Source organism: Melanostigma gelatinosum, assembly GCF_949748355.1.
Source record: "Melanostigma gelatinosum genome assembly, chromosome: 7".
NCBI classification, from domain to species: Eukaryota; Metazoa; Chordata; class Actinopteri; order Perciformes; family Zoarcidae; genus Melanostigma; species Melanostigma gelatinosum.
The window spans coordinates 6,160,739-6,304,917 of NC_136640.1; the positions used below are offsets into that span (position 1 = coordinate 6,160,739).

The window sequence follows — 144,179 nt, forward strand, 5'->3', positions numbered from 1 at the left end:
CTTGCATACAGTACAAAAAAGTAGCACTTCCAGGAAGCAAAAAAAATAAACAATGTATTCTAGTCTACATCCAGGTTTTGGGAGACAGGGTTGGTGTATTGATGAATACGGCACATGCACAACCATTAATGACCATTGTGACCGCACAGAAATACGTGAAATAACCATGACCTCAGTGCACGACCACCACCGACGTAAACTAAGGAAGAAAGGTAACCACATCATGAACGTAACTTCACCATAACCCAACAACACTTTGGGATCAAACACTGGCCTCCCGGTTAAAAGTCTTGTGTTTGTGTCCACCTCCCTTCCCAGTAGAATATGGAAAGAAGTCTTTCTCACTGTTTATACTACGTCACTAGCTCTGAGTGTTGCATATTCGGATGAATGTGTTTGAAGAGTGTGTCCACCACAACAAAGGATCCTATTTAACTTTCCATTGGCATTGTTTCGGTGGAAAAGCCAGTTAATCCTGTTAATTAAGTGCACAGTATAACTATGATCAACCGTAAGAGACAAATAATAGCCCTTGTTGTGTATGTCCCCAATAAAACACATACAAATACAAAAAGAATAGGATGATAAAATAGCAGCATTTTCACTGCTGGAAGACCTAAGTAAGGGATTAGCTGCTCACATCACATGGGAGTTGATCCAGTGTCCACTGTCGGCTACTTTGCCAATACAATGACGCAGGCTCACCTGCAGTGTTTCTAACTGTGTCATTTTCCCAAAGAGAAGGCTCGTCATTGCCAGCATCGCCAGTTGCTTCGACTAAATGTACCCACATGCAGACACGCACACACACACACACACACACATACAGATACACAACTCTCTATAAACACTCTGCTCTCACGCTGCTCTGCCATGGCCACACCAAACTTCACATCACAGACAGTCATCACTTTCTTAATCAGCTGGAGACCGACAAATGAATACTTACTGTCAGAAAATTCAGTCTCCCCTTGTACTTTGCATTCAGTCTAAATGAGCGTACGTTTTATATTTGCGGTTGTTTTTAGCTCCACTGGCGCGACGAGGTGATGTGCTGACATGTGATGTGATTTTAAAGAGTGTTTCTCTGCTCCCGAAACAGGTATTTTTAAACATCTGTTGTGTAAGGCTCCAAAGTGACAGGAGAAGTAGAAAAGGAACACTTTGAATGTCTGCTGACTGATGTGGGATTTAATAACAGCCACTGCTGTAGTTAGAGAGGGGAGTGGGGGGTGTGAGTGTGTGGGTCGAACCTCAGATAAAGCACTAATTTTAGCAGTAATCTTACAACACCTTTGGAGCCCCACAAAAGGAAATTAACTCATAGAGCCCCTGGGTGTCGTTTAGAAATCGACTACTTTTAATTTAGCAAAAGAACAAGGGACACACAGTGTCTTGTAACCAGCCAAGCAAAAGAACATGGGTAAATTACTTTTGCCACCGGTTCCTGACCTTAACAACATCTGACATTTCTCCGTCATCTGTCTTTGATGTTACTCTATTTGATCGCTGACAAGCGAGGAGGGAATGCAAAGAAGTGAGAGGGCCGCGTCACGAATCAGATCCACACAGGGACGTAGTGTTGACATTGATGGTCCAAAGCAAAGGGCAGAGGGACGTGACAGGCATTTGAGCAGGGAAAAGACACACAGACGGACAGCAGAGGCACGGGACACACACACACACACACACACACACACACACACACACACACACACACACACACACACACACGCCCACACAAAGCTTCTGAAAACCCTTGCTGAATACATTATAAGGGTTGCCAGGTCTCACTTTCTGACTCATTTTAGGTTTCATGAATTAAACATGGCTCCCTGGAGATTTGTGAACTCCAGACCTGTGTGTATTTTCAGCTAGGCGGTGATTGCGGTGTCTGTTAGCTGCAGCAGACTCAACGAGCCCAAATGAGAGGTGTTGGAAACATGGACACCAGCCTGGGTTTTTTAATCTTCGCGCTTTAAGAGGGTAACAAGTATTTATCTTGTTACCGGGAGAGTGACAGAATGCTTTGGCTGAATTGCGTTTGTGTCCTGATAACAAGAGCACTCATCTGTTGTGCTTAAAGCCGAAGGGTACTAGTAAACCAGGGAACCTGCTTCCTAAGGGATATCTACAGGACATATATTTTCCTTATTTGCTAACGCTGCACGCACTAAACAATAATCCGCACAGAGCACAGTAAAGTGTGTCTCCTTTCCTTCTAACCTGTGGCAAGCTCTATCATTTCCCCTAGGGCCTGTATTGTACTGAATAGCACTTGCTTCATGATTACATTTTCTACATTTTGGGAACTTTAGAAACTTGTGTTGTCAGCTGTGTGTGTAGTTCTGAAAGTTAAGAACTGACTTGGATCTGAGCCAAGAGAGGGATTTTATCAATACCAATCACCGCTCCAATAAAGCCCCTGCAACAGATGAATTACCTGAATTATAACTATCACTTGATCAACATAATTGTAAACAGTTTTATTCTGTGAATCACTTTTTTATCCCCATTATATGGAGGCAATCAATTTAGTTATTCTCTGATAGAGGAACACTATTTCTTGCTTAAAATCTGGACAGACGTGCTTGTTTTGCAAATCCGGAACCCTGAGAATGCTGCCTCATGTCAGGAATAACAAAAATCTGCAATATTGTTTTTATATATGTCTAACATGTATTGCAGTAACCTTAGGCCAGGCTCTGGCCTGACACTAGTGCTTATGTTTCCGCTGTTCCTCTTTTGGGTTCCTGTCAAAGCACCGCCTTTGGGCATGACAGCGTTACAAATGACAGATGTTGCAAACTCAGCAGGATCCCTGAGTTCATATTACAAATTTGACTATTGGTGGGCACTCATCCATAGAGGTTGCAGCAGAGCAGAGCTTTTAAGAGTGTTGAAACAGCAACTATATTTTCTGAATCACTGCATCCGATTGATGCACTCGCACAGTCGTTCCAGCGTATCTGCTGCCTCTGCTCCTTAGCCACGGAAGCATGAGAACTTTTCTGTTTCCTTGACTCCGTCACTCCTCCCCTTGAGTGAAAGCAAAGAGTCAGGGTTACCGGGCCTGTGGTGATTATGTTCCGGGCTAAGATCGGCCCATGAAATAACATGGCTTCATCCCTGTCTCTGCTCACTTATGACACTTTGAGGTCACACGGGTCAAATGACTAAAAACGTCCCCAGCTAGTTTGGCTCAAGGCCCAGTAAACACACACACACACACACACACACACACACACAACCTTCATACCACCACTCCCTCCCATTCTCCCATTATGCCCGATAGTGAGCTGAGTGTATCCAGTTGTGTCCTTCTCATGGATGACCTTCTCTGGAGTGACACTGCTGCACCGAGACGATCGACTCACACTGGAGAAACAATTTCCCTCATGATATGTCTCTCTCTCTCTCTCTCTCTCTCTCTCTCTCTCTCTCTCTCTCTCTCTCTCTCTCTCTCTCTCTCTCTCTCTCTCTCTCTCTCTCTCTCTTGCTGTCCCGCATTCAGTCTCCTCCTTACAGTACATTTTGCACAACCTCTTTTAAAAAAAAGTAAAGTTGTTCAAGACAAGAATTGCTGTTTTGTTGTCGCAGGTTTCAAATCTGCCTTCTTACTCTCCCAAAATGAGTTTTTTTCTTTTCTTTGACAGCTAAGATTTCACATTGCTGCTGAGTGGAGCTTGGATGGGATACAAAACCAACACCTACCGGAGCCAAATAACACCCTCTTCAACCACGCTGGCCTGGTGAATGACGGATGTGATGGAAAGAGACAGAGGGAGAGACATGGGATGTGTGAGGTTGGGTGGCTGGGCATGCTCCCCAACACCCTGTTTCTTCTTCTTATTGGGCATTTCTGTCAGATGTGAATTACTGCCTTAGATCCCAGATTCTACGACACCTCTCTGTCTCAGAGGGCAACGATGAATAAAAGAACAAATTACAATGAGAGGGATGTATGTGGAGATGAGGATGACAACCGGTGCTCGGCATTAAATATACGATTTTACAACAATATTATAACAAACAAATCCGCTAATTGATCCCCTTATGCAAATCATCTGTATCAATCGTGAGCCTAGTGAATGTGGTTCATTAATCCTCTGCCTCGCCTCACTGTAGAGGACAGGAGAGCAGAGGAGGACGACAGGATGTGAGGCCTTGAGCGGGGCGGGGCTGCGGAGCAAGGCAGCGCATGGCGAATGCTGCAGGAGCCAAAGGTCAAATGGCCTTGATTGCAATTCCAGACATGCTTCACTGTGTCCCCCGTGCTTGTCCCTTGGAGGAGCTTCCTTCTTTATAGTCAGCGCATACCAAGACAGAGCGAAAGTATATTGCAACCCCATACAGCTGCACGGAGACACAAACTATGCTCAGTGCATTTTCTGACAAGGTGTGCTTTAGTCCTGAGATTAAACAGCCCATTCTCATCACCAAGGTGTCAGATACTGATGCTTTGTCACACCCCTCAGCGTCTGATACCGATGCAAAGGTCACCCTTTAGCATCAGTATGAGACAAACCTGGCTTTCAAGTCCCTTTTCAAGTACTACCCAGGAGTGTGATAACGTAATATAAAGACCAAAAAACCTCCACAGGACAAGGAGACCAGTGTTTGTGTTCCAGAGTATGGTTGAGATATTTACAACAGTGATGTTTGTGATGCATGTTTTCCATACTTATATTCGATATTTTAAGCTCAGCCATGATGTTTTTCATAAAACCAAGTAAAGTTGTTTTCTTGCCGAAACCGAAGCAAGTGTTCCTGTTTGAATTTACAATGTTAACAGCGTGTTAACCATGACTGTGCCCTGGGCTACCCAGTGGGTTAGAAGGGAGCTCCAAGGGGTCTGATGACTTGTCAGTGTGTGACGACTTGGAATGAGAACACGTTGGCTGAAGACTCCCTTGCCGGCAGTAGATGATGGTGAGAATGAGTCTCATAGCTGTAGAAAAGTGAAGCAAGTTGGTGTTGAAAAAAGTACTCAGTTAATTAAAAAAAAAGAAAAAATCTTTAAAAGAAGGAGCATGTCAAATAAAACAAAGCCCATGCTGTCACTTTACAGCCCCTATTAACCGTCCTAGATTTCTCTCTGCTTAACGAGCTGCAACCTTACAGGGATGTGCTTCCCCTGGTGAACGATGCTCACGCTTCATAGATGCTTCATGTGGTGGAGACCTGAATGTGTTTCCTACATCTTAATGATGCTACAGTGATAAACAACAACACTTTTTTCTCAAATGCTCACAATGAAATGTCCTTTTTGCATTGCATGTGATGCTAAATGGTCCTTGCTCAATGTGAATAGGTATGCACTGTGCATTTGGCAGAGCTGCCAGTGTGTCTGTTCATCAATGTAATTAAATCATATTCATGGACATTTGTTACTGGTCAATTACAGAGACGGTGGATGTCAGTTTTTAAATATTTTAAGAAACAAAAAAAAACATCCAAATCACCCAGCAGGTATGACAGGTGATACATCAAAGATCCACTGTATGAATACAGGGATCCTGTAACTCAATATACTCTCATGTGATTACGTAAGTTAAACTGGCGTGACCGGAATGCTTATCAGCTGGACACAAGATATCAATGCATTCCTGCCACCGTCTGCCACCGTCTGCCAAGCTTAACAAAGGGGTCCTCATAAATAGTATGAGGGATCCTCCCTTATTAAAACAACTGGTTTAGCCCCACTGGCTAAGCCAGGAGCAGCAGACATTGGGAAATGTCCATTTCATTCCACATAACCCGCTGCTGACAGATAAGAACATCATCCAAGATTCTTGGGAGCCAGTTAACCCGGACATGGGATGTATAACTGGAATGCATCTCCACTGTTGTAATGTGTTACAGACCTTCTGGTTAGCACGTAGTTTTGCTGAATAAATTAAATTCCTTCCAAACCACCTGAAAGGAACGAGCTGAAAAAAAACGCTAAGAGCAAGGTGACCTGAAACAAGCAGCCATTTTTCTTTTTCTTGTCTTGGTTTTTGGACAAAAAAAAAACCCTTGCCCTTATCTCTTAGCCAAGACGGGAGACTCTGAAGGTGTGTGCATGTGTATATACATCTTCATGTCTCTTTTTGTTCATATAGGAGGCGGTCTCTGAAACAGTCATCTCTTTGCCAAACAGGAGGTGAAGGTTTGTCCTGTGCCGCATGTAGACCAGAGCAACGGTCCCATGTTAACTGTTACAGCTTTATGTGTGACAGGGCCGTGGGAGAAATAAGAGCATTGTGAAGTCGTTGCCCAATCAGTGAGTGGGATGCACCATACATCTGGAACAAAAGCGTCGTAGGTGACTCTTTAAAATACAGTCGACACGGGAGCTTGAATTTGCATCGGGAACAGATTTACGAGGCCATGAAGTGATTTTTCTTTTGGGGGGATGACAAGATTCTGTATTAAATATTCTGCTGTTTATCTGTTCCATGCAAATACCAAGAGGGCTGTCTTCATATACAGCTCACACAGTGCACAGGCTGTGGCTTTTAAATGACACACAAAGTTATTTTTCAAAGAGGAATGCATCCAAAGTAGAACTAAAGGAGAATATATATATATACAGTATATATGTAGTGTTGCATAAATTAGGCATCTTCACACAGGTCTATCAGCAGACCGAGTAAAAGATACCGTATTTTTATGCAGTACTCTGACGTGCAAACACATTTTTCAGGGCACTAAATACAACAAAAAAAAATCACGCCTGACTAAGCTCTTGACACAAATGCACCGCTGCGGTATTACAGAGTGTGGATCTGCTTGAAGAACATAGCTCTCTCTACTTCCCCTAGAGAAACGCAGTCTTGACTAAATAAACAGATCCAATTCATGATTCACAGTGTCTTGTCTTTTGAGACTCTCCTTAGATGCTGCGCAGCATTACGTCTGCCCTCTGCCCTCTTTTGTCCACTTGTTAGTGAGATCAGGACACGGGATAATAAACGAGCAGGAGGGGAGCAAGGTACACAGCGCTGAGTTGCAGCTACAATGATGCGCTGATAATAAGGTCAAAAGAGCATCCATCTAAAAACATTACATCTCAGCGGTTCACACTTCCCCCTCCACTCTTAACCAGTTGCGGTTCAACCCGCTGCGAGCAGGGTTGTGGTATACATTACAGTCATAAAAGCAGCAAATGGACAAGTTTTGCTGCAATGCCAGTAAAAATCTCTCTGTGAGACTGGGCTTTCCCTTTTGCTCCAATGGGTTTGAGATGAAAATGTACCATATGTAAAAATGTGGTTAATGACGAGAGCAGAGATGGCTTGCACTTATTCAGTTTGTGGAAACTGCACTTGATTAATGTAGCTACTAAGCCCACTGCATTGTCATCAAAGTTTGACAGCAACAGCTCTCCAGATGTGCATCCTGCAGAGTGCGATGAACTGAGGAGAAAATACTGGTGTCCATCAGACATCGAAGCAAGCAGCCCTAATCCTCAGCAGAGTGTTTCAACGGAAATATTATCTTCTCTCAATGCCTTCGGTGGAGCCGATAATATTCATGAAAAGCCTGCCAACAGCCATCCCTACATCGCGTCCGCCACTTTATCTCCTGCTTTTATTGAAGGCACAGCAACGTGTAAGCACTGCAACATGCTGTGCTGCGTGTTTGTGGTACGATGCCCCCTCCTCCACACACACGCACTTACAGTAACACACATACAGATGCACAATGAGTCCATTGCTCCTTCTGCTGCTGCTGCTGCACTTGTAAAACTCCTGCATTGCACTGAGAGAACTACAGCGTAAGAGAAATCCATTGCCTTTTTGATTAGCCTGCCCCCGACACGATGGCAAGTAGATGCATGGCGATGATCTATATCTGCAGTGACATGAGATGAACGAGGCGAGATGTGATGATAACGGCTGCAGCTGATGGAGGAGGGTAATCCAGCCACTTTCCCCATCATCACTTTCCTTTTCCTGCTCTCCTGCTCATGAAGTATGTGGCATTGTCTCACATCTTCTCCTGCTATCTGTCCTCATCTCCCTGTTTCTAGCTATCCGACTCTCATAGTTGTTGCTCGTCCTTCAAGTAATGCACACTTATTATTTTGCAAGCCACTCCAGATGGGATTCGTGGCTGTGCAATGAAACACATCATGCAATCACAGCATGCGATGCCATCCACAGACACATCGAGAGGAGGCAGCTTTAACGTGGAGCTACGGTCGAACCGTGCATCAGCGGCTTTAAAAAACCCTCCCATTTCCTCCCTTGCCTTCATTCTTTCTGTCTCCCTCTCTGTTTTTCTCCATCAGCGGTGCACAACGCTTACCTTCAGGTCTCTGCAGGAGTTGCTGGCAGGCTCCCTTCGAGGCATTTCACAGCTGTTCTTCTCCCCAGGACTGCGCACTCCTTTCCTGGCTTTGTTCAATCAACAGCCCTCCTGCCTCTCTCCTGCCACCCAGCTCCTTCTGCTCTTCACCGCTCTCTATCTACTCCTGTGTGAGAGGGGGGGTCTGCCTGTGCATGTGTGTGTGTGCATCTGAGGGAAAGAGAGAGAGAGAGAGAGAGAGAGGGGGGCAGTCAGAGTGGGTGAGGGAAGAGATGGTAAGGATGTAAATGTGCATGTGTGCTCTCTCTCTTCAATGCTCCTCTCTTCTCACTTCCACACAGAGATTGAACCGCTTGTCTCTCAGGATTTGTCCTTCATAAGAGAGAGTGTGTGTGTGTGTGTGTGTGTGTGTGTGTGTGTGTGTGTGTGTGTGTGTGTGTGTGTGTGTGTGTGTGTGTGTGTGTGTGTGTGTGTGTGTGTGCGTGTGTGTGTGAGAGAGAATATATCCCTTCTCTCTGCTGCGAAGGTAATATTACATGTCGGCAAAATATGTGGAAAGAATGTCCATTACAGTTGGGTAGAAAAAGCATGTGTGTGTGTGTGGGTGTAGGTGTGTGTGTGTGTGTGTGTGTGTGTGTGTGTGTGTGTGCGTGCATGTTGGGGGTGCAGACAGGGATTTGTGATAAAATGACTTATTCTAAAACTGCAGGTGAAAACAATGCTCTCCCGGTTTGGGAAATATAAAGTGGAAGCAGATAAAAAAAAGTCCTTTGGAAAAGAAGCCACACAGAGCAAGATAAAGAATGAGCAAAAGAGGAAAACATCAAAGAAGTACGAGGAAAGCGTGAAAAGGACTAAAGGGGAGCAAGTACAAAGGAAAGGCAGTAAGGTCGAGATAACACTTTCACTGAATCCCCTACATGAATTACAAATGCAGTTCCTAAAATATAGAAGGCCGAAACGAAATGATGCCTCCAGAGTTATCTGAATAAAAAGTGAATCGCATCAAATGGTGAGGCATGGTTCAAAGTAAAAAAGAATCATAAGGCTGAGCAGCAGAATGGAGTGCGTGGGCTCATTTCTTTCCCCCTATTTAAAATTCAGTTCGGTAACTGCGAAAGGGAAGTGTGTGATCTACGATCGGGAAGTGAGGGGGACATACAGTGCAGACAGAGACAGATGGAGGGATGCTTGACATTGAGATGTTATTAGGCATAGGGAAAATTGAATGTAGACATGACATAACAGAGGAGGAGTAATGAGAGTAGAGCAAAGGGAGAGAAAGATAGGGAGACGATGATCGGCGGGGGAGGAGCGACAGAGGCAGCTATCACCAGAAAGCCTCTTCGTGTACTTCCTGCATTGGGTTTGGAAGGAGATTTATGACTCTGCAGCCCCACCGTTTGTACCTGCATGTGTAATTATTTCCCCTCTTGAGGTTAAACCGCTATTGATCAAAGTACATGATGTACATAATATATTTGCCCATTCTGCTGAAACAGTTCAGACAGGATGGCAGTAGCAGGTGTGAAAGTAGACTCTTATGCAAAATGTCTCAGTCCAAATCAGCAGCAGCAGCCCACAGCCGACAGTGTGTGTCAGGCCATGGTGAGGAGGAGGTGTCATGTTAATCCTCTCCCTGCCCATCCTTACTCTCCCTTTCACTTCCCCTTTGGCTCCATGCCTCTTTGCTTTCTCTCACCTGCTCCCAGGCTTCCTTAGCTCTGATTGATCCTCTTGTCAGAGCTCATGGCACTGCAATGAACTGCATTGTTACAAGCGGCCCGGAAACAATAAGGAGCGGGGATGGAGATCGGAGGACAACCACAGAAAACATATCACTACGAGGGCGTAATGGCGGACTTTTGGTGTCTGAGGAGCGTGCACGTTGAGTTATTCCAAAAGAAAGAGAACAAATGTGGCACACATGTCAGTGCTGAACAGTTAAGCAGAAATCACTGAAGTTGAAGCTGATCTTAAGGTGCACTACGTTGTCATCTGAAATATTTAACTGTTCAACCAAGTGCCTGCATTTGGTGTTACACCAAGGACATAGATGGAGGCCAGCATCCAATGGCACTGAGAACTGGTGAATGCATGAAAAGGCAAGGTTTGTTTGCAATGGAAAGAGTATAAATTATTAAATGATCGATGTGAGCGGGGAGGGCACAGCTTTAGCTGAAACAAATGAATCGGTGTCAACAGATTGGCCCAACGCATCATGATAGAGGACAAAATGCAGATATAGGAGCATAGCAGCAACCGCTATGTATACTTATTTTTCATATTCATTCATGTATCGTTTAAAGGGAAGCTTGACTTTAAGGACCTCGTACATATATTAGCATTTCAATGATGAATTATGGGAGTGTGAAGATGTAGCGCAGCACTGTGCTTGTTATATGTGAATACATAATTTAGATACAGTACTGTATGCATTTGTTTTTACTCTTGAGTGCAGTGGAGGTCTTGAAGCAGATATATAGATTCATTGTATCGCATCATCATATCCAATGGACACTAAACACTCAAAAACACAATTCAAACTGAACATGAACATAATTACCTTTGGCTGGTCTGACATGAATCAACTACAAAAGCCTGGACTATTTCTTACTGGCTCATATTTTCCAAGGGTCTTAGAATACTTTGTCATGTAGATGCAGTTGTGTAAACAATAACTACCATGAATGATATTTTTCTTAATCCTATATTAATGGACTGGTCCTCACATGGACACAGTGACACTATGTGGAGGAAAGCAGTACAGCAGCGAGTGATGAAACAGGATCACCGGCTGATGCTCTGCTCCTGAAAGAAGTTTAGCTGTTGCATTTTTCTTGGGGTTATCCCTTTACAGGCTTGTACAAGCTGTAATAATGGCACAGCAGATCCCATCAGCTACTGACAGTCTGAAGTAGGTTGAAGCAGCGCCTCTCTGTTGGTCTCTCTCTCTGTGAGAGAGCTGCGTGTGGATATTACCTCGATAAGCCCTTTGAGTCCAAAGCACGGCCAATTATTGCACGTGTGGCACATATTTCACCTAATTAACAAATAAACACAGCGATAATTTGGGGAAACATTCCAACATGAAGATATGGAGCCTTGAAATGCCTGTGTATAAAACTTAATGGTCCGCTTTACTGTTTCAGTCCTTTGCCCACTGGCCCATTCTTCCATATGCTTCAGTCCATCAATGTCAAAAAAGCTTTGGCATCCATGCTTTAGAGCGATCTCCTCCTCTAATAGCTGGGTGTTAAAAATATAGTCTCAGGGGAACTGCTGTCAGGTTGAGTTCATACTATAAGGCAAAGTCTTGTACCCTCTGAGCCTCCCTGCAGGCAGAGAGATCCCTGAGATCTCTGGTATACCCTCCTGACATTCATTCATCTGAAGGGTTTAATGTACAATCTTAGAGACACTTCGATATGCAGGGAAGGGCTGTGCAGTCTTCATTTTTATAGCAGAGATAAGTCCTTATTACACTATTTTTTCAGTTAGGGAATTTCAATATCTGACTCACAAAATAATTAAGCAGCCATAAAACAAGAATAAATACCTGCGAAAAATACCTGTTTCGTCAACTGAGAATTTGTAAACAACAGGTCATTGATCTCTTGTGGCTTTTGTCGCCCGGGTGTCACTTTACGTGTCACTTTACGTGTCACTTTAAGCTTTTAAGACGGGTCGTAATTTATTTCCCTTTCATTGAGTTGTTTTTCAGGCTCTGTGGCTGCCTAATCAGGCCGAAGTCCTTTGAGTGGGTGCAGTCATGGCAGAAAGAAGAAAGACAACACCATATTGTGACCTGAGCAAGCTGAGTCCAAATTGCTGATTTAATTCAGCCGGAGAGGGGAACTGCCCAAAGTCCCTCTGCACTGAGTTTACACAAAGGTAATTATTGTGCATCAAAATGAAATTCAGGTAATAATATTGACCTATCAATAAGATTCTTTTAGTTTGTATTCCTGGTTTAGAATCCCATGCTTTTTACTTGTCTGTTTATCTCTACTCATGTCCACAAGGCAGATAGAATTACACTCTCGTGTTGAAGAAACAAAGGAGACAAATAACTAGAATGCATCGCCCTGCAGCCCTGTATAACATATGCAACCCCCGCTGTACTGGATGTTTATACCAGGCTTTTCACCTTACACTTCATATACTGTACATCCTACTGTGACGCCCCAGCCATCTGTTAAAAATATGAAATAGTCTCAAAGACCAACGGTGGTTATGGGATGAAGTATGGCATGGTAAAAACGTACACGATCTCATCAGCCGAATAGTTAGCGGACATGCAGGTGTCAAGTCGTGTAATGGAAAATCCCCACAAACCCTGTTGACCAGGCTTCTCATTCAGGCCTGACAGCCCAATTCCTTGTCTATATGCTTCTATTGACATGCACATTTCACCTAAAGGCATCAACAGGTTGCACCGATCTTAAGATCATTATCATCTTTACATGCTTTTTCCCCTGCTTGCCTACATCTCAGAATTTTCCACACGAGATGGTCTTGAACAAACGCTGACATTAAGACAGCAAAACGAAGGCACATCTACTAAGAATGTTTGAGATCATTGCAAGAGGCAAATGCTTCACAAGCACTTCACACAGCTTGGGATTGCAATGCTTGGCATTTAGCATTTTGCCATTCTTACTCAGAGAATGATGGCTATGGAATTTCAATGCTGAGTGACATGATGAAATGTCTGCCATCAGCGTACGTCCCACTCACCGCACCCCCTTCTTGCTCACGCACATACAAACATACAGCAGACGCAACGCAAACAGTTATCCCCCAAGTAGATATCTATTCAGTTCAACTGAAGCATATCTTAGAATATGATGCCACATGACGAAGGTTTCAAAGCACGCCTGAATCACGCATCAAAAAGTTCAAAACAAAGGCTTCATTTCTCTTCACAACATGAATTAATTAAATGGTTTTAGCCCAGTGCTCAAGGCTACGTTGCACAATTAAATCTGACTGCTGCGGATTTTTTTCAGATGTGAAACAGTCAGATGTGCTTTGCCTTTTTAAACATTTCTAAAAAAAGAAAAAAACATATTGAATGAATGACAGTAGCAACGAGAGAGCAATGATTTTCTTTGAAAAAGAATTGCCTCATCAAATCCTTACTTCTCTCACCATGAACTACTCAAGCACTGTGCTCATGCTGGAGTTCAGTTGGAGAGTCTCAATCGTGGCTCAGGCAAAGAGAGCCACAAAGGAGCTAAAGTGTGACAGGATATGAGCCTTAAAGGGTCATGGCAACATGTTGAATGTTTAACAGCTTGAGAGGAAGCTTTAACAGAAGTGTTGACAGACTTAAAAGAGATTTTTGTTCTCAACTTCACTGCCTAAGAATTGTTGGAAATTCTAATCATCAGTTGGCCTGGTTTTCTCCTAACTTCGAAAGTGTTGATTTGAGGGTCTGGACCCTACAGTACAACATGGTTCCGAGCTTCAGGTAACTTGTAATTTTCAACAGGATCAATGTTACTCATTGCATTCCGCATTTAGCAAATGAGCCGCACGTATTTCCCTGAGGAGTTGGTGGAGACCAAAAACAGAGATAAAAGTTTTGATCAGAAACAAATGAGTGATAATGTTACTCTGTATCTGCTGGATGAGCAACTGCTAGCGAACAAATTCCCCATATAAACTGACATTTAACGGTGATAATGTCACTGTTGTTCACAGCTTGTTTCTGCTGCCCCCAAGTGACCAGAAATAAATAATTTTACTTTAAACTTTGTATAAATATAATTCATACGTTTCTAACATAAAGATGAAAAAAGGTGTTTACTCAGTACATCTGGCGTTAGACGAGTGGTGATTGTATCATTGCCCATCTTTATAATTCTGGTGAACCATACCATTAGTTGACAATTGCATCACATTAACAGTGTTGTCTGTCGTTTAATTCTGGCAAACATCATCCAAAACTATGAGCAGCAATGCACATGTCTCCATTGTGTCCATTGTATCTACCAAAGGCACTTAATTGAGGGGCTGGGTCGATACCATTAATGCAAATTACTGACTTTGCTTCTTCACCGCTGTGCTTTCTCACCTCGCAGGTTCCCGTGGAGCCTGGTTGTACCTGGACCATGGTCTTGCCTCCTGGCGTGGTTCTGTCATATATATATATATATATATATATATATGACAGATATAAAAGGGATGAAAACGAGAGCGTTAGTTAAACAAACAGGAAAATTAGCTCCTGAATAAAAAAAAAGCTTAAATACAAAAGGCCTGTCATCTTTTTACAAAAGCGTGGATTAAGAACACTTCTTCTTGTGTGTCATCAGTAATGCATTGTGGTTCATTTTGCAGCATGTAAGGTAACACTGCAGCCCTTTCTGCCTTTTTGTTTTGGCAGAGAACAATGGAGTTGAAAAATGACTCCCTTCACAATTCCCAACTTCTCTCCCCAGAGCGTTCATCTTAGGCTCATGAACTGATATTCGGTTCCTGGCCAACCCGGGAGAGATACCAGGTGAACACACACACACTGTGCATGTGTTAAACATGACCATTTTCAGAGACGCAGAGGAATACATGTATAAAGGAATGTGAGTTATGTGCTCTCTTGTCATGGACACATACAGTATTCTAGGGACAACAACATTATTATAACATGTTAATATCAGGAGAGGAAAATTGTTGTACCTTCCTCCAGATGACTCTTATCATCTTTGCACGAGACAAACATCTTCAGGCAGTCACTACTATACTGGCAACGACAGGAAAAAAAGCTTTACCCTAAACATGCCAATAAAAGTGTGTGTCTACAGTAAATAATAACACACAGTCTGTTCGTCAGAGAGAGGACCGGAACCATACAGATACAGTACGTACAGGTACTGCATTTACATTGTCAACATTCCCTTTTTTGTTCAAGAGAGAAAAGCGTTAATAAAAGATCACAAAAAAATAGAAACAACCAACAGTAAATCCGGAGCAAACCTTACACCGTGGTGTAGCGGGAGTGTGGTGGATAGAGGTCAGCCTGGCCCTTGGTGCCAGGCGTCTGTGGGGTAAACATCCTATTAGAGCCGGGGGGGGGGGGGGGGGGGGGGTATGCGTGTGTGTTTAGGGGCGGAGGGGTACTTGATGTCTCTGTGGGTGTAAACATCACCTGGATGATTCCTGTACACCGACTCAGGGCAGTATAAACATACACAGGTGTTGGTGAACAGGAGTTGGAGGAGGACACGCCTAAACTGTCTCAATCAATTGAGAACCAGAAAGAGACAGAGAAGGAGAGGAGTGAAAGTAGAGCTGGATTTTTTTTCCATTCATCAACCTTCTGATGTGCGTCATATAACTTTCACTTCAAATTACAGAGGTGAGTTTTTCATAAATGAATTAATAAAGAAAGAAAAAGGATTGCAAATACATTTTAACTTTAAACATCAGCTTGTGAAGCTGGTTTGTACTTAACTGACGAAAGAAAGCATTTGATACAAATAAGGCGTCACTGCTCATTAGAGATGTATTCCAGTAATCTCCCTTTTAAAAGGTGTTGCTGAGACATCCACTTTTACAATGCAAATGTATAATGCAGTTTGATTGGCTTAATATAGTTTTAGAATTAAAGGCACATAAAGCCTAAAGGAAGAATACAAGAAAAAAGTTTTTATTTAAAAAATGTATTGTTCTCACAAGGACCCTTACCATGAACAGTGTTAGTCTTTGATTGACTGATTACATTTAAAATGTGATTATTCGTAAGGTTTAAATAAGATTCTTAGTCATGAGAGTAAAGACATTTTAGGGTTAAAGCTGTGTGTCCACTATTCTGTGGATAGAGTTGATTTTGTTGAAGGTAGATGTTTTCCAATGCAAAGTAATAATTTAAAGTACTTTGTCTGACATACAATTAAAATACCAAATACCCAAAATAATTGCAGCACATATCTTGTTACGGTATGAAAACATGCTGACCTAAAGATTAGCTGTGGAATGACCAGGTTTGCTTCCAAAATTGAAGCTTGCAAACAAGCAACACAGAGCGACTATCAGATTTCATTTTTTTGGCAAAATGACTGGCTGTGAGCTTTGAGGGTCGAAAGCAAAAACATAAACTGACTGTACTGATCGTTCTGTACTTCACACTCACTAACAAGCACACCGCGATCCAAATGGGTAGTTTGCATGACTTGACAACAGAGGCCGTATACTTAGAAACCCTCCACCAAGCACCAAAGTTATGAAAACTCTGAGCTGCGTTTGCCCAAATTATTTTAATGCCACGTTTATTTTTGCAGCAGTGAAAGCTAGCAAACAAAGCTGATCCTTGTGTTGAAACACTTGTTCGGGACCAAAAATATATATTTTATTTGAAGCGCTCATGTGTTACACTTCATTGGAGAACTTCATGTATTTACCGCAGTGCTGCATCCACCCGGGATTGTAGCCTTTCAGTGAGGATTACAACTGCAGTGGGTCAGAGCAGCTTGGAACATGTGAGACTGAACATACACAGTTAAGTAGAGTCATTTCTTTCTTTTTGCATATACACCACCAACTGGTCTCTAATTGTAGTGAATTACAGTATTTAAGGACGATTGGCAGTTTGAGAGGGCCTCTGGCTGACTGGTTAAATGACCGGACTGTTACTATAAAGATATTTTCTGTCATTAGTCCCAAGTGCAGCATCTGATCTGCTAGAACAAGTCAGCTATAGGGGCCGATTGTTTTTGCTTTCTGCAAGTAGTGGTGCATAGAAACCGCTCGTTCACACAACAGCCTGATGACTACTTTTCTACTCTGTACTCAGACGCTGCTCCTGTGCTGTCGTCTTATAGGTCGTGGAACATGTTTGGATACATGAACAGACGTATCCAGGACTATTTGGTGGAGCGAAAAAGATGCAGGGCCAGACTCGTTACCAAAGATGGTCGCTGCAACATTGAATACGGAAACGTCAAGTACAGCAACCAGTTATACTTCCTGGCGGACTTCTGGACCACCTTTGTGGAGATCCGGTGGCGTTTTGTCCTCTTCCTCTTCAGCGCCTCCTTTACCCTCAGCTGGTTCATTTTTGGCCTACTGTGGTACTGGATTGCGCGCAACAATGGCGATCTGACGTGGCAAAACACAACATCAAGCCACATTCCATGTGTTGAACATGTGGGAGGACTCACCACAGCGTTCCTTTACTCCCTTGAAACCCAGACAACTATTGGGTATGGTGGCCGAGCGCTCACCCCTCACTGCCCAGGTGCTGTGGCCCTTATCATCATCCAGTCCCTCCTCGGAGCTATTATCAACTGCTTCATGTGTGGAGTCATCCTGTCCAAAATCTCTTCGCCCAAAAAGAGGGCAAAGACCATCTCATTCAGTGACATGGCTGTCATCAGCCCCAAAAATGGCACCCTTTCCCTGTCAATCAGAGTGGCCAACCTGCGCAAGACCCTGATGATTGGAAGCCAGATCTATGGCAAGCTGCTGAGGACAACACACACACCCGACGGGGAGACAATCATTATGGACCAGGTGAACATTGACTTCATTGTGGATGCCGGGAAGGACAACCTCTTCTTCGTGTGTCCTCTCACGCTCTACCACACCATCGACAAGAGTAGCCCCTTCTTCGAGATGGCCGTGGATACGCTCCACACACAAGAGTTTGAGCTGGTCGTCTTCCTAGACTGCACCGCCGAGTCCACCAGCTCTGCCTGCCAAGTCCGGACCTCCTTTATTCCTCAGGAGATCATGTGGGGCTACAACTTCTTGCCCATCATCTCCAGAAGCAAGGAAGGCAAGTACAGAGTAGATTTCTCCAACTTCTCCAAGGTGATGCCAGTGGCTACTGCACACTGTGCCTACTGCTTCCACAACATCAAGGGTCATCATCATCACTCCAGAGATGGACATGACAACCAGGGCTTTGAGGTGATTGAAATCAATGATACCCCCAATGTCACCATGATGTGAGATCATGGACACACAGTAATGAACAGTAACTGAGACAAGTAGAGGCTTATACCTCTCATTGATGAACTCCTCAAATCTCAAAAACTGCTGGAGGCAGGTAGGGTTACCCAATGTCAGGCAGCACATTGTGTAGCATTTAAATATGAAGTAAAGAAAACCCACTTATTTGTTATTCTATTGTGTTGAACACAGATAAGAATGCCGTCTGGGCAAGAACACTTATTGTGAACCATTTGTATGTAAAACCACACCTGCCACTGTCTGCTGACAAAAAAACCTGTTTTCAAAAGGGAGACCAGGTCAGGCAAGACAGAGAGGCTACGATTCAGCAACAGGAACAGAACGTTTTCCCAATTACTCTCACATGGATTGAACATATGTGCTCTCACTTTAAATGAAGACGAGTGGTTGCAATTGACTTATGGCCTTGCACATCAGGATTGCCGAGCATGGAGAGACAGAAAAAGTAATCGAATCTTTTATCCTGTATATAAATCTTACTCTTACTTGAAGGACCACATTTGAGGACCATGCTTTTATCTATGTGAGAAAAAGATGAAGTGGCTTGCTCAATAATTCATGCTACTTTAGGCTGCTGTACACAAAGAGACACTTGGACTTGAATCATTACAGTATGCTTAACTATTCAGACACTGAGGCACTAGCAAAGGGTGGGGCTCAGGGGCCGCTCTTTTCAAACAGTGGGTGATGTAGTTGAACAAATCTTTCAGGAAACACTTATGCCTACATGCAGCACTGAATAGTATGATAATCAAGTGTCTTTGTTCGGTCTTATATTTGATCTCAGGGAGAAAATACACTGAAATAAAGGCTATTTTTGCATTAAAAATGTCTGTGTCATCGTACTATCCTGTACCTAACCGAGCCTGAATGTCATATATGGACTATGATCAAAAAGGTCAAAGCAGCGTGATGACAGGTGCCAACCCCTATCAGGGTTCTTCATCTGTAAACAAAGAGGAGTTGTGACAGCAAACAGAGATCCAAACACAACAGAGTGGAAGTTTTTGGGAGATTTACATGCAGGTTCTGAACATGAAACCAGAACTTTCCATTTAAAGAAATAACAGCGCATACTGTACGCTACGATGGAGCTTTAACAGATTTAGTTGAGGCCGACCTCTCTAATGAACTGTATATCCTGTAGCCTTAGCCGTCCTTACACACAGGCAACATGCATAGACGCCGGTTGTTAAATTACCACCACATATTATGTAAAGCTGCCCTCAGAGTAAGACTTAAATGATGCAAAGAGTCAAATACTAAGAAGTCTTTCAAATCAACGTACACCAGCCTTAACACCGAATATTTTTTTTTTTTTTTCAATGACAAAATGTAACTTGTGATCACCATGGCAAAAAGATGGAATAAAAAATGAAATGAAAAAATGGTGCATCGTCCTGACACTTCTTTCCCTTGCACGGGAAATGATTCATTTGAATTAGATGAAATTGCATGCAGTTATTCAGGTACAGCCAGCTAGAGCTAACAAAGTCTAACATTAATTATAACATCATCAATATGCGGTAATTGGGGTGGAAAAATATTTGAAACACCAAGTATAATGCAGTACAATTAACCAGTACCACACGATCATAAATCATCAAAATCAATCGTAAAAAAAAGGTATGTTTCTTTGCAGCGCTGATGTATTACACTGCATTAGCTAATATACCAGCAACTGACTGTGTGTTCTTTTAATAAGACACACCATTTCTCTAGTACCATGGTTAGTTTGTCTATACATTTGATTATATTCCAATTAGATAACAAGTCTTTCAAGGATGATCAAGATTCATTTTCATAACTAAAACTGTAATGGCCACTTTATCTTACCTTAAAACGCATCCAGGTAAAAACGCTACATGTCAGTGTCAGTAACAATAAGTAAGATTAGTTCGTGTAAGACTGTTTTGTTAGTATCTTGATACAAACTAAAGTTGCTGAAATAAAGAGAGGCGAAGATGTTTTCTATCAGCAGGTGTGAATATAGGTCACTATAATGATGTACATCACTAATTTTGTACATCAAAATGGCCCAATAAAAAATACAATGACTGTGTTTTCATCTGGTGAGGCAACAGGCAGGCAATTGAACATAACTTGAGAGGTAAAAACATTTATTTTGTCACATTTTCCTATACAAAAGCCCTTTTTCAAAAGGTATTACTTCATACATTGCAGGAATGACAATAATAATAATATATTGGTTAATTGTAAAATTATACACACATATATATATATATTTGATATCCGAAATACATTGCATATACGAAGTAGCACAGATCCCTTTTCATTGATAATGCTTGTGAAACATGAAAATGAAGGGCACATTAGAATAATTTCTTTGTGCTACAAATTACAAGTTCCCTTTTGTATTTGTTCTTTTAAAGCTATAAACTTTCAGGAGAAGCTGGTTGTGGATGTAAATACTGTTTGTACTGTTTTGCATAACATACCTGAAATTATTTAATGCACAGGAAAAGCTTTCAATTCCAGGGCTCTTTGGCATACAACTTGATTCACAATGGAAAAGTTTCATCATAATCACATGTTGCATATAAAGTGAAGGAATCACTGGTGGTTGGGTTATGATTCAAGCACGCATTTGTGGTTTTGGGAATACAAGAAAATATCACGTGCACATAAAGACACTTAGGGATGTTACAACCGAATTTCAGAAATAATAACAATAACAAAATTTAAAAATGTATTGCCCAAATGTACAGATGTAAAAACGCTAAAAATGCTGAACAAACTACTTAGCAGAAATGGACTTTAAAGGTTTGCATTTTTGACCGAGGTCAACTCGTATTAATTCTCTTGACTTTTTATACTGTGTCACATATGAAAATAACTCTGCATAATTTATACAGTAAGTTGCTTTAATGCCTAGTTGACTGATGCTCATAAAACAATAAAAAATAGGTCTGACAAACGCACAGCGTTTGCGAATCTGAGGATTTCTTTGTTTCATCTCGTCATACTTTATTGGTTTTGTTCTCTGAAAAACTACTGAATCCCAAGTAATTTATTTTCAAGTGTCCATTTTCAGTTACTCGAAAAGGAATACTTTTTGCTATCAACAGCTATGAACACCTGAAGATGGATATGTTTTGACATGATACTATTACATGAAGATGAAATTCTGACTTGAGATTCATGTGCATTTTGCTGGGCTTTCGATCAGTGAGAAACTAACATTCAAACACACATGCTGCTCTCAAACTAGGATCCAGCCCTGGTAAAATACAACTCAACTGTCTATTAAAGGAGCAATATACGACATTCAGAGCATTCATATAGCAGCAAACAACCATTTGCTATGTAATGATATCGTGGAGTAATGTCTACCTGAGCAGAGAATGAAGTCACTCTCCCTCTGCGCGTGTTGTTATCAGAGCTTCGCCTTGCTTTGTTGACGTAGCCAATCCCGCCACGCGTGCTTTTAGTGCATGTGAGCGTGCCCCAATTGTGAGCTCATATGCATCGCTCCGCAGTGCAGTGCACTCCTAAAGACGGATACAGCTGATAACGTCCTCCAGACGCACAGCCTCGTTGTGGAAGCGTAGCGCCAAACACTCCAGGTAAACACCTTTAGCTCTGTCAGCACTATTGCCATAGTTTGTACTGTTGGCGCTGTTAGCACCGTTAGCTACAAGCCCCTGGCTCAGGCGTCGCCATGTTGAGAGTCAATCAAAAATGCTCCCAATCTCGTATCTTGCACCTTTAACATGACTTACTGCTAAGCCACTTCTCTGTGCTGACCTATGGGGTCCTGACTGGCCTACAAAGAAGAAGGAGACACTGTGGCAGCCGTTATTCACAGGATGCACTTCAAAATCAAAAATTGTCAGATTTATGGTGAGACATGGAGGGGATGATTACATATTCATTTTATCATGTCATGCTGTTTCTTCGATAATGAATAGAAAATATGGTATAAAACAGCAGTTAAGGCACTGTGAGGGTAAGGTTTCTCATTGTGCCGACTACTAAAACTGGACATACTGTCAGGCACTTTGGATAAAACAATACATCCAGACATAGTCTTATTGTGTAGATTACAGCTACATAATCGCATCTACAAAATGAGGCACTTTCATGTTTTAGATCAAGACGCGTGCAGCATACATGGTGTGAAGAATGAGGGATTTTGTTTTAGTTAAACAAAATAAAAAGATCTGACAAATTTTGATTTTGCTGCAGGGTGTCCCTTTTACGTGTTTCACAAACCAGAAGACATTCACATTAATACTGACATGGTCGAGCAAGAAAACATCTGGAAATGGCATGGCTGAAAGGCAACAACATGGCAAACATTTAATAGCCTAGTGTGTGGCCCCCTGAAAACATCTGACCTGGGTTGAATTACTGTTGCAAATTACTTCAATTACATCTCGACTCAGCTTCCCCAGCACAGTCAAGTCAACTGTACACGGCGCCCATCTTGAGCGCCACACACACAACACACAGAAAGCATTTAAAGTAACTAAGTTGACCCAGGCCAGCAAAACATACAGCGCTTCCTTCTCCGGAATTTTACTCTTCTCTAGCTTTCCAGTTTTGGAGGATAAATAAAATTGTGAATGGCATATTCCAGTTGCCAAATTTCATTCAGTGCTGAGAAAAGTTCAACTCTTTGAGAGCTCCTTCTTGTCCAGCGAATTCCAGAAGACTCTCCACACACACATAAAAAGATGCAGATGAACAGACGAACAGGCGGAGACGGGGGAAACAGGAGGCTAGATGTGGTGGGAATAGAAAACCCCAACAAGCATGAAAGTCAGATGCTTAAAGCGTAATGTACATAATGTACTGGGGAGGATGTAGATTGAGACCCATAAAAAATAGGCCCATGTCTGGCACTGAAGCATGGCGAGAGGGGAGACAGAGTCAAGTTGTTCTCCTGTCCTGCTTTGTTTGGGAATGTTTTGGAAAGTAGGAAACTCAGACGCGCGTCAAAAAAGCATAAACGAATAGTTGCTGGTCTGGTAAAGGTAAGTAGTATTCCATTTTGGACCATAGAATCCAGTTGTTTATAGATTCTTACAAATAAGATTAAAAAAAAATCCTTCGATTTTATCATCCTTCATTTAGGAGCAAGATTTTTTCAGAGGACAAATGCTTCTATCTCAGCCTCCAACTCAGTCTTCATCGGGTCGGAGGCATTTTGGGTGCAGGTCATCAATTGTGGGCTTTGTTGTTGGTGTTCGTAGAGGGTGGTGGATGGTCACAAGTGGGGTGTTTAGTAGTAACTACCCAGGTGGGACGGCACATGGGTGTTAGGGTGGCGGGGGACATTTGGGTTGGGGTAGATGCCTCCAGTTGGCGAGCTCCAGTATGGAGCGGTGGGTCCAAAGAAGTTGGAGGAGCTGACGGGCATGGATGGAGGATGTGGGGATACAAAGTTGACCTTCTGCTGGTGGGCGTGGTAGGAAGGCACATAGGCTAGGTCCGAGGGGTACTTATACATGGAGGACTCGGTGGGGTGCGGCTGCAGTGCCTGAGCGATGCCGTGGAAGTCGAACTTGTAGGCGTAGCGCTTGCCGTGCACCTTGGTCATGATGTTTTTGTCATAGTAGTAGCGCAGCGCACGGCTCAGCTTGTCGTAGTTCATGTTGGGCTTGCTCTTGCGCTCGCCCCAGCGCCGCGCCACCTCGTCCGGGTCGGTCATCTTGAACTCGCCGTTGGTGCCCTCCCAGGTGATGCAGCCGGCGTTGGCGCTGTCGGACAGGAGCTCCAGGAGGAACTGCCACAGTTGGATCTGACCTGAACCTGATGGTGGACACATACACAAACAGTGCTTAACGATGCAACCTCATCCAAGAGCGTCGTCAGTCACCGTTCACAGCTCGACAACTCATTATCTATTCAGCCTGCATGAAAGGACATGTTTGAGATACTTCCACAAAAACTGCCTATTCACAGCAGATGCATCGTAAAGACCACAGCGTGTTCAAAATCGTACCTGGATTGGCGAGGCGACTACTGGTGGGACCCAGAATCTGGTAAGGATCTGCGGACAAAAGGAAATTATTGTTGGTGTCCAACCTGATTACCTTGGTGATAGAACAATCCCACACGACTCTCCCACAATCCTCTGTATTACCTTTAATTTGAATCACACGACATGCAAAACAATGACAAAACAAAAGAGCATTATGTGGTAAAGTCTTGTATTAGTGTGCTTGGATTATTGTGCCCCTCTAAATAATTAACTACAGCCAACTTATAACAATGCAACAGTGAAAGAAGCAAATGCAAAGAGCTCAGACAATACCATTCTCTTATCGAATAATCATTCTCGGCCATCTTTCGGCACAAAGGGCACAAACTGGCACAAAGTGATGGTTTTCATGCTGACACATGAGCTTTAAGCCCGTGCTTATACTACAAGATCAAGAAAGACACCCGGTGAGCCGTTACCTGGCTGAGGTCTGGGCGGCTCAGTGGACTTGGTCACATTCTGAGTAACCACCGGTGAACCTGCACAGAGAGAAGCAATCAGTGAAGGATAGTAGAGAGACACAGACATAACAAGTAGGGTGGCAACAGATAACCAGGTTTCACATCTTGAATGCCAAAGTGAATAAGGCAGTTGTTGTTGGCTGGACTGACTTCTTTTGGCTGACTGGTCATGCTTTGACAACAGAAGCGGTTATCTTTAGGAGTGTGTCCTACTTGTCTAGACTCTGTCGATGTTTGAACTGCCTCGAGTGATGTGGACTTCAAATACCATTTTGAAAAAAAACCTGTTTTACAGTGGTTTTTTTAAACGGTCTTTTTTTGCCATTGCTAAAGCACAAAAATGGTACTTGTGGCAGTATCATTGAAACCACTAAGTTAGACATTCTAAAACGCACCTTTTGCCGATAACTACACACAGTTATCTACGTCAGACACATCATTCGAAACTAAAAGCCTGTGTGTGTTGTTTGCTAAACTCTGCCATTGAAACACCACAATCAATTATCAATCACCTGCACCCAGTCTGAACCCGAGAAAATAGCTGTCACCAATTACATCACGTACCAAATCAGACCTTGAACACCAGAAGCAGGATTCAGGTCTGATCCTATGTGTGGACAACAATGGAGGCCAATTTTGTAGAGAGACTTAATTAGAGGATTGTAATTGTAATACGCCGTATTTTGTTGACAGTAAAATAGCTTACGTTCCTGCCATCTTCAGTTAAAGTAATGTTTCTGATACTGGGATGACAATTGATAATAAACACATATAGACTCTTCTTTAATTAGCAGGCTAATTAATATGCCAACTACTCGTGTATTATTCTTAACATATCAGTGTGCAGTTGGCATGTTTTGTGTACATTTCTGATTTTAGTGTGTGGAGTTTATACAAAAAGGGCCCTTATTTCAGAAATTGTAGTTTAGTAATTGCAAAAAAACTGTAACCTGCACAGTGCCAGATGATAAAATTGACATCAGTTGAAAAGCAGGGTCACGCCTCCCTTCAGTATGGCTACAGCCATGCAAACATAATAGTGTTGTCCAGTCAAATATACGTAATATTTTCTGTGTCCTCACCTTTGCCACTGTGCATGTTGTTTGACCATCCTGCCCGCCGTACAGCATCGTATGAAGGGTCTGACAAAGAGAGAGGAGAGGAGACAAAGTGTGCTTGTTTAAAAACATATATATATATATATATATATATATATATATATATATATTTTATATTTGGGAAAATGCTTTTTGTCAAGAGGGTGAGAAATGCATTCATTGTCTGTCGACCAGAATTCTGTGCATTTACAATCACGAAATGTTGCTGTGTGTATGAGACTAGAGCAAGTGTCTCATCTCATTTGATGTTCTATCACAGGAATGTGACGTTTACAACAAAAGAGGAGAGCCCAGTGCCAAATGGCGTCAATAAATCGATCAAAACATGGTTCTAAAAGCTTTTCACAGGATATCTGGACATGGAAATGTGGTTTTTATTTGGATCACTGTGATGGTTTAAATGCAGAAGATGGCACAATCTTTAACAGAGTACAGTTGGTTGAGCAGCTTGCAACACTCTGACCACAAATAAAAGGACTGATGCAAATTAACGTACAACAGAGACACACACACACACACACACACACAGCCAATACATGCGCATGATGTTCATCCTCACCCCTCTTTCACACACAAGCAGCTTTTATGAAACCTTGACAAACAGCCAAACTGGCCCAGTTTGCAGGAGTTCTACCTGCTGTGTGTCTGCGGTTCAAACCAAACCGAGTGTGAAGCTGGACCGCTTCCAGTAACAATCAATCACTCTGACACAAACAGATAAAAAAAGAGGATGTATGCTTCCCCTGGCAATGTCTCAAAAACACCCTGCTTCACTCACAGTGCACCTGGCCAGCACACTTGATGGTTTGTATTATTGCGGGCTTAAACAGTTCAATCAGTTGCCAGAATACAATATACAACAGTGTAGCTTTATGTACTTTACACTGTATTGTGTGCAGCATGCTTTTCACAGTGTTATCATGATCTGCAAATCTTTTTGTCAGCAGTTTCTTCCAGAGGGCGACGGATAGAGACAGCGGTGACAGTGGTGGTTGCTGGGATAAGCAAGCTGTGAGAAGATCAAGAGGCAATCCCGTTTCCGATCAGTGTCGGCTGAATTTTGGAGTCGCAGGTTTATTGACAATCAAAGACGGCGGTTTCAATCCCTAAATCTTAGGGTTTTTTTTTGCAATCGCTAAAAAAAAACAATTTCTGAAACAGAAGCCCTCTCTGTCGAAACGCTTCACCTAAAACCAGACACACTAAATATCTTACATCTCTTGCTAAAGAAAACAATATTCTAAAGGTTTATTCTCTGTTTCCCTGCTGAATTTCACCAAAATGTAGCTTAAACATAAAACATATTACTATTTAAACATAAAAATGACATAAAATTAAATAATTGTCCTACAGTAAGGGACGTTTCATGGTGATATACATTGGTGATTGATTTCTTTGTTAACCATATTCACCTATACTGTCTCCTCTTAAGAGAAGATGACATGTATATAGTTGCCGTGTTGTACTTTGAACAAAACGCAGTACAGCGCCATTGCAGTCCTCGAACATTACTCTCCCAAACTGGCCTCTGTGGTTGTGCGCACCAAAGAACAAGCTGCAGCTGAATCCTGTTTCGAGGGTTATTGTGATGTAATTGGTTACAGGTGTTTCACATGAGCACTCTGGCGGCAGGTGATTGATAATTGAGTGAGGTGTTTGAGAGGCATTGTTTAGCAAACAACACACAGGCTTTTAGCTTTGAATGATGTGTCTAATTGAGAGAACAGTGTGCAGTTATTTGCAAAACGTGTGTTTTGAAATTTCAAACTGTGTAAAGCAGAACATGGTTTAATTGATCAATAGATGGGCTCATAGGCTTACATGAGTTGGTGGTTTCAATAAGCCACAAGTTACAGAGAAGGAGAAGCGCAAGACTCAACACTCCTGCCACAAAGCAGAAGAAAACCAGTGCAAATATGAGCACGGCGTGGGTCATCTCAAACATTGAAAAAGTGTTTTAACATGCATGACTAATTATCCACATGAATAGATAATTAGAATATGTTTGACATTCCAGAAGTGAGGGAGTGTGTTGAGACTTTAAATGCATTCCGTGTCTGTATTTGAATGTGTAGGTGTTTATTTGTTTGCCTTTTCAAATTATTCTCAACCGAGTTTTAATCAGTGGAGTCAACGACTCGCATGATGATTATTCATCCATCACTGACAAAAAGAATAGCGTGTTTGAAATATAACCCTGGTCTTCTTCTAAAGTTTACAGATCATATTTGTAAATAACATTTGAACAGTCCATCAATTTGATACGCAACACCCACTTTAAAGATGGCTTATTATAAGAGTGGCATGCTTTTCAGCCTCTATGTGTCAGAGACAAATGAGAGTCTAACACATAAAGACTGTGTGCAATCTGGATTTAAACAACCTCATACAGCAACACCAGAGGACCATTCAGTGGCATTAACCAACATCCATTATCAGCTTCCACCTCGTGAACGGCCATCCCTCAACACTGTACCATGCTGCCCTCCTGTGGTTTGGGACAAATTGACATCTTAGTTTTCCTTAAAATAAACAACAAATAATAAAACACACAAAATCAAACTCCTTATTTTTCCATTACCTCTCTGCAACCATAAAAACAATGTTTGCCTGGTAACATACAGGTTTCATTGTTTTACTCATTTCATAATCTACCAGAGAAAAGGTGTCTTGTGCAACTTTCAAAGGATGTTTTGTTGCCTTGTTTTCCCTTTCCTCACGCGCACAATATCCACCAATCGGAAGACTTCCTGCTGCTCAGGGACCTCTTGATCGTTTCACAAATTTCTAATTTCTCAACTTTTTTCAGCAAAGGCCCATTCCCGTCTGCAGATGACTACATGGGTTCTGGTCCCCGTAACCTAAAAGAGTAGAAGTCAGTACAAGTGATGGTCCAAAACCATACGGATGAATTAACTGAAGGATGTGAGCTTGCAACGAAGCTAAAAAAAAAGTGAATGAATTAGAATACGATCAAAAGAATGAAAGGAGAGTGTAATAGAGAGAGAAAGGGAGAAAAGAGACAAATAACAAGCGGGCTGCCGTGGCTCAGCGGGGCTGTCAGGTTCAATCTGGTGTGGGCCGGCAGGACAGCCAAGGAGCAGTGACTGGGGGAGAGTCCTGGGAGACTTGCGTTTCCTGCCTGCCTCGCCTGCAGACAACCTCTCTTTGTTTTACTGGCCCTTTTTTCCCCTCTACTCACCGCCAACCCCCCTCCATCCACTCTCCACCACCCCGAAAAAAACACACAACGGGCCTACCTCCATACGTGAAGAGAGGAGAGGTTACAAACAGAGACGGTCACGGGGGGAGAAGCAGAGACAAACGAAGCAGAGATGAGAAAGAAGGTGAGGGAGTCACAGACTTTATTGTGAGGCAGACAGATGAGGATGGAGACAGAGTGACGAAGGGCATAGAAAGGCTTGAACTAGAAAGAAGAGAAAAAAAATAATACAACAAGTCAGACGAAAACACAACTCTGGAATTTGAAATGAAAACAAGGGCTGGTATGGGCTGGAGGAGATGCCCAGTAATATGGGCTCATCCACATCTTGTAAACAGCCATGGTGTTGTTGTTGTTGTTGGTAGCAAATTACAGTGAGTGAAATATAGGGAAGCAGAAGTGCAGAAGTAGGAAAGAGCAGCACATGTAAAACGTACAAAGGCCAAGTGGTCGGGGGTACTCGCAAAGGCAGACCCGAAAGTGCACAGAGCCGGCTCTTCCCCAACAACCTACCCCCCCCCCCCCCCCCCCTTCATTTTTCCAGGCCTCGCTCTGACTGCGACTTGAGCCAGTTTCCACTCTGGTCTGGGGTGTGGTGCACACTCCTGGGAGACTTCGACTGCAAGACACGTTAGTCAAAACAAGGCCCGAGTGCGAGACAGAGAGGCCAAGAGACAGAGAAAGACAGCGGGAGGCAAGAGAGGGAGAACAACTGAGCAGAGAGGCTGAGATAGACAGAGAGACAGAGGAGAGGGAGGTAGAGTGTCTGATCCAGGGAGAGAGAGACCCAGACAGGGCAAACTTTTTAATACCGTAATACAGGTGCTTTAAAAAGCCATCTGTGTGACGGATGAGCCATAAGAGGTGGAGAAAGAAGTACAGGAGTCAGAGAAGCAACGGAAAAAAAAATAAAATTGTTCAGAGCAACAGGGGACTGCAACACTGCTGCACATAAATAGCATTGCATATGCAAGTTTGGTGCAATGTTGTTAATATATATTTTTTAAGAGACAATTGCGTCTTTCATTTGATTTTTTTCTTTTTTCAAAATGCGAAGGGGAGCATTTGCAGCACCTAAACAGAAGCTAAAAATGGAAGACTCGTTGCAGAGAAACAACGCCGTATCATATGCAATCATCAACACCGAGATAAGACCACAAACAAAACACATACCCGCTGTAACACATGCTGCATCAAGACATGCAGGAACCCACCCACACACACATCCACAGACAAATAGCAGACATAGCCTTTAGACACACACACACACACACACTCACACCCTTTCATAGCATTCCGTCTTTTATATGCTCTCTTTTATTCATAACATTGCATTTTACACCACAGAGTCTGGAGCAGATTAAGGGTGGTCTCCTGCTGCATGCTCGTGCTTACTCTACCCCAAAGAGCCTGGATGGTATTTGACTGTTCTTGAAGGGCAATATGAACTTGAACATCTGGCAATGCTGATCTGAGGAAATTTTAATGAAGGCTTATCCGTGGAGACGGACTTATTTTATTGTTGAGTCACAATCCCCCGATCTCTACGTTTTTTTTCTTTGTGTTATTTCACTTTATCACTTAATTTTGCAGCACTTAGTGATATTCAAATCTGGTTCATCGTGCACATAATTCCGACACTGGGGCACTGTTTGTCAAAACTATTACACACAAAAAAAAAAAAAAAGAATCTACCCCAAATTCCATGAACTTCATTTAAAAAAATAAATGAATAAAAAAAAAATATTTTTGCATCTTAACTTTACAAACTTTACACACAAACAGAACATGTTTAGCTCTCTCCACATGTCAACTACACTGATGTATTAAATACGATCTCGCATTTTAAACGTGTAGCATGCTGTTAGAATAGACTATTATAACTGAAAATGCAGTATATTGCCATTACAGTCATCCAATGCTCTCTCCAAAATAAGCCTCCTTTGTTGTGCGCACCATGGCAGCAAACTGGAATCCTTTTGTTGTGATTTCTAAGTCATCTAATTGGTTTCAGGTGTGTTCATTTGCTGATGGATAATTCAATGTGGTATTTCAAGCATCAATCAACACAAAAAGACTTAGTTTTGAATGACATGTCTAATGTAGATGACTGGGTGTAGTTATTTGCCAAAATGTGTGAATTTCAAACTGATTGTGAAGCAGACAGTGTGCGTGTGGTTTAGCACACCTGCCAATTACATAGTCTACACTTAGTGGTCAGTGGTTCCAATAGTCAAGCCTGAAGTACCAGTTCTTGTGTACTTGTAATTGCAAAACATTGTTGCTGCATAACTTTAGGATGAATGTAAACAACTAACAACAAAGTGATTCATTTTAAATTGGACGGGTATCAATCTGATACGTTGGTCGTGTTCCCGAATTCGTGAAAAGTCACCCTGCAGGAGACACAGGCTTTCCTCAGCTAGACGCTGTCCATTGGCTACGGGATCACGGGACAGGAGAGGAGGCCCAACCAGTGTTACAGGAGCCCATTACAGAAGTCACCTCTTGTGAAAGGGAAATGCTGTTGAAGGGAGTGACCGTGTATTCCTGCCAGTCCAAATACCTGGCGCTGAGAACCAGGAAGACCGGGGTCGGGGGTGACTGAGCAGAATCTTATCTGAGCCTGCCCATTGCTCGATTGGTATTGAAGCCTGGAGAGAACAAGTCCGCTGCCTGCTAACGCTCACCACTGGCGCAGATAGAGAGAGGCAGAGGGCATTCTCGGACACTTATCAGACTTAGTGTTTCCTCTCCTCCTGCCTCGATAGGGCCCCTCATCCTGTGAGCAAGGCTATCGCTGTTATTGCAGTCCTTTCTCCCGTCTCTGGTGGTGACACCATATAGCCGATGTAAAGGATGTGTCGTGTTTTTTGTTTTTTTTTAACTGATACGCAGGGCAGCCTTCGTCTAGCTGGTGTTGTGTCAGCACAAAATAATGTTTGTAGAGTGAAAAGGCATCCAGAGGAAAGCGACACTCATCCAGTGCTGCTGTGGGCGTTGTTCTCAGGAACTCAGCTTGGCTTTTGAAAGAATTCCACTGGTGTAACATTACCAACACTGCAACAGGTCTCATTTGGCTGCTGCATTTATACTTTACTGCAGGTTTGTAAATATAAATGCTCGATGAGCGAACTGGATACAGTCATGTTTGGCTTAGCTAAGACACCAAAGCAGTTCAATTTATAACACAAACAAATCCATTTTAATGATGGTTTTTTTATGTTTACATTAATTAATGACGGAAATATTATGCACTGTTAAAAAAAACAACTCTCCATGACAAAACTCAACATAAGGTGACTTATTCTTCCCGTTCTAGGTCAATATGTTGAAAATAGAAAGAATTAAACAAACATGAATCATGTTTTTGAGTAAAGTTGAGTTCAAAACAAGTAAAATAACCTCAACTCATGTACAGATATTTTATTGATGAATAAAACTGAATTAGTGGTATATGACTAGAACATTTTGTGAAGGTAATCTCATAAAAAAACAATGTAACTCTTAGAGATGGCATTGATCAAGCTTCCCCCTGGGGATGAATAAAGCATCTATCGATCTATTCTGTAGTGCAAAATGTGTAAAAGTGCAAAATGACAAGTGGTGAGTTAACACACACACTTCTATACACTTCTATACACTCCAGTCTCGTCTAAGCTCTTCTGCCATGTTTACCACACATGTACTTGCTTCCGCACCCGTCCCTGATGCCTGTCAAACAACCGTATTCAAGCTTCATACGCCCCTCTTCTCTCCCACAATCGTCACATTCACCGTCTGTTTTCGCCCATGCTGCTGCAGACTGAACTCATCAGCACACTGCTTTTGTCTTCTGGTTAAACCGCCTCTATTCTGACACGTCCCCTCTGAGCTATTATGCGTCACAGCGTTCAGGTAGCAGTTCTGAATGGCAGGGTCTGCTCCAGCAGGTTGGCCCTTGTTATTCAAACAACACAAAAGGTGCACCTGCACAGAGCTTTGGCAAACCGGTTACTGCATGTGCTTTGGATTTGTGTAAGTGGTCTGTATTATCAAGTGTGTGCGCTCTGTGTGTATCCATTTGTATCTGCTTGTCCGAAGCGGGCAGGTAAAGCAGCGTTTTTTGTCATTCCTCTATTTCGGTCGTCAAACAATCTCACCGTGCTCCCCTGATATTACAGTTCAGCCCAAATACACATAGACACACAAATAGATATTAAGATAAAGCACAAAGGATGAATCAAAATATTGTGTCCGTACCCTCTTTGGCAACCAGACGTGGGGATGGGTCTGTGTGAGATGGCGTGTTGTAGGATAATGATGAGCTACCTGTAATGAAGTGAGACAAAAGACAGCATAGTAAGACAAAACAATGTCTCGTCCGCCCTGTACCGACAAATTATGACTAAAACTACCATATCAAAACCTATATAAGAAATATACAATTTTTTATCAACTCTAACACAACGTCATCAAGTGATTAAAGGTATACATTCAACAATATTTAAAAGCTAAAAGGTACTGTATAACAAAAGCCAGCTGGTGGCAGTAGTAGGCTCAGCTCAATTACTGACGAGCAGCACTGTGGACCCATTTTCATTTCTTGAATTGTGTTCAAGTTTTGTCTTAAAAAATAATCTCAGAAATAAAGAAATTCATGACACATAAATCTATCCCTAAATAAGAAAATCCAGCACACAGTCAGCCGTTTAAATGTAGGACAAACCCCATTGCCTGTCAGCATTTAAACTGCAAAACCCGAGTCCTGAATAATAAAGTTAGAGAGGCAAGAGTCTGCATATGGCCGCCTATTCATTTCACCTTATGGAGCAAAACTCTGCGCCGCATTCCTCCACTGACTCAGGCACCCTGGGCGGCACCAAAATGCTCTCTTAATTTTAGCTGCCCCCAGGCATAAATCAGCGAGTGGAAAAACAGAGCCAGAAATGCACAGTGAAAACACGAGAACAGCTACTGCATGGGGAGAGAGACGCTTTAGCACCGAGACGGCTACGGAGAGCTGCTGCGTAAGGAAGATACATTTTTTTTAATGCGCAAATCTGAAAAAGAACAAAAAAAACTCCAAAAAAGGAAAAATAAATTTGTGATGTGCTTTTCTTGAGATTCGAAGAAAGACCCTAACTTGCTGTGCTACTAGCGGTGGGGTTAGGGGGATGAAGGGGCCCATGATGGCAGACTAGGGGTCTGTTTTTTTAGGGGGTGGCTGGGGGGGGGGAAGAGTGGGGTGCTCCACAAATGTATTCTAACCTCCCAACACCCCACCCCTCCCAATCTACCGACTCCACAGCACCCCCAAGGCTCTGGGTCTAGTTTAGAAACCTGGGGGCCTCAGAACAGGGGAGCCATTGTATGAGGCATGGGTCCCTGCACAGCAATCAAACGCAGCTCCCCGTAGAAAAATAATTCCACACGCAGAGTGTATAAGCGCACGAGGGCAAGTGAGCCACCAAAAGCTTTGGAATGAGGGAGAAAGTGTAAGCGAAAGATGAACAGACGGCAGAGGGAAAGGGGGAGGAGGGGAGGAGGGGAGAGGGGGCTGTTAACCCTTTTCCTGCTGTGTGCCACATATGTGGCCTGACCCAGACAGGCAAACAGGCAGCATTGCTGAGAAAACCTCAAATCATCCCACAGAGAAATTCAGGGCTGCTGTACGAGCGAGAGTGAGAGTTAGTGACGGAGTAGGGGAGAGTGAGTGAGAGGGGGAGAGAGGAGAGAGAGAAAGACCCCACAGCTGACAGTTTGGTGGAGGGAGTCGCGGCTGTGCTGCCTATTTATTTGGACGGCTTCTTCCTCACTCAGAAAACAAACATGTCCTGGTAATCTGACAGCACAGAGGGAGAACTGGCCAGTGTTCAGCCTTTAAGACCCTCACTCTCTCTTCCCCTCTCCAGTCACATCTGCTCAGAGTCTGTAAGATTACATAACATCCACAAACAATTTTCTTTTCTCTCCTTCCTATGACTGATGGCTCCTTCAAAAAGGGCCCCGTCTTCCAGTTTTTGCACGCCCGTAATATTGAGATGTTTTGGGGCTTGTTCAGCGTTGTGATTGACCTCCATCAGGCCCCTGCTGTTTATTCAGCGGAGCTATAGACACCGCTGCCTCAAACATGTGGTCTGAGATTTGTCAACAAGCCGAGGGTCTCAGGCACCCAGTTTAGGGAATTTTGCTTCCTCGAGGCAGCCCACTGGGCTCCAGCCAACAGGAAGTCATCCTTTTAAGTTGCACCACTGGCCATCTTCATACCAGTCTTCCATAGTGCACGATAGATGTTTGCAACAAGTCCATTTGTCACGGCCTCAACTGTTAAAAATGAATCGTTTGTCAGCAGTGTTGGGGAAGTTGCTTGAGTATTTATTTTATTTTACATTACTAATTACTCAAGTGGGAACATATTTGCCAAAGCAAAAACAACAGACAAATCCAATATTTCCACAGACTACGTCCATCTTTTCTGGAACAGCACCGCAAACTCAACCCCACTGGTGTCTTCATTGCTGAATGTTGCGATGCATGAAGCAGCACAGGCAGAAAGGACAAATGCAGATTCAGACCGGCGGATACAAAGAAAATACTTGCAAGCCAAGAATCTAAAAAAACTAGCTCGAACAACAGGCAATAGGTTACAGGTGAACAAAACTCCAATGCGAAGACAACGCAGACGTACTGACAAAAGACAATGGGAGCACAGAGACTAAATACACAAGGACAACAAGATTACATCAGATAACGAGGTACAGGTGACAGCAGGGCTAACGAGCAACAGGTGCAACAAACAAGAAACACGAAGAGAGGACTTTCAAACTAAAACAGGAAACAAACTACGACTGTTACAAGTTGTGTGTGGTTAACTTTTAAACGATATCACTGACTGAAATTCAAGGTTTTGCAGAATTGCCCCAAAATCGACATTCTTAACATGGCGATCGGGTTGCAATCACAATTATAATACAACTCTGAGCAGCTAGCTTTAATTACAGCTGAGCTCATCTCAGTGTTTACACAAATAGCAACTGCTTATTATCCACCGCAGCTCATGCTAATGTGATATGTACATAAATTATTGTAGTGCTAAGTGCCTGAACCCCAGCAGTCACGAGAGCAGCCGCAGACAGCTCCATAATGGTGGCTAACTGCAGACAGCTAACGGTAAAGGGCGCAGAGCCAGGCTGTTGAGCCCCTGTGCACCAGTGATAATCTGCCAATAGAAGGAACTAATGCAAGGGGAGCTAAATAAAAATGTTGTGAGGGGAGAAATGGGAGAGAGAGAGAGAGAGAAAGAGAACGAGAGAGCACTCCAGACCTCCTTTTTCCCTACTCAGCCTTCGAGCCCAGATGTTTATGGTCTGTATAAACTATTGAGGGCTTGAGAATGTCCCCCACTCTGGAGCGAGCAACAGCAGTGCAGAAGCCCAGACGTATCACTCTCTCTCTCTCTCGCTCTCTCTCTCTCTCTCTCTCTCTCTCTCTCTCGACTCCCTCACTGTAAATCCATCCAGACATACAAGCACCGGCGACAGCTGGGAAACAGAACTATTGCAATTCTCCAAAGACACTCAATCATGACCACCTCAGACCGTTTCCACACACTTCTAAAAAAATACTTCACCCCCACTTCGACTTCTTTGTTCTATATCACACTCGCTCTCTATTATTGTTTCTCTTGCTCACACCCTCCGGGCCCTGTCCTCAAATAACTACTGTAAAATCAGTCGAGGTTTTATTTCATCATCCAGTTTGTACTCTTATACGCTTCTTCAGAGCCAGTAGATTCTCAGTTCTCATGTCACGTTACTTTCCCTCATCATTCCCCTTTTATTTGTCCCTGTCTCTTCTCACATCTCTGTGTATCGGAGGATACCGTCTTTCATTGTCTGCGTTTTTTTTTGCTCCGCTCCGTTTCCAGCACATGTGGTATCAAACCGACCTACATGGGTGCGATAAAGCAAACAGTCCATGGTCCCTCCCTGACAGACTAATTTGAACAAATTCTCAAATTGCACCCCAAATTGAAAGCACATTGGGATGCGGGCAGCCATTACTTATAAAAATCTGGATAAGTGACCAACAATGAGGCCAAAATAATGCACGGGCAACTACCCTTGTTACTGCAAGCAGCTGGGTAGCCAGAAAGATGTTCGGATTGTGCCCGCGGTTGCACCGTTGTGGGTGTCTGAACGACATTTCAGCGCATGACGTGGCAGGAATGTTTTGTTGTGGTATTGCTGTAGGGTGGGGAAATGTGTCCCTGCCCAGTGCCGAGTGTACGTACAGGGCTTAATGACTCTGAGGAATGTTAATCAGAGGTTCAATGAACAGAACCAAACACACACACGATGTACACAGATGTGTATGAACTGATTGGACCTTGCAGCATCCATTTTTTGGATATGAATGGGGCCGGGTAATATAGGGAAGAATGAATGGGCTTGGAGGAAGACATTACATGACCTGTAATCACTAATGCTTCCAGGGCTTGGCTCAGTATTTCCCTTCCTCTCTCTCTTTCTGTATTTTGGAAGCTCGGCTCAGCTCCAACTCTTGTGAGTGAAGCCAGAGGTCTATTTTCTGGACGGGGTTACTCCTCGTCTATGATTGTGTTTGTTTGTGCTGCGGGGGGAAAAGAGAGAGCAGCTTTAGTTTCCAAATCACCAGCAGGGTCTGCATGAAGCCTCAACCCTCCTCCTCCTCTTCCTCCTCCGTCTCCGTCTTCCTGAGACATTCATTTACTAACATGGTTCCTCTTGCCCTTAGGCTCCCAGTGTCAATAATACACACTGCTCGGTTGTCGGAGAGCTGCCCCAAAACAGGTCCATCTGTCCAGGCACGGGACGGAAGCATACATCTTTTTGATTGTCGGGAACGGCTCCAAAGCAATTTCAAGCAGCAAGTGGAGAGGATTCCCGAGACATCTTCTCTGTCTCCAAGACACACAAGGTCTAAATCAAAAAAACGGGCAGCATTGGGCAGAATCGCGGAGCTAAGCCGTGGCTAAGTCACGCAGCCAGTGGCCATAATGAAAACTGCTCTGCAGAGTGTGCCCAGTGGCGGTCAGACAGATCCACCCGCTGCAGCGCTGCACAATGAGGCTGTTATACTCATGACAGGCATCTCTCTCTGCCCAGACGCCACGCACAGAGAAAACTGTTGACACCCACTAAATGCAGTTCCCATTACATCACACGGAGGCCCATCGCAAATTTTTTGGGAGTAATGCTGAACTTAGTTGAGCCATCAGTCACTCCACCCAATGTGGTGTCATGATATTCCTACAGCAGAAGCAGCTCTCACTACTTAAAGTACAAAATGCAAAGAATTTAAAGATGGGACAAACTGTTGTCTGCACAACAATCACATTACTCCTGATCTGCTTATTGTAAACGGTAGACATACGTATTGCCCGAACTAGACATCACTGTGTATTCTGTGACATCTGGCAGCAGCCGTGCCAGATGTTTCATCTTATATCAGAATGTAATTAGCATACTGCCTCTGAAAATTGGCTTTGTTTCCCCGCCGAAACATATGAAGCAGGATTGCACCGAGGAACTCTTCAAAGGCAAGAGGCTCAAATTTAGTTGCCTCCATTGCAAATTGCAGATCAACTTTCTTTGCTGGGCTGAACACACTGGCCTATGCGTGATTCCTGAGGCCATGCACCTGGGCTTCATCTTTCTGGACCATGTGGAATAAGGCGCAGCAAAGTCAAGTGGGGGATGTAGTCGATGGTTATCTTGAGAAGGGAGAGAAAACCCCTTGGTTTCCACAGCTCTGCTTAATACTGTAGCCATTATGGAGAAATGAGTTTCCAGTAAAGGCAATTTCATTGTGTATTGACGGTAATATGAGTACAGTGTGGTGACAAAAAAAAAACGTGTCGTGTTGTTTGCTTGGGTTTGGCATTTTTTCACTCGCACTTCTCATCCAAAAGTCGAGAAAAGTATATGAAAAGAGGCTTGTGTGCTCACTGAAAGTAGATTTTTTCGCTTCCATTCTTTGGCAGAGATGGAAGCCAGTGCCGATTTCAACTTCAGCACAGACAGCAGGATGTAAAACATCGGTGCATTTCACCAAAATGACTGTCCTTACACTGTCAAAAAATCTGATTATCTTCAATCATCAATCAAATGTCAAAACAATTTTTGTTGGAGTCCAATATTTGTTCCAATAACCCATCAATTGATTAACATCCATTGTTCCTCTCGATTAACCTTTCTGTTTAAGTTGCACAAAGTGTACTTACTTTCCCTGAGGTAATTGAGATGAGAGAGAAGCACTTCGGCGTTGTACATGGTGGTGAGCCGAAGAAAGTCGTCCTTGCCCATCTTGCAGAGCTCTTTGCCGTCCGTGTTCTGAAACATGGCCGTGTCGATCTCTAACAGGCCGTACTCCTTGATGGCCCACTCCAGCCACTGGCGCACATGGTCCTGAGACCACAAGGAGGGGTCTGCAGAAGAGAGGGGAAGTTTATTGACTCCAGAATAACTGTTTCTGGACAGACACCGGGATTGACAGAGTTGGGAGAGCCTCATATCTGACTAAGGTAAAGGCAGGGGCAGCAATGAACAAATTGGAAATAGAAGTTTTTATCAGTCGCAGATCTTGTTCAGGTAGTAAATGCTCTTTGTCTTGTTTTAACCACATGAAGAGGATTTGCCATATGACTGTTATTCAGACAAATGATCTTTCGCAGAAATCTGTTCCTGTGTTTGTTCAAATGTTGAAGTATGTTTTGCATTGAATTTGTGAATATACCTTGACCCCAGTCTGATATGCTGCATAGCCTAATCTGGAAACCAAAACTCCAAACATACCACTTGCGGGTAGGGAGTGGCCACCATGTGGAGCTCCTATTCGGTTAATGGATGAGTGGACGTTTGCAATCGTTTGGCACAAACATTTGAATAGCCTTTACAATGGAACATTTACCAAGGCGCCATTCAATTTGAGTTAAATGAACAACGTGTGCTTATTTTTTGGGAAAGTCAGTCTCTTTAGCTCGACGGCTTACGTGTGGCAACATAATCAACTTACGCGTTGAAACCTAATTTCTAAAGCCTATAACCCTGAAATTGCACTTGTTACTCCGTGAACTGTGATATTTCACATACTGGATCAAATTGTGAAACCAGTGAAGAAATATATGGGTCTGGCAGCCAAACCGACATCTATACCTGCACGCATTCAGCCGCGCTCCCGTGAGTGACCTAAAACATTGGAACAATGCTTTACCTCACAAACCAGCCAAATAGAAATGGGACTCATAAAACATTTACAGCACTGGCAAAATGATGCCAAAACAGAAGAGTGATTCTGTCTGCAATCGCAGTAGCAACACAAAGAAACAATTAGCACCTGTATAGATACGCAGTGAGAGTACAGATACACTGTTTTATAATATTCACCCTTATCCATCTCAGATATGATTCCTTTTTATTCTATACATGCTTATTGTTATTGCATACCTGCAGGTACAATGACTCTCCGCTCATTGGTGGTCATGTTGGGGGGAGGGGCATTCTTCTCATCCATGTAGTTTCCATAGTTCATCTGAGATGTGTCATTACCCACCACAAGCTTATTGCATTTACCCACACTGCAGTCAACTGGAGACTCCCTGCTACACAAACACACACACACACACACACACACACACACACACACACACATACGAGAACATTGTAAAAATATCATCAGCAGATAAATTGGGTGTTGTTGATTTTGTTTTCCAGCCATTGACTTTGGCGGGAAGGATAAGCCCTAAACTGGCTTGGGCCAAGTATACTGAAGATGAGAAGCAAAAAGTGAAGGTTTGTTGTGGTGAAGAAATGGCCTGTTGAATGACGAATGGCAACATTTATGGCAGTAGCTGTAGTGATGACCACCGAATGTCGAATATGTCTAATAAAAATGGATACAAAGGACACAGGATGTGGTTGTCATGCCATACCTGGATCCATTCATGTGTTCATATTCTCTCTTGACGTTGACCCTCACTGGCTGGTTGATCCACTCCTGCTGTGGGGGTAAGGGGTTGATTTTGTGGGTCTGGCCGTAGTCCTGTGTGCCAGATGCAGTCATGTCTGTCTTGGGGAGAGGGGCAGCAGCAGCGTACGGAGGCTCAAATAGGGACTGGTCTTCACTCACCACTGATAGCGCCTCCTGTAGGTGGAAGCAACAAATACTTGGAATGTCTTTCTCGACTCTCTTTACAAGTGCAAGTATGTGAGCTTCCAAATAGGCCATATAAAGCCATCCCACTCAATACACACTTAAATTGAGTGCTTCAATACTTTGTGATATATCTTATTTGCTTTAATGCAGAGGGTTAGATAAGAAGATCGACAACACTCTTAAGTCTGTCCATTTAGAAAAAGGCTACAACTATCTGCTCGTTAGCTTAGCTTAGCATAAAGGCTGGATGCAGGGGGAAACTGTTAGCCATTCAAATATGACAAAATACACCAACACCTCTACAGCATACCTATTAAGCCTTTATAGGTGGTTTTATGTGGTTACATTTTTTGGATATAGGCAAAGTGACTTCCCGGTGTCTCTGTTGGTTGTCTGGCATTTCATTAAATGGTTTTAGAGGTTCTTGAAGGCAGTTAGTTTTAGTTTTGGACAGAGGCTAGCTACTTCCCCCTGGTCCTTTATGCTAAGCTAGGCTTACAGTGTCCTGACTGTAGTTTGTTAACAGCCAGATATGAGAGGAGCAGCAATCTTCACATCTAACTCTGAAAGCGATAAGGCGTATTTGTGAGACATAACCATGTCATAAGAATGATAAGCATAAACTCATGAGCAGATACAACTCAAGTCTTTCATTTGACACCTGTGACGTCACATTTTCAATCTCTTGAGTATTTTTTGTTTACAGCAATTATGAGCAGTTATGGGTCATATCGCAGTCTGGCATCCAAATAGTTTGTGTACACAACCCATGTAGCAATAGCTTCCTGTTGATGTTGATGTTAGGGGGACTTCAATCATGCCCACACTGGAGTAAGAGAGTTGTAAGGCTGGGCTCTACCACGGTGCTGGTTTATTACCACTCTCAGTCAATACATACAGTTGTTCTACCATTAACGAACCATTGGTTCAGAACTAAAACCAAAAAATGACTTCACAAAGTCTGTATGGGCTGACAATTCCAAATATTACAAACCAAATTTCCCAGATTCCTGGTTGTGTAATCATTTCCTCCATGCTCATTCTTGACTACATTGGACCCAAAAATCCCCTGACATGCTCTGATCTCTCTGTTTGGTCTGAGCGTTGGGCTTCCCTCCTTAGCTGAAGACTCAACAGAAGCAAGGGGGGGGGGGGGGGGGGTCGCAGCTACACTGACCCCTCTGCTGTAGCTCAGCTGGAGCAATGTAAGTTTATTAAAGAAAACAAACGCAGACACTCGTGGCTGGCCAACATATTACGTGAGCGCTCCTCGTGTAATGTCTTGGAAGTAAAACACGGATTGTGTACTTGGTGTGTTACATTTCAACATGCAGATGTCACCGCTTAGTGTTTGATAATAAACAGAGTTGGGCAACGTCACCATCTCAGACTGGTGCCAGGCAAGTGTTAGATGGCACTGAGTGGGGATATTGCTTAACAACAACTTGATGAGTCAACCCATGTTACAATTGTTCCATCCATCATTGTTAACAACGATCAAAGCAACAAATACAAAAAAAGTCTGAGTATTAAGTGAATTCATTACAGTCATATGCTTCTGCTGGGGATTAGGCTCGGGTCTGATGCACATCTGGATCTGATGGCACAGCTTAGGCCGAGACGTGTCTAATTCCCGAGGACTGAGTTATTTCATTCCAAAATGCCACATATCTGCTTCGGGGGGGAAAATGCTGCTTAATATTCATTGATCAGTATTTCCAACATGTAGCTTTTTGCAATGTGTAAACAGTTGCTTCCATGAAAGCAATATCCTCATAATCTCACATAACTTCAGGATCATTCCATTCTAAGACATGTCATGCAATCGAAAGTTTTGCCTTATCCTTGTTTGGATGATAAATGTCTCTTTTTGTAGCAAAAGTGGTACAACTAGAAGGTGACTTTAATCATGTATGTGGAATATTCTGTAATCGCATACACCAAAACACTGCAGTGACTATAAATGGCAGGTATGCTCTTTCACCAACTCCATCTTGACACTGAATTGAAAGATACAACATGCGTTTCCTTTAACTTTCCATGAACCGCAACACTTACAACCTGCGTGGCTGTTATGGCAGTGAGAGCTACTTTAAACATTACAAACGCAAACAAAATGACGCTGATTTCACTAGATACTCTCGATTGATGAAAGAGAAAGCACAAGCATGACAAAATGATTTTGTTTCGCAAAATTTGGATGCGATCAGCAAAAATAAAACATTGATCAATCGCTTTGCCAATACTTGATCTAATATTTGAACCTGTACTTTGATACTGATTAGCAACCATTTCCTTAATTACTAAAGTTGAAATCATTGTAATTAGGTTTAAAACCATTGCAGATAATTTCCGTTAAAACTGATCTAATAAAAGAAAGGGACAGGTGAAGCCTTCAATCAGTACAATTCATTCAATCAAGTTATGGTGACCTTTGCAGTGGAAAAGGGGTTTTAATTTCACTATAGTGCCTCGTAATGCACAGACCGACTATATGTCTACACAAAGTAAAGTATACAAAGATGTCCTAAATGTGACAGCTTGTAAACACACTGGAATAAAAGGCACATGTCTTCTAAGGTGGAGCAGATTGACAAGTCAAACTCCTCATTGGGAGATTTTTTTTTCCGCAGACAGTTGGAAAGCTTTGTCTATGCCACAAAAAAAAGCATTTGTATACTAATTTGTATACTAATTCAATAAAATACTACTCCTCAGGTTAATGGGTGGATTTAAAATAGCTGAACCTCTCCAGAGCATTTGACCATCTCGCCAAAATTAGATTTTCCAGTGATTTCATCAGGGGATCCATCATAGCCTGAAGGCTGGCAGGAGGACTCACTATCTGAGCAGAGCACACCAGCTAGTCTGTGGATGATAAAGTGTGGACGAGTGAGGGAATGTCTCATTACAGCCCGATAAGGGCTTACTGAGCCACTATGACTGCTGCATGTTATATTTACAGTGACATATCAGCCTGTGCAATTGAAACCAAGATTGGCAAGTGGTGTGTGCCTATCGAGATTGTAGAGTTTTTTTTTCTTTTAAAATAGGATCGCACTACTCTGATGAGGAGAAGCTGAGAGGACGACAGAGCAGTGCCTCAGTTTTCTTTCCAGTATCGGTGGGGAACACATACACACACACACACACACACACACACACACACACACACACACACACACACCGAGAGTTACAGACAGTTTTCTGTCTGCCTCACAATGGCCACAGAGAGTTTGCCACTTAAACAATCAAGATGAATTCCTCCCGAGAACCATCACGTATTCAGTAAAAAACTCTTTACAGCTTCTGAGTAAAGGAAAAAGAAACATATTTTGTTATCCTTATAAAAGATGCTTTCTGAAAGCATGAATAAGATCAGAATTCTACTTTTGCAGTATATGTTTCCGCAGGACCACATGACAAAGGGGGGAAAACATCAAATAAATCATAGCTCCACTGTTAAACCGCATGCCCCAGTACAAGCATTGTGCGAGTGTGACACCTGCTGGAAGCCACCTCTGTTGTGTTTACATCAACCAAGTCTATCTCTCCAAATGCGTCACGACGCGTCTGGGGCAGACTGGATATATGCAATAGCTCCACAGCCAGACTACACGTGTGATTGTTTGACGTTCACACACAGCCAATCTAGCAGGAGACACCCAGAGGGGAGGGGGGGGGGGGGCATTCCTGTCTTTTGTTTAAGGAGGAAGAGGAAACCTGTCAGGAAAAGATTGTGTGGAGCAGGAAGCTCTCATGGCTAGAGAGCCTTTCCTTTCTTTAAGCTACAGCGGCCAGTCATTTACACCCAAGGATTCAATTATGAGTGCAGTAATTGTCACAGCCCCTTTGCTTTGTTACAAACATCCAGGCTGAGACATCAATGTCCTCCTGCAGCATGGCTTTCATCCCCGACACAGAACAAAACAGTCACAGCGCTGTGAACGCTGAATGACGGGACTGAAGTGACTATATATGCAGCCTGACATTTTTGTCTGGCCAACGTTTACACTCTTCCAAAACTCACACCACACCCAGCCGCCACAAACCAGCTACTTTAAATTTCCAAAAGAAAACACGTCGCATTACTTTTCAGCAACAACAAGAGCAAATGCAGACGCTGCATTCTTCTGAGTTCATACACTTGTTAACCGGAGGACACAGACCAAACGCATCGCAGGGTGAACTAGGGACTTGCCATTCAACATCTGGTGGCTGCAGCCATAATGCATCTGGAATTTGACTGTCGGGGGCCAGTAGCCAAAGTTAATGGAGACCGGCGCTCTTGCTACCAACATACCGTTTCAAAATAGTTGTGTAACTATATAAGGAGCAAGCCAAGGTATCATTGTGAAGCGTGTGGGTTTTAAGTGTTGCAAACTGAGCAGTTACCGCATGCAGTTACCAAATGACATCCTTACACTTTCACAAAACTATCCGTGAAACGGCGGGAGAGAAGTTACAATTATCAACAGCAACACAGGGAGAAAGGGTATTTATTTTGTGAATACAAAACTATCACACTTTTTGTTTGACCCACGACAGGATCTTCGGACCGAGCCGGGCGATGTGCCACACCGCTGTTGCGCAGCTCGACACATCGTATCCAGCGGTACATCCAGTCATTGCTCAATCCCCGTTCGCTGTCCAGACTAAACCAAATCGTCGACCTCGTGGATTACTTGTACCTAAATGAAAGTACATTCTGCGTGTCTAAAAGAAACAGCCACTCCTTATTGCTTTTATTCCAGACGTGCGTAATTTTGCGCTTGGTCCCCCAACATCCAAAGCGTGATTCTGATTTAGCTCTGAGTCCACAAGTTAACGTATCCTCACAACAGGGTAGCTTGTTAAAAAAAAAAGAGGACTGCTTTCAAATAAAGAGTAAAATAAGGAACTCTGGTTACCGCTTTCAGACAGAGAGAATAACGCCGCTCATCGTCGTCAGATTGGAGGTCCCAGCTCACAGACCGACACAGACGGGCATTTCAACGCATTGCTTTAAAAAAAGGAGGCGCAACTCCGAAAAAGCATTCTCCCACAAACTCATACACCCCGTTCTCCACCCTTACCTTAATAGTTCCGTCCATTTTGCGCAATTTTCAGCGGACCCCGACAATATCCCAAACATGACACGCTCCTGAATTAATTCCAGCCCCCGGTATGTGGCGGGGAGAAAGAGACACTTTTTACCGGATTGAGTTTTTTCTCTCCTTCTAAATTTGGGAAGTGAAGTCACCACTGTTGAGAAGGTTGAAGAGGAAGCTGTGTGTCACCGAAAGCCCTGCCTTCAAAAAAGCAGGATACTGTCCCAGAGAGATAAGCAGGGAAAACAATTGAGTGTTCGCTCCGCTGTTATGTTTTTCTGCTCGGAAATATTTACAGGATGACTGCCTGCGTCGTGCACAGCCATTGCGTGTTGCCCGCTGTAGAATAGGCTTGTGTATTTTGCTTTCCCAATAGTGTCACAGATGGTGTGGAAGTGTTTTCTATTTGTCCAGATTATGAGTTATTTCTCCACACATTTAACTGAGTTTTTTTTTTGTGAATGAGGCTTACTGTCGCAGGGCACTCTTAAATGATGTGATCCCATGTTCTGGAGCGCTTTTGGTTCACGCCTACACTTCAAACTTCCATCTGGCCATGCCTCCATCCATCCTTCTGCAAATCAGCCGGTTCTCTGTTTTGTCCCATATTTCACAGCGAAAGTGATACATGAAATAAAGTGTATCTTTTAATGTGGACAGATGCTTCTCTCTTACTGCTGAGCGAGCTCTAAATCAAAACCGGATTGAAACCATGAACACCTATGGCAAGACACCTTGTCTTTTTTTTTTTTTGTTACAGCTCTCTGTGAAGTTTCCCTGAAACACCATTAATAAAACCCAAGCATTCAGCTCCTAACCGCACTACAGTCTGAGGGTCTGCTCTACACGTGTGCGTCTGCTGCTCAGCGCAGGAATGAATGGACACAATGCAAACAAAGGCGCAGTTGAAAATGGGACATAAATGTATTCAATGCATTAGCATTATAGTAATGGGTTTTCTGTTGTTATTCAATGGTTTTCCCTTATACTTGATTGAGCCTAAAAAGAAAAATACCTTACTCCCCACCCCCACATAGGTACACCCCCCCCCCCCTCTTTGTCTGCCCTATGAAATTGCCCTCATCAATTCTAGCATAATTTTAGTGCAGATGCTAGACATGGAGCCAGGTCTGAACGTGACCAGACCAATAACACTGCAAGAAACGTCCTTTTTTCACAGCACATTCAGCATTTCAGTGACAAATGAAACGCATGTCGAACAAGTAGATCATTTAGATTTAGAGATTTAAAGGAAACCACTACCCATATTGTACTATTTCAGTGACTTTCTAATAATCGACCATTCCACCAGTGTTAAGAAAATCACATTTGATAAAAACAAAAACTTTAAATTGAATCAAATTAAATGTTTCTCATTACACTAACATTTTAAAACAAAGTTGAACAATATAATACGATTTAGTTGAAATTGTGATGATGAATATTTTTTGCAGTGTTGAAGTTCTGCCTCGAGAGTGGCTAAACAGAGACTGCGCCGCCGCAACGACTGACAGCAGGGCCGGCTAGTCTGCTCTCTAGTTGGGGGTCTGGTGGGGCCGAGGCCCCCCACCCTTGGGACCACCACATCTGGATCCTGCTAAGGGTCAAGGCTTCTCCTGCCTGAGGCCAGTTCAGACTCGTGTAATTAAGGGAGACACCTTGTTTAACTCTTCAGTGACTGGTTTGGTTTCTTTTTTTGTTTTGTTTTTCTATACATTCCTGCATATCGGTGTTTTGTTGAAAATGGATCAGTGATAAAGTGGCAAATTAAAGCGGTGCTTACGATTTGACCTCCAGTGATTCACCATACAGGGCTTTATGACCAATAGAACCACATCTCTTAAAACACCAGATTCCTTTAGTTTGTTTTACTGATGTGCGTCTTTGGATTCCTTGAATAGGAATGTGCGCTCATACCCTCCATCGCAGCCTAATGAGTTTGGGTTGTGGAAATAATTAAATGCAGTGCTAAGAAATAGTTTCCAGGATGCTTTTCGAATGACACAAAGCCTTCACGTTTTCCCGGGAGGTCTGATATTCTAATCAGCCAACAGCTTGCCTCAGACGAGATCACTCCCGCTCTGTATCAAAATACCTGCCATCCCAGTCATAGAGCTTATTAAGAAGACAGGGGGTCCAGGACCTACCAAGACCATAATGAATACAGCGGTAACAAACATTTTGGAAGGCCAATAAACAGATGCAAGTTGGTTTACACAGTGAACCACAGAACATCTGGCTTGACGCTGGAACTAGACAGCCAGACATTTCTTCCTTACACCACGAGCCAGTAGCTCCTCTGTCTCTCCGCTGGGGCAACCAGCCAGAGGTGGGCGGACACTATGCAGAGCTTATGTTCAGCAGCCTTTCAATTGTTAGGCCCAGCTTTTCTTTTTCAGCTCATAAGATCTGCTAAGATTTAGTGTATGGAGAATTTGGTCACAGTCTTATAGAGATAGTGAGCATCAGGAGTTTTATTCGTCGCAAAGGCCTTGCAAGTGAAAGCAGTCTGTCAAAATGGAAACACGGACACACTTTAATCTTTAATCAGGCACAGACTTGATTCAGCTGCATGCCAAGGTACCAACACTTTCTCAAAACAAATCAACATGGCAAATTGGCCCCAGCAATGTTTTTTTCTTTTCTTGTGGTTTTTATACACATTTTTTTATAGTGTGGTCAAAAAATGAAAGGTAGCACCTCATTGGATCAGTCCTGAGTTGGGAGTGAGAATGTGTCGTAACTTACGTATCCAGTAACACTTCGGAGGACTGTTATCAACCAGAAGAAGAAGAAAAAATAGTCCCAGTCAATATGAGAGCCCTGCTAACTTTGCTGTTTTTCAGACAGCATATTTGTATTCAGATCATTCCTCCTCTCGGGCTAAAAGACAGCCCGAGACAAAATACTGAGGGCAAAAAAAGTGGAGTCTGCAGCACATATAAGCACGAACTGTCTGGCCCCTCGCTCTAGGCCATAATTAATGTGAGATTTATTTTTATTGGAGAGTTCCAGTCTCGCCTGGCCTTAACCAAACAAAACCAAATGTTGGGCCGTGGATTCGCTTGAACGAGGAATATTTCTTTCAGTTTTGTATTGAGGCGTGCCACATACTGACCAATATCTCTCTGAATGTGGCTGAGCCAGGGAGTGCACACACTTGCACGCAAAAAAAAAATGCACGCTACCTCTGAGCCCGGGCAGAATAATAATAATAAAAAATAACATTATTGGAATCAGAACAAACAGAAATAATCCAGGCTGCATTTCCACAGCAAATCAAAGAAGCTATATGCAAGCCCTGTGGAATTGAAAGTTAACTCCTTCCTTGTTCAAGTGCCACTACCTCTGTTTGTTCCTCATTGGCCTCCTGTCTTTTATTAGGGAGTAGAAAGAGTCATTTAAAAGAATATTTTCTCCTCAAACATTCCGCACGATTCAACTCTCTCACAACAGATCAGGAATTGTTCTGAGCCCTGAAACGCCGAGTCTCTCTGCAGTGGCACAACGCTATGGCTCCATGAAAAGAGCCCTTATTCAGACGGGGGTATAAGTCTTCAAAACATTAACAAGTCGCCCTGGAAAAATACCTTGATCATGAAGATATTACCATAGCTCGCCTCTGCACAATGGCTCAGTTAAATGAGGCACAATGCGAGCAGTCACCCTCGGAAGATTATTGCGATGGATGTGAGCAAACGTCATGCTGCGAAATTAACTGATTAACGAAATGCGAGCAAAGTGCACGTCTTGATATTATGTGGACTGTATATGGTCATATAATATATACATATAAATATATATATATATATAAATATATATATATATATAAATATATATATTTATATATATATATATATATATATATATATATATATATATATATATATATATATATATATATATATATATATATATATATATATATATTTATATTTATATTTATATTTATATAATGGTTTCAGTGCCTCGGGTATGTAGCAGTTGCAGGTATTCACGTTGCGATGTAGTTTTTTAATGTGAAAACCAGATGTGCGCTGTTTGGTTTATTTACATTCTGGACTGTGGCAGAGAACGAGAGAACGAGAAAGAAGGAGGGGGGGATCATGACGTCAAACATAATAATGAGCCATAACAGCAGCATTTCTTTAGACAATAAAATCCACCACAACAGAGCCACATTTCAACAAGTGTCTTTGGAGCGACAAACAGAAGGGGAAAATAACAAAGTGGCAATCAAATACAATAAGCCTTGCATCCATTATCATTTTGCAAGTCTTTTTTTTATTTTTGTCGAATAAAGTGCACCATAAACATTTAATTTGACTTGTTTCTATCATGGAAATGATTGGGGATACTTGTCAGATTGCATATTAGACTGGGTAGAAAATAGGTCAATGAACATCTCACCCTCAATAACCAAAAAAAAACTGAATGAAAGGACCCCTAGTTTGTCCCTCCAAAATGACCTGATCGAAGAGACGGTGGTGTCTTACCTTGACGTAAGACGACGTGTCAGGGACAGTTTGAAACATGTCTACTTGACAGACAGGCCCAAGGGTGCTCAGTGTCCAATGGGCCCTGAGAAAAGGAAAATAAAGGGTATTAATAATATTTTACTATTATTATTATTTCATTTTTGTATCATTTCCATTTCAACGGGATGCGTGATGTGTCGTTTTATATGGATTATTGTAATGCTTATGTGACTTTCTGCTGAAATTGAAAGCAACAAATACTACGCTCTGTATATTTTCCTCCTGCCATCAAGACGTCACTTACACTTGACATGACAGCTACGCGCTGTACAGCAAACATCCACAAAGTACCGCGGGTGTTGTGAACTTCCACATATGGTTTAAACTTCCATCGAAATAAAGGGAAAGTCAAATTTGCTCAATGCCCCCCTGTACGCCTGACTGCACACATAATCCTATGATCCAGCCATAGAGGTCTCATTTTTCTCCAGAGTGGTCAGAGGTATTAGATACGGCTGGGTTTTAATTACCACTGTCCGTACATTAACAACACCAACTAATACACCACTGACCTACTGCTAACATGGATGAATGACTCCAAGTCGCCCAATGGGAGCTGGGCAATGAGAATAAGAAGAAGAGGGGCCCCATCCCCACCCCCATCACGTTTTCCCCCTCAAGCTTTCCACATATTGAAACACTTTTCGCTTTAATAAGTGCAGCTTACAAAGTCTAGGGTGAAAGGGCACTTAGAGGACGGTGTCTTTAGCCCTTCCCTCCCTGTGCAATTATTCGAGAGGCAGTGGCATATACCATCACAAATGGCTGTTATATAGACTGTGTGATAAAGCAAATGAACGTATATGGACCTCATTCAAGACCTCTAAAGTTCAACGTTGTCTCAACAAGGCGTATCACTCTCCTGTTCAGTGTGCTCTGACCTGTCAGGATAATGAATATACAAGCAGGAGTCTTTTATCTGTTTCAGCATAATTAGTGGTTGATGCACTTGTGATCCAGTATACCGAAAATACAATTAAAAATGAAAGACGCGAAAATGAAACAATAAACAGACTTGGGGAGACGCACACCTTTCATACACGCAGCCAGGGGTTTAATAGCACTCAAATTTGTCCTATTTTAATGCGCAATTTCACGTTCAAGATTTTCATTGAATTCTTGGCCCCTGATAAATTATCCCCCAAAAAAGAGAGAGGTTCCATATAAACGTGGCACGGCATAAATACTTGTTGGACCAATGCTTTTTTGTTTTTTTGTCTTCTCGGCTTCTGGAGGCAAACGCAGGGCTCGCCTCATAAAGTTCCCCAAATGCATCCAATTTCTACGCGGTAAAAAGAGCATAGGACACCGCATCTGCAGCCAATTAGGCAGAGGAGGACTGGTGAATAACGGCGTGAACCTCCCTCCGAGACAGCCCCGTGGGCCGGGACCCCTCTAGTGTTACATTTTAAGCATCTTACCTCTCTGTTATCCATCATAAACGAGAGCCAACTGATTTCCAGCTAATACGTATTCAATTTCCTTTTTTACATACAGACTAAAGACTAAAGCCCCGAGACTGCGAAGAGACGAGCTGACACAAGTTCAGTGTTTTTCGACAGCAAAACTCTTATTTACCTCAGACCTTGAATAAGGTGAACCTTTGAATAACACGTGTGTAGAGCAAAGAGACATTTAACATCAACCCAAAGCTCCGAGATGGAGGTCACAGTTTCATTCCGCTATCGGACTCGTGCCGAAACATCCACTAGGTGTAATCTGCTTTTTATTGATTTTTTTACAATGTGACTGTGCATCAATAAGAACAATAAAACAAGTGAAACGATTGATTGTCCTCCTGCACGCGCACCTACGCTACAGAGTATAGCTGAGCAGGACTTTTCACAAAACGCGATTCTTTTTTTCTCCACTCACCTGTCGTTTTCCTGCCGGTTGTATGATCTCTTTTTTTTCGATCGAATGACTCCTTCGCCAATTCTAGATAATTAGTCCGGTGCAGGCAAAGCCGTTTCTCCAATGATGATGACAGTGAGTTATTTAGAAAGGGGCTGAAAAGCAGCGCCGTGGTGTATGAATGGAAATGTTGCTGAGACGGGAGAGCCGCGACCAATGAGCAGCGAGAGAAAACCTCCCCTTGCCTGCCGTGTGAGGCCACTGAACCATGAAATGAGGGGAAAGCAGAGAGAGAAAAGCGCGTCATAAATCTGCTGTATGAGAAGAAAAGTGTAGCATATCTCGTTGAATATTTCTTCTGTTTTTGTAGATGTTTTTAAATCATGTATGTGCGTTGGACTGTAACTTTGCACACATATCGCAGCAGCAGTGGTGCATGTGGGTAAACTCAGTACAGTCACAAACATCATTGCAAAAAAAAAAAAATTTCGCTTCCAAGAAACTGTCCTCACACCTTCCCCTCCGCAAATTAGGCGTCGACCAAAGTGTGTTCAGGTGTATTTTAGGCCTGCATTGTAACAACAGAAAGCCGAACATCTGGAACATTTGACTCAACCAATGAAACGTCGGCAAGGATCAATCTTGGCGTTGGAGAAAATAGATCATCTTATTAATTTCCACGCCTCTCTAAATAATAAAAAAAACGATTTCTTTCAGTCATGCTGATGATGATGAAGGCACGTATGCTTACTTCAAATCAGCACGGTGTATTTGAACAATCAGCTGGCGTGCTTGATATTCATTCATGTTGCTGTCTGTCCTGATGGTGACAGCTCCCGTAGGAATACAACCAGCAGCAGTTCCTCTGCAGCGGCTTTGTCTTTTCCTGCTCAGTTGACCCCACTCAGTTCACTAACTTCATTTCCTTCACATTGCTGCCCCTCATCTTCGACCAAGAGTCCCCCTCCAAAGGATGTGGGGCAATTCACGGTGAGGAAAGTCGCCCAACCATAGCTTTTTATAGCCTCATCAAGGTCGCCCTTTTTTCCTCTGGAGCAACCGAGGTGAAACAGAGAAGTCGCCTTTCTTTGCATTGGAGAGCCAACAATGAAATGCCAAAGCCGAGTGAGACGAGGGGCCTTCTGCTGCAATTTGGGCACATTTCACGTGCTCATTGCAAAAAGCATCCATCATTAAAAAAAAGTGATTGTTCGTGATTAGTTTGTATCATGTGTTATTTTCTGCCAAATAGTGAGGTAATGACGTGACAGAAAAAGTCTGGAATAAATAAAATAACGACAATACATCATGTAAAAGAATCACTTATAGAAACAGACGAAATACAACTTTTTTTCTTTTCTTTTACAGTGTTGGGGCTGATTTGGTAAAAAGGTCGTCTTTCATCACCGGCTAGACCTTCTGTTTGTGGCACCGCTTCCTAATGCAATGATTAAAAACAACAACATTGATAACAGTGTTCCCAGCACCAAACAATGGACGGAAATCCCAACATCCGTTTTACATTCATGCGCCTGCTGTGTGGCCTTCCTCAGGATACAGTGGAATAACTTTTCTAACACATTTGAACAGCAAATATTAAATTCTCCCCCCCAAAAAAAAGACAAAGAAAAGAAATATACCAGATATTCATTATAACATTAATAAAGATAGATGCATTAGCTGTTTTTGTGGGACCCATTCAATAAAAAACTGCTTTTGATGGAAACCTTAATGTCCAAAACGTTTTTAGTAGAACTCACTGGTCATCAACATTATCAGCATATATTTAAGTTAAATCACATTTCAGTGGATCTAGAATGATCTAACTGTTTCAAAATAGCATCCACTCTCCCAAACCTTCACTAAGTTAATGAACATTTGCAAGTAATTGCTCGTGTTTAACCTCACAGCAGCAAGCATGATGACATTATAGCGCCATGTCACTTACCAGAGGTAGTTGAATTCATCCGTGACTGTCTAAACGTCCATGCGTTATTCTACAGGATGTGGCAACACTCTTTCTTGTACTGAAATGGTGCCGTATACAGAATATATTTGCTAATGCCTCACCTCCTCTGTCTGGTTGTCTCACCAACTCCAGCACCATCCAGGACTTCTAGTTTTTGCCATGGTATTGACATTAAACGTGGAATGTGGCTTTTGGGTGATTATGCCTCTTGTGTCAGCCAGAGGGTTCTCTATTGTTTTCCATGATTTATGAGCACATATAGGCCTCTATGTATATACGCTTTAATGTTGTTGACAGAATCCCCTTCTGTACTTTTTTAGCAAACTTAATACTGTGCAGCGAGGCCAAACAATCTGCCATCAACAGCTTTCCACACGCATTCCGCTGCCAGTCTTTCCTCACTGGTATGTTCACGTTTCAGCGCTCCTTCTCTTGGGATTCCACCAAAAACACTTGTATTTGAGTTGATGTGTGCAACCTAGAGACAGCTGCGATTACATCGCGTGGAGTAAATGCAGCTCCTTACTCTGAACTGTAATGAGTTATTTATTTAGTTGAAGGGGCTACCGAGAGATGATCTGGAGATGGAGATCGGTCAAATTCCAGCCCTTTCTTTTTTCTTTCTTTGGTCCTCTGGGAGAGAGAAAATGGCAGTGTGGCACCAGGGAAGGCAGGGCACAGGATCAAATCGTTTCACGCAAGCTTCAGGGCAGTCATGGGCCAGACGTGGAACAGCGTGCAAGCACACACGGCTTATGTTCAAAAGAGTGGAAGTTCTTTAACATTTGTATCATTTATTTCTGCACCGAATTACAACGTGAACGATTTAACACACAGGCCTGATCAAGAAACAGGAGCTGTGCTTTCGACAACTAACTCAAGACTCGCATATGACAAGAACAAGATAGATTCGAGAAGAGTTGCGACGGTTTGCCCACCTTAACAAGATACCACCCAACAACAAAATTCAAAGAATTTGTCCGTTGAAAGAAATCGCTCACACAGCAGCCCGCTTGTTTGTGCAGTGACGATTAGCAAGGGGAAGTATTAAATTAAAGCAAGGCAGTCCTTTTATGAGGCAAGCATGAAGGTAATAGCATCCCTATAAATTAACGACCCCCCAATGCCTCCTGATGTGTTGCCACTCATCAGGTCCAGAGTGAACCGCTGATGCGTCCACTGTGTGACCTCATCCCTTCAGTCTTTGGTATTCTTGCCCCCGGGGGTGGGGGTGTGGGGGGGGGGGGTGGGAGAGCTCGGGAGAGTGGTTGTTTGTGGAGAGACATGTGGTGTCGAGACGAAATGCATGTTGTTAGAGCGCATTTGGGTCAGTGTCTAGCGTGTGTCTGTGCTTTATGCGTCTGCAGTGTGTGAGAGTTTCTCTGAGGCTGCATACCTGGTTTCCCTCGACCACTTATCTTATGTCCATTCAGCTGTAAGTGTGGACACACCCTGCCTCTAGCCCAGACTGGGCATGGGGAGACAAGGTGCTCACTTTACATTTTAAATCAATCTTGGGTTGGCAGGGAGGGTGGGGGGGTGAGGGGTGAGGGGTGAGGGGGGTCATCTCTACATGAACAACATGAGGGTGAAATAAAGCCTCTCAAAATGACTGCTCCTGTGGAAAAAAAGCAGCGCGAGCGAGAGCAGAAGGAAAGCAGTGCCATTTAGAGAACCTAAATCATCCCCCGAACTATAAATCCACTGACCGCTCATCATTCAGCAGCATTTTTAAAAAGCCCTTAAAGAAAAACACTGAGTGAAATGAATATGCTGTCACCTCTCATTTGGGTCTGGCCCGCCGGCTCAATAAGAAAAGTGTTGTTCCCTGGAAGGCTGCGAGGCCCGAGCTGAGCTCTCAGGTTTAGGGTTTACCCCTGTCCCGCATTCTCAAGGCTTTTGAGGCCCGCGTCTCTCTTTTCCTCCCCCACGTCCCCCCAGACATGTCTGACAGGCTGAACTCGATGTGGGCTGCTCACCAGACGACAAAAATCATTCATCTGTGCCGTCAGACGGTCAAATCTGGATCTAATAAGTGGGAGCTCGCCTATTGATCCTATTCATGGGGAAGGCTGCTGCCAGCTGTCACCACTGGAGGGCTCTCTGGCTCAAGCTAGAAGCGGCTCATCGAGGACTTTGGCACTCTTTTGTTCAGAGTGGGAGACATAACGAACAAGCAGCGGCGAGTCACTTATTTGTGCTGCAGATCAGCTCAGGTGATTCAGTGTTAAAAGAAGTCTAAAAGTTTTAAGAAAAGGTTTTTCTTCTTTTAATACAAAATGTGTTTGTATTAACCGTTAAGATACCTACCTGTGATTGGTCCAAAGGCAACATGCTGTTTACAAATATCTGAAGATGTTTGCTTCCTATTCCAAGCTGCCTTTGTGGGGGTTGAGGTCAAAGACCACAGCAGCACCCTCCCTTTTCACCTGTGGCACAAACAAACATGTGAACAGGAAGCACACGCAGCCGTGCTCTGACAGAGGGGGGGGGGCAGGACATTGTCTTCCTTTAAACACTCAAGTGAAGCAGGCAGCGAGTCACAGTCACTTTTTAGGGTTGTGTTTATGTGTGGGTGAGGGCACTACCCCAAACGCCTAGGCAAAAACCACAGCATTCCACGCCAGGTCTTAAAGAGACAGGGCGACGCTGTCATCGTGGGTATTTGGGGAGTAAAGCGTTAACATATGGTGAGGGCTATTTGAGACGGCTGGTGAGACGCACAGAAGCCAGTAGGTGGCCATGCCAGCTCTCTGATTGCATTCTGACAGAAGACCTCAACATGTCAGCTTTTTAGAAAAACTAGGTTTAGAGATTTTTTTTTCAATTTGGCAAAGTCACAGGCACTAATACAATGTACAAAAAAAACGATTTTTTTTTTGTATTCATAGCCGAGCAGACATTTAGCTGTGGCTTGTGTCACGCTATACTGCTGAAAAAGGTGAGTTGAAGTTGACCTGCATTGCAGCGATCCAGTGATAGAGGGCAGAGTTGAGCTGTGAAACAAGTGAGATAGCAGCAGTGTGTCATGTCAGGCTTGTGCTTAAAACTTTTCTCAAGAAACAAACCTTTGAGTTGAGAAATGCTGAAAAACTTGCTCCTTAACGAACTAAACTTGTAATTCTTTTTGCCAAGTTACAAAAAAGAATCTATTTTTGAAGAAGTCAGACGACGTAGATCTCTAATATTCTTGTATCAAGACCTTGGAGTTACTATTTTATACAATTGGACAAAAGTCAACACCAGAGTTGGATTTCCAGTGTGGAAGTCAGAATTGTGAGGAGCAGCTTCTATCCACAGCCAGCCGAGTGGGAGAGCGGTCTGACTGGTGAAGGGCCCAGATTGCGTGAAGAGGAAGCAAAACAGCTCGCTGCTTGGAAGAGAGAGAAAGAAGATGAGAACGAGAGCAAGAAAACTAGAGAATTGTGTGGGTGTGAGGGAGGGAAGTGAGAGCATGGCAGTGGTGTGTTGACAATCGGGTGGTTAGAGAGAGGCTGAGGCTACAGTGTGTATGGGAGAAAAAAGAAAGTGTGTTAGCACGGGGGTGTTTTACAGAGGGGGCTTCTGAGAAGGAAAGAGAGGATGCAGAGAAGGAAATGAAGTGAAGGTTTTGGGGGCAAAAAGAGAAACAGCCTGTTTCCTCCATGAAAATCCATGGGACAGTATGGACTTAACATCCTTGAACCATCAACTGAGCTCTAAAAATAGCTCGGTTTTCTGCACAGTAAGAGGAGGGAGTGGGAGTAGGGGTGAGTGAAGTGTGGGTGAGTGGGGGCGGCTGGCGGTTGGAAGTGGGAATCGGCGCATGAGACTGGGAGTAAAAAAGTTGGAGAGAAACAAAGAAACACCACCCTGCCAGACAGTGGTGATGAGAGACGGGGTAGAGAGATTGCGTGGCTTTTCTGTGCATGTGTGTGAGAGCGAGAGGCAAAGATGGAGGGAGATGGAGAGTGGGAGTAAGAGAGTGATAGGGAGTAGAGAGAGAACCCCCGATCTGGAACGGAGTGATCGCAGTAGCCTGCTTTCACTTGGTAAACACTCTTTTGGAAAAGGTTCTCTCCTTGCACACTGCATCGTGTTTGATGGGGGCATGAAAGAAGTGTTGACCTGCTGACTGACTTGATAATTAGTCGAGTAACTAGATATTGCAGATTCAGATTTTTCTTACAAAACATGTGATGCCACAGCCTGCTCTCAGACATCAACACAGGATGTTACTGTACGGGGCCAGCGCTGCTCCTTTCGCCCCACATGCTGTCTTTGGTGCCCTGGAAACCGATCTGCCACCTGCTTGTAGAGGGTACGGAACTGCATCTCTCACCAGTTGGTCTCGTCTACACTTTGACATGGCAGTGCAGTCTATGACTCACCTGATGAAGTCTTTAGATCACTAATATAGAGTGATGGCCTCCATCCTCCATCCTCCCACTCGCCCAGCTGAATTTGCCTTTCTGTATCAGGACAGCCTGCCTCCTTTAACCCAGAGACACTATGATTTAGTAGAGGATGAACTCAGAGAGGGTTTTGAGCCAAAATAGTCTCTGCCTTTACGCCAAATGTGAATGCAGCGCAATGCAATGCAGAGATCACTCGTCTTGTAGAAGAGAAAGAAGCATTTCCCAACTGCGACCACAATGCGCCAGAAGGTGATAAATTCTGACGCTTTGTTGCTAGTTTGGACCCATGCTTGCAGTAAAAAATAATTCATGAGAGGGCTGCAGAGAGCTGTGAGGAAGCGCTGCATCCGACCACTTCAATTTCTCCACACACTGTGCCCTCTGAACACACAGCGAAAATCCCAAACTCCTTCGGATGACAAACTCCTGACTCTGGCTCTTTTGTCTCCGTTGTGAGCAAGGATTTTCGAAATTCTCAAGTCAGACCTCTCTGATACTTTCTGGACTATGTTCTGAAATGAGACGGTTTGCTTTCTTCTTTTCATTGGCAGTTACTTGTTTCTCATTTTGTGAACATGGGTTTTACTTTACTTTGTGGGAGAGGTAGTCACGTTAATGTAGTAAAATATATTTACAATGTTTAGACAGTCAATTATTTACATATTTAATATTTAACAGTCCCTCCTAGCTTCTGATTGGTTATTTCAGTCACATGTGAGTTACAAACCAGGAAGTGGTATCATGAAGCAGATCAGAACAGCAAATAGCATCCTGCTGCTTCTTCTCATAAAGCGTGATCCAACGACCACACATGGAATCACACAACATACTGAAACTAAATACACTTCAGATGACAGACATTGTTTCTAAGTTAAAATGCTGATATACGATGGCATTACAAGGCTTTAAAAGACACTGGTTGCATGAAATAACAAGTAGCATATGCTCGTCGTGCAATCTATTGAAAGTGCCGCAGAGTGAAAATGCAAACGCTTGCTACTTGTAAAAGTGCACTCAGTTAATATGTTTTTTCTTTCGTTTTATTCAAACTTGTTGCTACTCCTTTGGGTTAATACAACTCAGCATAAAATGTCTTTTTCAAATCTATATATATGGGGTATGTACGTATGTACCTGGGTCTGGTGGTAGAGAGAGGAGACTGACATATTTAAGACCAGACACAGGACACAAGACAGACTGTGTTGAAAACCAGCCACTGACAAGCAGCTCCTTCTTCCCTCTCATCACCCTGATAATCCGTCCTCTGCTGCCTGAACCACACACCTCATCACAGGCTGGATGCACTGAGCGAAGCCGACAGGTCCACTAACGCGCTGATGTTGTTATCAGTGTGAACACATCGGGGATGTAGTGGAGCTAATGACACCTCTTTCACACAAGTGACCGGGGAAATCCTGAAATACTGCAAGGGCCTCAACCAGGTCCGTAACTTCTCCTCACATGAGATGAACTCACATCACTGAGCTGTTACTATGAGCGTGTAAGAGGTGGCGAGGGAATAACCAGAGCAGTATAGTCACTGTATTATATGTATTATGTACTTTTCTGTGTTTTAACGAATATTAATAGGAATGCCAGTCGACTGAGCTAAGTCGTTGTCATTTTTATCCAGACCGAGTCGCTCACGTCGCAAGTTGGAATGCAAAGTCAAAAATCTCACCCCTCATCACGCCAGTTTCTGTTTTTCTTGTTGCTATCAACACTTTGTTTCTGGCATGCTCTCCCCCTGTCCTCCATGTCTTTCTCTCTCCCCATCTGTCTCACTGATTGCTCTGCCTCTGCTTGCCTCCGAGGCCTGCCTCTCCTCTTTCGCTGCAGCCTTCTCTCACTTCTCTAATGAGAACTGTTACACAGGCATTCAGAAAAAACTCCTCTGCTAATTACATGACAAGCATCTCGTTCTGGAACACTAATGAAGAGGAATAGCGAGCGGTAGACGCCACTGGAGTGGTGGTGTGTGTGTGTGTGTGTGTGTTTGGTGGGGAGGGGGTCATGCTGGCCACTGGGTCGGGTGTTGTGTGTGTGTGTGTTGGGGGGTTTGGGGGGGGGAGGGGAGTATTCTGGCGCCAGTCCAGCAGCTTATCAACCGGGACATGTTGGACTCAGCATCTCGTTCTCTCCCTCCCTCCTCATCCTGCTTTTTTCCTTTCATCTTGCTACACTCATCTTCTCTTCTCCTCATAAAAGATCAGAAAAGGGCGTTGTTTGGCCCAGCAACGTAAACGTTTACGCGTATTAAAGATGGCACGATGTTGGAAAAGGACTCTGTTCTGTCAGTCTTTGAAGTTTGACGTAGAAACACATGCAAATGCATGTTCCGTCACTGATCACTGTCCTCCGTGCCGTGCTGGCTTTTTTTTCTGTCTCAGCGTAAAAGTGTACACGTTTCAACAGCACAATCAGTTTGGCCGTGGGCTTTGCCATTAATGAAATAAAACATTGACTGGCAAAAGCTGCGGTGCACGCACACACGTAGCCGACAGATAAACACACACACACACACAAGAGGGGACGGAACAGGAAAAGGGGAGACAAGAGAGCGACCTAGGCAGAAATCCAGCGGCACAGCGTGTGGTCTGGAGGAACTTGTTCTGTCAAGAGGCACACATCGGAACAGAAGAGCGCTGTCCCGCACCATCCCTCGTGAAACGCTTGAGAAACACAAACCATCTGGAGGCTACAGTGCACACTCTCGACCCATCAAATATTGAGGCTGTTTGTCTGATTTACAGGTCCTATTTAGGACTGTTTGGACAACTTGGCCGAGGGATTGGTGCTTTAATTAAAGATAATATCAAAAGCTAATATTGCCCCCAAGACCTTTGCCTCACAGTCAACAGTGCAACAAAGTCACGGTTCCGCGGGTGAGAGTCTTAACCGCATACACATCTAAATGAATCGAGTCAGGCCTGACACAAAGGCCTCTCCATGTTCTTTATTTCACTGAGGTTACCGGCCCCAATGTTCCCCTACTTTCTCTCTGCCGATGCCAATAGCAACGCAGGCGTTTTCAGGCCCAAGCCCACCGCGGTGATGGCATATTGATACTGTTATAAAGTATTACATCCTCACTTTATTCATTAGAACTGTGCTTTAATCTAAAAATAACATGGGCAGGGAATAAAACAGAGTTTTCAGCAGCACACAGATTAGGCCTGTGCTTCTCTCGCTGAGCACCGCGGCTCGGAAACACTGAGGCCCAAAATAGATGTTCTTCTCATAAAGGGCTCCTTCTTTGTAGTCGGCATACAGCAACAACATCTGCAGGGCAGTTTCTATGGGGGGAACAGATTTGGGCAGGGTATCAAAGAGAGAGGCGATCTCCTGTGAGAAGCGGTGGGCGGAGGACTTCCATATTTCTTTCTTTCTTTCTTTCTTTCTTTCTTTTGGCTCCCTCTTGCTCTTTCCCTCTGTCTCTTGCTTCCAAAAAATCTGTAGCAATCAGGACGATGCTAATAAAAGACCATTAATATCACCTGTCAGCGCTATCTTTGGAAGATCCAAAACGAGAAAATGAGACAAAAGGATTCACAGTCTGGAGCTGCTCACCGAGATGCAGGGAACCAGTGGAGGACAGACAGCAGCATGGTTTGGTGTGCTGATTAGGATGGCATGACTCAATCAATGTCCCAAAGACAACACAAGGGCAACAGGAATTTTTGTCTCAAAGTATATTTGCTCGGACAAAGTACAGCTTCAAATTGTTTATCTTTATTTCGTGTTTCTGTCACTTCTGAACATATGGTAAGGATAAGGAACATGACCCCTACATGACTCCAGATACTGTATATTTAAGGGTGGAGAATGAACCTGTCGTTAAACCTTTCTGTCACCTCTCGGAGTCATACGGTCAAGATTCTAAACTCCTGGTGGTTTTAGGTGCAGGAATGTGGCATTGGACGCTGTCAACTGTGGCTCAAACAAAGTCTGGAGAATAATTAGTTTGAGCATTATTTGAAAGATTTCAGATATCCAGGAAGAGATGGACCCATATCAGTTTAACACAGAGCTGATGTAGATGCAGGAACACTGTAAGACCTCGCTAAGCAAGTGATGGCGAGGGCCAAAAAACCCCCGCACATCTTTTGACGAATGGCTTTTACTGGCGGCGATGGCAAGGCGCTCACTATCTGTTTAATGCAAAACATGAGCGCAAGCCGGCGCGTAGACGGCAGGCTCTGATCGGAAAAAGGTGGTGCCATAACGGGGGAGGTGAAAGGCGAGGGGGCAACGCGATGATGGTGGCTTCATGCGGAGCAGAAGTGTATCGAGGGCCTCGCCTTTGAACCGGCGAGCCGGCTAATTGAAACAGCATTGCCGGGGCACCGGCTGAAGATCTGGATCGCATTCATCCCCTGCTTTTATTCAATTTGGTCCCATCACAGGGGTGTGTCCCGCCGCTTTTTTCTCTCCACGTGGCAATAAGTCATACCATCGCCTTTTGCCCTCGACATGTTGCCCATCTGTGTCCCCTGGGGGCCCCCGTGTGCTGAGGCCCACATAACGCAGAGGGATTCAGACGAGGTCTTGAGAAAATGCAGGCTGCCTGCCACTGAGCCCCTTATGGTACTTCTTCACGCCTCTCACCTTGGACTCGACCCCCGCCTCAGCTCACACACACACACACACACACACACACACACACACACACACACACACACACCCTTACCCCAAGACTTTTAAGATTTACTGTTGAGAGCAGTGGCTGTCAGGAGGATTGAACCGTGCACTTTCTAATTCAAACAAATGCTGCACTGGGGTCACGGAATTATCATGGAGTCACAAGGTGTTTCAGATGACTCGCAAGTGTTGAGTGTTAGGCTGATAGAGAGAGAGAGCGAGAGAGAGGGAGACATATAAAGAGAGAAGCCACCCTCTACAATGCTGTTATAGTAGCAATGCAGTGGAAAGCTTGCGACCTTACAGCGTAGAAATAAATAAACAAATAAAGCGATAAATAGGCAAAAAGATAACGCTTCCCACTCTTACTGGTTATCACCAACCTCTATCAGAGCAGGTGGATGTAGATCTTGTGTTGTACGGGGGGGGGGGACTTCTCATTTCACAGAAGAGTGGTCAACGTTTCCGTCACAGCTTTAATCGGTGTCCCGCATGCATTGGCTGTTGGTTGGGTTTAGAAGGTACAAGGTGGAGGATGATACGATAGTCAGCGATGTACAGTAAATACATATTCAAGAAGCAGATGCTTCTCATGTGTATTCTGGCGACACCTGCGACAAATTGATTTGACGGCAACACGTCTTCAAATGGTTGGTTTAAGGCTTGCGCTTGATACCAGATTTCAGAGGTTCACCATGCGGGGACAATATGCCAGGAGAGGTTTTTACCAGCATCTTAACAGTATTAGGGCTTGACTGAGAAAACAAAAGGTTGACGCACATGTCCAAAAATGGCAAAGTGGTGTTTGATATGTATAAATAAATATATATATTTTTTTCCAGTTGACAACATCACAGGAAGATCAGCCATTGTCATTAACATCACACCCACTCGCTGTGTGATGTTTCCCTCCCTCTTTCCTGTTATTTTTCCCAGAATAAGACTTTTGGCTCTCTGTGAGAGGAAAACTAACAAACAAATAAACTCTTAATTCAAATGTATCCTGAATTAAAACAACCACTTTTTTTTATTGAAGCATAAATAACAAGGAGAAAATGTGGATCTGGGTTATTTAAGGAATGATGAGTGTAGCATCAGTTGTTCCCTTCTTGCCTTCATTGTTCAAACTTCCCTGCACTAAATATACGTAGGAGCTGATACTGGATGCATATACTTCCCCCACAGGATTTTGGGAAATTAAAGTAACGCTGATATTAGACTGGACAACTTTAGCCACACTAAACCCACTGTTGATCAGCTCAGGCTCTCGTGACCACACCTGTTCTGTGGCTGCATGTGAACCACAACTACACGTGCAAGTCCAAAGCTTACTCACGAGACGAGAAGAGGATTTGGAGAGGATCACCGTATGATTGAGGGAGGGACTAGAAGTGTGCATAATATTCCTTCCTCTGCGGGACTGGCTGCGAGCAGGTATACAGCATCTCTGCAGTCCACCGCTCAGCTGTCAACACGCAGCTGCCCGGCGCCTCCAGCTCACAGGAAACTTCTCACACCGAAATCGGTAAGTGCAAAGTTGTATTGTTCCAAAATGAACTGTTACAACTAATACTACGAGAGGCTGCGTTATAGTATCGACGCGTGTCGCTCCTTTGATGCATCAGGGTGAAAGTCTTGCCTTTAAAGTTTCTGTTTCTCCCGTCAGGAATTCTCATAAAGCGTGCAGCGCGCTTTTCTTTTCTTTTTTCTTTTTTCATTGCGATGCGCCGTTTCATCTCTGCTTATTTTTGTTTTTTTGCGATCTTGCAGCAGCTTTCAAAACGCCACTTAAAGTAAAGTTGCATGCATGTATCTCTTTTTAAAATGAACTTTATTCCAACATTGTTACTTTTCCCGTGGGCTTGAAACTGCCTTCAAAAAGATCACTCAAAATATACAATGTAAGTAGGATCTATTTATATACCAACATGACTAATTGGGGTTATATGCATGCTTAGCTCTTTTATTTAGCATTGATTTATTTCTCCCCCCACCCTGCCAGTTAAGTAGCTAAAGGTAGTGCATGCATTTGAATGACAGAACTGATTTGCACATTATTCACTTTGTGTGTGCGTACTTTCTGTTTCTATTCTGGAACGAGAGCGTCTGAATCTTTTTGAGCTGATGAACATCTGCAAGCATTGAGCAGTGGCGCATCTTCCCTCAGTCTGTCAGCAGCTGCCACAAACTAGCTTTGCCAAATTGCTTAACATATGAATGTGAGGAGGATGGGACCTGCCACTGCCCATATACACCATTCCTCCTCTAATGTAATCCTGCAGCTCGGTTCCCAGTCTCTTTTGTTGATGCTGCTTCAAGTGAACCATGTTAAGTGATAAGCAAAGTGTGTAGGAGGGGAGGAAGGAGAGGAAGGGGAAGGAGAAGAGGAGGAGAAAGAGGAGGAGGAAGAGGTGAGACAGATGAGAAGAAGAGGAGGAGGAGGAGGCAGTTTTTGCATAAGGAGAAGGGAGTGATACGTTGAGAGAGAGATGGAAATGTTAGGCTGACAAGCCTCTGGATGGATGGGTTTTCTACAGCTGAAATCATTTTCTTCACACATAAAAATCAGCGGCGTTTGAGTTAAAAGAAATACATCAACACTCCTGCGAGCTCCTATAACCTAAATCAGATAAAGATGGGATGGGATGACATGTTTTACCCAAACCACAGGTCCAAACTGTGGCGCTGATGTTTGCAGGTTATTGAAACCAAGATCAAATGTCTCACTCTCCCCGCTCTCTCTTTTTGACCCTCGTTCATCTCTCCTCTCTCTCTCTCACACACCTATACACACACATACACATAGTACATACCACACACACACACTTGCACACACAGTGTAAACAGCTTGTTATAGATAGGTTGCTTCACCCTGTCCCGTCTGTTTGCAGTGTTGATCCCTTCAGCAGGCCCTGCTTCTCCTGTCCGCAGCATCCGTGATGAGTTACTACATGGATCCAGTTTCTTCCTACCCGGCTCTTCACCCCTGTGACCGTCTGGGCGCAATGGTAAGACCTCCCTCGTAAATTTTCTCCGTGTTAAGGCTGCCTGAGCTACTTGCCACACAGCCGGCCAGGAATGAGCGTTTGTGTGTGTGTGTGTGTGTGTGTTAGCTGTAGTGCAGGAATGTGTGCAGGAGCATATGAGCAGTGTGTGTGTGTTAGCAACTCTGGATACCTTCACCTCACAGGATCAGAGTCTATCTTAACCTTTTTCCTGTTGGGTTTAGTCCACCAGAGTTGCACTAATAGTGCCCGTATCTGTACATGCTGTTCCCTATGATTTCGTCAAATGTTAGGAAACAGAGCTGTTGAAAAAGACACATTTCTGCAAGGCTGTGAAATCGCCCTCATGAACTGCTCCGTGTTGCGCAACCACCGCGCACCAAGATGCACTTCTCTTTAGCGAGTAATATTGTAAATATTGAGACCTGCAGGGCTCCAACCTTGCCACTAACCAATCAAATTGGAGTCAGACCATCCCCACTGAATAACTCCTTTCTCAGCTAAGCCACCCGCACAGTGCTTTGCAGCAGTCTGTTTGCAGGAACACCGAGGCTCTTTACGCTTTCCAAATGAGAGAGCTGAATACAGAGTCAGAGACAGTGGCAGCCGGGAACATTGGGATTCCTGTCAGAGGAGCGCTTGAAGGGTGAAGGCCAAGGAGCGGCAAAATAAATGCCTCCATTTGTATGCAGAACGCCAGCACATTAGGATAAGAGACTGAGGTTATATGCAAATAGCAACCCCACCCTGGCCTGATAGAAAACATAGAAGGATACAGCTCCCTGCGTCCTAATTGGCTCAGGTGGTGGGGGTTGCCTTTGAAATTGAGACGACTGTATACCAGGGCAGACTTGGTCAAAAGGTGAACCTGGATCACCTAGCTCTATTCTCTTCAATTTACATGAATTATCAGCAAACAGCAGCAGGACCTGATGTGTTTTATTTTCCGTGTTTAGTGATTGACAGCGTCTTATATGCTTCACAAAGACCGTATGCTGAGAACAGAGGGGGGAAATCAGCGACTTCAAGCCGCCAAGTAGCAATTAAAACGAAAATGCCAGAAGCCACTTCACTGCAAAGGTGATCTTTGTTCAGCAGAAATTATGCAGCACAGTGTGAGGCCTCCCTACTCTGCCATCTGTGACATAAGCGAGTCATTTTCATCAGAGCATTCTTTCCTGTAGCTTTGGTTTGGAATGGCATGCAGTCAGCCAGAATCAGAATTGGGTAGCGCACTACTGTCTATGTGTAAGACAGGGAGGGATTTGAGACACATGCTGAGGACTTTTCTTTTATGGAAGGTGTTTAAATTTGTGACTGCAAACGAATCAGGAATAACAATAACGACAGCTCAGTTCCATAAAGATCCTAAGACGGTACACACAACATGAGAGCCCTGGAACAGCATCGTCACTGACTACACCTGTGCTTTTCATTACACCTGTCTGCTATTTGTTAGACACTGCAGTTTCTGCTCATGAGGCGGCAGATAAACGAAACACACATGACATTGAATGTGTAAAAGTACCGAATAATCACGTGGCATTGCATGAAAACAGTGAGTCACAGCTCACAATAAAAAATGGTGTCACATTTGTTGGTTTTACCTGTTTGATGTCGGTTTTATGTTCCCCTATTGCAAAATTACAAATAATGCAGCATTCTACAAATATATGTTAATTTCACAAATATTTTGCCTGTAAATAAACTCCTATTCTAATGGGTGTATGTGTGCAAAATTGATCATAGCAGCAGTGGAGTTGAAGACCATGCTGGTGTCTACGTTTTGCTGTTTTCACTTTGGAACTACAGGGGTCGAAAAAAAGAAAAATCAAGCTGATAAAAATAAAATAAATGACTCCCTCCCCTCCATGCCTTACCCCCCCCCCCCCTGACTGGATTGATAGGAGAAGGCAGAGCATCCCACGCAAACCTCTACAGAACCTCGTAAACTGGCCTCCCTGATCCTGATCCTCTGGTCGTGTTTGCCATCCATAAAGCTGGCCGGCTACTGATAAATGCTGCAGTGCTTAAACAGGAGCTGCTTATCAGATCAGCAGTCACTCTGTCAGCCAGTGTGTCAGTTACAAATATGACATATAGCATATGACAGTCTGACAGTAAGACGAGCTGAAGCATTGCTTTGAGTGTCTTTTTGCGTGTTACAAATATAAAATGATCACGTCCTGCTCTTAAATCTTAAACACCTTTGTGAAATGAGCATATACTCTACAGCAGATAACAAATGTGGGGAATACATTGCAATGTAATTGTTCAAAAAATATTTAAACAACAATATTTGTAACCCGTATTTAACATGTTAAGTTAAAAGGAGCACAATTTATCACACACTCTTGTGAGAAAAATGCCAATCCCCTGTTCACATCACTTTCAAACAGAAGCGTCCAACAATATCTATTGAGTTTCTCGTTTGCTGTCGAATGAAGGCTTTGATATGCTAAAAATGGCCGAGTGGCTATCTTCCTCCCTACTATCTCTTGTACACACAAAGAATTTCATATCTGTCCTGGCTCTCCTGTCAAGTGCCGACTTTAGACTTCCCTTTTGGTGCGACCTCTTACGTGAACATTGCTGTGATAAGTGGGATAAATCAACACGGCAAAAGATAAACTGCATGAGTCAAATTTAGCCGCGACGGTTATCTGTGCGGGAAAACAATGACAAAAGAATTGTCATCAAAATCCAAGGTTGCGCGGTCGGCCAAAGCTGAAGTTTGATCAGTTGTTTTCAGCTTAGCACGTTGAGGCAGATACAACCAAGCGGCAACTGTTCAACAATATGCAGTATTCCTCTATTCCATGCTGCCCAGTTCATTTAGGCTAAACCGTTCTGTGTGTTGTTTCTCTCCAGAGGCATGGTGGAGGGGTGGCATTGGGACCCCACACCCACCTACCAGGTGTGGTTCACCCTCAGCAGCAGTACTACCCATCGCAGCCCCTTTACTTCCAGGACAAACCCCTGCAGGAGGTGCCCAATGGACACGACCTGTGCCCTACAGGTAAGACATGGACACATACAAGTCTGACCTCAAATGTGCTACGAGGCAAAATGCCGATTTCATCACAGTTAATACTTACATGTATCCTGTATTTGATAAGATTCATGTTATTCTGCAAAAATAAAAGAACCCCCACACTTTACCTTATTTTTTATTCATACTGTACAAAAGACAATGGTCAATAGTTCATTGTGAATAAACCGCTCAAAGAAAACAAAAGACTTTGTTTTAACTGGAATGCCGAATGGGCAATCATTCGCACTCAATCTACGATGTTGACGCACACATTTAAACTTCCTCATTGAGTTGTTTTAGAACGCACCCACTGGCTCGACTTGGCCTGTTGCTCTGTGACTGCTGCAGAGGGGATGTTGGTGATGCTGACCCTGAGGGCAATGCCTTTACCAGATACCCCCTCTCTCTCTCTTTTACTCTCCATCTCTCTCCCTCTTTTTTCATCTGAGGACAACCAAATGCTCTGCATTTTTCTTCTTCCAATCCTCTATTTCAATTTTTTTTCCTTTCATTTTTTTTTTTTCATATGAGTTTTATTTTAAACTGGAACATTCCTTCCAGTGCATTTCCCTGTGTTTGACTCTGGCCTCTTCTCCTCCTCAAAAGTGATTGATGCTGGTGGACTGGGACGCACGCCACGGGAGTAGGGTAGGGGTGCTGGGGGGCACAAGCTTTCTTCCGTCACCTCCCTGGGCTGGATGCAGGGGGCAAGACAGGGGTCTAAAGGGCGGCCATCTTTTTCCCAAGCTTCTGGTTTGGTCTCTGGAGAGGTGGGGGGGGGCTGAGTGTACATATGTGTGTGTGTGAGTATGAGAGGGAGTCAGGATTTGATGGGATTTGCTGATGTTTGTTGCCAGAGACACACTCCTTTGGAGCCCTCTCTTCATTGCTCCCAGCGCTAAACCGTTGACATAAACATTGCTGAGTGGAAAAAAATGACCGAGCGTTGACCTTTTTTTTTCTCTTTTCTCATCCCTCTCCTAAGTCCTACGCAACACAGGTCTCAGAGCCTTGTAGCCACCTGGATATGTTGTTGGAGTCATGTGGTGTCATATAGAGCTCCTGAGGTTTTCGTGCTACCAGGACATGGCGTTATGAGTCTGTGCTCACCTTAAAAGCAGCCAAATAACTTCTGACACGGTCTCAAACTCTGCAGCCGTTGCTTTGACTCATTTCTGTCAAACTGAAAACATGGCTTCCCCTTTAATATTTTGACCTTGCGGTTTCAGAACACGCATTCAATTTGTATATAATTCGAGAATGGGGCACACACTATTTCATCTTCCTCCTGCCGTGAAAATGATTTGGCAACTGGGAGATTTCTGCTTTGAAGTAACATGTGCATTCATTTTCTAACCACTGAGGTTGTGCCAGTCCAGTCATTATGATTATCTGCTCACTAACAAGTGTTTTATGTAACCAACCAGGACACATATCAGACAGTCAACTGAGGATTTGCTGGGAATACCATGATATAATTTTATTAAGTAAAACCGTCATCAGCAACAATACATTCGTGAAAACAAATAAAAATACAAACTCATCTTGCTGTATTCCTTAAACCTGCAATACCGGATTTGTTTTTTGTCCACTTGGGGGCAGTAGACCGAGTTGTGGACACAACATTGACATATCATCACCGAGACTGCAAACTTGATAGCAAACAGTTACTTATTTGCCCATCAAGCATTTATCATTCATCCATTCATGTCGAGTCGTGTGCAGGCCACCTGGCGAATGCAAGTCCAATAGTCACTCTCTTTTAGCTCTGTTTTTGGCCTCCACCAACCCCTGAGGGAAATATCTGGCTCTTTGACTGCTACATTCTCCGCTTTGTTCACCAGCTAGTTGCTAACTGCTGTTTGGTGCTGAACGGGTGGTGCACAATGGGTTTTACAGCTTTTTTGGTGAAAACAGCTGCCTGCTGCAGCCGAAAATAGCTAAAACAATAACCTGGAAGTCACTGTAATGCCTGGTAAAAACTGAGGGGAGCTGCAGATACTGGTGACAATTCTCTACGAGTGACCCCTTTCACATTGCCACATTTTTATTTGATGTATTTTTGCCAGGAAAAATATTGATTATGGCCGCTTTAAGTTTTCCGTGAAACCAGACTGGCATAAAAATCAAGATATGATGAAGATAATACTTTTTAGCTCCACATGTAAGTACTTAGTTGACAACATTCCGAACCTTCGAACACATTTGATCCACTGTCTTGGATATCGGGGTTGATATATATTCTGTTTAACTTTTAAAGTGCACGTAAGTTATTCAATTTTACAACTCAAGTCACTTCTCCGAGAATGGATTGGGTGCTGTTAAAATGAAATGTGCTCGTGTGAGAAAGAAATAGTACAGAGCAGATGTTAGGCGGGGATGTTGGATGTGAAAGGACCATTGCATGTTTGGCCCAGCGCCCAATGTCACACACACTGCTTCCTGACAACAGCCATGCCATGGTGATGTTTACACTAACCCAGCTCTCCTCTTCACTGTCCAACACTCAAACCACAGGGCCTGTTGTAAACTCCCATTGTGGAAATCACTATCTGTGTGTGTGTGTGTGTGTGTGGGAAAAAAACGGAGTGTGTATTTCTGCCGAGTATCTCAGTGAAATCCAGGCACAGATATCACACACATGCATACACACTCTACCAACATCCTGCAGTGATGCACACTCCACATATTCATTCATTAAATTCACACCCTGCACTCTGGTGTGTATTGTATTACAGCATCCTCCCATTCAGTAAAGCAGGCACACACACTCACACACACACACACACACACAAGCAGACACACATGCACAATCCCAGATACTCACGAGTTCACTGTACATTTAAACATGCCCTCCCATTTAGAACAGCTGTGATCTGGCACTCAGGGACCATTGGCCTGTGTTTTATTTGAAGTGATTTGACAGCTGGACAGTTGGAAGAGGAGGGGAACGGGGTGGGAAGCAAAGGAGAGTGGGCGGAATACAGTTTGAAGAGAGAAGACGGATAAGAGAGGGATAAGTCACAGGACTGAGACTGGGGTTGGTGGGAGGAGAGGAGACGAGGGGAGGAGGATCTGGGATGTGGAGCCTTCAGGGGAGGGAGAGAGAGGGGGGCTTCGCCTCTGATGAGGGGCACGTCCTCACGGGCGCAGGCCCATTTTTTATTTCAAAAAGTAAACAGGCAGCCTGTGGGGGTCCGGGGGGTTATGGGAAAGGAGGAAACAGTGATGCTAATCAGGCCGGCGCACACTTCCCCCTCAGACAATAAAACAAAACAAGAGTGGAAACACGGAAAAACAGCAGACAACTGTGGAGGAATGGGCTGCCATGGTCCTAGATTTGAACTGCATCGTGTGATGACAGTGCTGAGGCAAGAGGTGTTGGTCAATACACAGAGGAAAAAGGTAATCGGTTACGACTACACTGCACATTGAAGTATTTTTAGCAATCTCAACTGTTTGAGTTTCCACATTAGACTTCTAAGAAGCGGTTGCATTGTGCATTGAAATCGGCAATTACAGTAAAATCAGTCTGGAATTTCTACCCCATAACTCAAAGCACTGTTGTCCTTAACTGTAAGAAAAAAAAAGCATTTCGAAGAGTAATTTCTGGTAAGTAAACTCTTTCATTTGATGAGTCATTTATTGGAGTGTTTTTCTAAATAAATGCTCTTGACCTTAAAGGCCCTGGCAGACCGTCGCCCATTGACCGGCCGTCGTCTGTGGCCCTAGTGTTTGCTGTATGTCCCTCACCGTTGCCACTAGTCTGCCGTTTTTTGTGGCTCTTCGGTCGATGGAGCAAAAGTGGTGTCAAGATGGTGGGCAAACGCTGCTTTGTGTCATGTATCACAACAATGTAATGCATCTCTTACATTTTAAGGTTTTACGGTTTCCCTTTTGAACGACAAATACAGACTACACGGACTACACCGACTTAAAATACACTTTCCTCTAATGCAGGCACTGGATGTACGTGCTCATTGGCCGTTGGCGGTACTATTTGTGGTGTGCTCAAGTGCAACGCCATGCAAGTATTTCGTGTGGTAAGTTCCTCTTGATAGCACGGTGACTCATTACAAACCACTTCAGTTAGAGAACATGCTGTTCTGAAACGCGTACAATCACTGACGGCCGATGATGCAACTGATGCCAGCTCATCAGGAAAGGTGGCGGCACAACCTTCATTTATTTAATGAGAAGACTGATGTATTTTCCCCACAGCTACGGGGACGAGTGGAGCTTTATCTGAGAGCGTGGTGGTAACACAGGGGAGGGAGGGCAAGACGAGAAGAGGGAGGTCTGGGAGGCAGAGAGACTTGGAGGGGGGTGGGGATAATTGAATTATCTGCACAATGGAGTGATGGGGGGCACGTGGTGCCGCTAATGGAGGAAGAGATGTCCTTTTTAGCGAAGCTAATTGTACAGAAAAGAGCTGTGCCTTTGTTCAGGGAGGCCCTGCGACTTTGCACTTACATGCACGCAATTCAGTCGAGTGCACACACACAGACACACACACACACACATGCACAGATGTGTTTTTATGACTTTTGGAGACTGGAGATATACCCAACCAGCTTAATCCTAACGCCAGCCGTTACCCTAGCCTTCACCTAAACCCAAGCTTTAACCAAGTCTTCCCTAAAATGTGATGATTTACATCGTGGGGTTGTGCAATTGTCCATATTTTGTCACAAAAAAGAAAGGGAGTCCCCACAACGTGGAATCAGATTCATATCCCCACGACATGGGTAAAACATGCACATGCACGCGCACACACACGCACACACACAGGGATACACCACTCGTAGCATCCCGGCTGAATAATGGTCTGTAGTCTTGAACTGATGGTCCATAAGTCTTTCATGAATCACTCCTTGAACACACCGTAAGAACTTGTGCCTATATTGGCCAGGTGCTAAAACAATAAAACCGTATCCATCTTCCTTGTTAAATTACTTTTTCCGTCCTTTCAGTGACTTTTCTAACGGCTTTTTAACGGCTTTCCAGCGGCCTCTTACTTCCGGTTTTTATACCTTCAGAATAAAAGCGCAACAGGAAATGCACCGACTGCAGTGACAAAACGTCCAAAATAAAAGACATAAAAAAGGAACAATCTATTTAAATACACTACACATTCTCAGAGGTCCTCTACACCACTCATGTCCCAGCTAACCCTCTGATCTCAGCAGGAGTGCATTCAGCCTGTGGCACTTCAGACAGCATCCGCCACAGACAGAGCTGAGACTGAGCTACTAGACATAGACCACAAGGACCCCACTGTTTTACTGTCTGCTGTCTCTTTCTGTCTGTTTTTCTGTGTGTGTGTGTGTGTGTGTGTGTGTGTGTGTGTGTGTGTGTGTGTGTGTGTGCGCTTGAGTATGTGTAAATGAGATTGATTACACGCTAAATACTGTATGACGCAACATACCGAACCTGTGAGGCCATGCCCATTGTCCAAGATGTTTCGCACTTCGCCTCGGCTTAGTCATCATGTCAGAGTTCATGTTTGTGAATGTGAAAGAAAGCGTCGCGTTGAAATCAAAATACTGTTGTGACTTGCAGCGAGGGCACCGGCATCAAAGACAAATGTCACTCGGCAGCTGTACGGATTGCTCCAAATCTAATAACCTTTCAGTTAACTCCGTGAAAAGTAGCAGGTGCAACGGCTACGTCTAGGCAGGCAGACAACACAGATGTGCCAGCGACACACTCAGACAGCGAGCTGCAGAGAGCAGCGAGGAGAGAGAAAGCTGCTTTAGCGAGAGGGCTGCTATATGCTGCAACGCAAAATGAGTAACTGTCAAAACCATGGCAACAGCATGTGCCAGGTGAGGAAAAGGAGACACTGGAACCAAAACTTGTTTGATACGTCCTCACGTGTATACTCGTACACATGCTGGCGGATTGTTTTATGTTTTATCTAAATAGGAAATTACACAGTTGGTTTCAACAATAGCAAAACTTTGACACAAGCTGTTCCTACGGTTGACATCGAGATCACTGTGGCGAGAAACTGACTTTTTAATCGTAAAACATGTTTTTTTATGGAAATCGTTCTTCTAATGTCAGTGAGTTCATGAAAATGTGTTTGTCTTCGAGGTCATTGTACATCAGGCTGTGTCAGGGTGATGGATGGGTCATTGCTCTGGGAGAGAGATCAGTAACACAGTGTTCTGGGATACAAGAACAGAATATATGTTCAGATGTTTTCTGGAAACAGCAACTCAAAGCTTTGCCGGCATATTGCCCGCTTACAATTACGATTTATAACTGTTCAGCTTTTATCATAACAGTTCTACGACGCATTCTGAAATGAATGAGTAAGAATACACTTTAAATGCTTTCTTATAATACTAATCAAACAGGCATGTAAAGAAGGGAAGACGGGCGGAAGAAAACCCAAACTCAAGTGGGCTACAGTGACGACGGCCCAGATATTAGTCAGCAACGACATTAAACCCCTAATGGCTGCCCGTAGGCGCAAAAGGACCAGGGCTGTCCTTTTAAGAACAGATAGGAGGGAGTTCATTAACAGAAAACAAAGAGGTCCAGTCAAAGAGAGTGACTGACTGACTGAGATGAAGTGAGAGGTACTCATCCCCCTTCCATTCTTCTCCTCCATCACCCCCTCTTCTTTGCCCCTCGTGAGGCAGCTCCTCTCACCACAGAACCCACCGGCACTCTTCCCAGACGAGGCTCCTATCAGGCCAATGAAACCTGATCCAGGGCTGCTAATGGAGCCGGTGAAGTACCACCGGTTGAAAAATCCATGTGTGATCAATATCCCTGGCTCCCCAGCCTCCACGCATACACGCGTACAGTATGCATGCAGACGTATCATATTGATGTGCAATCATAGGCTGTGCCATATGACTCACTAAACAAGATATGATACGGTTGCGTCAATGGCAAAAGTGGGCTTGTGCCTCAGAGAAAACCATTTACATTGTTTCGTGAATGAACAAAAGACTGCACGAACCCTTCGTTATTGCTCGCTGGAACTCCATTTTTGCGCACTTGTTTGAAAGCAGCATGGTTCCAGAGGAGTGGGAATTACTATTATAATCTGTTATAACAGTGTTTGATTACCATGGGAGGTGTTCCTGCATAGCAAAGGTTTTGATCAGAGTGTAGCCTATGCTGTGGCTAAAAAGCTCAATCTTTCTCTTGTATTCTCCATTCTCCATTTTTCAGTGGCAGAACAAATTCCTGATTCAATTTCCAGTAAGGCAGTAATTGTTCCGGATTACTGTAGATAAGACAGCACAACCTATGAAACAAGCTTTACAAACTGCGAATGAGTTCAGACATTTTGCCCTGTTCAAACTGAATTTACAACGATGGTCTTGGTGACAAGAGACCCAGCTTGATTGATTTTAATATGTGGACTACTAACCTATTTTCATACTATAAACGACTACAAACACATAATTTTCATTCAAGAATATTTGCACCTATTTGCAAAGATGTAGAAACCTTTGTTACAAATACCTAATACAGCTGTGTAAAGACAAAAAAAAAAGACATGGTTGTTTTTTTATTGATCGGTACAAGGTGGACAGGAAATACTCTGAGGTGTTTACGAGGGTGAGTTACACGTTATGAGGAAGCCTGGACCTGCAGAATATAGGACACAGGCGGGCCGGACTCCCCTTTTAGTTAGCGGTTCTCCACATATAAATAGGATACAGCTAAACTGTTAGAAGCTATTTTAAGATCTAAAACCATTTCAAAAGCCATATCGCTCTCGTACTTACCCATGTATCACAATACTTTGCCTAAAAGGTTCCAAAAGGGCTCAAAAGTGGCTCCGAGCTGTTTGTGTACCCTATTTGTATTGCCATGCAAAATTATTGTTTTTAATATTTTTTTAATGTGGATGACACTTTCAGACACACTTGCAACGTTTTTTTTCGGATTTCCTTTTTTTTGTCTTTTCATGATATGTTTAAAACTTGATTGTTTTGGGTGTTTTTGTTTTAGCTGAAAAGTAGGCACGATTGAGCTGTTGAATGGAATGGACTGTTTGGGAAGGAACGTGTTAATAAAGCATGACCACAGCTCCTTCTCAGGCTTCTCAGCAGCTCTCACATCTCCGGAGTGTTTCTCATCCCTGTAAAACGCGAGCGATTTGCGGGAACATGTAGATTCCCAACTGCGTCCTGATGACGCGGGAGGGGGTCTTGGTACAAGTAGGTTCTCACTGAGACGCGGGGGAGGTGGTAGTGCGCGCACGCGCGTGTGTGTGTGTGTGTGTGCGTGTGCGTTGCATTGTAATTGAATTGTGAATCAACTGGCAAGTCAGCCCCAAACACCGCCCCCTTCAGCTGCCGTCGCACTCCGGCTCTGCGCTAAGCAACGCCCACAGGCAGAGACAGAGAGGAAGAAGTGAGTGAGTGTGTGTGAGTGAGAAAGAACGAGGAAAAGAGGGAGTGTGTGTACATGTACCGGAGAGGTAAAGAGAAAAAAAAGATAAGTTAGGAGTAAAAAGAAACTCAATCGTTTTTCAGTGTGAGAAATAAAAAAGTAGAATTGAGCGGGGCGCCAAAAGGAAGAGAAGATTTTCCTCGTATAGTGTTTTTTTTTGTTGTGTGGAGCTGTTAGAATAAAAGAGGGACGCGGCGTCATCAAGTCAAAGTGATCCGATGGTCATGACGGCAGCTGTCGATATGAAACCGACGTTAACAATCATAAAGGCTGAAAAAATGGACGGTGAGTAGGCTACACTACAACTCTTCTGTGAGCGCTTGACAGTTAACACGAGACGAACGTTACTCCTGACTGGTTTCCCTGTAACGTTGCCGGCTGCTGGCCGATCGCGCTGATGTTGGCAGTGATAATTCCCGGTAATTACACGCGCTGAGAGGGAGATGACGTCGCGAACGCATTTCAGAGTGCATACATACGGTTGTCGGTTGCTCAATACTGGGCAACACTTAAGAAAAAATGCAATCACGCCGGAGGCTGTACAGTCATGTAATGTCATCCACAGCCAGTGTGTGTGTGTGTGTGTGTGTGTGTGTGTGTGTTTCTCATGCTTATTGAATCCATCAGACTCTGACTGGCGTACCTTTTATAATTAGCAATACGATGATGGGTGGGAAATAAGGGCTACTATAGTGAAGTCATTTTGTTTTGCTTTTGTGGACACATCACAAAAGTATATGCCTAATATTGTCATGTAGGCAAAATCAATTGTCACACCACATAGTTTGATTATGTTTACATTGTTTTGGAACAAACTACTTTTTTTCTGATTTGCTTTTACATGTTCCCGCAAACAGTCATGCACATTAAGTTCTGTCATATTGTGTTGAGGACGCATGTCGCTCCAATTGACTACCGACACATGCTTTGTAGTTTTCATGTACTCTCTCTTTCTTCCTGCTTCGATCTCACAGCAGATCTTTCTCCATCTCCTTCCCTCTCTCTCTCTCTCTCTCCCCCATCTAAACACCCGTCTCTGACCCTACGTTCAGTGCCACTCTGGGAGAGCCAGGGCATTCTGCCCAGCCGGCATGGGAGAAAGGCAGTAGCGCCTAATCACTGCCCTCCCCACCAACCCTGCTGTCTCCTCCACCTCCTTCCCTCCCTCCCCCTCCTCTGCGGTGGTTGAAACTGACTTTCCAGAGGGAAGGAGAGGCAGGCTGAGGTGATGAATCTGCAGTGCTGAGGCTGGCCTCTCTGATCCCTGCTGCCTGGGAAGACTTGGCTTGCTCCAGGGGTAGTCCAGGGCAAACAGAGGGAAGCCCACAACTGTGAGCAGTGTTTGGATTCAAACCATCGTGTGGTTTCACTTCTCTCTTCTTCTTTTTTTTTTGATGTTACACATGGTGGCACGTTTGGATGATTTGCATCCAGCAGCATTTTTACATGAACAAATCCCCTGTGCATTTGCAGCTCAGGTGGCGTTGAGCCTGTTCACGGCGCCGCGAGCAGCATTGATGCATCGTGGCAATTTGATACTAATTGCTCGTGTTGACCCACTAAGGGGGCTGTGACTCACCACATTAACCGCCCGCTCCTCACCGTCAATACCTGCACAGCGTAGATCCGCACATACACGTCTCACAAACTCGCAAAAAAAAAAAGTGCTGACAGCTGCAGTTAAGTTGCCAAAGCGTAGCGCTATCTTGCAAAACCATTTTGCAACGCTCGCTCCCGCTCTGCGCATACTAGGGTGCACTCGGGTCAGGCTGAGGCTGCCAAGGAGCATCTCACAACTTGACACAAACAAATCTTTTCTCCACCCCTGGCTCTCTCACACACAGACACACTTTGTTCTGTTCGCTTATTGCTCATAGCATGCTCGGTAGATAAGTGCCCCGCACATGTCCAAGGCTGCTTCTGATCCCAAAAAGACACAATAGTGATGTTCAGTGTTGCAGGCATGCAAAGGACCATGAAAGGCTCTTTGCTTGTGCTTGCTGGAATAGATAAGAGCTCCACACCAAAGCCAGAATGCATTTGTTGATTTGTTGGAATTGTGAAAGCAGCAGCTGTCCCAAAAGAACATGGATGCTCAGCTTTTCACACGCAAGCGCAGCGCTACGGCATTGTGGGAACTACAGATGTTGTCTTTTTTCTTTTCTTTCTCCAAACACTTGCAACGACATTCTGTACGTGCATACCCACCAACGGCCTTAAGTGGCTTCATCCCACCTTACTATTGTGTGTTTTCCCTTGCGATGGACGTGTAGCCAGTCTCAGCTTACCCAAGGCCTGTCCTCTCTCTCTCTCTCTCTCTATCTCTCTCTCTCTCTATCTCTCTCTCTCTCTCTCTCTCTCTCTCTATCTCTCTCTCTCTCTCTCTCTCTCTCTCTCTATCTCTCTCTCTCTCTCTCTCTCTCTCTCTCCCCCTTTAATTCCCTTTAAAGCGCTCACACTGTGCCAGGGTCAGAAGTGCACCCAAACAAGGCATCTAAAGTTCCACAAAGCTTATATTCCTCTGTTGTATGACTCTGTCAGTCATAGTTGTGAGTTCCTGACACATCACACTCACTTCCATGTAACCCAGACCATGGTAGCTTATTATTGAAAGCATCAAGTAGCCATAACAAAACTGTCAGCGCTATAGAGAGATGTTTTTACGATAGAGAGCATTGCTTAACCAGGAAGGTGTTTGATTGTGAAATGACAGACATGAAAGAGCAAGTGCTCTTGTGTTGTGATGTTCTTATCGAATGTGTGAAGCTGTACACAGAAATTTAGGTTTGAGGTATTTTCGAGGCATGGTAATTGATCATTAATTATGTTGGAAAACCACACCTAATGTAAAAACAAAAAAAAAGTCTATTATATAAAATATCTTGAATCGGAACTCACTCTATTTACTTTTTCTGTCTCTCGTGTTTCCATGCATTACCAAACCCAATTTTGAGATCAGTGAATATTCCTGAATTCTGCACAAGTGGGTTTTAAGAATAATTCTTTTCTTAGTAACTGTTGGTGAATGAGGCCCATTGTTCTGAGGTTATAGATTTAATATGTCAATCATTTACAACACAAGGAGTTGTCCGCTTTAGACTTGAGTGAGTCGTCCCTCTTGTACTTTCTTTCTCTGTTCGTCAGGCCTGAAGGTCGGGGTTCAGTGGCTGACAGGAATGTTCGTGAGCATGCCCTGCTGGGTGCCATGCATGGAGGCATAGAGGGAGGCTCACTTTTATCTGATCAAAACACTGCTGTTTGTTATAACTGGCGTGCCTGATGCTTCTTCTGAGAGCCCTTATAAGGCATCTCCTTCCACGCCCGCCACATACACTATGCACACAAGCGCATACAGGCCATGCCCCACCAATGACTCTTGGAAGGGCTTCACTGGTTTTTCTTTTCCAAGGTGCCTCCCATGTTGGTATGGTGCGGAGAGGGGCAGCTTCTGTCAGAACAGAGGGTGTTACATAAGCTCCAGGTTTTTGCTTCGGTGTGTTTGTGTCAGCACTCCTTCAGTAGCACAGTGTAATATATGCCAATGCTTGAGTGTGCATGGCCGCCTGGCAGCTGTGCAAACACAGTTTGGGTGATCCAGGCTTCTCTTGATGTGGTCCGTCAATGAATCGGGCCAATCGGCGCTAACCGGTCCGTTTTCCACCTGATGTGCGCCGTATTAAACTGAGGACGATACGGTAGTCAGTGAGTGCATCACTTCCGTGTCATTAGGTAGTGTTTGACCAGGCCATGACTCTGCCAAGGGGGCAACTGATACCAGCTCCCTCAATGGACCCTCCCTATGCTGGTCAGACTTGTCAACAGACTGGGCGGCTACAAATCAAATAGCTGTCTGAGTTTCCACAATGGTTCTTGTCTTTCATTCTTTCCCGCCTTACTCAGTGATTCCAAAGTATTTCGCTTTTCTTTTCCATTCAGTCGGGTTTTATTCATCGCTTCTTCATCAAGCCCGTCATCTGCTGTGTTGCCCATATAAACATAAAACCATTATAATGCGTTGGTCCTATCTTGCCGCTTCCCCGGTGACTACACGCCTTAATCTTTGCTTATAAAGCTTCGTCATAAAGCAAGGCGTGTTAGTGCCAGATACAGCAGTCTGCTAAATAGTAAGCATATGGTGCGAGAGAGCGAGAGAGGGGGTTGGGTGTTTGAGGGACGGAGAAAAAAAGAGGCCTTCCAAGGTGTGGCCGATATGATGGTAGCAAATAGTCCTTGTTATTCTGAAGAATAATTAGAGATCAAAATGACTAGAGTTGCCTCTCCTTTCGATCGGTCTTCAACAGCTTCTCGTTATACTCGCATTCCACAAAAAGCCAACAAGCAAAACAAAGAATAATATGTTCCTTGGCTGGTGAAATAAAGCATTAATAAGCTTCCTTTGGACAATTCTTTTTCAATCTTTCACCCACCCACTCATACAATTCCTTGTCAAGTGTTCCTCCCCCTCCTTTTCCTTTCTTCCCCTGTTTTCCAGTGCCTTTCTGTTGGCCACATGGGTTTTTTTTCGCACGCCACCTTGATGTGGTGTATAGCGAGTTCCTGGTGAGTGCACTTTGTCCCATCTCCAGTCATTCCTTGCTTGTAATCCCTGAGTCATGGCACTAGACGCCTGCTGCACCACACGCCACTGGTTGTCCGGCTGTGCGTTTGCTTGGCTCGCTTACTGGTTTCTGATACCACAGGCCTCTCCCGTCACTAAATTACCAGTCTGTCTGTGAGGCCTAACTAGCCTGATGCTGCCCCAAAATGGCTCCACAACCTCCCTCAACATTATCAGGAGTGCATAAGAACGTCTTTTTTTGTCCTCTTACTCTGTTTCTGTTTCATGGTTCCACATTTAGGAGCCGTGTTTCCTATAATGGAATGAAAACTGGGCTAGTTTAGAAAGATGCCTGCTTTGAGAATCAGTCCAGTGTCTTGAAAGGCAACGAACGTTCAGCTGTCCTCAACAAGGCCATGTCACTCATTTTGTGTAGTCTGTTCCAGATTTCATTTTCTTGTTTTCTGTTTTGTCTGCGTATGCTGGACACCACCTGTTTTTGGAGTCAGCATGCTGCTTTTATAATCGGGTGAATAAATGGGCCACAGGCACAGGCTTTATTTTTGTCAGACCTACAGCATCAGACTTTTATTGATTGATTGGCCTGACAGGAGATAAGGAAGGGTGTGTGCACATGGGTGGCTGGCTCCACTGTGTAGGTGAAACTCTGTGGCGCTCACGATGAGTCGAGCCCCGGTGACGCAGTCAAATGGGAGGCACATGTGTTCTGGCAGCCATGGAGGTGGTAGAGGAGTGGGACTCGGTGTAAGTTTTTGGACTGCCTCTGGAGTTTAGAGAGAGTAAAAGCAGCTGGATTCCATTGCCTAGCCTGACGTCTCTAGTATCTGCATGTTTGAAATATGGAAATGAGTTGCCTTTTCTTACTAGGTCTGCTGTAGGCCCACATATTAGAAGCATAATGACAACTTGACTTGGACAATATTCTGTTTCAGAAATGCCTTTGTGTTGGTGGAAAATTGTCATTTGGCTTCACGCAAAGGCTCATTGGAGATGATCTGTTTGTTGCCTAAAACGCGTGTTTGTTTTATGCATAGTTACAGGGTAAGCGTGACCAATTTTGAGTCATTGCGCAGGAATTTTACAAGATATGGTCAGTGCTTTCATCATGACCAGTCACATTGTCAAACGAAGCGGCACGATATGCCCTCAAGTCCAGTCATTCTTTGATGGAGTGAGTCACAGTCTGTGTGTGTGTGTGTAATAGAAACAGAGAGAGGAATATGGAGAAAGCAAGGTGATGGTGAGTTAAAACTTCCGAAATGAAAAAAACCGCATGTTTAGGAAATAGTTTCCATTACTTATTACGAAACAGAGTTTCCAGTTATCATGCTGTGGTTTACATCTATCTCTTCAAGCAGCCAAGTAAGCCGAAGCTGAGGTGTTTCACAGCATCATGAAAAATAACAGCCACATCTTAAATATGATAAAGGAAGAAGAGTTTTGATCTTGTATGCTCTTATCAGCCGTGGAGTCTACACTGAGCTTAAAATAGAAGGGAAATTCATCTTCCTGAGCTGAAGCCGTTGTGCCACTTAGACCACAAGTCATTTTTGGTCACATTAGAGGAAAACAAGAAAGCTGTGAGAAGCACATTAGTGATTGTAAAACAGAGGTGGAATGTGAGGCACGCAACATGAAAACACTGCGGTCTGGGGGGAATTTATTTATCAAGTATCCATCTGTCGCCCATAGCTCGCCTTCAAACAAGCAACGAGCTCTTATATGTATAATTAGAGCCAGCCACGACAAGACTTACATGCGTATGTGTTGCACAAATGATCGTCCGAGTGGCAAACAGTTCCATCGATGTGTGTGTGTGAATGTGTGGCTGCGTGCCGTCCCACGTAATTCACAATTTTATCAGGAAACTGGTTGTGGAATGTATCAGTTTGGACGAAAAATGGGGGCAGGCACCATGTTTTGTGGAAAAAATGCAACACAGAGAGTAAACTGTTTGTCAGATGTGTCGTGTGTTTGGTTTAACGCCTAAACAGTTCCTCCAGAGCATCCCCTGTCTGTTTACAACAGGGACGGGGGCCTGGGAGAGAAGCTAGCCTGGACACGGCTCAGCTAACACCACCTGCACTCTCCAGCATAGCCCTCGCCTGTCAGTTCCCCTTTCTCACCACTAGGCATAACACTGATGGATACAACAAGACTACTAAGTAGTGCTTTCATTATAAATAGCTATGGATGTCACACAACTTCATGGTTTTCCATGAGATACTGTCTGTGTAGTGGTTTAGTTCATGCTGGGGTTTAGCTTGTTTTCCCCAATTGTATTAGTCTGCCTTCTCAAAGTAATAGAGAACATGCATGTTGTGCAATGTGATGTGAGAAGTGCATGACTCTTGCTCAACCTTTTTTAATACTTGAGGCATACCTAAAAATCAAAAAACAGACCTTTCCCCACTGTTAAAGATCACAGAGCAACAAAGCTTGGAGACAATTAAATAAGCACCAAGGGGCCAAATCCTGCTAACTTCACTTTGTCTCTGTTCCCTTCAATGTTCTGGACGGGAGAGAAGTTCCATCAAGCTTTTAGCAAAAATATGTTTGGCGTCTGTTGCTGATGGCGCGTATCATTTCAAACTCAGGCGTAATGTCATATCAAGCGCTGAGACTTTGGCATAAACAGTAGAGTGAATGCACTTTCACATCATGAGCTAATATGATTTCAGAGATGGAGGGAGTGGGATAAAGAAAGATGGCAAGGCAGCTATCGGTTATTAGTCTCACTTATTGTCTGCTTCAGTAGCCGATATGTCTGTGGTGGTGATGATCCTCTAGTTTCATGGCCAAACACAGATGTCGGCAGTAGCGGCCTCGTCCCGTACAGCTGCCTTACACCACCGCAGGCTTGTGCTTCAAGAGGGCAGCCAGAAGCCAGTGGTGGAGAGCTAAGAATAAAACGAGTGTTTCAGCACTGTTGTCTGTGATGGTCCTGGTTTATGCCTCTGATCTTTTTAGGTTAACACTGCTCCTGCGCTGGAGCAGGCTTGGGTCTGGGTCTGGTCTTCGGCTTGAGCCAGGCCGAGACATATACTCCTGGTCATTGGCATTGAGATGGAAATCTAAACAGTGGAGCGGCTGGCCGAAACAAGCGTCCCTCTCAAAACCAGACTGCTACCCCTCCTCTCGTTCCACTGCAGCGCTCAGCCACCACTTTATCACCCCGTGGCACTGAATGGGCCCCCTTCATATTGGTCGGGTTTATGACCCCGCGTTCTCAGACCAGGGGTCCAGATACGGATCTGCATCAAAGGCCCTCTCAGATACCACTGCCACCTCTGGTCTGCTGTGGATCGACTGGTCTGCTTTAAAGAGACGATTATGAGCCCTTGGCAAGTAGCCAATACCTCCTTTCTCTTCCCTGCACCCCGCTGATACGTACCTGTGTGCATCTAGGGATAATAAGGAAGGGTATGACCCTCACCTGAACCCACAACTCACCTCATTTCCCACAGGAAGTGGCAACTTAGCCACAGGAAATGGACTCTTCTGCTGATAAATAAAGCCCACCATACTCTCAGCTACAGAAGGGGGGGGGGAGACATGACTCGCCACATGCTTTAAATTAAATGATAATTTGACCCTTAAGTGTTTCACTTTTCACAAACCCAGCTTTGAATAGCCTTTCAGAAGTCATCCTGATTTATTTTTTTTGTTTACAGCCGACTCTCTTCCTCACATCAAACTCTACCACCCATTGGACGAACTCTGAAGGTCTATTTATAACTCAATGGCATGATAGAAAGCATACTGTCCCCCATTTGTTGGGTCTGGTTGCCTGCTTTGCTTGTATCATTGCATCACTCTGAGCGGAGGCAGCGGTCCAGGCTTTATGAATGAACCAAGTCTCCGCCAGAGGCTGGGAGATGGCACTGATCCCACTGTGATGTCACTCCAGAGACGAGCAGAAGAGAGGGAGCATTATGAGACCTCCCATTCATTCTTCCGTCGCTCTCTCTCCCCGCTGTGCCAACCCCCGGCTCTCTCGTCCTGTGATGGGCTCATGTTACAGGCCGGTGACTCATCCCCCGCCCCTCCGTACTCAGTCATCCCTCACCCACCCGGGATCTTCCCCAGCCCTGACCCTGCCCTGCCCATCCCCGTCTGTTCCTGGTCCACAGACTTTGGCCCCAGGCGCAAAAAAAATAAAATCCCAATTTCACACCCACGCTCTGGCGCACAGGCGAAGAAGGCTGCTAATTTGGTTCATGTGTGTGTGTGTATGTATGTCAGTTGAACAGCTTAAGGTGCCAAACAGAACCCCGGTCTAAGGTTGGGTTGGGGCTTGGTCTGTCAGTGAGAATCCCTCGGGGAAAATATGGTCGTCGCACTCAGCAGCCCGTCCATTACTCACATCATGGCAAGAGGGGAGTAGCTAATCAATACCTTTTACTGTAAATCCAGACTAAACATCAGTCGGACTTCATCAGCGATTCTTAGAATAGATGGACTTATTATTCCCTCTACATCATTCTTAGCAATTGGTGTCATTTCGTAAATTTTCACTCCAGCCGCTCTTTTTACTCGTGTTAGTTGTTAGTGAAATGCCATAATGTTGCATGTGATTTACACCCACTCCCACATTTCTTGAGCTAAGTGGATGGAACTCATTTTGTGGACAGACCCACACCGTCTAATGTGGAAAGTGATGACTTGTGGATGCTCTAAGTACGTACTGACCATTCTGTGTCTAATGGGACTCGCAGGCATTGAAATCCTATCAAGACTTCATCATTTACTCGAGATTGTCTCGATCCGAGCTCGCCTCTCTCGCTAATGGATGCACACTGTACATTAGCTCTGCCGCAGATAACTTTCACATGGAGCACTCACCATGGAGGCTGCTCTGCTATCACTGCACTCTCTGCTCTTTTGTTTTCCTTTCAGCCTTGCCGTGTCCTCTGCTTTGTCTCTTTAAGATTTCGATTCACAAAAACACAACAAAGCGATGCACATGCATATAAAGCACTGTTAAGACAGTAAATTGTTGAAAATGTAATTTGTGTTTTATCGCAACTGCTGTACAGTCACCTAACCGCCTTCGAGCAATAAACAAACTTAGAATGCATTTGTGTGCTTTTGCATTGCTGCAAGACATTAAACAGAAATCCCACTTCAAAACTCATTTCATTCAAGAAAAACAAGTAATTCAAATTAAGAACTAAAGAAATCAAACAAATTGCAAGTTCACATTTAAATTTGCTCTATAATCACGGTTCACATATTTCTCTCTTCAGAGCGCCCAATGGTAGTTCTCGTGCGCGATGGTGTTGAGTGTCTTTGATGGAGGATTTAGTGCTAAAGTGGGTTCAAGTCTGTGTGGCCTGCGCAGGCTGGGGCTGGGCTGGGTTGATAAAAGCGATGGAGAGGGAGGGGCGTAAGCGGTTCGAAAGTGCAGACAAACTCTGCTCGATCCAGTTGAAATAAACTGCCACATTTCACCCCCCCCCCCCCCCCCCTGCCTTCACATCAAAGACTGTCTGAGCCCCAGTCCCATCTCAGCTTGCAGCCGTTTGCCGCATGTACATTTGAGTGTACACTAAAAACCCGGCTGTCAGAAGCAACTTGTACAGAAAGAGAGCTCGCTCAGGTCTTATTTACATCGTGAAACTGCTCATTTTATTTTTATCTGCCAACTGTCTGACAATAGTTGAACTGGGGTCTTTATAGAAGGCTGTTAAGCAGTACTCATTCAAGTCGGAAGTAAAAGCAAGGTATGAAGAGCAGAGAATAAACAACTTTCTGTTTGTTCACCAACAGAGTAACAGAGCGCAATATATTATTGCATGCCTAATTGAATCACAAGAAGAAGCAAAGGGCTTTTGTCTGTCCTCTGTCTCCGGCCTGTTGCGAGGCTGCGAGGCTTCTTTCTTTAGAGGGGGGGGGGGGACAGAAAAAAAGAGACCTAATTTTAAACAGCCAGACAGCCATTGGTTGCATGGGCAAAAGAGGGACAGCTGCTGAGCATTCCAGTCGAGGTTGAGGCGTCAGCGACTGGTGAAAACAAGCATGAACTGTATGTTGCCCCAGTGTACTGCTGGCAGATTGAACCCTTGAATCTGTGTGCACCTTAACCCGCTGAAGCCCCAAGATGTTGGCGGTTTGCCTCACGCACGTTCAGCCCCCAAGATTAGACACGATTCAAACAGATCATTATATACGTCTGTCTTTGTTGTGTAAATGAGTGTGGGCGCTTTGCAGATTGAATGAGGCATGTCAGCCAATTGAACTCTATGAGGCCTTTTTATGTCTATTTACAAGTCATTTGTTGAGTCTTTGCCAGATTAGTTTTTAGCCGTCTATTCTTGTGTTTGTGGCCCGGGGGTCTTTCCCCTTCTCCCCTGCTTTGCCCTCTCATCCCACACTTGTCTGCAGACTGTTCATTCTAATTAGATGAGTGTGAGTCATCAGGCACTGTTTAAAGCCATCAAAGGGAGCTCTGTTCCGCACTGGGTTGCCCACTGGCTGTGAGCAGAGAACAGAAAGCCCAGTGTGTGACAGAGACCCTCGAGAGAGAACCCCCCCCCCAAACTCTCCTAGCCACCCGCCAGCAGCCGCTTGTGACATCATCACCTCATCCCTCGACCCTTAACCTCTCAAAATGTTTGACCCCATGCTTGGTCCGGTGACAGTAGGCCCACTGTGCAAGGGCAGCATGGTAGGAGGGCTAGCAGGGGTTCATGGGGTCAGTGATGGGCACCAGACGCAGCTCTCCCACCCAGCATGCGGTGGTAGGGGAGCTGTTAGTGTTTGGAGTATTTGCAAGTAAACTTGTGTGTTTGTTTTAATGGCGAGTGCCAGATGAGTCAGATCTGCCCTACGACTCCAAACAAGTGCCAGAAACGAGACACTTGTAAAAGTGGTCGAAGCCATTCTCTGAACTGTCCCAACTCATCGTGCACTAAATTAGTGAAAAATTAGTGAAAATAGTGCACATGCAGTGTTACCTCTGTATGTAAAAAGTTCAGGTGTGACAGGTCTAGTTTAAATCGATTGGATCTGATGCAGAGACGGTGTCTGTCTAGACGGGATGTAATTGTTAAACCATGTTGTTGATCACGGCCTAATACAACTCTGTGTGTGGTGTGTGTGTCTGTGATAACATCTAACTGAGCCACATTCACAAGTTCTCTTTCCCACCCCCTGTTCTCTGTCTCAATTTAATTTCTCACTCAGTAATCTTTCTCAGCATGAAAAATAATACAGGATGCATCGTCGGTTGTCAATAATAATGAAAGCAGAATATGATATGAGCATATTTTGTAATTGCAAGAATAACATAATCAATTTCTTTTTTGATTTGTGACCGGCAGATCCGGAGTGTGGCGACGTCCCCCTGCTAACTCCAGGAAGCAAAGAGATGATGTCACAGGCTCTGAAGGCCACCTTCAGTGGCTTCACAAAGGAGCAGCAGCGGCTGGGTATCCCCAAAGGTAAGACTGTCAGCTGCTTGTGTTCTTATTAGCCCCTGTTAACATTCATTTTTTGGGGGGGGGGGGAAGTTAAATGCATGAGCCCTCAGAAAATACTCTTTTTCGCCGTGCACGTTCACATTCAGATCAGTTCACATTATAGCCTGCTTTAAATCATTCGGTGAAGGCATCTCTTGTCATTAACACTGCTATGTACCTGTTTTGAATGTACATTTTAACAGAGGGATTCAACAAATTGCACAAATACTTTTATTTAAACGGTCAATAAAACAATCACCAATCGTGACCCTTTCCAGATCCCAGACAGTGGACAGAAAACCATGTGGCTGCGTGGCTAACGTGGACAGTGAACGAGTTCAGTCTGAAAAATGTCGACTTTGGCAAGTTCTGCGTGAACGGAGCCAGCCTGTGTGCGATGGGGATGGAGCGCTTCCTGGACTTAGCGCCTGACTTTGTGGGTGACATCCTTTGGGAACATCTAGGAATGCTTCAGAAAGGTAAGGCCACATTGGTCCGAAGACATATGTTATTATTATTATTCGACGATCGTCTGCAACTTTTTTTAAATCTCACACACAGTATGTGTACCACACAGGGTGATATTGCTGCTTGCACCAATTTAGGACACTGTTGGCATTTTGAATAGTAACAGGAGGCAAACAGGAAGATGCAATTTAGCTCAGGTCATTAATTTTTTACAATGCTGGATGCAGTTACACGACACATGGAAATCAATGGCGAGGTCACTGATGCTCGTTCTCGATCTATTTTTCATGAAGAGGATGCAAAGCATTACCCCATCAATGGACTGACCTCCAACTTCCAGGAATCCTGTTATACCTCAGACTACTTTGTCAGTAAGTACTCATCACACTCGTCGTCAATCACTGTGTAATAGCACAAGATCTGTGCCGTATGAATGGGGGGAAAAAGAGGAGCAGTTTAGTGTTGTGAATGAAAGAGTTTTGGAATTTAATGGGAAAAGATCCCTTCGTCATTTTGATTTCGATATACAGTAAAAAGCCTGTTTAGCCATAGGCATGTATTGACCACATATCTTAGGAAACAATATATAAGTTTTGCTAAAGTTAGGCACACGTATGATCATCTTCTGCACAATACTCATCTTCTGCACTCGGCTGTGTTTCGTTATGGACAATTCACACACTAAGCGTTTGGCACAAGATGGATTATGACTCGGCTCTCCTAAGATTGATCTTCCTGCTTTGCTCTGCTCTCTGCTCTGCTCCTTGCTCTCTCCGTCTCTGCTTTCTATCCACACTCATTTCACTTTGTCTCTCCAGGCTACGGTGTTGAGCATGCTCAATGTGTCCCTCCTTCTGAATACTCAGAGCCCGGCTTCATCACGGAGTCCTACCAGACGCTTCATCCCATCAGCTCGGAGGAACTGCTGACGCTCAAGTACGAGAGCGAATACCCCGCTGTCATCCTACGGGACACGCCCCTCAACCCGCTGCAGGGGGACTACTTCACCGTCAAGCAGGAGGTGGTGTCCCCCGACAACATGTGTGTGGGACGCCTCAGCAGAGGTGAGGGGTCGCACGGCAAACACGAGGCCTAGATACTTGCTTGTGAGCAGAGCATCGCGGTGGAGAATGTGCTGCATTTCTGTTTCAATCAACACGTTGCTTGGATGGAGTGTTGCGATAAATGTGTCCGCATGTCAATGTTTTTTTGCGTGGGTGTCAGTGTGCGTGTGATTGTGCCGAGAAACGTGTCATGCCACATCAACGTGCGTGTATTCGAAGAGAAGAAAAGCAGGCCCTCTGGTTGGTTTGTGGTTCGAGCAAACCTGCGTCGAACACTCTAGACCGGGTTGGGAAAAAAAAAACAACGATATTGTTTTTGTCAGTGTGATACACGAACCAAAGCCACAACCTGTTCTTGCCTCCCGTCCTTTATGTAAAGCAGTTCAAGTGGTGTAACCTTCAAGAACCTTTTTTTTTTTTCTTCTTCTTCTTGTTTCTGTTGCCCTCTTTTCCTCGACTTCTAGGTAAGGAGATAGAGGTGTCATCCTCAGCTAAGCAAGCGTGGGGTTTTCTCATGAAACCGCTTTTCTGAACGCGCAAGCTTGTTTTCTCTCCCAGCGATAGCTTACAGAGGAATCAGCAGCGTGGTTTACATTATTAGCCATAAAGCTAGGGTTTTCTTCTCACAAATCCCCAGCTGTATAAATGAATAGCATGTGCCATGTGCACACTGTGCGATCCTCCTGCATTTGCCTACAAGGTACGAGGTCCGACCCTCATGCATCACACATTTGAACATTGCGTTGTGCTCTCCCAACGTGGGAAAGTGTTTTTGTAGCACTGCTGGTATCCACATGTGGCTTCAATTGAAGCAGTTGAAGATTAGGGCATCAATAGGAGGGGCTGCATTATCTGTCGTTTGATAATGACTTGTCATTGAATGGCTCCTCTTATCTTTCCCAAAGGCTAAAAATAGCAACGCAATGGGAGTGGGAGCATAATTTACTGTTTACGAGAGAGAGGAGTCTTACATTTTACAAATGCAGGCGTTGTTCAATGATTTTTAAATGTGACTTGCTGTAAAATGTACAGTTTGAACCTCTGTAACAACTTCATTTCTCCTCGTCTTGCCATCTCCACCCGTCCTTTCCTCTTTAGGTAAGCTCGGTGGCCAGGACTCCTTCGAGAGCATCGAGAGCTTTGAGAGCTGTGACCGCTTGACCCAGTCATGGAGCAGCCAGTCCTCGTTCAGCAGCCTGCAGCGGGTACCGTCGTACGACAGCTTCGACTCGGAAGACTACCCCGCTGCCTTGCACAGCCACAAGCCCAAGGGCACTTTCAAAGACTATGTGAGGGAGCGCTCGGACCTCAGCAAGGATAAACCCGTCATCCCAGCGGCTGCACTGGCAGGATACACAGGTAGGAGCTGTCTATAGGTCGTAGTTTATACACTGTCGTTTTATGTACAGTCCTACCTCGAAAAAGCGCTGCGGCTTTTTACGGACCGTTTTACAGCAGACATTTAAAAAATGTCACAGCAGGGAAATCACAGGGTAAGCAATAAAATGAATCAAAGCTCTGTTCCATGTAGGTGTGCCAGTAAGCTGGCCAGATCCCAGGGTTGTGATACTGCGACGCGTAAATGGAATGTAGGACTATAATATTTATTCATATATTATCATCATCACATTATTAAATATAGTTACTTATTTACAATAAACTATAACATTGGTGTCTGTAATAACGCAATTATTTTTTCTGTAATTTGAGTAAAGTATTCTCAAAACGGAGCTAAACAAAACACTTAGTTCCTGCCACCAGTTCTTAATGATTAAGGTGCAGTGCTCTGCCCCCAGATGTGGAGGTGCCTCAATGCACTGCTTTTAGACCAGAAGAGGAAAAACAAACCCCGAGTCATGCACATTACAGGAAGCAAAACAGATTTTGCTTGTACCGTCTTCTTTTTTTCCTCTCTCTCTCTCTCTCTCTCTCTCTCTCTCTCTCTCTCTCTCTCTCTCTCTCTCTCTCTCTCTCTCTCTCTCTCTCATTCTGTCTTCACTTCTCAACCGCCTCCTTATTATCTGCAGCCCGCATCTCAACCTATTTTTTCCAGGTCGTCCTAGCAACGCCGGTGAAACATAGAAATGATGCCTACACATAACGGCAGAGAAAACCATATATATACATATATATACATATTTTATCTCAAGAGGCATCTTCGTACTCGTACATGCTCAAAGGAGGCGGCTTACGTGTGTTCTCCAAGTTCAATGCGAAGCCAATGCACTATTTCAGCAACGACTGTTACGACTTTTAACAGTTCACATTTAAACCATGTGTTGCATAAGAACATACGTATTCCGCCTTTGTATTCATGAGTCGAGGATTTAGTTCAACTCTTTCAGACATACACGGCTGTTTACGATTTGGATTGTGAGGAGCCTCTTAACGCCATCGTGTTTGGGACTTTTTCAGCCGTGTTTAAATTGTAGTCACAAGGCTGCAGGAGTGCCAGCATTGGAAAAGGGGAAATCCGAGAAAATGTCACGAACAGATCTCGACGGACTGTCCTAAAGTTGGTATGCACAAGTTAAATGATCAACTGTATGGTTGTTCGCTTATAGAACAATGAGTCATTCATGATGTTGGAAAGATGTCGTAATGCGCATAATCAAATGAGGAGAAAGACAGTCTAAGAGCGACCATCAGAGGATGCAGTGCTCCCTGCACCGTCTTTCACAAAAGTGGACTGAACCAAGAATCTGAAAATAAATGACGAAAAATAAATATGACGCATCAGCCGATGAATTCAAGACGAGCGAGAGCGATTCGTACACCTTCTAGATTTGTGTTACTTTGATGAGGAGTTTATAAACGAGCTATGACGACATTTGCCTTTATGAGATCAGCTTTGACAGTAATTCTGTCCTCTCTCAAAATATAAACCTGAGCATGAGGAAATATCTTCTTTCAAATGTACCCCACAGCCTTCTGGCTCCATTTACCGCTTCAATCTTGACGTCTGACATGTATCGGTTGTTACGACGGGATAGATGACTCCAAAGAGCTCATGTGTGAAAGCCTGGCCAGTGTTCCCAGCCTAATGCATAGTAATGTACTCGCACAGAGGAGAATGTGCTTCCTCTGAGCTTTTACAAGATGGGGGGGGGGGAAAGGGAGATGGAGGAAGGAAGATGAAGAAAAAAACAAAACATGATCACACTAAAATACCCACATTTTCCTGAAAGAGAAAAATGTCAAACAGCCTGCAGTCCAAGCTGTTATTAGGAGCAGCGCAAGGAGAGTGTAGTCCTTCAAAGATGGAGGTTTTATTTGATTGTACATGCGTGTGCGTGACCATGTGCATATGTGTGGGTGGATGAAGAAAGAAGGGCGAGAGACAGAAACCTCAACCAAAAAATTGTAAGATTCCAAATTGATGCTTGCTCTGCTCGGCTTCCTGCAGCAGTCACGGGCTGACAGGTGACACTTGACAGAGCGCCTGATAAGACTGCAGAGAGAGATTGTGAAGAAGTGAAGCTCCAGTTGTCATCTCAGCGGTTTCCTGTGACAATTTGCCATTTTGCACCTCTGTCTACAGTAACGTCAGGCGGCCTTATAACACGGCGAACTCTCAATCTGTATCGTTGATACTTTGCTTTCTCGATTCTCCGGCTCCCGTCTCACAAGTGCAAACATACACACGCATACCGAGGTACTTTATTTTGCATTGCTACTAGATGTAGTCGTGTTGTGTGTGTGTTGGTAAAAATATTGATAATTTATTGCACAAAGTTAAAACACGACGTATTAGCTGGTTTCACCTTTTCAAATATGAGAAGCCTGATCTGAATACCTTTTTATTTTTTTTTATTTTACATTTGTAAAAAAGTATTCCATACATTACTCCTCAGTTGCAGCTCCACTCAGCACCCAGCTTTCTTGCTGTGGCTGCATATGCTCAAGACTCATTTATCAAACCTCGGGTCAGATTCTTAACTCTGCTCTGAATGCGAGCGCCCACCACACCCCCCCACACCCCCCCACCCCTTTGCCACACTATGCTTTTTCAATGAGGCCCATTGTGCATGGAGACTTGTAACATATTTTTGGAAATTTCTTTTTCTTTTTTTTTGTCTGGCGTGAGAGCACGGGGGGGGGCTGGTAAACGGGCACTGTGTCACCCTTATGTGGGCTCGCTATTACAGTAGCAGACTTCTGGAATGCGAGTCGAAGCTTTCTGTCTGAAAGAGTCTCAGTGGTGCACAGCCACTTATTTTCCAAAGTCTTTGCACCTTCTCCAAATCCTTGCAGGAGTAAAGAAGGCTCACATGCGCCATTTCAAGTGTTCAAACCCACACGTCTGTTCCCCTGAAAGCTTTTGTTCGTGTTGTATAAGGCCACATTTGGTTTTCGAGAGAGAGAGAGAGAGAGAGAGAGAGAGAGAGAGAGAGAGAGAGAGAGAGAGAGAGAGAGAGAGAGAGAGAGAGAGAGAGAGAGAGAGAGAGAGAGAGAGAGAGAGAGAGAGAGAGAGAGAGAGGGGACTTTTGCGTAGCTTCAATTTTGCTGAGGCCGTGTGCTGCATAGGCAGGTGTGATTTCAACTTGCGAGCCTGAAAAGTGGGTGGTTGAGTGTGCTGAAAAACCACAAGATCAAAGTGCGCTGCCTTGTATCTAGCTCAGAGACGAGCCCTTTTTTTGGTTATCTTTGTTCTGCTTTCCCTCCTCTTTTTTTTCCCTCCACAATATCTAATAAGCTGTTGTAATAGCGCCGAAGTTCACTTTTAACAAGTACTTAGCACCTTAGTACTTAGTACCCGCTCTCTTTCTCACACGCAGTCTGCATTCAAATCCCCGAGATGTGTTGCTGAAGTCTACAGGCAGCCCCCTCGTATTTTTAAACTCGTGATTTCATCAGTATGGAACTCATACAGACACAGACTCTAGATGCACACACTGCACAGGGCGACTGCCAGACAAGGGAATGCATAATGAAAGGGACTGTTATATGTAGGAGGACATTTAGTTCCACTGCTGTACTTCAGTCTGACCCACATTAGAAGGTTTACTCTGTCCCTCTTCAGACATAAGTGAATAATTGGCATGCATATTTAACACATACATCATGCATGGCCGAAGTGTAAACTGTTGAGACACCTTTCGCTTTTCAAGGATTTTCACTCTCCTTTTGTCCTTGCAGTGTATAGACTTAGAATATAGACTTTGCGTAGTTTTCTGCGATGTCTCACTTTTGTATATTCTTCCCAAAAATGTGTTGAACCACTCAACACACCATATATGCAATGTGTTATTCTCTACAATGCAGTATTTGGAGCGTTGAACGAATAAAAAGACGACAGAACTTGAGAATTTAGTCCGGGTCTTCATATCTTTGCCCCAACATTAGCGTTATTTCGTTAAGTCCACACACCGACCTGTGTCTCCGCAGTGTAAATAGCTTGTTTTTAATGCACACTTTCTCTCCCTCCCTCATCCGTCCTGCAGGCAGCGGCCCCATCCAGCTGTGGCAGTTTCTCCTGGAGCTTCTGACCGACAAGTCTTGCCAGTCCTTCATCAGCTGGACAGGCGACGGCTGGGAGTTCAAGCTTTCTGACCCAGATGAGGTGAGAGGTTGTGACCCCGCTGGGCACTGGTACACGTGCTGGGAGGTCCTAAGTAGTTAGCCAGATGAACAAGATGTCTGCTGCCTTTTAAAAACAGAAACGTTTTGCGTGCCTTGTTTCACTCCATCAATCTTTTTGGAAGGGTTGCTGGTTTTACATCAGTAGTGAAATGTCAATGAATACATCTCAGAGATGACCATATATAAAGTGTGGCTTTGATTTGAAATAGTTTGTTCCACATTCATTTTGTCGTCAGTGAATTCAGTGACACATCTTGACGCGCTTATTTCTTGCATTGTTTTAGGTTGCTCGGAGGTGGGGCAAGAGGAAAAACAAGCCCAAGATGAACTATGAGAAGCTGAGCCGTGGCCTGCGCTACTACTATGACAAGAATATCATCCACAAGACATCGGGGAAACGCTACGTCTACCGCTTTGTCTGTGACTTAAAAAGCCTGCTGGGCTACACTCCCGAGGAGCTCCATGCAATGTTGGACGTAAAGCCCGATACGGACGAGTGAAAGCAAAGACGAAACGGGAAGTGAAGACGAAAGTTAGAAGACACATGGACAGCGGCTCATGAAGTGGTCTTAAATATTTTGATAGAGTCGGTAAACCGTTTTTTTTTTGGGGACCAAAAAATGTTTTTAATGACCAACTGTGGTCTTTGTCAACTTCAAGCTCCTGTCTCTCAGACCATGTAAAAAGAAGGCACAAGCCAAAAGCCTGTATTCACACCCTGTTGCATTTGAGATGTGTGTGCGCGCATGTGTGTGTGTGTGTGTGTGTGTGAGCGTGCGTATGTGTGGTTATGTACCTGTATTATTTAGCAGCTCAAGGCAGATGGAGCACTATCGGGTAGAGTTCAGGTTCCGTTCTGCCTAAGTAGCACAGTGGGGAGACGAGAGGACCACGACAGAAGGTCTGAGATAACCCAGAGAGAAAATAATAGATCCAGTTCATTGTTGGGGTAGAGCGGGCGGAAGGTTCCCGCTAAGAGGAAAAAAAAAAAAAAAATGGGTTGCCGAAAATGTTTAAACCAAACTAAGGAAGGTATAATGACATATTTACATGAATGCTCAGTGTCTCTCATTGGCAAAGAGAATATTCAGCTTGGACCAAAAAGTGTTGTTTTTCATTTGTTGTTTGAGGAGCGTATGCTTGCGCCAGTATTATAGTGTTGATGTTGAGAATACCCAATGTAGACCTACCGGGCATATGTTGGAAAGAGTGTTTTTCTCATGTTGTCAATGACTGTATTGCAGTGGAACCAAACATGAGATGCCAAGTGCGTCTGATCTGTTCTCCAGGAGGCTGTAACTGAAATGTGCTGATTGGTTATCAGACGACACCATAGACACTGGCCCTGTGCTTTGTAGGGTTCTAGGACATGGTGAGATTACTCATACCAAGAGCTTTTGATAGACAGACAACTGAAAGTAGCCGTTGCTTTTGAAACTGACGCTTTCACCTTTTACGTACATGTTTGCCACCTTGTTAGACATACATCTTGTGAAACTTGTGCATTTTTTTTTGCATAAACCACCAGTATTAGCAAACTGTAGACAATCCATGTGGGTGGAATTCAGGAGTCTTTGGTAAGAAGAGTTGTTTAATGTGCAGATTAGATGCATCATTTGTCGGTTCACTGTCTGTTTGTGTTGCTTTAGACGTGTTTGAATAGTCTCCTGTCTTATCTGTCGATACAATAAAATCACAAGTGAAATAGTCGAGGAAGTGATTTTACAAAATCCTAAGAATGTCAGAATTTATTCTTTTTTTTTTTTTTTCCCCCTTTTCTTATGCAGTACGTTTTGGCCATGAGGACGCAGCTGCAGAATGCAGTGTGGAGGTAGAGTGTAGGAAAAAAAAGAGGGACAGGCAATAGAAGAAAAGGTTGATTAGAGAGAAGCGGACGTGTTGTGAGATAGACGAAAGGGGACTGAAAGGAATCCGTGGATACCGCAGGTGATGGTCTGACGGAGAAAGACTTGGACGTTTGCATTACATGGGTTGTGTTCTCCATTTTCCACTGCCATTGTAGTTCGATGCAGCTGAAACCTCGTTGCAAATAGGAGGCATGTAGGACTAGTGGCAGACATTTGTAAATACTTTTTGGGTTAGTGTTTCGCTTATCTATTAACAAAACAACATTCAGTTCATAGTGAGTAACTCATTCACGATTCCACCCGTACCTGTGCAGCTTGCTAAGGAAACATCACTGGTTGCATTTGACCAAATTGGCAGCGGTTTCCTTTCAACAGTGGGAACAGTGGGTGCACACTGGCCTTATGGGAAAAGCCAAAGTGGAATATCATCTTAGAATACAATGTTATTGTTGACAATGGCTGAATGTTACCCATATGGATGAAAATGTTGTCTATTTGTACAGATTGTATTTCATAATGCTTTATCGAGACCCAGATTACACAAATAAGCAAGAGACAAAGCAGGAATAATAACCAAAACCCTTGTGAGGTCTTTGGCTTCGCGTATCGTCCACAATGTCGGAAGACAGGGACCAGAATTTTCTCACACTTTTGGAAAGTGTTGACTTCTATTTGATCTTTGTGTTTAATGTGTTGGAAAGCACACTCGCTTTAGGACACAGCGGAATGCCTTTCGCCGATCTGGGTTTAGAAAAGAGATGCTGGATATGTCCATTATGTTTGACTCACAAACCCTCACCCATGTTTGTCATCTGACACAAGGAATTAGACAAATGTATTAGTAATAAGCTGCACAGTACTTTCATTCTTCTCTGCATGTTGATGTCAAGGTTCCAAAACACTGTTGTCTTTGTTTTGTTCAGGTTCTTTTTCTGTCTGATGTCAGTGTTTTATATTCGAGAACTTTCCAGATTGTTTTATCATAATTGTAATGGTTGTCAATGCCCTGGAAAAAGTGACCCCCCCCCCCCCCTCCCCCACGCACACACACACACACCGACACAAACAAGGTCATAATATCTGTATGGTTGGCGTCACAAGATTACGGTAATGTGCGAAAAGAAAACATTTTGTTTCCTAAAATGTAGGTATTTTAAAATGTATTATGTCAGGAAAATATTCTATTGTTCAATGTCACAGATTACAATCTACTGCAGGTCTTATGTATTAATGAACCTTAGTCAGGCAAGTGTATACACACCAGTAGTTTGTGGCATATGCATATCTCAGAATGGATTCAGAAGGAAAACTTTTTTTTTTTTTTTTTTTGGATGTTTTGTTGTTTTTTTTTGTATATTTTATAGTGTCTCTGTATTTTTGTTATGAGATCATTTTTATTGTATTTAGTTCACAAACATTTGAATATTTTTCAATAATTTATATTTTATAAAAGACAAGAGATGCAGACAGCTGGTGCTTTCATGGGAGTATAAAGGTAGCGCAGGACAAAATATTGTAGCGATTTGTTTTTGTTTTGTATTCTTTTTTTTATATAGGAAATAGACCTGTCTGCTCGAGAAAAAAGGCTGATGCTGGCCCATCAATGATTTCTGCTGGAAAGGTTTTATAAACTGTAGCTTCTATTTCTAAAATGTACTTAATGTACTTCAAAATGTTATAAAATATATGTGAACAAAGATTTAATACTCTGCGTGGTGTTACTGTTTTGAATTATGAGTACACACTATTATACTGAGTAGTACTATATATTATAATATACTGGCTTTGCTATACTATTGATGCACATAGTCATTGTAGTAAATTTCACAGTTTTGTATTGCAACATTGTGCTCCTGTATTATTCTGCAGGACATGGTGCGGTCTAAGATGTGATGTTGACGAAGTGTTTGATACAGTTCAACATTAGGAGTCAGAACACAATTTACAGAACTAGTAGAAGTAAATCACAGCGATTCTGAACAGATACAAGAAATGATGAATTGAACTCTGTTGTTGATAGACAAACAGATATATACATACATACATACATTTAGTAATATATTGATAGATAGTTTTAATTGACAGTTGAGTCTGCAACAAATCCGTAACTCAAAGTTGCACAAATTAGTCAGACAAATCAGTGTATTGTTCAAATCAACACACTGGTCCTTCAAAGCGGGCCGAGTTCCTTTTGAAATCCACGCGGGCCACGGTGTCACCGTTTTAACGAGTGTGTCCCATGCGCACTGATGAGGTGACGTCAAAAACAGAACCAGCACACTGGGGCCCATTCATGTGCTTGTAACCCCGGCTCATATAAATTCCACTGTAGATAAAAAGCATACAGGGCCATGGCCTGCTGCCCCACACATCACAGCTGTTTGGCCCCGCTGCAGCAGTCTAGCAATACGGCCAAAAGACAGGTCCAGTAGACCGCTTATCCCTTTTACAAAAGCTGGATGTAGAAACAGAACACAACAGAAAACATTTTAAATGTCAGCATCATTTTAGAATTGTGCATTTGGGTCAATTGTACATTGTAATGTTTTACAATGTACAACGCAATGTGAAAATGAGAACGATGCTGATGAAATAAAGCACACAGATACATCACATGAAACAGAATATACTGTGCATACATGACAGATTTAAGATATTTCACATGTAACCCCAAAGCAGACACGATAGAGCCGTCCTCTGTTAAAATCAGAGCCATATTTTCCTGTTGGTGGTGTTCTTGGCGGAGGCCAGGCCGAGGTCACACAGGTGGCTCTTCTCCTGTTCCACCTCCCTCGCTCCGACTGGGCTCATGATCCAGACCAGACGGGATCGCTTGGCAGGTTTTTAAATACTTGCCAGGGCAGCGCACGTTCAAACAGACCTGGAACAAAATCAAAAACCATTTTGATACCATTCATACCTGCTTATTCCACATCCAAACCCAGACACAAAGCTGGCCTCGCTCACACTTGTCCAGCCCTCCCCCTTCTCCTCTGTGCCTCCTTCAAAGAAAGCCTCCACTGATTTAAAGAGGTGTTTAAAAGTGAAAGACAGCCGAGAGAGAGACATAAAGAGAAGAGGAAGTCGGTGCAGAGAGCGAGAACTGTCACACCTGGCAGTGGCAAGAAAGATGTCGGATGATTTCTGACAGTCAGGAGAGGCAGCATTTCACAGCTCTCTTGACACTGGAATGCAACCCGTTTGTCAGAATTCAAACCTAAATATTTATCTGAAGCGTCTTACCAAGCGACGTATGTCTTCTGCATGGAGTCTTAGCATGAGTGAGAAAGACGGCGGGAGATTAAACGATGCACTGGTGTAGCGTTGGTGACGTTGGGAAATACTAGCTGCAGTGCAAAAAAAACTTGAACCTCTGGAGTGAATTTATCAGGTGAAATCAATTAGTCATAAATTCCCTCTGGATTCAAGTTGGTTGAATTGATTGATTTGTGTTTTGAACAGGATTTTGTGTATTCAGATGACACTGATGAGCATTTGGTCTGTAGGGTTCCCATGCTGGCACACAATCCATTTCAAGCAGAAGCCCTTATCACATTAACAGTATATGCAGCTTATGTACTGCACATGATCGGAAGAAATGTCTCTTTCATACGTACTTCTCAAGAGCCACTCTTTAAAACAATGTAGTTGTATGTAGTTTATAGTATCATTCAAGGAGAGATTAAGGTCTGCATGTCACAGTATACTGTGTCTCTTAAGTTACTATAAGGATGACTTTACTTTCTCAAGTCGGCAGCAGTATGTAACGCCATTTCAACATGTTTTAAGCTCAGTAGCAGAGCTGTCAGTTGGCACAACTGCTTGCGGGCGTGCACACAGCGTCTCGTTTGCCTTAAAGTCTTAATTAGCAGCATTGAAACAAAATAATAGACACCACTGTGGCTGTGCCAAATTACAGAATCAGAATGAAATCAAATTGAAAATGTAGCAGCTAGTAGCAAAGGTTTTGTGGTCCAGTAATTTGTAATAGATTTTGTAAATCTGTCCCAAGCTTTTGCAATCTAAATGAATTGTAAAGATCAGTGCAGCAGAACTGGTAGTAATGACACCGAATTAAAGCCCGATCTTCCTCTGGCTCCAAAGAAAATGTTGAAAAGCATCTTTTATTTTCGGGACATTAATAGATTCAAAGATCTGACAATGGGGCTCACATTATCACACAGTCTAGAATTCATCACTGCAAAATCTCTGTCAACTTCAGTCGTAATGCTTTAAAAGTCGACATTCTTTGGATTTAAGACCTAGTGGACCTTCTGCTATGATTAGGATGAGACACAACTATATCTGTCCTTGCTGTCCTATAACCCTCTCTGTAGAAAGAGAATCCCTGTGACGCACAAGAGACCGACTCAGTTGTTCCATTACGCAGAGGAGTCGTGAAATATGACCGATGTGTCCCAGAGAGCCCCGATGGGCCAATTTAAGACACAGTTGCCTGGGGATGTATTCATGTCCTATTGTCCCTCATGGCTGGGGTGACTCCGGCCAGTATGGACTCCAGTGGTGTTCAGGGACTGAAGTCAGATTTACCGTGTCCTCTCAAATATGACCCTTCTCACAGATTTTGGGGCGAGAGAGAGAGAGAGAGAGAGAGAGAGAGAGAGAGAGAGAGAGAGAGAGAGACAGATATCAGAGTTAAGAGTTGATAGATAGGCTTGTTTGAACCTGAAACCTGAATCCTGTTTCTCGTGTTGAAGTTCTGATTTTCTAAGCGATCAAACTGGTTACAGGTATTTTCACAGGTTCACAGTGTGGGTGATTGATAATTGATGTGGCGTTTCAATGGCAGAGTTTAGCACACAGCATATGATAAGACTAAAGTAAGCGGGAGTAGTTATTTGCAAAAAAACGTTTTTTTTAGAATTTCAAACTTGGTGTCCTGTCTTTGTGTGTTTTTTTTCCCGCCTTTGTGATCGCCTGCCCCGCCCTGATTTGGTCCTCCTGTGTCTAATCACCCTGCTCTCCTTGTGTCTTTAAGTCTGTGTGCTTTGCCTCTTTCAGTGTCAAGTTGTCTCAGTTTGTTGCTGGTGGTCCTCTTGTGACACCGGTTACTCAGTTTACGACTCAGTTTAGTTTTTCCTTGTGGCTTCAGCCTGCTCCCTCAGTTTTGTATTTTGCTACCAGCTTTGTGTTATTCAAGCTCGCTTTTTGTTCTTGTTACCTGCCTGCCTAGTGTCTTGCATTTGGGTCCACCTTTTCAACTGAAACTGTAAACAAGTTTTGTCACAAAAGTTTGAGTAGTTTTTGTTGTTGGAATGGATAAAAAGAAAAGGTGGATAACCTGAACATCCAACCTCAGTAAAAATTGCATCTATTACATATTTGGGAGTTTGGACATTTCTGAGTAATGGCAACATCTAATTTGACCTATGTGCCACTTTTTATTGCAGCTGAAGTATCTTGAATGAGATAAACAGACAGATATCCCTACCTTTTAGCAAATGCTTTCACTTTTACCTACTCTATATGACGGAGAGGGTTATTTTAGATTTCAGATAGCTGCAGGATAAATCATGAAAAAGGCAGTCCAGCTTTTCTGGGCGTGTTTGCTCTCTAACATTAGTGGACACGCTTTATTTTGTTCTCACTTGTTTACTTCCACAAATATCAGCTCTTTGCCACCAAGTGACTGAGATGCACTGGCTAGGCAAACTTAAAAAGCTGCTGCAGATTTCTGCATAGGATTAAGAATCTGCATACATTTCTAAAACAAATGAAACATAACGGAGGCTATTTGACAAACCAATAATGGCTACCGCAGATAAAACGACACCTTTCTAAGCTGTACCACCTATGCTCTCAATGTTTGTCACATACTCCGTCCCTCACCTGATCCTCGCCTCCTCTCATTCCTTGTATTGTTGTGTCTGAGATGTGTTGAGCCACATGTCTTGGCAGGTGTGGTGACTGTATTATCCAGGCTTATGAAGGGCAGATCCAGGCCATCCTCGGCTTTGGCTGGTAATTTGCATTTTTATTGCCGTTGTCGCATCCTCGGTTAATACACCATTGACTCCCGGAGCCACCCCTGGACCTAACGGCATCACCCTGCTATCCCACCTGAAATGAGAGTGCCCGCAGGCCCTTCATTGGCTGGAGCTCAGGTACCAGTCGACCTGGCATTCTGGGACGGAAATGGAGTGTCCTCTCATGTTAATGTGGACTTTCCATTCGGAAAGATGATTGATTTGTGCCGTGCTGTTGCTGTGAATAGGCAATAGACTGGCACAATAAAAGAGTGAGATGGGGCTTTGTGTGCAGGTGAGGCCTCGTGTGAACTAGAGTGTGACTGAATCAGGGTGCTGATGATGGGGGGGGGGGGAAGAGAAGAGGGGGTTTGGGGATGGAGAAACTCAATAGAAGGCTGAATATGGGAGGGTGAAGGTTAGGGGGTGAAAAGGAGTGAAGGAGGAGCGGAGGGCTTAGAGGTGCGGAGGCATGGGGGAGATGAGTGGTGGGAGATGGCAAAGGTGTGGAGGCTCTCAACTGCATTCATTTCACTGTTTCCAAACTAGATGAAAGAAGACAGAGAAGAGGTCTTGAAGTCAACTTTCTTTTCGAACAAAATATTATTCTTATGTTTCCTTTTTAGAGGCAATTCAATTGGTATTAATTTGAACACCGATTCATTTGAAATGTTGAGTTTTACTTGTATATCTGGATCATTTAGAGACGGTGTAAAAGTGTTTGTACAAGTGCTGCTACAGAGAAAGAGGGAGAAAGCAGCTGGACTCAAACAGGTTTTGGTCACTGTCCAGTTGAACAAGCAAATGTTTTCGCTTTTCTTTCACTGTGAGTCGACTGGGATTCAGCAACTTTCCCAGGACATCTGCTCCCGACGCCCACGTTTGAATCTCCATCCAATAGGAGTCCTTCTTTCAACCCGAAGACGAGCGTGTGCTGCACAGTGATTGGCTGCCCGGGCCAGGGCCCAGAAAGAGAAGGCTGAGCCCTGAGAATTTTCGCCAACATCTGCTTCCAATCAACGTTAGTGAAAAGACCGCTTCTCTTTCTCCCTGCTGTCTGGGTTATATACACACACACACACACACACCTACACACACACGCACACGCACACACACACACACACACCAGGCGACGAGCAACTTTTTTTTTTTTTTCCTGCAGCTTTCTTGCTCTGTCAGGCAATTTTACATTTCAAGCAACATTCAACTATTGTGTGCATTATCTCACAGAAGTTTATTCAACTGCTTTTCTAAATGGCGTCTTTATATTATATATTTTTTCATCTTTTTACATGATGCATAGTAAACATGCATGACGTTATACAGGTTTGACGATGAAGAATGATGCATCATTATACATCGTTATACAGGTTTGACGATGAAGAATGATGCATCATTATACATCGTTATACAGGTTTGACGATGAAGAATGATACATCATTATACATGAACCAATTCGACCGACCAACTAAGGCCCGCAGTACCTCATCCCTCACTTTTTCAAAAATGGCACTAAGGGTCAACTTCCATGACCACAAGCGTCAGTTTCTGCTATTTCTTCTTTCTCACGTACTTTATTTCATTCACAGCTCTTCCCTCCTGAATGGTCATATTACTATTGCGTGACTTGCAACTGCAGTCAAGTCAACAAACTGCAGCAAAGCCTGCTTATTATAGCAGGTACTTTCCACAGATATTCAGAAATAAGCATGATGATTCACTGTAGCCAGAGAGAAACACACAACGTAAGCAGCAGTTTTTCCCCAGTTCTTAGCAATAGCTCGCCATCATCAGTAAGGCTGACTGTGTTGTTTCTGCCAGTAAACTGCTTAATAGGCTCTGGCCCTCGCGGCTAAACAATCATGGGAGAAATAACGTGGAGTTCATGAGGTAGGTCAAGTGAAATGTACAAGTTATTACTAACAGTTGTGTCGAGGCTACCCCTCGACAAATCTAAACATCACAGATATAAGGGGTTACTTACAAGGACATTACATTACAATATATGACTAAACACTGAGCTTACAGGATATTTTAAATTGCACGATTAAAATGACCGTTTTCATTCTCATTCGTAGACTGTAAACCTGATGCTAATGAGGACTGTGGCCTCCAGAGGAGATAAAGATATGACCAGTGGCTTCCTGATTTTGAGCTTCCTCCCCATTGACCTTTCACCCTTAACACCATTTGTTTTGTGCTCCTGCTCCTGCTGGGCAAGGTCTGATTTACAGTGCAGTAGTGCTGACTAGTCATCAAGAGTGATCCTGGGTCAGTCCAAGCTAATAAATATGTGGTGTGTCACTACAGCAGAGGGGTAACCTACATTTTGAGTGCAGATAGGGTTCATGAAATGTGTTGTATTTCTTTCTTTCATTTTTTTTGGTTGTTTGTTCATCATGATATATAAACATTACATAGTCCGAACAGACACTGTAAATTCTATCCACATTAGGTTAAAGTGCTGCAGGGATAGTTCTCTGTGCCATTAAATGTTCAGAGCATTATGCAATTGATGTTAACCAGACGTGTGTTCAAATAAAATTCCTTCCTTGTGAAAATCATTTTATAATGCACGACATAATCAATAAAACGATGTGCAAAATCAACAATGCGTCCACAGAGAGTGAATGACAATCCCTGCAGCGAATAACACATTTGTGGAGGGAATATTTCATATCCCAGCTGACAGCGCGCTCTATAGAGAAACATATAATCACACCAATTACACATCATACTTTCACTCGACCTTTGTATCGTTGTTTGTCTTCAGCCTGCGTTTAAAAAAACACAACAGTAGGCTATTGTGTCAACCTTTGCATGTCCCCGGTGTTTTGAAAGTGAATACAAAAAGATTAAAGGGGTTGATTGTGGAGGAAGAATGAATCCAAACTAATACATAAGGGAACGATTCAAAGATCAACGCTAGATGTATTTGTAAACAAAGCGAGGTGTATTCAGCATGTTTTTGTGCCAATCATACATTTTATCTTTAATTTGACACCATGTATTTCACATCCCAAGATATTATGTTTTTATTTATCATTTTGGCTTTTGGTAGTTTCCAATTTCTGACGTTTTAGTGTTCCACCACGATTTTGCATCAGTAAGAGCATCTCTGCCTTAGATTTGGATATTTTGGTGCTCTTACTGGCACCGCCCTCTTTGGCCTAGTAAAAGCTTTTTTTTTGCTGCAGGCAGGCTGCTCGCCAGCACTTGCCCGGCTTGACTCTCTGTTTCACTTGCTTCTTCTGACGCAGCGTACTGGGCCCAGCACAGCAAGCACAAAGCACACAACACATAAACCACGGTCCGTGCAAATATGTTTCAGTGAGATGTACAAGGCTGTGAAAAGCCAAATCTCAGCACCTGCTGTCCCACTGTTGAGTCATGAGAATTGGCCGATGATGTGCTTCATGACATATTGCATGCTTTGTTTTGGCGTAGCTTTGGCTGAGTAATTGCCTCCTACAGATGAGATGAGACCATGATCTTAACAAGATAAATGAACGGTTGGAAATAATGGAATAGTTTTGTCTCAATCTGCCACTGTGTCCTTCATGAAGACTGGAATTGCTTACAGTGTTTTAGGTTTACAGTACGAAATTTTCCTCATATGTCCATCTACACACCTCTGAATGAGTTAGTTTTTTCCCTGTCAATCATCTTCCTGCCTGACCCACGTCCCCTCTGTAAGCAGTCTTTCTTACATTTTATACTACGTCCCTTATAGAGAGAGTATCATGGTTACACTGATTGCAGTACAGACTGGTGTACAAATGACACACAAAAAGCAAGAAAGGCGTTCTTATTGCACGCTAAATGGCTTATGAATTGTTGTTTCATTCATACTCCATTCGGTGAGAGTGGGCTGGGTTTTCAGTGTGCTTTTGTCGGAGCCTATAAGCAATTCTGTAGGTTGGATGAACTGAATTTACTACTGTCATTTTACGACTGTAAAATAAGTTTGACCAACCCTATTTAGTTAAGTCAGAACCAACCCTAATAAATTAAGTTGGACCAACATAATTGCTTCATGCTTAAAGAAAGCAGTTTAATCGTGTGGAAATACTTTTTATTAAGTTCGTTGAAAGCGTTTTTCGAGTGTAGATTTTGTTATAATATGTTCATTAACTCCTTTCCGGCACCAGACCTTAAATTTAAATTTCTTCTCCAGGTTCCTGTTTCCTGCATTTGGGTTCATTCTTCGTAAAATTCCAGTAAGACTAGTGAGTGACTAAATATCTTGTCCGATGAGGAATTTAGGCACAGCCCCTTCTGCAAAGACCACAGTGAGTGAAGTTAGCTGTTTCGACCTTTGGCACTTCGGAGGTTAAAGTTTTGTGGGAAAGGACAGAAACACCCGGGGTTTGTGTGAAGGCATATGTATACAACATGAATGAACTATGTCTGTTGCAATAACACAGTGAGTACATTTGCTTCATCTTGAACTGGAGCTATAACAGCGTAGAGTAGAGGAGGGGAGAGAGAGGTGAGGCAGCTCCCCTGGCCCTCAGGGAGGAGGCCGCTGAGATCAGGAGAGTCATCAGAGAAGTGGACAGAACAGGAGAGGAAAACTTGACATAATGACGACCGAAAACAAAGGTGTAACATTGAAAACTCTGTTTTCGAGTGACTACAAAGTGTTAAATACTTTTTAGCACTTTTAAATGTATTTTAAGTTTTTCCTTTTAGGCAAGGTGTTGTGACTGTGGCTCAGTCGATCACTTTTGTCCGGACAGAAAAATGTTTATAAGATAAGACTTTATTCAACATTGCTGTGCAGCAGCTGCAAAACAAACAAACAAAATCTAACAATAACAATAAAGTGCAAGTACGGTACAAATCAAAAATATACACAATCACACAACAATACGAGTAATTTAACAATTTTTATGTTTCGTGCTAATTAGAAAATATTGGCATGCCAACATGTTGAACTAAGATCGTGAATATGCTTGATAATAAACCTCAGTATGTTAGCATTTCCACTGCAAGCATGTCAGCATGCTGATACTTTCATAGAACTGGAAGTCTGTAAGTGAAAGGGAACCAGAGCCTTTCAGGTGTACTGTAAGTGGTATCAGCAGAATATGTCTCCCTTAATCATCTCCACAGCACAACATCATCACATTATTTTTAAATGAGCAGCGAAATACCTTGGGAACCCACAGAGTCAATAGCATTCCACCAATATTTACATGAACTGGCTTAAGACTCCCTGTGGTTGCTATGTAATCATGCGTTTACTATGACTCTGCAACGGTGATATATTTCCACAATAAAACAATACATGTGTTCACATCCTCTTTTCTCTCACCGTGTGAGACAATAAAGTCATATGATGATGTGCCAAGAAGCTCTTGCTCACAAAACCACAAACCATTCCCCCATGCCCCACAATCTCTCAACCAAGACAGTTAATGTATCTCACAAGATCCAAGATAAAACTTTGAGCGGAAAAAAAACCAGTGCGAGGACAAGTTGTCTCCTGGCTGTCTGTCTTCCCAAGCGTCCTTGCCAGCATAAACAGGTCTCTCCTGCTGACTCAGAGCTCACGTAGGGTGGTCTGGTGCCAACATGGTCACCACTTTAGTGATACAATGAAACCTAAAGATGACGTGTGGAAAATGTAATGCCATGTTTAGCATGAAGTGGTGGAAGGTGGGGGGGAGGCGGGATGGGGAAAAGGAGGGAGGATGCTGTTCACACGCTGCTGGGGTCACAGAGTTTCCCTCACAGAGATCTTCTCACTCGCTTATGAATGCTGAATCAGTGCAATGGGTTGTCTGGACGAGTGTAAAGCTCTCAGCTGAGAGAGGGGGGCGCGCATGTGAACGTACTATAGCGAGCATGATTTATTCCTCTTTGTGTATTTTGTGAAAAAACAAAAACAGAAAAAAAAGAACTTGGGATTCCGGAGCAGTTCTGCTTCGCTTGAGCTCCTCTTCTCACATGAAAGCATTGTGACGGAGGCGGTGGAACAATACACATTCCCATGGCAAGAACTGCTGTGGGAGACATGCAAGGATCTTAGAATGATAACGCTCTCTAAGCCTAGATGAAGGTCAATGATCTCTCTTTATTTCTCTCTTTCCCTCATGTTTGGGCGCTCTTATCCCCTGCAGCGGTACAAAGTCATTTTATCTGCGCATGTGTGTGCGCGAGCGTGCATTTTGGCTTGTTATAGGATTTGACACTACACAGATCCTCCTGCTCTTTATCAGTTTAACACACCGGGACTAGCCAGAGATTACTCACCAGGCCATCATGCAATCCCTCTCGCTCCGCATGGACATTGTGTAATTCTAAACTTTTAGCCGCGCAGCTGGACAGAAGTCATTGTACTTAAAGAGGTTGTTCACAGTTGTTATAACGGTTGCTTGCAGTAAAAGAAACCCCACGAAAAAAACGAAACTAATTCCAAAGCTGGAACCGTCGCTGCAATAGCCCTCTCGTGACTGTAGCCAAACAGATGTGTACACAGATCCTTTTAAGTGGGAATGAGAAGTCGCCACTCACTGGCACATTTCACCCCCACTGACTCCCACTGCAACTTGTGTGGCACTTTTCTGTTTGGTCTGAGGCAAGGTGAAACAACACGGCAAAGTAAACAACCCATGAAGCAAGCTAGCTTTAATAAGCTCGGGCCCGGGCCTTACTGCCGCTGCCATTGAGGAGGCAGGAGTGAGAGTTTTGGAGCCTGGGACGACAGCCTGAGTGCGCTCAGTGGGACACCCTCCCAGGCTTTTCCCACATCACTGGGGGCCCGGGGGCCAGGGGCTGAGGCGAGAGGTGGGCTTCTCGCTCCACAGCAATCTTCTGGGCTGTGGCTGGGAAAGGCTACGGCCTGCTGTTCTCACCATCTCCCCCTGTAGTCACTAACCGAGCAAAGAGAGAGAGAGAGAGCGAGAGAGAGATGGACGGAGAGAGGAAGAGATACCCAAGGCAAATTTGTGGTCAGGGATTCAGCCCAGAGTACTGAGTCAGAGGACAGCTGATGTCTTGTGAGAGGAGACTGGCTGTCAGGCGATAACAAATTGAAACAAAGCAGAGCGGAGTGACACTGCTCTTCGATATACGGGGGAACAGTTTTTTTATTGCGATGTTGGAGCGATAGAAACAAATGTAGATTAACGTCAATGTTTTCCCGTCGGGGAAGTTGTGTTTATATCTGTTCCCGTATCCAAAGCCAAACTGTAGTCATCCTTTTCAAATGACTCACAGGACAACTGCATAACATTTACAACTCAGCATGCCTACGCACCATGTGGACCCCATGCTTACATCTCTGCATGCGTTCTGTGTGGGGAGAGAAGTGCTTCTTTTCACAGCACTTCATTTTGCTTCACTTATTAATCTCCACTTACTGGCTGTCTTGAGCTACACGTACATTTTACTTGTATTTTACTCTGACCATTTTAAATGGTACATATTGTTGTCTTTCAGACCACACATACCTGCTGTTTATACTGTGCCCAACATATCCATTGTACTGTGTGTACTGTTTATTAATTACTCTCCTCAGTGTGCGTACCACGGCTGCATTACTGACACAGCGACTGTTGTCCGTGCTGTCATTGTTTTGTTTATTTTGCATGTGACAGTTCGATTTGTATATCTTTTTGAGGTTTTAACAGAAATGACAACAATTACATTTATTTAATTACATGTATTCATTTGTTCATGAAAGTAAAGAAGCCAATCTGGACCCATTTACTTGCTTTTATTTTCACATGCTGTGTGAGAACACTATTTCATTTTACTACTTGATGTACCCAAACCGTATGCCTATAATTTCAAATTTCTTCTCATGCATATTCTTGGCCACAGTTGTGAGACCTAATGTAAAGCATTATCAGTGTTATTTATTATTCCTATGTTGGTGCTACACTATATTATGTTTCTCAGATACGTGTCGTTTCTTGCACAGTTTGCCTTTTACTCACAAACACATCGCAATATTTCAGCAGATTTCAATCACAAAACCGAATTGTGGGCACGATTGCAACTTGTGGGGTTGAGTAAACCCCGTTATGTGCACGAATCGCCCTCATTACGTCTGGTCTAGTCATAGTGAGAGGAGGCATCTGCATTAAGTTCACCTACATCTGGGGAAAGATCAACTGAATTTGCTTGCCAAATGTCAAGAATAGATTACGAGCGATTTCCTGTTCTGATCAAAAGGCCAGGAGAATGTCTCAAGTGAGTATCATGAATCAATGCTAAAAATACAGTTCAACTCGAGAAAAAGTAGTGAGTACTTGCAGAGGACATACTTACCCTTGAAATTCAAATCATTGGGTGTGCAAAGTAACTAAAGCAGCTATACAGCACTTTCAGTTTCCCCTCCCTGTCAGCAGATGAGAATGGGTGGGCGGCAGTGGCAGCTGAGATAAGGCCTGGTGAGCAATAGAAGACGGGGGGGCAGCAGTCTGTTTGAGGGTCACTGGCCAGGCAACCATTAGCAACTTGCTCTGCAGTTGTAAACACAGTGCGCACACACACACACACACACACACACACACACACACACACAGTGAATGACCAATTGATGATTTGACAATCTTCTCCACTTTCTGTTTAGCTAGAGCTGCTCGCCCCAATAGTTCTCTCTCTCTCTCTCTCTCTCTCTCTCTCTCTCTCTCTCTCTCTCTCTCTAGCTAACACACACGCACAATCCCCGCCCCGCCCCCCCCCACACACACACACATACTCACTCGCTCTAAGAAGCAAATACAGGAAACCACTTTTATCAGAAACTCCACCCCAGACTAATTTTTTTTGCTGCACTCGCAAAGCTGAGTGCCTGAGGAACCTGAACCAAAAAAACCAAGACATGCTTTGTTTTGATTGAACTTATCTAAATCATAAAAACTCACTGCCACTGACTATCATATAATATATACGAAGAAAGAGCATTTTGTTTTTTAAACAAAACATAACATCATTTTGGCCGTTGACGCTTCACTGATACATTTTTTGCATATTCATAAACTACAACCACATACTTTTTCACATCTGTCTGACAATACACCAGGTGTTGTAGTGGTGAATCAAAAGTCCCAACACGTGTTTGATTTAGAGGTGGCAGCTTTGGCTGCCTAGATGAAGCCTTTAAGGTCATTAAATACCAACCACTCCTGAATACCATCTCAGAGCTGGGTTATAAGTGTTACTTGGTGGACGATACTTGTTGTCATATTTTGCAGCCTATAGGACACACTCACACGTGGGTTGTAAGAGGGCTTCAATAACTTGGGATACCCAAAAAGTGGGCTAAATGGCTTGCAGAGTACATTGCTGTGTGTGCTATCATAAGAAGGTGTCATATTCTTATATGGCAGAGATGCTGCTCCTTATATCCTCATGTGTATTTTATTACCTCTGTGCTACTGTGTTTTCAAATGTGAAGACCTATGTCACTGGTCCATGTGTTTTTGTGAATATTTTCAAAGGGACCTTTAATATTCGTGTTCTTGTATGGTTCTCCTCTAGACGAACGAGAGAGAGAGAGAGAGAGAGAGAGACTCACGTTGTTGCATATTTCATACCTTGTTAAATATAATCAGAACAAAGTTTACAGGAAGAAACACACGTAATGCAATTATTACAGCATAGAGTTCATGTTTACAAAGGTGTGATGAATAATAAGCAGTGTTTTAAGAGGAGTTGAAAAGGGGGAGGGTTCAGACAGCTGAGTCTGAACCTGTGTGAGCAATTGTAAATATTTCCATCAGTTTATTTTTAATCACGATGAGAGTTTACTCGCATATGTATGTCAATGCAATGGTAGTGCCGGCAAAAAAACTCTGCTCCACTGGGAAGATGTAAATGATTAAAAGATGTCCTTATCTGATCGATCTCATGCTTCATGCTATCCTAAGCAGGTTTCAACAAATGCAAAGATTACACTACTATTTGACCAACATCTGGAGCTCTTTATAGCCTATAGCTTGTGGCCATGTAGCAAATTATTTATATCAAGTATAAACGTGCGTACGAATTAAATTACTCTTAATGCACACAATCTCTCTCGGAGCAACGAGACACATGTGCATGCGAGTGCAGCAGAGATAAGAGTCATTCCCGGGGTCTGCATGTAGAAACTGTGTATGAATTACAACAGTGAAGCCAGGAAGACATTACTGTAATGCAGAGCATCTGTGGGTGTCAGAGGGTAGATCTATGCATCTTCTGAGCACGGACATGTTTTATTATTTACCTGTGGATGAATAAAGAGATGATTTATCAATTCACCTCTTGTGTTCCCCACTCTCTCTCACCCACACCCTCTCTCCTCAGGGGAATTAATCAGTGGTCTGACACATGCACCAAGGCAGACAGGGAGGCAGACAGTGGGAGGGGAGATAAGAAGAAAGATGATGGGTGAGGCGGGGGGGGGGGGGGATAAGGTTGGCACGAGCCAAATTGGAAACATGTCCTTCCAACATGTCCTATCTGAGCATTTTATCTGTGAAAAGAGGCACAAGGGGGATGACCCCCACGGTTCAAGGGCCTAACTCAATTCAATGACGAAACCGTGGCCAACTCCTCACCAGTCCAACATGCTGCAGCGACCGCTGACATATGGATGTGTGCCGCAAAGCTCCTCTCCCAACACCTGCAACCCATCCGCCGGACAGAGGTGAAGTGTGACAAAACCAAGAGGGGAACAGGGAGAGCGCTTCTTGTAGCCTTACTTTTTTATTTTTCATTCGAAACAGTCATGCAAGTAAAAATAGATTATGTTAAAATGAAGAGACGATCGTGGGTCAGTATCAAAGATAAACGTGGACCCACACTGCACTCCTCCCCATAACACCTTTGAAGAAGTACGACTAGTGCGCCTATGGCCCATCACAATGCCTCTATTTTATCTGGGCCCAGGTGGGATTGGATCCAGATGGGGGACCTGATTCTCTCTCTCTCTCTCTCTCTCTCTCTCTCTCTCTCTCTCTCTCTCTCTCTCTCTCTCTCTCTCTCTCTCTCTCTCTCTCTCTGCTCCTGCCAGTCACAGTCCATCCCCTAGAGACTGAATGAGGAGCTTGGAATCAAATGAAGTGGTGAAATAGTGTATGCATGTGTGCATCTGAACGGGTGGTGATCCCTATAATGGTATGGAAACTCAATAACTGTTTGATATGTAGGGTTTATTGATCATTCTTTACTATGCAAGCAAGACATTATCTTTTACACCATGGCCAGCCTGGAATAAGATCATCTTCAATCATAATGATAATAACTAGCTTGGGGTTTGGAGGCTTATGTGGCTTATTTTTCCATAAAAAGCATTGCGCAAAAAATACAAAGCAAAAAATGTTCGATGGTGACTTTGCAGCTTGACTGCATTATAGGTTCATTCATTTTAAGCATTAGGGCAAGAAGGGGTCGTGCCTCGTGATCCAATGGCAGGGTAGAATGCCCCAGACCCAATGGGTTAACCTAACAGGAAACCTGGAGGATACACCCTATTAGGCCTGTGCTTCCTGCTACTTTGAGGCATGTACAATTTATGAGCCCAGAGGTACGGTGCACCACTGCAGATCTGATGGATTTCCTCTTTCGTTCTCCAAAAAAGACTGAGCCGGAGCATTTTATGAAAGAAAAATGAGAACGAAAGAGAGAAAAAAAGGCAGATAAGGTGAATAAAAGAACCATCTGCAGGGCACTCTGCGAAGCTTTGTGCCAAACGGTCTGGAAAGAATCACACATTCTGGCAGTACATCCCATAAATATGCTCTGATCCTTATAATTCAAATGAAACGTAGGAGGATATTAGATAGATCCCATTGCCTTAAAGCCAGTGTGTGCCAGTGGTGTGAGTACAGTAACTCACTAGGAATAGACGCTTACTAGAAATAACTCAAAATTGATAACAGATTTACATGGAGGGTTTTAGACAGGCTACAATTTCCTTTGCTACATCCATGCAGTGTATCCTCACATCTTTGTCACATTGAACCGACAGACACTCGTGTACGTACAGGATACTTCTCTGTTTGTCGAGTGTTCTGTATTTGTCAGCATTTCCAGGTGGTGGAACTTTGTCGCTGAAGTACCTTTTTCTCTGAAAATGGTTTCAAATGAATAAGCAGGAGCGATGACGGAACTGCTGCTTCACAGTGACGCAGAAAGGAGAAACCACAACGCCATACAACAGTCGGATTATTAAAACATTTGAGTGAATCGCAACTGTGTCAAGTTGGTCATCTCATCTGCCATTGTTGTCTCACTGGAAATTGACGCATTCTACTTTCTTCTAAAAAGATTTTATGACCTGCAGCAGGAGAAAAAGAAAAATCATCATGAACCGGTGAGGTGATGTAGGGTTCTGGGTTTGTTTGTGTGTGTGGGCTGAGAGAGGTGGCGCTTACGCATTTTGCCACACCATCAAACAATGTCTCTGTGATATGTCTGCGGGCTTCAGACACTCATTTCATGATGTAATAAGTGCTACAGCTTCTCGTCTTCAGTCTTCGTCTCTCGCCTTGCAGCCTAGCGTGACAGACACCTTGTGCCGGGCATTCTAGCAGATGTTATTTTCCGAACATAGAGTTAAATGTGTTCTGTTTTACAGTCAAACACAGCATGGGTGTAGGAATTTAGGAGAGGTGTTTGCTCTCTGAGACAAAAACAAAATAACATGTAATTAAAAACGAATGGAATAATAATAAACTTGAATTTGTTACAAATATGTATTTTTTTAAATGTCTGTTTCTGTGTAAGAAATGATTATAAATAAATGATGTTGAAGGTCCAACTTAATTATAGCTTGTTCCATTGCTACACCAATCTTGGTTTAGGCAGCAGGACGAGGAAAGATAGAGAAATGAGGAATGAGAGGAAGTAAGTACAGGAGGAATGGGGTTCGGGGGAGATAAAGGTAGTTTGGCAGGGAGGAGGGTTGGATGGAGAATTTGGAGAAGAATATCAGGAAGAGGCAGATGAGACAGGAGATAGGCAGACAGTCTCCACTGCTGTCAGATATGATAGAGTAACTCAGCATCTTGTAAGAGACTGTCTCCAACTACTATCGAGCACAGTAAACCACTGATCCCTGCATTGCTCAGACACAGACCTTGTAGACATGTAGATCAAAGCATGGATCAGTGTATGGGGGCGGTTATTTTCAGTTCTCAAAATATGACTGCTATTAACAGTGATTTGACATAAACGCAGTGGTACAAAAAAAAGACTACTCAACAAAAAGTGCTGTTGCTTTGAGAAAAAAAGGTATGTAATTAAAAGTGCACAATCAGCAACATAGAAGTAAACACAAAAGGGCCAATCTCAAAAAGCTCTTTTTTTACCAGTAATAATAGATTTTTGTCTGCAACGGGCAGCAAAAACGGGCATTGCTGACTTTGATTTGCTAACCTGTTAGCAAACAGTTGCATATTGGCTCATTCAGTAGACACAGAGCAACATTAGCATGCATTTGGAGTTGTGTTAATGTCCGCCTTGTGAATGTTCATCCTCCTTTTTGCTTTATTTTTGGTCTCCACCAACTGCTACGGTTAATATCCAGAAATATCTTATAAATGCTCTGCTATGTTCTCCAGCTAGTTGCTTCGATTGTTCTCCAGCTTTTTGGAATTTTTTGAAATGCTTTGGTTGGTAAAAATAGCTGCTTGCTGTATAGCCGCTGCAGAGTTGGGAAATAACGGTACAATCTGTGAGTTCATCTCTACATGCGACACCCTTCACATACAATCATGTGATCCATTCTCAATGTAAAAATATTGATTTAATCCACTTCAACAAATGTCTTACTTATACTTATGGTCAGAATTTACTGAAATCTTTCGGTCACATGTCACAATGTCCCGGTTCTCGTCATGCTACAGTGACTCATAGTAACAAGGCTGTGTGAGTGTCCAGCCTCTTGAATGCCAAACAATCTCTACATCAGATATAAAAGTATTGATGAAGTCATTGTTCACATTTCACTCTGGGAATGTATTTAGTGGAAAGGTGACTTTGGCTGTCATCCAACCTGTCTCTTAAACGAAACAAAGGACATTGTTAGTTACTGAAATAAGCAGTGAATGGAGTCACGTAGGCCTGAATGACTATATTTGGCTGATTATCACATTTGATTGGTTATTTTAACTTTGCCTTAGCGCAGTAGATATAGTTCAGTCACATAATGTCCATTGGATGAAAAGTACTCAGCGAAAACCCTCCCATCTGTGCCTCTTGAAGCCCAAAGCACTTGTCCCATATCAAAAATAACTTGCCTCTCCCACAGATGATGACATTTGGAATATGATTTAGCCTTGTCGCCAAGTTACTATCAGTGTGGGGCCTTTGGTAAACACATTTGATGGGACCCAAAGGTCTAGCACCAACACTGAGCTGGGAGGACAGGCAAGTGCGCAGGCCCTTGGCCCTAGTAAGAATCAGCAGAAGCCAAGCAGGAAACATCTGGAAGACCCAGTGCAAACAGATGTCGGAATGAGATAAGAGCCCATGAGTTGGAGTTCAGCCTCCCATCTCTGTATGATGAGGCTTTGTAACATCCAGGTGGGCCGTACCCTTGGCTCTAACAGCTCAAAGGTCCAAATAATCAAACTAGAGGTTTTTTTCTCACACTAGCATCTGGTCGGGGCTGTGAATGTTGTCAGTAACTTGTGTTCCATTGTTCCTGGTCTCATTTTGATCCATTGTCAGCCAGACTCTCATGAGACTCCCTTCATACAATGTTTTTGCCTCTCCGGGTCACCATTTGCATCATTTCCTGCCATAGTTTTAACTTGGGCTGGGCAACAAAGTGAAGTATGCATCAATGGTGAGCAATGCACTGGTATCACCAGAGCTTCAGCTTATATTGTACTGGTAATCGTCTGATTTTGAATTGCAGTGTCAACTGTATTGTTTATCTTCAATTGCTCCTCTAAACACCTGAGGCCATAGCCTCTGAAAAACAAAAGACTGGCACAAAACTGGCAAGTATGCATGTGATTATAATTTGGAGTTAAAGCTGCAAAGTATCATTGTGTTCCAGTTTTTAACCCTTCGCCTCACCATCACCACAAAAAACAATCTCACTTTTCCCTTATGACTGCTGATTACTTTGTGTGAGGAACATAAAGCGGAGGAGAAAATAACGGAGATAAATTATGAAGAAAACTATGTCATTCGCACAGATGAGTAGAAGCCACATGGGAGGTTTGGTTCCTGTTAAACTATAAAAAGGTCTCTCTTGGGACATGAGATCTGAAGTGGAACTCACAGATTGTTCTGCAATCAGAGGCGACTGCACACCACCAGCCTGGATCTTAATGAATTGATAAATAATGGGTCCTTGGTGGCAGGAAAAAGTTACAGAAAAGTTAGTCGGAGTAAGAATTTGGATAGATATTTTAATATGGATGAAATAAGCACTGCTGTTAAAAAGTTAGCTTCAGAATTTGAGAGTACTGACACTAAAAATATTTCAATAAACAGGACTTTAAATGTCTAAATTGAGCATTTTAAGCCTGTAAGTGTTGAGTGAAGAAGTACCTTTCAGTGAAGGTTCGTTGATTTTCTACATAGCGCAATACAAATTTAAGTTAAAAGATTATTTTGTCGATGTCACTGGTAGAATGACCCTTTTTAACCTATCGATGTGTTATTATTAAAATACATTGTTGTCAGGTTGTCACATTATTTATTTAGGAATTGTATGTAAAGAAATTGAAAAGAGCCTCATATACCCCTATGAAGAAAATATTGCCGAAACAAGTTCAGCAATACAGTGTCATTTAGTGGCACAGTCATTTGTTGCCTTTCCAAAAAATGATACTATTTTATAATCTTAAAGTAATGTGTTAGTAACGTTGAGGTTAGGCATGTTATTGCACAAAAAGTAAAGAACAAATGATCCAATTCCAATGGAATTCATGTACAGCACTTCAATTTGGTCCAACAGGATATTGTGACCATATAAGGACAAATCATGGGGGGATCCAGAAATGATTCAGATTTCCTTGCACTCCCTGCTGCTTCGACCACACCCCTTTTAGCCGGAGTAATTAAGGATTTACCAAACTGCCCTTGGGATGACCACTTGTCGGTCGCGCAAACAGGAAGTAGAGAAGAGGTCAGTGAATGAATGGCAAACAGCAACAATACAAGAGGAGGAAACCCCCTCCAGTATAAATAGGAACAGAACCCTGCTGTGTCGCGTTCGGGGTCACGACTGCAAGGATGGGAGACAATAGGGGAGCAAGGCCGCTGGCTGACCAGCGCAGGTGTGATGTGTCTGCGTGACTGAGATTGTAGAACCTCAAGGGTCATGGAAGACGCAAGCAAGCAACGGCAAAACAAGACCGAAGTGCACGATGATGATTCAGGATTGTGTTGTCGGAAGCAAAAAGAGAAGAGAGTTATCTGAAGATTGCTAAAGAATAACCAAACAACTGCCTGTTGCGTCATAGTTAGAATTTGAGTTGAAACACATTCGTTTTCTGCCCATGGTGATTAAGAAGACCCTTTATTTATTAGAGACGGGTTTTTGCTTCTATCGATCGTTTCTACTCCCGTGCATCTGATATATGTTTTAAGATTTGGAGTTGTGCGGACTGCTACTTTCCTAAATAATAGTTGCACACATGCGGGCATCACTCATCCTATTGGCTTTTCGTCTGTGCGCGTGTGTGTGTGTGTGTGTGCAATGTGTGTCAGAGGGAAGCGTGTCATCCTGCTCCTCACCTAAAAGCAGCCTGTTAAGCTGTAAAGCGATGGACCTCCACCCAGTTTCAATGGAGCATCATCGAAACTGCAGCCAGACACTTCCCAGAGGAAATCCTCAGCAAGGCCAGACACAACAGTGCAATCATTATCTCAATGTTCCATCTGCCAATGCTGCTTTGCACAAGTTGAGTCAGACTAAGTGAATGTTTAAAAATACAAAAGGAAAGAAACATTGTTACTTGTGTTAACAATTGTGACATGAATGATTCAACGGCGAGTGTGAGATCTGTTTGTTATGGACACGGCAGCAAAACTTGTGGAGAAATTTTTCTTTGCGGAAGCCAAGTGATGATTTGGCTTGAAACGATCCATGCACGGCCATCCATGGCTGTATGCCATTCTTCAGCCTATCTGCCAGAATCTCTTGTGTCTCTGTGTCCCTTGTGTTTCCCTTTGTTCCCCACTCCTCTTGTCGTACTTGTCCCTGCCTTTTCTGTGTGTGTGTGTGTGTGTCTCTTTCTGTCCTGTCGCCAACCTGGGCCCAGTCTACCTACACACCGGCCTGCAATTGGCTCATCGCCGCCCTCCCTCACACACCATCAGCTCATCATCTCTGCAATATATCTACCCCGGCTCTTCACCCACTCACGGCCAGATCATTTTCTCCACTTCTGTATTTTTGTCTTTGTATTGTTGCACCTGAACTAATTGGTGTCTGTTCCCTGTGCTCTGGGATTCCTGTTGTCCTGTCTGCATTTTGCTTATCAAGCTGTGTGCTACTCACGTGCAACCTCAGATTGTCACCCTCGTAACAACGCTTCTCAAAACTTCACCAACGTCTGTGTCAGTGTTTGCGTTTGGGCCCACCCTTATGACACTGCAACAATCCCTTATTGATCAGGATAATGGGTGTTAATCACCTCTGTGTGTCTGCATCAGAGCCAATTCCATGAGACAAGCTCTAGTATTGTATTTATTCTATTCAACTTGTCTAGGATGCCGTGAATCAAACAACGCTAAACTTTAGATGTTTTCCAAAAAGAGTTTTCCTGAATATAAAGAGAAAATCTTTAAAAGTAATATGATTAACTGAGAGAGGGGGGCATTAAAAGTCAAATGGGAATGACAGCGGAGACAAATCACACCTGTGGGAAAAGAACAACTGTTATCTTGAGAGGCATGTCCTTGGATAGAAGATGACAAGTGTAATTTTGACAAAATAAGCAGAGCGTCTTTGGGCTTGCAACGGAACGCACGTCAATTACCAGGTTTGAATTGATTTTGACAGGTTTGAATGTGGTACATGAGCAGATAATGGCTGGAGAGATAATGGAAAATTTCTCTGCGCTGACACTGTCAAAAAGATAAATTGTGGGGTCAGGAAAAGGGCTGAAACAACAGCTGAATACTTAGTTGACAAGCATGCATATATTTAAATGATTAGAAGTTCACTCTTTCTCTCCTGCAATCCATCATTGTGTGAGGGGTAAACAATATCGATGGTGGTTGGGTGAATGACATGACATGTCCGACTCAAGTAAACACTACTGATGACTCCATTCAGGCATACAGGTCAGTTAGTTATCCGTCACATGACGATTTAATTATCTATGCATTTGGCGGCATGCCTTTGAAAAATGAATTTGTGCAATTGTATGTTGACATAAACAGCTAAATGCCAGATTTACAATGTGCAAAAGTGGTAATATAATACCATGGTGTCCATGCAGGACTAGCCACAAACTAGGCAGTGCACATCCAAAAGGAGAACCCCAAGGAGCAGGCTGACGTCTCCAAGGAGTTTGGCTGAGGGAGTATGTAACATGGAGGGCTTAGGGCAGCGTCCGAGGCCTTTCACCTTGGAGCTGTTAACAGTCAGGCCTGTGATCCCAAGGTCCCCATTAAAGACCCCCTTGGGTTTAGGACTGTAACCAGAGAGTTGGAATAACAGAGGAGGAGAGCACCACGCAGCGGGGCCTCATGTGGCGTGGTGGGCTCAACCCGACTCCCCGCTCAGGGCCTGGAGAGAGGTCACAGGGTAAGAGAACTCTTTTTCTCTGTCTCTCTCTCTCTCTCTCTCTCTCTCAAACATAGATTGGCCAGGCAGGAGGAGGTCAAAGGGAGGTGGACTCCCTGCGGCCTGCGGTGGGCTGGACACTGTGGCTAAGGTCAAAAGAGCCTCTTGGTGGCAAGACATTTATCATTAAATGCCTTGAATGTGTAACAGAACTAGCACGAGTGAGGTCTATTTGTGAGTGTGCATTTGCATGTCAGTGTGCATCTATGACTGTTTTGTATAAGTGTCAGACACACCCAAAGCAGCTCTATGGCTGCACGGTACCTCCCATTTTAGAGTTTTCTTTATTTACCAGAAAGGTAAATTGCTGTGTGATGGTTCAAGAATTTGGTATGAATGTCTGTGTTAATATCACAATGATGTGGTGGAAATATGCCACATGGCCACTGTCTGCAGTCGAGATGGCTGAAGTGTTGAGCTGTGTGCAAAATCCATTAGCCTCTCTTCTGAAAGAATTTAGACGTAGTAGGTCCCTTTAAAATGTTGTGTGTGAAAGGTGATAACAGAAATACACTTGTCTCGCCTATTCATAGGTTCAAGCCTCAAAAACAATCAATCATTAGTTATACTTCACAAGATGTTGAAGAGGCTGTGTCTCAAGACGCGTGATGTCTTCACATCTGTCATTTAAATGAATGGTGAGCGTGGACTGCTCTCGGTTTCATATCACATGCAGAGGGTTGCCGTGTGTGAGGTCTAATCAGACTGCGTCTTCTTAGCCAACCTGTCAGCTCAAACCCAAACAGAGCAATGGAAAAATAGAAAGGTCAAGTTGAGTGGCGGTTGATTCAGAGCACACAACAACTTTGGTAACCAGATTTTTTTCCCCTCATGCCTGATTTGCTTGTGTGAACTAAGAAGAGGTTTGAAGAACCTCCTTTTTTTTTCTTCTAAATCTCACACCTTCAAGGGGGGTAAGTAAACAAATGCTATGGATCCCATGGGTGTGGAGCTCAGCGAACCGCAGAGGCTTATTTGCTCCTGCATGTCTCAGCTTGCGGCTGTGTATTTCTGTCCCTCTGAAGATGCAAAGGTAGCATGCTACATGACACACATCAGCACACAAACTTGCAGACACACACACACACAAACAGAGGTACTTTAACACACTGCACCCTGCAACAAAGCAACCAAAAATAACAGGCACCTGTTGCTCAAACCACAATGTCTACAGTGAAGCCAAATTAGAGCGTTTCCTTGGCAACAGTAATTTCAATCACAAGCCGCAGAAGCGGCCTAGAAAACAACTGCACTTCAACAACGCTGCTATGCGAGGCACCGGTACGCAATGAACTAACAAGTGTGTGCACACATGCTCATATCCCATTTTGTTAAAGTTGATGTACAATCTAGTAACGGACGATGTGTGACGGAAGACCTCCAAGACTCCTCGGCTGTTTGAGGGCCACAGAAACCATTAGCAGTTAGAAGATGATTGCAAAGTTGATTGCAAGGATTTTCAGTTAAGTGTGACAAATAAAAAAGTAAACTTGTACACCAGCAACTATTTTTGACTGTCACTTATCAGCCACAGTGTAGACTGTGGTGTTTTATGTGTCATATGGGCTCCTCTAGTGGTCACAAGCAGAACTTCACAAAGTTGCTTACTTTCTTATCACTGACAGTGTGACTTTCAGTGGGCTGCGATACAGGAACAGCTCCCAAGAGACAAACACTAATGACTTTAACATATCTAATTACAGGGAACATAGTTTAGGGACTTATTTGTTGCATTGTCTTGTCAGGCATACTTGCTGTGATGTGAGTTTGAATGAATAGTTAATGGTGTGTGTAAAAAAACAAGACATGAATGTATACATTGTCCACTTTGGCATTCCTTCATACATCTGAAAGACTCTCCTGACAAATACACCGATCAAGTAAATCCACATGCACAAAATCTATCATCACTGAATTATTTGACCCATTACCCGAATCCTCTCAATTAAGACATTGAATGGGAAAGACATTGAATGGGAGGGAGGCAAGAGAAAGGACATTTAAGCAGCGACATGACTGATGACATGAATTTGCATTGTGCCAAAGTGGGGAACTCAATACTAGGAGGGGGCTCTCCTGATGTTTTGTACCCATATGTGTTCATGTGAACTAACATGGGGGTGTGTGAATACAAGAAGGGGGCGGTGGTCTGAGGAGCCTCACTTCTTCACAAAAGAAAGCTTAATTGGAAGCACATGTGTTGCACTGTGCAGCAGTAGGATGGTCGAGGGGTATGTGTTGCTATTGTGAATGAGGGTGTCACTGATGGGAGAAAGAGAGGAGGAGAAAAAACAAAAAAACTTTTGTTGGGGGTGGGAGATGGGGGTCTGGCGGTTGGGAGGGCATGAGAACGTAAACCCCGACGAAAGTGAGGCGATTTGAAAAAGCCTGGGAATACAAAGTGAGGAGAGGGAGGGGGGAGATTGTGTGAGTGGACAGAATTTAAACCATATTGTCCAACAAACAAAATGCTCCCATAAATAAATGTCTCTGACTCCTGTGTCACCATGACCACAGTGATGTACAGCTATCTAGCATCTGACACGCAACATGTCAACATGACATTTGTCAACACACAGATGGCTCAAATATCACCAATACAGTTTAACACCAGCCATGCTGTCGTGTTGTTCTACCTATTATTAGTGGTCCCCATGGTTTTCCATTTTCGTACGTGGAATAAATGTACAATAAGGGCTCTTCATGTGGGTCTTAGCATTAAAGGCTATGAGGGAATATGGATTTTATGTTCTTATTATGTTCCACAATCATAGTAATCTTGTAACTCCCATTATTCTACTTAACAAATTGACCAGTAAGGCTCAAACTTGCAGGAAGTCTACCCTGGTTTGGATAACACATTATAGGTTCTTCATTTATACAGTTTTATTTCAGCCCTCAACTCCCCCCCCCCCCCCCTACCCACCACTGCAATAAGAGACCAACATGAGAACAAAAGGCCATGAGACTGAGAATATATATACCTCCCTCTGTGGCTCAGTCAGATTTATACACTTTCATAAAAATGGGTCCAAAATGTCTGGGCTCAGGGCCCATATCCCATCCTTGTGTTTGGATCGCAGCCAGGAAAATAATGTCTGAGCAAAGAGAGGACAGCTCATTTTTCTTCTTCTAATTTATTACTAGAAATTACAAAGAGCAGGCAGGTGAAAGAGGAAGAGCGGAAAGACAGTGAAAGAGGCATAAGTGGGAGACGAGGGGGGGGGGGGGGGGGTGAAAGCAGGAGAAAGATGAGAATAAAAGGAAGTGAGGGATGAGGGAGATGATATTTGAAGAAATAGGGAGATAACGGTCTTGGGCAGGGGTTCTCATCCCTTTGTAACTTTAGGGGGCTCAGATGGACACCCTATGAGGCCTGACAACAAAGGTTACATGTACTGTATCCTCTCCAACTCCACTTCACCCACAGACGACAGCCCCTTCTGGGTCTCATCAGAGCTACCTGTCGGGGATAAAACCAGAACCTGTTACCCCTCAGTGTCAGATGACTGAGCGTGCTCTCTCTCTCTCTCTCTCTCTCTTTCTCTCTCCCCCTCTCTCTCACCCGCACCACCAGCAACACACACACACACACACACACACACACACACACACACACGGTGAGAGTCTTTAATCGGAACCAGCTGGGCTCTCAAGGCCGTGCCGCGGGCCAGACAGGCCCATTCATAACCCTCGAGTGAGTTTTAATGAAGGTGGGTTCTGGGGCAGCGCCGGTGTGGGAGTGGGAGTGGGGAAATGATGAAAGATGGGGAGATGGTTGACTCCTTCTTCCTCACTCTCTCTAAACCTTCAAACCAATGAATACTGTACCCACGGCTTTATGGGTGAGAAGTTCACCATTTGTCCATTTATTTATAGTGAGCTTCTGTACTGCTTTCTAGCTTCCTCAGCTGCTGCCCGTTGCACACAGTGAAAGGATGCATGTCCTGCTTCGAATACAGATAAGAAATGAGATGTGAGGCTATTTGTTTCCTAAAGAGAAAAAAAACAACATGATGAATGACGCTTTTAGAGTTATACACCTTCCCCCACACGTAGGTTCCCATTTCTCTACACCCATTTCCTTACTTGTGATGCTAATGGGCATGAAAGGAGGCTAAGCGATTGCCATAGTAATGGGTAAGTTCCGCACTCTGTACTTCAATGGCTCGTTCTTTTGAGAAGCACATTTCAGCAGACAAGACGGGCGTCATCAGAGTCGCACCCGACTCATAAATACAGAGTGATGTAGATGTCAGCAACATACACAGTCCTGCAAGGGCCAACTATGTCCATTACTGAGATGAAACCCCACACCACAGGATAACTCACGAACAACTGTACACAAACTCTCAAGGACGTGCACCTTTTCAGCATTTATTATAGTGTCAAGTATCCCTGTGTGGGAGGGTGATTACGCATATTTTCATGTTGTGGTTCTAGGGCAGAGGTCAAATATGAGCGGACAAAATGAATTCCAGATATCTCTTTTTAAGGTCACCACTATATAACTACCACTTGCTTACGCAGCTGGACTGAGGAGTTAGTGCATGTTTATGTAGTTGAAATAAGTGATTGAATGAATTCACATTTGTATTCGCCCATACGTAACAATACATAATTGATGCTAAACGCTACGTGGTGCTGCGGATATTTTGATGCATTCAAATGGGAGAGAGAAGGACTGTTTCCAGCAGTGGTCACCTCCGTTTTGCTTTTTTTCCGAGGGGTGGATGGGCGATGTGTAACCTGAGCTGGCGAAGTAACGGTGAAGCAACAGCCTTTTACACCCTGAGGTCAGGCTGATGTGAACACCAATAAAACCAGGCACTTGCACACATTCCTTTTTCTTAAAACGCAGACACGCACATACAAACCAAAAAACAAAACCGTGGAAAGTGACACAAAATAATTGCGATTGGATTGAACTTGACAGTTTGATTTAACAATGTCCAGATATTGTTTATCTTCACGATCAATACACAACATTCCTGAAACGTATTACCTATAAAACCCGTTTCATATGGCCTCGCTGTTGATTTCCCCCAGGAGGGGTTTGGCCGAGGATGCGATGATGCTTCATTGAAATGAGGTGGAAGTCCACTGCAACAAACAGCCAAACAACCTCATTAGTTGCAGCACGGCTGCCCTCTGCCAGCCACACAGACGTGCACACAAGCTGCACTCGCATGCACAGTCCATGCATGTTTTTTCGGTGGGCAGATGGAGAGAATTCGGGGGTATGTCACAAACCTCTCACGCTCTCCACTTCAGCCCCGGTGGCCGCACAGGCTTTGATATTTACCACATAATAACTGTGTGGTTTTTCAGCTCACCCAAAGAATGTTCATATGAAAAAAAAACTAAAAACAGCACAACACATGACTACATCATGCAGTGTCTAGCGTACAATAATGATCTCGCAAATAGTTCAGTCATGAAGCTTGATTTAATCTTGCTTTCACAGCGGAATCAAATCTTTTTTGCAAGCATTAACTTTCCTCATTATGAGAAACTGTATAAAAAGCTTCTCTCAAGCTTACAGAGTAATAGATGTGAGCATGAATGACCAAGCAGGGCACTGAATGGGTTTCCATTCATTTGAGCTGAATAAACGAGCCAAATGAAATATTATGTACAACAATTTTTTTTTTTGCTGGTCTTTTTTTTCTTCATGTCATGTCAAATAAAGTGCTTTTTGGTACACAAAAATCAATAAAAGTATTTAGAATGTATATATAATATTGGAGAAGTACACGCGGTGATGTATATATTCGTGTCACACTGTGCTGAGGGGTTGTGTGTGCGGAGATGTCAGAGGGGAAGAGGTCATCGGCAGTTGAAAGGAAGATGGCTCTCTTGTTCTGTAAGGCTTTCCTCTCTCTGATCACACCGTCTGCATATGGAGCCGAATCACGAACCAGCGTCCAGTCGGTCCGGCTGAGAGCCAAGAATGCAGGAGCTGCTGGGTGGCGTGCTGGGTGATTTCCTGTCTGAGGGGTCTTCTCGTAGTCGTAATGCGATCCGCCCTCGGTCCAAAAATAACCAGTGTCCCTGCAGGAGATGGCGGTGCAAAGCTTGTGGGGCACTGATGCAGCCTGCCCCTGCTTCCTTCCTCAGAGGATGCTGGTAGGATGGAGCTGATAGCAGCTCAGACGTAGTTGTACTGTCAGCAGCTGGGAGGGCAGACACAAGGCCATTGGATTTGTGTAAAACAGGTGATACTTCTCAAAGGCCCCAGTCATGTTCCAGTAACAATAACAAGCCAAACCAGGACCACTATTTGTTTTTACTGAAATGTTTCATGATTTATTACCGTGAGTGTTCTGCAGTGGAGTTTCAAAAAGGAAAGGGAGTCCAAATCCAAATCAACACAATCTCTCAAGACTCTAAATGAAACTGACTAACCTTATTTTCACAAGAATGTCATATTTGGGCGCTGTGGTTTCACAGTTGCTCTGCTCTGTGACCTCAATGTGCACCGGCATCGCAAAGTCAGAATGATAGCAAATCAACACTTTTATCGTTGCACAGAAAGTGCCAGAGAGACACGCAAAGAGAGACAGAATTAGTGGATTTTATCCTCGAAAACTGCTGCCCCTGGGGGACGGGGCATGGGAATTATTTGTCAAAGACCATAAGTGTGGGTAAAGAGGGAAAACAGATAGCACACTTTGAACTATCTGACCATAATACACTGATTATTGCCATGAGGGCTTCAGCTCTCTACAAACGGATTCGTTTATTTGTGCAGGTTCATCTGTGTTGTTTCAGAGAGCCCAGGCTCTCCCGGTAGGGGACATTTCACTGGCTCATTATGCAGCAATTTAGGTGGCTGGGCCAGCGTTTTTCACAGCACCTTACACACCGCAGCACAAGAGAAAGCAAAGAGGTGGATACACAAAATCAATACACACGGGTCCCCCTTTAAAGAGGATCCACTGGAGAAGCATGGCTGGGGCCTTTTGCTCCACGAGGAGCCAAAAGGATTGAGATGAGAGTTAAATAGCTGCATGTGAGGGGGAGAATAAAAAAAAGAAGAAAGTAGAGGGCAAAGAGCTAAGCGGACGGTAAAAATGAGAGAGACCCAATCATGAAATAAATCTGCCCACAGCTTTTTTGTTTAATGAACGTGGAGCTGATTTATTTTCCGTACGGCTCAGCAGATTTGTCTGGGCGCAGAACAGAGCGTGCTCTGTTCAGTGCCACGCTCAGCGACCAGGTGTGGGACAGACGGGCTGAAACAGTTAAAAGTAAACCGAGTGCAGTGGAAATGGATCTGCCTCCAAATTTTGTGGCCTATTTTTATTTTTTTTTTACAAGTTTGCCAGGGGAAAAAGACTTGCTGGTGCAGTCACAAACAGTCTCGTTTCTGTTTCTATTCACTTCATAGTCACAGCAGACAGCTATGTTTTTGTCAAATATCTGAACTGCTTGTCGAGACGTCATCTTTCGATATGGACATCCTTTCTGCGCATTTGAAATATGAATATGTCCTGATGCAGACACACACAAATATATCAAAGGACAATGAGAGAATGCATTTAGAACGCGATCGTACAGGATATTGCACTGACAGAAGAGGAAGATAAAAAGAGAGGGCGAGAGGGGGAGGGAGGGGAGGTGGAGGAAAAGCATTGGTTGAGAAGAAAGAACTGCAAACAAACAGTGAGGGGGGACATATGACAAACAGATCTACTGAGACTATCAAGCAATGTAAATCTGAAAAATGCCAAGCTCAAGTACATGAACCCTTGCAGGAATGAACCCCCCCCCCCCCTTTGTACCCGAGCAACCTCTGTTCATGAAGCCAAGCGAGAGCGGGCTATCGACGGGGCCTCGGGGGATGCCAACAAGTACGGTCAGTTCTCTGAGTATTTTAATGTCCTGCCCTCCCTCTGTCTTAAACAACAGTGGACAAGCACTCAGAATGCAATGTTGATAGATAACAGTTTTCCACCAGGCCACACCGTGACAGATAAACGCAACGTCCCACTGTCTGTCCTTAAAGTGATCTTGCGGAAGATGCCTAATGTTGAACTTAACTTCAACTAATTTGTCACATTTGTGTTCGCATTTTTACAACAACTGACAAGACCTAACGAACATGCAGGATGGTTTCCAGTGGAGTTCAGTTACAGTTCATGCACACGCCCTGTCATACTTGCCTTTGTTTCCAGTACAAAATGAAACAACTGTTCAAGTTTGAGTGACAAGGTTTTTAAACTGACGGCAGCATAAATGAAATGTACTTCAGCTCGAGCTGCGATCAAAAATGTGAGAATAAAGACGCAGAAACGTATTGACTGTGTTTACAGTCTATCATCGAGAAGATTACCTTTCACACACTGGGTGATGTAAACTCTTCAGGGGGGCACATGGGGACCATTACATTCTCTTATATGGAATACTGCAGTCATTAAAAGGTCTCAAGAGGCCCACACAACAATCCCAAAGATGTGAGAGAAAAGAATGTTGTGACAGAAGGTTGATCGTGTCTTTTAACCTCTGTTACTCCCCTTGTCACGCACTTTGTTGCACAATATCAAGATGGCTCATCCAGCGTATTTGCTTGTTGCTCAAATTAAGCCATGCTCCAAACTGACATTGTTTCAATGCAGCAATGTGCATGCAACCCAAAATATGGCTGGCAGACTTTCAAATATGTTTTGGAGATGGAGCAAATGGCGGTTTGGCTCTCCCCAGACAGACAATTTTCAACGAATGAATCAAACAAGCTTAAATTGGACGAATTAGGCAGAGTGTGATCAACTTAAGTTCATGGCTTGTCTTCAGCATGTGGCTTTGGTTTTAGTCCAAAACAGAGCATGTTTGTTTTTGAATGGCTTACTGCTGCCCTCTGTCAAAAGATGACAGTCACTGCAGCAAGCCTTGGACTACAGACACAGTAGCATAGCTTCCAAACTATTCAAAAAGAAATAAAACTATAACAATGTGACGTCCGTCAAATAATTCCCGGAATACCGTTCCAGCCGTGACAGTTGTCCCGTCTTTGTCAGGCCGTGATGTCTGCTTCCAGGAATCCAACTGCAGACGCAGCACTTCTGTGTCCCAATGTGTGTTTCATTTGGGCTCTCTGTCTCAAACACACATGTGGCTCAAATATGTGGCCCAGTGTGCCAACAGAAACAGGACTGTGATCCAGCGAGGCTCCCGATGTGCGCCAGAACGTGCCACACTGACACCAAACTAAGTCGACAGGGCCACGTGCTCCTAAAGTTCACACACATTCTTCAGAAGCTCAGTCACAGCCCTCTGCAGATGAGTCTCCACTGAAGACCGAGACTGAGTCTCCGTAAGTGTTACGGACTAACAGTCAAATGAACTAAAAGGAAATGTTGACAGAAGATGACTGCAAGTATTTGAATCCCATCTTTATTACATACTTTTACTGCTGAAACTGAAACGACCTAAAACCTACAAAATGTCACATTTACCATTTTTATAGAAAAACACAATAAATGATGAACTCAACATTAAGATAATGAAATACTTCCTGGTTTGTTGAAACGGCAGATACATATTTATTTAAAAAAACTACTACAAAACATCCTCAGCATCAATCCTATTATATTCTACACAAATACAGAATACTACCAGGTTATTCATGCTAAAAAGTAGTTGACTTTGTCTGATAGCCCCTTATATGGCTTCGCATTGCACATTCTCAATGTTGAAGCATAACTTCTTTTTACCTCAAAGGTCTTTTATCTGTTGCTATGTGAGGCCCACTCAGGTCATCTGTAATGGTTTCATCCACAGGGACACATCACAGAGGGAGTGGCGTTCCACAGATCCTAGTGCAGCGTGGCTTTGGGAGGATTCAAGCTAATCTCGGCCAGATTCACAGATAGACTTTAAATATTCGACCAATTTGGTATGGTGTGTTTGCATGTATGTGTGCGCGTGGTTGTTGCGTGTAAAGGCACAGAATGGTTCCTGGATAGAACAGCACAGCTGTGTAAAGTGACGTGCAAAAGCAAATCGTTGATTTAGATTCTTGGACTCTATAAACAAAGTTGTGTGTGTGTAATATACAACAACCCCCTCGAAAGCATTTCTGTTTTTCTTACCTTCACCTTGTTTAAAAGCTGCTGGAAGAAAAAACATGTTTAATCAAAGCTGTGATAAAATCCACCGCACTATACAAGACCTTTTAACAAGTTTCCTCCAAAGGTAAAGAAAACAAAGAGGCAAAAGAAAAAAAAAGATCTTTGTCTTGAACAAACTATGCGATCAACAGTACTACATTGAATCCACAAGCACAGCATGGGATTTAAGGAACCATGACAACAAACATGCACCCTGCAGGAACGTCTTTGAAGGAGACGAGCAGGCCAGATGCAAAGTCTGTGTTTGGGATGAAGCGAGCAAAGAGGCAGTTTTACTGAAATGACCAATTAAGTTATGAAAGCTTAGTCAAAAAATGTCAATGTAAATGACACACAGGGCAAGACTCGATCTTAAATCGCAATTAAAACTCCTTTTTTATTCGTCTGAGAGAAAACTGTTCAGATCTACTATTCCAGGTTAATCTGTCTACCATAGCTAAAACATGTGGGAATGCTACTTTTGCATGGAATTTCGCTTTAAGGAACTGTATTCCATAAAAAAAAAGAAGAAACGTGCTCGGTAGTCACAGGAGAGCTTCCAATCCAACCCTCAAACTGGCCATATCATTTACAACTTTGAGACAGAGTACGGCAAATAGCTCCTTAGAGTGTCTGCTCTGATGACAGGGCGTATGAGGATCAAAATATGCTTAACGTGCTCCTATACTGATCAAAAGCAGATCATATTCATATATTGAAAACATTTATAGCAAGTAATTGGAGCGTGTCATTGCAAACGTTACACCGCATCATCAGCATCACTGTATTCAAGCATGTATTGCAGTAGGTACATTGGTTCTAGTCCATTCAAAATGCAAGTTGTTTTTCATTACGAGGTAAATTGCAGCACTGCGGTTCCGTTCTGGAGAAAAGCAAATACTCTTTGTCCAGGCTGGGCTACTGATGTAATCATTGCCAAACTTTACCTTTGTTCCCGTTTCATTTCCAATGAAAACTCTTTTGTTAGACAACGAGAGAGAGGGAGGGAGAGAGAGAGAGAGAGAGAGCGAGAGAGAGAGAGAGAGAGAGAGAGAGAAATGGCTCAGGCTACCACGGTATAGCGGCTGCTTGCCAGATGCACTCTCGGCAGCTGGAGAACAGATACAATGCAATTTCAGATCATTCTATAAATACCACTGCCAGCTGCTTCCAGTTAATGTCAGGTGATTATTAAAAAAAAGCACTCCACATTACCCATTTGCTATCAGCTATACCAGCGGGCACAGGGTGACAGAAAGATGTCTGAGGTAATATATGAGTGTCCCCTTGGGACTCAGCTTTTGTTGTTGTGGTGTCTCTCTTGTTGCAGTAGTTTATGTGGAGTTGTACAAGGAATAATATGCAGAGGTCATAGATGTGGGGACTGACAGCATCTTTCACTGGTCTACCCTCCAGCTCCCTCCGCTCGTCCCAAGGGGGCTTCTCCTGTTACCTGCTAATGCCTCCCAGTCCTCCACCTATTGTGTGGAACATATCTTCGAAACGTTTCGAGCTTTACCTTTTCTATTTGTCTCACAGTTGAACACGCAGACAAATACAGACACCTCTACTTCAAACCTGGGGAGCTCCAAAACCAGCGTGCAGAACAGCTGCAGACAAAGCAACAGCAACATTTGCGCAACATAATGCAATTGACTGCAGTAAAAAGGGCCTTTGTGGAGCTCAAAACATTTCATTGTTGTTGAGAAAAACACGTATCCACACGTATCCCTTGAGCTCGAATATCATTTTTGAATCATTTAAACTGAAATTGACCAAGTCAGCTGAGCCACTTTTGATTATTTTGCCATTGCATCATCTGTGAATGCCTGAGTTGCCTACAGGCTCGTGTCACATTTCACCTTTTCCTGACAGAACTGACAACAGGCTCTTGGGACCTGCATGCCCAAATGCCACCGCTCTAGCAGGGACAAGCCACAGGTATAGAATCGCTCGGAAAACATGGGAATACAAATCACATTAGCTTCAGGCGTGCGCTTCAGGAGTGAATGGCAAACGTCTGTGTCACACACACACACAGCAATCTATCAGCTTGTGGTGTATTATGGTTTTCATTAGTGGAAGATTTCTTAACTGTCAAGAGCCAACGCCACAGAGAAGACACCCAGTGCATTGTGGTGATGTGGCCGGTTGAGCCTTTGGTGTGACTAATTCACCCAGAAAGTGACACGTCGTCGTTGCAAGCCGCGGAAAAAAAGATCTCTTGTTCCACGCAAGTCTTCATTCCTCTCTTTTTTTCACTTTTACATCTGCTTGATATTTTGGTTGCTCATTGCCACTTTCATCTTGGAAATGCCCATAAATTAATTCATAAATCTCTACCATATTGTTGCTCACTGAGATTAAAACTATTTCGAGAACCCGTGACTGACTCTATCGTCACGAGTTCCACCTCCAGGTCCTCCGTCAGGGTGGCCATGTGTTTCACAGTATGACTGACAGTGTGCTGGAACTTGTGTCTGACTGAATGTGCTAACATGATGTGGTTTTCTAGCTCAGTAAAAGCCCAGCTTCGTGCAATTTGATTGATTTTGGCAAACAGCGCGCTGTAACCCTCAAACGGCTGTGTGCAGACTTTAACCTCTGCCTCACTCTGCACAGCTGTTTCCTGCCCCAAACTGCTAAAACAGTGGTTTAGCAGGACCAAAAGGTAGGCCAACACAAACCAAAGCCTCTCTGTCTGCCTCACACATGCGCACAGAAAAGATTACCATCCCCACCTCCCCGTGGACTGCTACCGGTCACCTTGCAGCACTTCCTGTTTGAGTCGGGTAATTTCCTTTTTCTCGCCGCTGAGGGAGGGTTCAGACTTCGCTGAGGTTGAAGCTCAGGATGGATGAGGAGAGGACAAGGTTGTAGCTTCCTCTCTTTAATCGCCTTCAACCTGTCTGTCACTCACAAACTCTCACACACACAATACATGTAGACAGACATGTGGAGTTGCTTTTTTTTTTACATCCCAGGTGAAGAATCTGTGCACCAGTAGTGACTGAAAACCGCTTACATGTCCCATGTCACGCATTAGCTTAGATTCACATCTGGGCAGAATGAGGCCTTGTGAAACAGTGGGACTCATATAATTCTAAATAGGGGATCATGGCGGTGTAAAGGGCTGAAAAGCAGGCTTGTGACAGGAAGGTTGCTGGTTTGTCCTGGGAGGAGGAAACAGTTTTAGTGTAATGGGTAATGGGCCCTTGAGCAAGGAACTTTCCTGATCCAGTAGTAAAGTAGTGTACATTAAAAGGTTCCAGTTTTATTGTGTAGCAGAATGTAAAGTGTTGCACCACACCTTTTTGGTTGTGGAAAATGTACAGAAGCTACTACATGTTTTGCCACAAGAAAAAAAAACTAAACTGAAAAGGATTTTTTTTCACAGCATCCTGGGAAATGAACATCAAACAAAAAAATAAATAATTGTGTGTCTTATTCAGTGAATATTCCTCCCCTCTATCTGTGAAGACGAATCAAAAATATTTCGAAACGGAGGCTGTTTATCGCCAGGGACTAAAACAACTGTTTAGAGACAATCCCCAAAACGCAGATTGCTGAGGAGAGAGACATTTTCTTGAGAAACACTTCAAAGTGGTCCCAAATGAGCGGACCCATAAATGGTTTGCCCCTCAAGTGTGCTCAGCGCAATCACTCTCTGGTAGCGAGGGTAAAGAAAAGAGGCAGATTGTTTGTGACAATTAGACTGATGCCAGATACTGCCCGCCATGGCCTGCACAATCACTTGTCCCCATCAGCCAACTGTGTTTATCGGTAATTGTAATTTGGAAAGAACTCTGCTGCGATTAGGCCCAAGGAGTGGTCAGACAGAGAGCTTGCCCAGCCCTAAACAAGAGAGCAGTGTTTGGGTAGAGTCTGCACGAGGTCCCACTGAGAGAAAGCATGGAGGGGTAGGAGAGAGTGTGAAAGGACGGAAGGAAGGAAGGAAGGAAAGAAGGAAATATCAAGAAAAGAAGCAAAGAGAGACAAATAGGCAACACGACCCGTCTGCCGCACTAAATATTATCTGATCTTTGACACATTCTGTCTGATAAGGAAGCATTATTTTGCCACAATGTTACTGTTTTTCCGCACAGGGCTCATTTTCTTACCGATCACAAAATGTCCCATCACTAGTCAGTGTCAAATTTGAACATTGATGTTGATATTGCTTCGTGAAACATCACACAAATACGGTCACCTGGCAGAGACAGAGAATGACAATGAGAAGAGTGAGACAGATGGAATGAAAGCAGCATCTGCTGAAGTGATTGAGCAGCCACGTGCAGAGGACATACTTCTCCGTGCATCTTTCACATCGCAGGCATCGAAAGCAAAATAGGGTATAGTGTGACCCAAATGTCCCAACGATGTGGATTCATTTAATTCCTCTGCTCATGCTTCGAGTCCATCTTCCTGTAAAACGGAGAACATTTAGGAGCGTGGCTGGCATCTAGTGGACGTGTCTGGTAGCTGCATGTCACTGCAGATGTGGTGCATAGTTGGGTAGTTGTCATTTCCTGGGATTCACTTTGCGTGTCGGGAGATGCTGCAGCGCATTAACGCACCAGATGATGTGAAACCTGCTGGATTTGAGAGGCTAAGCGCTCACCGTGACAATCTGCTGTTTAATGATTCTAAAGTCTGTTTTATTTTTCTCTTCTCACACTCTGTTTTGTTGAGCACACGTAAGCAAACACAAAGAGACCATTCCTATTCATATTAGTGTATTTCTTTGTTTCCTTAGATTTAAATTGTAAAAAGAAATACAGCATATTTAATTGCTTCCAAGTTACCGAGATTCATAAGCCAGACTGTGTCTTTCCTCTATTCCAAAAATATGGCACCCATGTTGTTTCATTTAAATTTCTATCTATTTATTACTTTTTAAATATTTTCAATTCCACAACAGGGATATGCACGGGTACATAGCGAGTATTATAATGTCCATGTTAGTGCAGTCTGCGAAATGATTCCATTTTGACCAATAAGTGCTTTGCAGAACACAATTTGTTCTGATGTCAGAGGAAAGCATTCCATAAATCACTCTGCACAACAGAACCAATCACAACCAAAATGAATAAGTTAGTGAGGCACATCAGGTGATTTCAGATAGTTTTCTAGTCAAGAGAAATTATGAAATCAGCATTTTTTACAACACGGAAATTGAATCTGAACGATTACATTTGAAGAAATAGGCTGACTCTTTATTTCTATACACTGAACTAAAAAATGCATAAACACGTGGCACATTTCAGCCCCCAACCTACAGACAGCTCCCATATATCTTAAACCCATGGGCTCAGGAGGCTGCAGGCTACAGCTGGTTCTGACTCAAGTTCTGCCAGCTTTGAGTGATTTTGACTTTTTGTACCTAAAACCACAGAGATGGGGGAAAAAAGAACTTCCCCATAGCCCTTTCTGGGGTTTTATAGAGATCTCTCGTCGTGTCCATACACACAGATGCACACACACACACACACACACACACACATACATACATGCACACAAACAACTAATCAATGTGAAGTTTGAGCTGGAGAAAGACGGTGAACTTTCAGTCTTGTCCACAAATGAAAAATCAATTCAATGTCAAGTTATGCTTCAGTACTACAGCAAAGCAAAACAAAGAACAGAAAGACATCAACAGAGAATTGGGAAGTCAAATAAATCACCCTTATCAGTTTCAAACAGAGGCGGCCAGTGAATCATCCCACCGCCGTTAACTTGTGTTTTTCTACCTTGAATTAGGCAATCGCCTTAAGTCACCAGTTGGCAGCCATGTGGCCTTGAAAGGGCCAAGACACAACCAGAGGAATGATGCCCTCAGATTCATCCACCACTGCTGACAGAAGATATGGGAGATTTTTGCTCATTCAGTGTCTCAAAGAAAGTGAACACAATGCATAACCCTGAGGGCGCTTGGACAGCCAACTAGTGTGACGGCAAAGAATCTTCTGCCGTGTGCCCTTCAGGTCAATGTGCCGACCATCAGTCCATTCTCCCATCCAATCCTCTTTGCTGTTTTATCAATACAAGTTACCCAAGAGTATTATGCTTCTATCAATCTTCCCAATGAATCTGGTGGATGGACATGAAATGTGTTTTTTTACTCTTCTATATATATAATAGTTGAATAAAGGTTGGTGAACTGTGTAAACAGGGACAAAGATCAGATTAACTCCATGATTTGACCCCCTGACACAGTCTGATGTGTTGCATTTTTATATTGAAAGACAGGACAATAAACCAAAACAGAACTCCTGTGTAAAGCGTTTCAATATTTCTTCACCTTTTGCGCCTTCCAACAAGCCCTTTCTTGTATTTCCCCATCGCTTCCTGTCGCCTTTACCCTCTCCAGCCCTCCCCGCACCCCACACCCCCATCCCACTCCGCCCTCACCCCTCCATCCTGTCTGCAGGCTGCCAGGCACAGATAAGGTGTCTTGGCAGGGAGTTGGAGTGCTGTCCTTCGCCTCGCTGAGTGGGAATCCAGGAAGCTGTGTTCACGCCACGTCGCTGGAACAATAGGACAGGGAGGGGAAGCAAATGGGATGAAAATGAAAAAAAAAAAAAACGTAGAAGGGAAAAATGAGTGTGGGACAATCAAAGCCTTGCCCTGCCAGAAGTAGATACCAAGCTGACGTGATTTAAGACACAGTGCAACAGTTTTTATATCTGATAGCCCTGAAAGGGAAATCCTCAACATTTGCTACACAACAGATAAATACAATTTTCACTTTTTTTCTGATGCTGTGAAAGATTTAAATGTTTCTTTTCAACGTATTTTGTGATGAAGTGGTGTAAATTACTTCTTTTTTTTTTGCATGTGCTTCCCCAATGAAAGTTTGGGATATAGTCAGGAAATTGAAATCTTTGTGTGTATGAACGTGAATATGAAGTGTTTTCCTTGTCGCGCAGCACGAAAACAATGCCAATGGAAAGTCATTTGAATAAGCAAATGAATCATATCCACATGACTCTGCGATGGTCAGAGCGAGTGACGTAGTTACGGATGTTGAGAAAGACCACTTACGGTAGGTGGATGGCTCAAACAAACACGGGACTTTCATCCACAAGAACAGAGTTTTAGTCTGTTTGTGTCCCAAAGTGTTTTTGTGAAGTGACATGATCTTGATGGTTTTCCGAAAGCTAAAGTGGCTTTGTTTTGTTCTGGTGCCTGAACAGAACTTGATGCATTTAATTTAAGTCCAACCGCGATATTTTCCGAGAACCTAACTTTGGTCTGTTGCCTAAACCTAGCGGTACTTTTGATGCGTACTGTCGGCCCGACTGACTTGGTGCAGGCCCGAAAGATATTAACAAATGAAATACATTAGTTATAAAAGACAAAAAAAAGAACGAAATCGTGTCCATGTACAAAAATCAATGGATGACATTTTTGTGAAAATGTGTCCAAATGTGTTAGACTGCAGTGAGACTGAAGCAGCTGCTGAGTTTAGATGTGTAGTGTGGCTTCACAAACTGCCATCACCAGTTCCACTCCCTGTCTGATTTACAGTCAAGACGTTAATCAGGCACATGTACAAAAACACACTGCGGTGTACCTCTTTTACACCCGGTCCACATGCCCACACAAAAACTTTCACAATCATAACCCTCCACCTTACTGCAGCCTGGCCCTATTCTCTGTGCTTCTCTTTCCAGACAGGCAAGCCACAGATATCCAGTAAGTTCAGAATCCAATCAGATGTAAACGGTTACCAGGTCTGGTTTGAATATACTCTCTCAAGGTGTACTCTTAGCGTTTATTTAAGGATCCAGATGCGTCTTTTCACACAGCAAGAAACATCTGGCACACTTTCTGTCAGAGGCGTTGTGTCCTTATATGCCATATGACAGACATCATGAAGTGTCGGTGGCAAACAAAGGTAGTTCATGACAGCAAAATATGACAGGTGTGTGTGATATGAATTCATTAACCTTCACCTTTCAGTTATCATAAAAATATTCAACATTTTCCATAAATTGTTGATGAAGCCTCAAACTAAGCCTGCACAAACCTTGGCTCATGTGCACCTGCCAAACTCTTCTCTTCCAATGATTCTTATGCTTCAACCCTTCGCTGCCATGACATAACCTGACGTCATGTCTCTTTTCCAAAAATCTGCTGCCTTCGCACCATATATATCACTCTTCCTCTATTATTGCCAAATGGTATCTGACCTCAGTCTTCAGCAAATACCACATGAAAATCGAACTACCCTGGTGGGTCGGTGTAAGTGGTTCAGAACTACGTAAACGGTTGGTCAGCTGTGGAGGGCATTGGAGGAAGCCACAAATTTGGGGGTGGTGTATGGGGGACCACAGCAAGTAAACACTGTAATTTAAAACATCATCTGCAGCGGTTGGATCAAGAGTCAGTGCATACAGCCTGTTGCATTTAGAAACCAATACATGTTGCCTGAGCTTCAATATTAGTACTGCTTTCAAACAATAGAGTGCGTTTCATGGTTTTCTCAATTTAATATTATTATTTATATTTCATTTAACATGCAACAAGTTTGCAACATCAATATAATAATGTAATGGCAGCCCATTCTCCTGGTGGTTGTGTGAGCAGAAAACACTGCCTCATGCTAATTTAACTACAGTACAGTATCAGTGGACCAATGTTGAATGTTAAACATAAAAAACTACCCGCAGTGTGAAGTCATTGTCCAACAACAACACCCAAAAAAAGCTTTGTTGAAAAAATATTCCTTCTTTTTGCATCAGGGTGCCATCAAAACCTCAACTACCGGTAAACTTCTTCACTTGCCAGCCTCATTTCAACTTTAACTGTTTTAATGGTCTTAATGTTGCTACACACTGTAGTGGTAAAGGATATTCTAAACTTAAACCTGAGTCTTAACAACACTTCTCAATAATTGGTGAATGTCTACTACAATAAATCTCTGATATTCTCATCAATACACTTCAATCTATTTGAAATGCCTTACACTCCAACCTCAGTCTCGCCTCTTGATAGTGCCAGAGGATTCCTCCCGCATACATTAAACATTCCCGTTTGCTGCCACCAAGGGAAGGCAAGACAAACAGGAAAATAGGCAAAGGATGTGAGTGCTGCTTTTCCTGGAGCCAAACCAGAGAGGCGGTTAATCATAACCCCTGAGCCGAGACTGAATTCACCACACCTATCAAAACCCATTTAGGATCAGAGGCCAGAGGTCCAACCATTTACTATCTGTGAGCTCCCCCTTTTTTACTCTAATCCTTTTCTTTCAGGGGAAGAAAACAGATAAATGAAAGCCTAATACACATGGATAATCCCCGGCGTCTTTCCAAAAAGGAAATTATTATATTTGAAGTTATGAAAGTGCTTCCTGAAGTGAAGGAAATGCTCTAGATTTTTAGGCCTGTGACTTGATCTAAGAAAAACATAAGCAGACGCATACTGGCAGAAAGACAAATAACCTTCCACAACCTTCCCTTTCTCTCACTAGCTCAGCCCCTCCATGTGCGTTGTGATTTACAGTATATCTTAAAGCAGAAGGAATTTCTTTAAAAAAAAAAAGAAGCAAAAGTGGTGGAAAACTCTAAAAGGTCCTTCTGGCCAGAGATGAGAAGGGAGGAAATTGCATTGATTTAAGCTCAGCTTCTTTTGGCATCTGTCCGCCTTCTTCATTTTTTTCTTTCTCGAAGTGAGGGCGCTTGCTCCACAGCCGCCGGTTTAGATACATTCATCTAAGATGTTTCTCGTTGTCTGTCATTATATCCACAGTAAGCTGACGAGTGGAAGTGAGTGGCAGCCTCTTGATGCGTTATGACTGAAACCATAAACTTCTCCACAATCAGCTTTTCTTGCGAAGAAGCCAGAATAGACTTACAATAGCTGCTTTCATTCATAAAATGACACGCAACATACAATACAATGTGCAATGTGTACAATAAAGATGAACCCCGTTTTTCTTCCATGTGTGGCTGAATGCTGCACTGAAAACTTGCGAAATATTTCCATTTTACCTGCTCTCTGTCTTCTAGGCTTGCATTTGAGTTCATCCATTGTGTGTTTGTCCCACTGTCACAAATGTGTGTTGCAGTGA

At 43.5% G+C, this 144,179-nt stretch overlaps 3 protein-coding genes across 10 annotated transcripts; 2 read left to right on the forward strand and 1 right to left on the reverse strand.

Moving 5' to 3' along the window:
- Positions 1-15,569: 15,569 nt before the first annotated feature.
- Positions 15,570-19,440, forward strand: LOC306779483 (ATP-sensitive inward rectifier potassium channel 1-like). Its single transcript, XM_079271423.1, has 2 exons — positions 15,570-15,661; positions 17,124-19,440. The coding sequence occupies exon 2, from the start codon at positions 17,134-17,136 to the stop codon at positions 18,253-18,255; it is 1,122 nt and encodes a 373-aa protein (XP_079127549.1). The 5' UTR covers positions 15,570-15,661; positions 17,124-17,133; the 3' UTR covers positions 18,256-19,440.
- A 949-nt stretch (positions 19,441-20,389) lies between these two features.
- On the reverse strand, positions 20,390-52,872 carry fli1 (Fli-1 proto-oncogene, ETS transcription factor). 5 transcript variants are annotated; one of them, XM_079272672.1, is made up of 10 exons: positions 52,769-52,872; positions 50,852-50,936; positions 41,042-41,253; positions 40,557-40,708; positions 39,335-39,538; positions 33,331-33,399; positions 25,830-25,889; positions 24,706-24,765; positions 24,248-24,295; positions 20,390-24,054 (listed from the first exon to the last, which is right to left on the reverse strand). In XM_079272672.1, exons 2-10 carry the CDS (start codon positions 50,888-50,890, stop codon positions 23,525-23,527), a joined length of 1,374 nt encoding a protein of 457 aa, XP_079128798.1. In that variant the 5' UTR covers positions 50,891-50,936; positions 52,769-52,872; the 3' UTR covers positions 20,390-23,524. The 5 variants fall into 5 exon arrangements, with proteins under 5 accessions (XP_079128798.1, XP_079128797.1, XP_079128800.1 ...); XM_079272671.1 differs by having other exon boundaries at positions 40,557-40,711; XM_079272674.1 differs by lacking the exons at positions 50,852-50,936; positions 52,769-52,872 and adding an exon at positions 46,341-46,476.
- A 13,821-nt stretch (positions 52,873-66,693) lies between these two features.
- On the forward strand, positions 66,694-100,920 carry ets1 (v-ets avian erythroblastosis virus E26 oncogene homolog 1; the record flags this gene model as incomplete). 4 transcript variants are annotated; one of them, XM_079272694.1, is made up of 9 exons in its annotated part: positions 66,694-66,762; positions 69,631-69,778; positions 90,125-90,244; positions 90,541-90,741; positions 91,024-91,101; positions 91,549-91,794; positions 92,893-93,153; positions 97,239-97,357; positions 97,662-100,920. In XM_079272694.1, the coding sequence occupies 9 exons, from the start codon at positions 66,694-66,696 to the stop codon at positions 97,875-97,877; spliced, it is 1,458 nt and encodes a 485-aa protein (XP_079128820.1). In that variant the 3' UTR covers positions 97,878-100,920. The 4 variants fall into 4 exon arrangements, with proteins under 4 accessions (XP_079128820.1, XP_079128817.1, XP_079128818.1 ...); XM_079272691.1 differs by lacking the exons at positions 66,694-66,762; positions 69,631-69,778 and adding an exon at positions 78,210-78,505; XM_079272692.1 differs by lacking the exons at positions 66,694-66,762; positions 69,631-69,778 and adding an exon at positions 78,210-78,505 and having other exon boundaries at positions 91,597-91,794.
- Positions 100,921-144,179: the final 43,259 nt, after the last annotated feature.

Bases quoted from the DNA above. Each gene is read 5' to 3' on its own strand.
- LOC306779483 (XM_079271423.1), top strand. From the start codon at position 17,134: ATGTTTGGATACATGAACAGACGTATCCAGGACTATTTGGTGGAGCGA.
- fli1 (XM_079272671.1), bottom strand. From the start codon at position 50,890: ATGTTTCAAACTGTCCCTGACACGTCGTCTTACGTCAAG. The intron at 41,254-50,851 runs GTAAGACACCAC...TTCCACCTACAG, and splicing joins ACACGTCGTCTTACGTCAAG to GAGGCGCTATCAGTGGTGAG. The intron at 24,296-24,705 runs GTAACGGCTCAC...TTTTGTCCGCAG, and splicing joins GCCGCCCAGACCTCAGCCAG to ATCCTTACCAGATTCTGGGT.